Genomic DNA, 143,454 nt, shown 5'->3' with positions numbered 1-143,454 from the left:
AACACCTGTGAAAATCAATGTTAATATTTGGTACAGTAGCCTTTGTTTGAAATTAAAAAGGTCAAACGTTTCCTGTAGTTCTTGACCAAGTTTTCACACACTGCAGCAGGGGTTTTGGTCCACTCCTCCATACAGATCTTCTCCAAATCTTCCAGTTTTGGAGTTTCAGCTATCTCCAAAGATTTTCTATTGAGTTCAGGTCTGGAGACTGGCCAGGCCACTCCAGGACCTTGAAATGCTTCTTACGGAGCCCCTCTTTAGTTGCCCTGGCTGTGTGTTTGGGGTCACTGTCATGCTGGAAGACCCAGCCATGACCCATCTTCAATGCTCTTACTTAGGGAAGGTGGTTGTTTGCCATAATCTCGCAATACATGACCCCATCCATCCTCCCTTAAATACGGTGCAGTCGTCCTGTCCCCTTTGCAGAAGAGCACCCCCAGAGTATGATGTTTCCACCCCCATGCTTCACGGTTGGGTTGTTCTCATCCTCTAAACATGGTAAGTGGAGTTGATTCCAAAAAGCTCTATTCTGGTCTCATCTGACCACATGACCTTCTCCCCTGCCTCTTCTGGATCATCCAGATGGTCACTGGTGAACTTCAAACGGGCCTGTACATGTGCTGGCTTGAGCAGGGGGACCTTGCTGCCCTGCAGGATTTTAAACCATGACAGCATCATGTGTTACTAATATAATCTTTGTGACTGTGGTCCCAGCTCTCTTCAGGTCATTGACCAGGTCCTCCTGTGTAGTTCTGAGCTTTCTCAGAATTATCCTTACCCCACAAAATGAGATCTTGCATGGAATCCCAGACCGAGGGAGATTGACAGTCATCTTGTGTTTCTTCCACTATCTAATAAATAATCATAACAGTTGTTGTCTTCTACCAAGCTGCTTGCCTGTTCTGTAGTCCATCCCAGCCTTGTGCAGGTCTACAGTTTTGTCTCTGGTGTCCTTAGACAGGTCTTTGGTCTAGGATATGGTGGACAGCTTGGAGTGTGATTGATTTAGTGTGTGAACAGGTGTCTTTTATATAGGTAACAAGTTCAAACACGTGTAATTAATACAGGTAAAGAGTGCAGAATAAGTGGGCTTCTTAAAGAAAAATTAACAGGTCTGTGTGAGCCAGAATTCATGCTGGTTGGTTGGTGTTCAAATACTTATTTGCAGCAGTAACACACACATAAATTATTAAAAAATCATACATTGTGATTTCCGGATTGTTTTTTTTTTTTAGATTATATCTCTCACAGTGGACATGCACCTAAGAAGAAAATTTCAGACCCCTCCATGATTTCTAAGTGGGAGAACTTGCAAAACCGCAGGGTGTTCAAATACTTATTTTCCTCACTGTATGTATGTACAGTATCTCAACAAAAATATAAACGCAACACTTTTGGTTTTGCTCCCATTTTGTATGAGATGAACTCAAAGATCTAAAACTTTTTCCACATACACAATATCACCATTTCCCTCAAATATTGTTCACAAACCAGTCTAAATCTGTGATAGTGAGCACTTCTCCTTTGCTGAGATAATCCATCCCACCTCACAGGTGTGCCATATCAAGATGCTGATTAGACACCATGATTAGTGCACAGGTGTGCCTTAGACTGTCCACAATAAAAGGCCACTCTGAAGGGTGCAGTTTTGTTTTATTGGGGGGATACCAGTCAGTATCTGGTGTGACCACCATTTGCCTCATGCAGTGCAACACATCTCCTTTGCATCATCCGTGAAGAGAACATCTCTCCAACGTGCCAAACATCAGCGAATGTGAGCATTTGCCCACTCAAGTCGGTTACGATGACGAACTGGAGTCAGGTCGAGACCCCGATGAGGACGATGAGCATGCAGATGAGCTTCCCTGAGACGGTTTCTGACAGTTTGTGCGGAAATTCTTTGGTTATGCAAATTGATTGTTTCAGCAGCTGTCCGAGTGGCTGGTCTCAGACGATCTTGGAGGTGAACATGCTGGGTGTGGAGGTCCTGGGCTGGTGTGGTTACACGTGGTCTGCGGTTGTGAGGCTGGTTGGATGTACTGCCAAATTCTCTGAAACGCCTTTGGAGACGGCTTATGGTAGAGAAATGAACATTCAATACACGAGCAACAGCTCTGGTTGACATTCCTGCTGTCAGCATGCCAATTGCATGCTCCCTCAAATCTTGCGACATCTGTGGCATTGTGCTGTGTGATAAAACTGCACCTTTCAGAGTGGCCTTTTATTGTGGGCAGTCTAAGGCACATCTGTGCACTAATCATGGTGTCTAATCAGCATCTTGGTATGGCACACCTGTGAGGTGGGATGGATTATCTCAGCAAAGGAGAAGTGCTCACTATCACAGATTTAGACTGGTTTGTGAACAATATTTGAGGGAAATGGTGATATTGTGTATATGGAAAAAGTTTTAGATCTTTGAGTTCATCTCATACAAAATGGGAGCAAAACCAAAAGTGTTGCGTTTATATTTTTGTTGAGTATATATATATATATGTATGTATGTATATGTATGTATATGTATGTATGTATATATATGTATATATATGTGTGTATGTATATATATGTGTGTATGTATATATATGTGTGTATGTATATATATGTGTGTATGTATATATATGTATATGTATGTATGTATATATATGTATATGTATACGTATATATATGTATTTAAGGATATGATTCCTTCTTTATGTTCTCTAATGCCATATACCAACACAGTGCAGAGTAGCTACCTAAACTCTGTAAGTGAGATAGAGTATCTCGTCAATAGTTTTACATCCTCATTGAAGACAACTTTGGATGCTGTAGCTCCTCTAAAAAAGAGAGCTTTAAATCAGAAGTGCCTGACTCCGTGGTATAACTCACAAACTCGTAGCTTAAAGCAGATAACCCGTAAGTTGGAGAGGAAATGGCGTCTCACTAATTTAGAAGATCTTCACTTAGCCTGGAAAAAGAGTCTGTTGCTCTATAAAAAAGCCCTCCGTAAAGCTAGGACATCTTTCTACTCATCACTAATTGAAGAAAATAAGAACAACCCCAGGTTTCTTTTCAGCACTGTAGCCAGGCTGACAAAGAGTCAGAGCTCTATTGAACTCAGTATTCCATTAACTTTAACTAGTAATGACTTCATGACTTTCTTTGCTAACAAAATTTTAACTATTAGAGAAAAAATTACTCATAACCATCCCAAAGACGTATCGTTATCTTTGGCTGCTTTCAGTGATGCCGGTATTTGGTTAGACTCTTTCTCTCCGATTGTTCTGTCTGAGTTATTTTCATTAGTTACTTCATCCAAACCATCAACATGTTTATTAGACCCCATTCCTACCAGGCTGCTCAAGGAAGCCCTACCATTATTTAATGCTTCGATCTTAAATATGATCAATCTATCTTTGTTAGTTGGCTATGTACCACAGGCTTTTAAGGTGGCAGTAATTAAACCATTACTTAAAAAGCCATCACTTGACCCAGCTATCTTAGCTAATTATAGGCCAATCTCCAACCTTCCTTTTCTCTCAAAAATTCTTGAAAGGGTAGTTGTAAAACAGCTAACTGATCATCTGCAGAGGAATGGTCTATTTGAAGAGTTTCAGTCAGGTTTTAGAATTCATCATAGTACAGAAACAGCATTAGTGAAGGTTACAAATGATCTTCTTATGGCCTCGGACAGTGGACTCATCTCTGTGCTTGTTCTGTTAGACCTCAGTGCTGCTTTTGATACTGTTGACCATAAAATTTTATTACAGAGATTAGAGCATGCCATAGGTATTAAAGGCACTGCGCTGCGGTGGTTTGAATCATATTTGTCTAATAGATTACAATTTGTTCATGTAAATGGGGAATCTTCTTCACAGACGAAAGTTAATTATGGAGTTCCACAAGGTTCTGTGCTAGGACCAATTTTATTCACTTTATACATGCTTCCCTTGGGCAGTATTATTAGACGGTATTGCTTAAATTTTCATTGTTACGCAGATGATACCCAGCTTTATCTATCCATGAAGCCAGAGGACACACACCAATTAGCTAAACTGCAGGATTGTCTTACAGACATAAAGACAGGGATGACCTCTAATTTCCTGCTTTTAAACTCAGATAAAACTGAGGTTATTGTACTTGGCCCCACAAATCTTAGAAACATGGTGTCTAACCAGATCCTTACTCTGGATGGCATTACCCTGACCTCTAGTAATACTGTGAGAAATCTTGGAGTCATTTTTGATCAGGATATGTCATTCAAAGCGCATATTAAACAAATATGTAGGACTGCTTTTTTGCATTTACGCAATATTTGTTGTGTGGGCCTCTGAAGAGGAGGTACTGCTGGCCCACCACCACCAGAGGGCGCCCTGCTTGGAGTGCGGGCTCCAAGCACAAGAGGGCGCCAGACCCAGAGGAGGTGACAGCTGTCACCCATTACTCCAGCTGTCACTCATCTACACCACCATATAAGCCGGACTGCAACTCCACCTCCCCGCCGAGAAATCAACTACCAGTACTAAGGTAATTTTCTCTGCTGACTTATACGTTGAAAAGTAATCTGAACTTCTGTTGCAGCCGTTTTCCTGGTGCTTTCCTTGTCTGGAGGATTGGCGTTTGGTGTGACAGTGACGGCTTCACCTCGCACCCCGTCCCAGATAAGTGGTTGATCAGGAGCTGCACGAGTGTGTGTGATTTGGAGGTGGAGGTGCTCCCTCCTAACGGTGTCTGGACTGTTAATCACTGAGTGTGCGGACTCACACTCACACATCATCTTTCTGTTTTCTGCCAGCAGTACCAGGGTCGACAGCCGAAGACAGAGGCCACCTGGGGACTCGGGACTTGGCGGCTCCGGTGTTCTTCAGGCCGTTGGTGGTGGAAGCCGTGTGGGACGCGGCTTCTCTCTCGTCGGGCGTCTTCTATCTTCGAGCCTGCCCACACGTCACCTGGTGTTTATTGACTGTGAACATTAAGACACGTTTCGTTGTGTAATATCACAACATTAAATTGTTACCTTTTGGCTTACTCATTGTCCGTTCATTTGCGCCCCCTGTTGTGGGTCCGTGCTACGACACCTTCACAACAATATCTCTAAAATCAGAAAGGTCTTGTCTCAGAGTGATGCTGAAAAACTAATTCATGCATTTATTTCCTCTAGGCTGGACTATTGTAATTCATTATTATCAGGTTGTCCTAAAAGTTCCCTAAAAAGCCTTCAGTTAATTCAAAATGCTGCAGCTAGAGTACTGACGGGGACTAGAAGGAGAGAGCATATCTCACCCATATTGGCCTCTCTTCATTGGCTTCCTGTTAATTCTAGAATAGAATTTAAAATTCTTCTTCTTACTTATAAGGTTTTGAATAATCAGGTCCCATCTTATCTTAGGGACCTCGTAGTACCATATCACCCCAATAGAGCGCTTTGCTCTCAGACTGCAGGCTTACTTGTAGTTCCTAGGGTTTGTAAGAGTAGAATGGGAGGCAGAGCCTTCAGCTTTCAGGCTCCTCTCCTGTGGAACCAGCTCCCAGTTCAGATCAGGGAGACAGACACCCTCTCTACTTTTAAGATTAGGCTTAAAACTTTCCTTTTTGCTAAAGCTTATAGTTAGGGCTGGATCAGGTGACCCGGAACCATCCCTTAGTTATGCTGCTATAGACGTAGACTGCTGGGGGGTTCCCATGATGCACTGTTTCTTTCTCTTTTTGCTCTGTATGCACCACTCTGCATTTAATCATTAGTGATCGATCTCTGCTCCCCTCCACAGCATGTCTTTTTCCTGGTTCTCTCCCTCAGCCCCAACCAGTCCCAGCAGAAGACTGCCCCTCCCTAAGCCTGGTTCTGCTGGAGGTTTCTTCCTGTTATAAGGGAGTTTTTCCTTCCCACTGTAGCCAAGTGCTTGCTCACAGGGGGTCGTTTTGACTGTTGGGGTTTTACATAATTATTGTATGGCCTTGCCTTACAATATAAAGCGCCTTGGGGCAACTGTTTGTTGTGATTTGGCGCTATATAAAAAAATTGATTGATTGATTGATTTATGCGTGAGTTTTTCCACGCCTGTCGGTTGCGTCATTTGCCTGTGGGCAGGCTTTGAGTGAGCACTGGTCCACCCCTCCCGTCGGATTTCTTTTGTCTGAGAACTAGCTGAGAGACTGCCGCTTTGCTCCATGAAATTTTTTTCAGAAACTGTTACAGACAGGCAGTTGGAAACCATTTGATAGATTCAGTTTGATATCGGTGAAGATTCTGTCGGCGTCACAAGGATTAAGGAGTGTTAAAACCTTTTTAAAGACAGCCCACAGCGGCGGAGGGTGCGCTGCGCACCGAGCTGCCATTCAACAGGCTGGATCGACCAGATCATTTCTAAACTGAATGCTGTGTTGATCCGGGACATCATTCTACCACAGAAATGGCAACATAGCTGGACATAGCACTTTTGCGGCACATTCCACTGTTACAGGAGATTTTGTAATGAAAGACGTGCGGAGGATTTCGCGCGTCGGCACGAAGCAGCTCAGGACGCGCAGCAAAAAAACACCTCCGTCTTGGAAGTCTCACAGGACATGTTGTGCCATGTCCAGCTGTTACACAATTTCTCGGATACTCACTCGACTGAAAGCCATCGAAAGCTGTCTGAATCTTCTGAATGGTTTCCAACACGGAGGTGTTTTTTTTTTTTTTTTTGCTGCACGTCCTGAGCTGCTTCGTGCCGACGCGCGAAATCCTCTCTTTCCATGACAAAAACTCCTGTAACAGTGGAATGTGCCTTTCATTTCCAAACTGGACGCTGTGTTTTATCCGGGACGTCCTCTGACTAGCACAGGAATTGCGGAAGACGTGGACATCAGCACTTTTTTGGCACATTGAGACAGACGTGAGGAGGAATTCTGCGCGTCGCGGTGGAGCCGCATGGCGCAAAGCAACGCCGTGATGAAGCCTCACAGGATATGTTCTGGCATGTCCAGGCTCATCCACAATTTCTCGGTTAGTCACACGACTGAAAACCCACCGACAGCCGTCTGAAAGCCATCTCAAAGGTGTCCTGTGAGACCAACATGGAGGTGGTTTTGTCCCGCGCCATGAACGGCACGGTGGCGCATCCGTCCGCTTTTCTTTCCATGAAAAAAAACTCCTTTAACAGTGGAATGTGCCAAAAAAGTGCTGATGTCAATGCCTTTTTCCTTTTTTTGTGGAAGTCAGACAACGTCCCGGATCAACAAAGCCTTCACGTTGGAAATGATCTGGTTGATTCAGCCTGTCGATTGGCCCTTGGAGCGCGGCGTGCTCTCAGCAGTTGTGGGCCGTCCTTAAAGCGGCAGTAACACTCCTTAATCTGTGTAATCCCCACAAAATCGTCCCTGAAAGCCATATTAATTTTCTGAACGGTGTCCACCTGGAGGTCTCTCTCAGTTTCTGGAAAAAAAATTGATGCAGCAGAGCTCCAAATCGTTCAGACATTTATTCGCAATAAAAAAACGACGAGAGGGGTGGACCAGTGCTCACACAAAGCCTGCTCACAGGCGAATGACGCAACCGACAGGCGTGAAAAAACTCACACATGCGCACAAAGGTTCAAGCTTGGCTGATGCTATGGTTTTTGCAAAAAATAATATGGTTTTTGCAAAAAATAAAAAGGTCCGATACTTTTTGGACAGACCTTGTATATGTATGTATGTGTGTGTGTGTGTATTCATACATTTTAACAGCCTGAATCCACCAGACCAGTTAGAACCGAACCCTGGGTTCCTGGACAGTCGCTTCTGTGTTTCTTCTCACTGGTTTTATTTTTTCCGCGGCTTAGTCATTTTGATGCCAGTGAGTCCAACTTTACACTTTGTGTTTGTCCGTTTGTCTGCAAAATCGCTTTTTTGCGCGTTAAACTGTTTGATTTCAAAATGAACCAAAAATCAGATCGTTGTTAGTTTGCAGTCATCATAATAACTTCAGTCACAGTTTGTTTAAATGTTGAGCTGCATAGAGAAAACCAAAAGAAAAAAAATACAGAAGAGGAGGTTTTTTTGTAATGTGATGAGTTCAAACACAGGACGAGCTCATGTGATCCATCTGTCACCTGTACTGGACACAATTCTGAGCCAAACCACATCTGATCCTTGAGGATAAATGCTGCAAAGTGAAAATGTTTCAAACGGATTGTCATCCATCACACAAACTCACACATACAGCCGTCTGAATTCCACTTATTAATAGTTGTCATTGTGCATCAAAATAATTCTTGAGTAATTTTAGTCCCGGCAAGACTCACGGCAGCGTGGGCCGGTGGGGAACACGGACCATTTGTGTGAATCCGGTCTATACCGCGTGCTCTGGAGGACATAGGAAAGCAACATCAAGTAACGTCTACTCAAAACTGTTTGAATGTGTTTGTGGCACAAAAAGGACATTTATGTCAAATATTTTCAGCGAATATCTTCATGATATAAAAATCAGAGTTCTTTACTGCAGAAACCTGAACTAACTGGAGCCATTAAAAGTTTTAAAACAAACAAAAAAAAACAACCTATGGTGGTGCGTCATCAAAGAATGGGCTCACTTTGGACTCATTCCTTCGTGAGAGGTTCTGTGAACGTTTAGAGGAGACCAGCTTGTTTTCTCCTCGTCAAACTAAAATGATGTTTGAAGATGAAAAGTGGGTACATGATGCATTTCATTAATGTTCATATATAGTGGGTTTTCATTAGTTTCAAAAGGCAGAACGTCTGAAACTGAATGTCTGAAACTGCTGCACAGTAAAGACATCACTCCAGTCTCTCCTTACTTCCTTCTTTTCTACTTTCAATCTTTCCCTCCTCTTTCTATCTTTCCTTTTCATTCTATCATCTTTGCTGTGCTGTCCCGTCTTACATCCTTCCACCTGTCTGTCCTGCAGAGATTCAGGTCTTTGCTCTCGTCCCTCTGCACGCTGATCCGGCTCATGCCGTCCAGGAGATCGATAAACTTCTTGACGTCTGCCGGGAAGTCCAACAGAATTTCAACACTTCGGTGAGAAAAGACTCAAAGTTGAACTGTTTACTCATATACATATAAATACACACAGTGGGGCAAATAAGTATTTCATCGACTGTTGATTTTTTTTATTTTTTTTTTAATAAATGGACTACATTTATATAGTGCTTTTCCATCTGCATCAGATACTTAAAGCGCTTTACAAATGCCTCACATTCACCCCGATGTGAGGGTGCTGCCATACAAGGCGCTCGCAACACACAGGAATAGGGGATTAAAGACCAAGTTTTTCCACCTACAAAGAATGTAGATGTCTGTCATTTTTATCATAGGTACACTTCAGCTGTGAGAGACAGAATCTAAAACAAAATCCAGAAAATCACATTGTATGATTTTTAAAATAATTGCATTTTATTACATGAAATAAGTATTTGATCCAGTAGAAAAACAGACCTTAATATTTGGTACAGAAACCTTTGTTTGCAGTTCCAGAGGTCAGGTGTTTCCTGTGGTTCTTGACCATTTTGGTCCACTCCTCCATACAGATCTTCTCCAGATCTTTCAGGTTTGGAGTTTCAGCTCCCTCCAAAGATTTTCTATTAAGTTCAGGTCTGGAGACTGGCTTGGCCACTCCAGGACCTTGAAATGCTTCTTACGGAGCCCCTCCTTAGTTCCCCTGACTGTGTGTTTGGGGTCATTGTCATGCTGGAAGACCCAGCCATGACCCATCTTCAATGTTATTACTGAGGGAAGGACGTTGTTTGCCAAAATCTCAAGATACATGACCCCATCCATCCTCCTTTCAATACAGTGCAGTTGTCCTGTGCCCTTTGCAGAAAAGGACCCCCAAAAATTATGTTTCTACCCCATGGTTGGGATGGTGTTCTTGGTGTTGTTCTCATCCTCCAAACATGGCGAGTGGAATTGATGTCAAAAAGCTTTATTTTGGTCTCATCTGACCACATGACCTCCAATCCTGTTTGTGATATTCATGCACAGGATATCAAGGCATAGTCAAGGGGAGGAGGGTTTCCAGTATGGTGGGCTCAGGGTGTCATCACTGCTTTTTGTAGATGATGTGGTCCTGTTGGCTTCATCAGCCTGTGACCTCCAACACTCACTGGATTGGTTCGCAGCTGGGTGTGAAGCGGCTGGGATGAGGATCAGCACATCTAAATCTGAGGCCATCATTCTCAGCAGGAAACCGTTGCCTGCTCCTTGTAGGGAATGCGGTCTTGCCCCAAGTGAAGGAGTTCAAGTACCTCGGGGACTCGTTCACAAGTGAGGGGACAACCAGAGAGAAAGGAAGAGGGTTGGAAGAAAAAAAAAGATAATTTCTCTTCACACCATACAGACCTGTCAGTCATTTCAGTTGAGTCTTGCACAGGCAGACAGTTGTGACTTATGGTTTTAATTTTAAACAAACTAATTGTGGACAAGTTATTGAAATTAACATCACGGCTGTCGTTTTACAAAGTGAAAATATCAGCTATATGTTTTAGTTTTAAAGTAATGCACTAATTTTGAAGGTTTTAGTGTTTAGACACACATGCTGCATTGCATTATGGGTACATTAGTTTCCTGATGTCAGTGGTTGGTTGGTCAATGTAACACATGTTGCTGAAATGTGTGGTGGGTTATACAAATAAATCTGTATTTGTAATTTTCAATTCAATGTATTTTCATTTATATAGCGCCAAATCACAACAGAGTTGCCTCAAGGTGCTTCACACAGGTAAGGTCTAACCTTACCAACCCCCAGAGCAACAGTGGTAAGGAAAAACTCCCTCTGAGGAAGAAACCTCAAGCAGACTAGACTCAAAGGGGTGACCCTCTGCTTGGGCCATGCTACAAACATGAATTACAGAACAATTCACGGATGAATATACAAGAAATGCTGTTGGTGCACAGGACAGGAGGGTCGCCAACACAAATACAACTCCCATCTCTGGATGGAGCTGCACCTTAAACAGAGAGGAAAAAACAATCAGGCAACAGAAACACAAAAAATACTGTATAATCTGCCAGCATTAATCAACAAGAAAAAGAGAAGAAATAATACTAAGGTGATCGCTGGCCACTAGCCCTAAGTTTCACTAAAAGACCCAGAATTTAGGTAAAGTTGAGGCCATGACATGCTCCGTTTACTAAAAAATGAATTAAAAGAGTAAAAAGCGTAAAACAAAACTGCACCAGTATGCTAGCCATATGAAAGGGAAAAGAAGTGCGTCTTAAGTCTGGATTTGAAAGTCTCCACAGAATCTGACTGTTTTATTGACGCAGGGAGACCATTTCACAGAACAGGGGCACAATAAGAGAAAGCTCTATGACCCGCAGACTTCTTATTCACCCTAGGGACACAAAGTAGTCCTGCACACTGAGAACGTAAAGGCTGGGTCGGTACGTAAGGTTTAATTAGGTCAGCTAGGTAGGGAGGTGCCAGTCCATGAATAATTTTATAGGTTAGTAGCAGAACCTTAAAATCTGATCTCACTGGGACAGGAAGCCAGTGAAGGGATGCCAAAATGGGTGTAATGTGGTTGTACTTTCTGCTTCGTGTCAAAAGTCTGGCTGCAGCATTTTGAACCAATTGGAGAGCCCTAATGCTAGACTGTGGTAAACCAAAAAATAGAACATTGCAGTAGTCCAATCTAGAAGAGATAAGCACATGGATCAGGGTCTCAGTGTCAGCCATAGACAGGATGGGATGAATCTTCGCTGTATTTCGCAGGTGGAAGAAAGCAGTCCTAGTAATATTTCTAATGTGGAGGCCAAAGGAAAATGAAGCATCAAAAATTAGCCCAAGGTTCCTCACTTTGTCAATGTGATGTATGACACACAAGCCTAGGCTGAGCGTTAACTGGTCAAATTGATGCCGATGTCTCACTGGACCAAGAACCATCATTTCAGTCTTATCAGAGTTTAAAAGTAGGAAGTTTCTAGACATCCAGCTTCTAACTGCTGCAAGGCATTCTTCTAAGGATTTTATGTGAACAAGATTACCAGCAGTTATCGGCATGTAGAACTGAGTATCATCTGCATAGCAGTGAAAGGTAATCCCAGAAGCAGAAGATCATTCAACACTTTAGTGAGCCGTCTCTGTGGAATGATATTTTCTAAAAGCAGACTGCAGTGGCTCAGAGATTATTCTCAGTAAGATAGTCTACGAGCTGCCGTGACACCACTTTTTCCAGAATTTTAGAGCAAAATGATAGATTTGATATCGGTTGATAGTTTTTCAATACACTAGGGACAAGATTAGGTTTCTTAAGTAATTTTTTTAATCACTGCAGATTTGAAACATTTAGGAACAGATCCAGAAGTTAAAGAAAGATTAATCATTTCCAGCACAGTTGGCCCAAGAGTGGGCCACAGGTCCTTAAACAGTTTTGTTGGATCAAATAAACAGGTTGTGCTTTTTGTTGACATTGAGTTTCATCAGCATGTCTAGTGAGATACTATCAAATTCTGTAAGTCTAGTTAATACCTCAGTAGTGGCGCCCACCTCAATAGCATGGTGTAGTGGTTGGGTTAAGGCATGCCAGGATATGTTTAACCTAATGTCTTCTATTTTCTTCTCAAAGTAATCCAGGAAATCTTGTGCTGTAAAAGGAGAGCGAACTACAGATGGTTGTCCCTGAATAAGTGTTGCCACCGTGTCGAACAAGAACATTGAGTTATGCTTGTTTGTGTTGATAAAATCAGAGTAATAGGTCTCCTTTGTAGCCAATAATGCATGCTTATAGTCTAGCTATATAGATAGCATCATGCCACGCAAGGTGGAATACTTCTAATTTTGAACGACACCATTTCCGTTCTAGATGTCTTGCTTTATGCTTGAGGTCACGCAGGTAATTATTGAACTAAGGTGACTGTGATTTTGGGGAGTGCGGTTTTAACACAGGTGGTGCAATCATGTCGAATGTAGTTTTGAGCACTGAGTTTAAACTATCCACAAGTCTGTCTACTGACTGGGTATTTTCAAATGTGAAGCTAAGACATCAGGCAGTCTAGCTTCGAGTTCAGTCTTAGTTGAGAAGTTGATGCATCGCCGTAATGATATGTAAGGTTGTTGTTCCACTAAACACGGCAGCGAAACTGTAAACTTAATAAGTGAGTGATCAGAGACCACTGATGTAAGAGGCATGATGTCAATATTCGTGACAACAATACCACGTGCGAGAACCAGATCCAGGGTATTTCCACTGTGTGTCGAATCCAGAATGCATTGCTGAAATCCTTGCTGAAATCCTAATGCATCCACAATTTCCATAAATGATTTGCAGAGGGGATCAGAAGGCTTATTTATATGAACGTTAAAGTTGCCAATAATCAGAATGTTATCTGCACTAGTTGACAAGTTAGAGATGAACGCACCAAATTCATCTAACAATTCAGAATATGGGCCAGGAGGTCTATATACAGTGACAAAGTAATACGGCTGATTTTTATTCTTCTGACCTTGACAGTGCGTAATATCTTGAGCAGAGCAGAGAATCAAATGCTCAAACGAGTTATATTTGTGACCCCCCCAACAGCTAATAAGCTAAACCGAGATTCATAAATAAGACCAACACCCCTGCTTTGCTTCGCATCACGAGGGACGTGACTAAATGTATATGCTGGTGGGCAGGCCTCATTTAAGGGGAGGACAGCTGTAGGATGAAGCCAGGTTTCATATAATCATATCTAAGTGATGATCAATAATTAGATCATTGATCAGCAATGATTTTGAGGACAGTGATCTTATGTTAATGAGACCCAGTCTAAGGACCTCAGTGGGGTTGACAGTTGACCTGTTTGGGTTTAGAGGTGGTTCCAGAGTAGCATATATAAAATGCCTAAAAGTAGGTTTAGGTTTGAGACATTCCACGCGTGTTGCAGGTAGCAGACATGAAATCTTTGCTATGGCTGGAACAACCACTGAGCCATCCTCAATTTCAACATGTCATTAAATATTATAAATGTCATTTTTTAATTTGTAAAAAAAAATAAAAAGGCAATTTGAAAGCTGAAAATTGTGTTTAAGTGATTCAGCACTTTTAGCGAATGTGTGGCTGCTCACACTGCTATGAACACTGCCATGGCAGTGTGAGCAGCCACCACTGATCGCTATATATTACTGGATAGCTCATTGGCCCACACACTCCGTACAATCTGCTTAAGCAAAGTGGCGGCCATCTTACCACTCCCAACTTATGTGGCCCCCACATAGACACCTTATTCGAATGTCAACAATTTACAGTAATAACTGAGCTGATTCTCTCATTTACTTATTTTTGTTCTTCGGATAATGTAAGATTGATCCCTCCTAATCTATGCCTGCCATGATTAGCTATTTGATTTATTTTCTTTATTTCTTTTATTATTTTTGACACTTTCTTCCCTTCTGTTCTCTGTTACTCATATAGCACTGGGACGAATACTCAGTTCTAAAAATGATCATTCCTTAATCAAAGTTTAGACAAGTTTTGTGGGTGTGGGTGTGTGTCTATATATATATATATATATATATATATATATATATATATATATATATATATATATATATATATATATATACATACATGAGGGTAGGCTGAAAAGTTCTAAGGCTCACTATAATGCAGTTAATGCATTACTCCTTCATGGGGAGCCTTAGAACTTTTCAGCCTACCCTCATATGTGTATATGTATGCATATGTACGCGTGTATGTGTATGTATGTATGTATAATATGTATAATATGTATGTATTAGTACCATATCATGAGCAAAAGTGGATGGATAACAAAAGTCATGTTGGATAATACAGAAATAGTAGATAAAAGAATAAAACACCACTTAACTACGTAGCTACAGGACAGTTAATTTTCTCTGCAATTACAACATTTATTACACACAGCTCTATGAGCTTCAGCTTAATCTAAGTAATAAAGCTTGTCACAACATTTCAGTCATACTCACCAGTGAAATGTTCGTCCACAGCCTTTGAACTGATTTGTGCAGTTTATAGCTGCAAAGGTATTTTTGAACAAAATTGCCAAAAATAAAGTTGCATGCGCCTCATTAAAGATGAATAGAAAAGGGCGTTCAGGAGCAGTTCATTGGAGTGGTAATATGGCGGCCAGTTTGCTTAAAAAATATTGGCCAATGAGCGATCCAGTGTTATATAGAGAACAGTGGCAGCCACAGATTCGCAAAAAGTGCTGAATCCATGTAACAAACAGAATTTTCAGTTTTCAAATTGCCTTTTTTTTTCCCCCTCTCTCTCTGATCACCAGGTCTCTTTTGCTGAAAGAAGGTTGATCTGAGACAGAAGCTCTGATTCATTGTTGTGTCACTAGCTGCTGTGTACTGAAGTCATTACTGGAAGTTATCGGTTTAGCTTTTATCTGTAACTCCCGCTATTTTTTTTTTTTCCTTTTTTCTGGGGGGATTTATCATTTAGCTTGAACAAACCTGAATTTTTATTTTGTCCTAAAAAAAATAAAATGGCAAATAAAATAAAAGCTGAAGGTGGCAGTAACTTTTCACATCTCTCTCTCTCTCTGTGTCTGTCTTTTCCTCTGTGTGTCTCTCTCTCCCCCTCTCTGTCTCTCTGTGTCTCTGTCTCTCCCTCTCTGTCTCACTCTCTCTTTCTCTGTCTCTGCCTCTCTCGCTGTCTCTGTCTCTCTTTCTGTCTGTCTCTCTTTCTCTGTGTCTTTGTCTGTCTCTTTCTCTCTCTCTTCCGGTTTGTGCATTACTGTAGAACCTGATGCTTCTGGGAGATTTCCATGCAGGCTGCGCCCACATGACCCGGCCTGACAAGAAACGCATTCGGCTCTTCAGTGACCCCAAATTCTTCTGGCTGATAGGAGATCGAACAGACAGCACCGTGGATGAGAAGACCAGCTGTCCATATGACAGGTACCGAGCAGAAAAGACTGAAAGAACAAAACTGTCCCGTCAGCTCAGGCAGCAGACGCTGCTTTGAGAATAATGATAATAATAATAACCACACAGTCAGCTGTTCCCAAGTCATCGTAATCAGCAATGTGTAGAACTTTATCCACATGAGACCCAGTGCCATTGTTATTACACTCAACAAAAATATAAACGCAACACTTTTGGTTTTGCTCCCATTTTGTATGAGATGAACTCAAAGATCTAAAACTTTTTCCACATATACAATATCACCATTTCTCTCAAATACTGTGCACAAACCAGTCTAAATCTGTGATAGTGAGCACTTCTCCTTTGCTGAGATAATCCATCCCACCTCACAGGTGTGCCATATCAAGATGCTGATTAGACACCATGATTAGTGCACAGGTGTGCCTTAGACTGCCCACAATAAAAGGCCACTCTGAAAGGTGCAGTTTTATCACACAGCACAATGCCACAGATGTCGCAAGATTTGAGGGAGCGTGCAATTGGCATGCTGACAGCAGGAATGTCAACCAGAAATGTTGCTCGTGTATTGAATGTTCATTTCTCTACCATAAGCCGTCTCCAAAGGCGTTTCAGAGAATTTGGCAGTACATCCAACCAGCCTCACAACCGCAGACCACGTGTAACCACACCAGCCCAGGACCTCCACATCCAGCATGTTCACCTCCAAGATCATCTGAGACCAGCCACTCGGACAGCTGCAGAAACAATAGGTTTGCATAACCAAAGAATTTCTGCACAAACTGTCAGAAACTGTCTCAGGGAAGCTCATCTGCATGCTCGTCGTCCTCATCGGGGTCTCGACCTGACTCCAGTTCGTCGTCGTAACCGATTTGAGTGGGCAAATGCTCACATTCGCTGCCGTTTGGCACTTTGGAGAGGTGTTCTCTTCACGGATGATGCGAAGGAGATGTGTTGCACTGCATGAGGCAAATGGTGGTCACACCAGATACTGACTGGTATCCCCCCCCCAATAAAACAAAACTGCACCTTTCAGAGTGGCCTTTTATTGTGGGCAGTCTAAGGCACACCTGTGCACTAATCATGGTGTCTAATCAGCATCTTGATATGGCACACCTGTGAGGTGGGATGGATTATCTCAGCAAAGGAGAAGTGCTCACTATCACAGATTTAGACTGGTTTGTGCACAGTATTTGAGGGAAATGGTGATATTGTGTATGCGGAAAAAGTTTTAGATCGTTGAGTTAATCTCATACAAAATGGGAGCAAAACCAAAAGTGTTGCGTTTATATTTTTGTTGAGTATATATTATATATATTGATATGGTTTTATAGCGAGCAGGGCTCCGCCCACAGCTCATTTACACCGACACCTGCTCAGCCAATGAGGAGCTGGGAAACACCAAAGATAAATCATCAGGTGTGAGGCGATGGACACAGACAGACTCACTGACCTTTCAGCCAGCAGACAACATGAATCTGTTGGATTTTTATTTATGTTTGAGTTTTTATTTGAATTTGTCCAACACAGGAAGGTCTTCATAAATAAAATGTTTTTTGTTCTTCTGTGTATCAGGATTGTAGTTTACGGGAAAACCTTCTTGAAGTCCATCAAAGCCTTCTCTACCAAAGTCTACAATTACGCCAAGGAATTCAAGGTGCCCAAAAACCAGGTCTGTCTGACAGTGTCTGTTGCTGCGTGTGCCTGCACCCATCTGTCGCTGTGTGCTTTTGTCTGTACCTGTCCCCGTCTGTCTGCTCATGTCTGTTGCTGTGTGTTTGTGTCTGTCAGTGTGTTTTTTTTTTTTCCCTTTCTTTCCTGTATGTGCTTGTCTTTTTGCCTATATGTATGTGCGTCTGTCTGTCCTTGTTTGTTTGTGGTTGTCTGTCTGTGACTGAGTTTCCCGGTCGATGAGTTGAGTGCCTTAATAGAGAGAGTGGCGACATGACAAGTAAAACAAATAAATCGGTCACGGCCAACTTGGGTTCAAAACAGCGTTCGCTGTTAATGTGTCTGCATGTAAATCAGCTATTTTATTCATTTATTTGCTGAAAATGCCGGGTTGTTGTGCATTTGGAGGCACAAATAGACACAACAAGGGCTTCAAGATGTACAGATTCCCTTCAGATCTGAACAGAAGAAACATTTGGGAAAATAAAGTCAGCCGTGTGGGATGGAAGCGACTTCATCATCAAAGCTTTGAGAGGTAAATTTATTGTTCAGTTCCATGTAGAGTAGAACTCACCTAAACCATCATCGTATAAACCAGATATTCACAGTCACCGTATGTAACAGATTTTGTATAATGAATTTTTCACTCGCATCAGATAAAATATTTCGTCCGATCATATGTATTTCCATTAAACCCCGAGCAGTCTGGACGTGGACAGTAACAGAGGTACAAATTAAAGTTCAGCTCTGACACTCGCCGATTTCAGGAAAGTGGGACCGGAGTCATTTCTGTGATTAAAAGTCCGACCGTTTATTTTTTTCCACACCGTGTTCAGACTTGGACTCACAGCCTGACGTGCACCTGTTGAATCAAACACAGAAGGCTGTGATTTGACACTTTTCTGCTTTCAATCCTTCGTCTGCCATCATATTATCATAGTTTTTACAGCACGCACACTGATTACAAATGGATTAGAAAAGTTCACAACTTTACAGCACAAAGTCGGTAAAAGATGAATTTGTACATCTTACTTTGATTTGGAGGTGATGATTGTAGAAAGAAAAGTTTGTTGAGGGTCAAATTAGTCCAGAATAAAGCAGAATCCAGAGACGGAGAACTTAAAAACTGTCACACGCTTCATTGCATGACACAGAGTTAATGAGCTGCAGTTGCATAAATCAGGCTTTAAATTAATTAAATAAATCATCATAAATTGTAAATTTGATAGTTTAGCTATTTTTATATTTATTTTGATAGCACCTGTACCTGGATGTGTTGCTGAATGTGGTTAAATGATTTAAAACATGTTGAAAACATTAAAGGCACACTATCGATGAGATGGTCGACTCGGCGCTCTGTTGTTTTTGTCTATGACTGAGTTTGCTCTGAGCTCTGTTGCTTCTGTCTGTCAGGTCATGCAGTTGAGTCAGCATTTCCCTGTGATGACTGTTCTGAAGAGCTCCGCCCACCTCTACCAGGCCACCCCGCTTCTGCTGGTCCTGTCTGTGGTCCTGTGGGCTGCTCAGTTGTCTCTGTAACCAGAATGTCGCCTCGAACCGAGCCGCGGTTCTGATCTGCTTCTGGAGGATTTTACTCAGTGCCAAAGTCTGATGAATTTTCAGAAGAAAGTCAGTAAACCACACCAGAAGCCAAACTAAAGATTTAGAATTTTTCTCATCACAAAGGTTCTGATGAAATTTAATTGTATTAATTAAAGTAGGACACGCCCCCTCTTGGGCGGGGCCAGATGACGTGTTTGTTTGGTGTCATTTATTTTGCTCTTGATTTATAATTTTTATTTTTTTTAAACCAGTATTTCCTGAAGCTTTAAGTACAAAGTAATCAGAATTTAACACAGAATTTCTGACTTCATTCTGACTTTTTTGGGGGTCTGTTTTATCTTTGTTTCCATTTTTGTCAAAGATTGTAATTATTATTATTGTAATGTTTTTTTGTTGAACATAACTCTGTGTGGGCTGGGAATTGGACCACTGCCTCTGCGGTGTTGGTGCCTTGCCTGTGGGCAGGTGGCACAGCTGTGACGGGTGATAAGCTTTTTATTTGTCTTTCACAGCTCATCCAGGTGGTGAATAATTTGCTTCATTTTGTGAGATTTTTTTATATAAAGTTTTTCATTTGTATTAGGATTTATGTTTTCATACACGCAAACATTTTCATAAATTATAATTTTAACTTTGTCTGTTGACTGTTTTAAATCTCTGAACTGTAAAATCAGACTTTTTTTTTTTATCTTTTCTGTTAACTGACATTCGGCCCATCAGCTGACTACACTTTGTCCCAAAAGATGGTGCTCCACATCTGGGTTTTTTTAGTTTGTTTTGGCGTGATGGTTCCCCCAGAGCTCCGGGATACGGTTGTGATTTGTTGGTGCAGAAGGTCAAAGGTCATTCTTCTGGCCCTAGTTTCTCTGTAGCCCAAATCCAATAAATGTCTGTAGGTGTTACGTTGTCCACAACATACAATGCTTCTGGAATATTCGGCACTGACCACAGAAATCAAATGAATGTGATCAAAGAGAGTCTGAGTCCGGACGTTCATGCACGCGGCACGCCATCAGATCGCAGCTCAAGTCTCTCGTGACTTTTGTTAAACTGCAGCTGAACTTTTGCATCTGATTGGAAAATTATTCTAGATTTTTATCTAGAATAATTCTAGACGTTGGGCCGTCTCCCCTCATCTGCCGTCAAGACCTCGCCAAGACAACAGAAGCAAAGTCTCAAAAGTAAGATTTGTCCTAAAACTGTTACACTTGCGTAAAAGTTGATTTGGTAGTGTTGTTTGTCAAAGATAAGAAAAATAAAACTTCAAGGTTGTACAAATAAAGAACTAATTGTATTTTATTCACAAGCCAACATTCCTTCTGGGCCAGACTGTGGTAAACAACAGAAATATTCAGTAGAAATCTGACCCTTCACGTCCGTGATTGTGATCTTTGAGCAAATGAACCCTTTATGGGCAGTTATTGGGTCAAACTTCATCCACAGAAAAAAGTTTAGCTGAAATCTGCCAAAGAACTATGGACTGCTCTTACACTATGAGTCTCATGAATTCCAGTATAGTTATCTGTTTTAAGTATTGATCATATCAACATTTTGAGGAAGTCGGCCATCTTCGCTTGTTGCAGGGGTGAGGTCTGGCAACACCGGGTCTGATAGTGGCATAAGAAAGGCTTAAAAGGGTGAAAGGTGCCAGCATACATCAAGGCCTCCATAATCATCCCCATCCCAAAAAACAAAGAACTTCAGGACTTAATGACTACAGACCTGTCGCCCCGACCTCTGTGGTGATGAAGACCTTCGAGCGCCTTGTCCTCACAAACTTCAAGGCCATCTCTGACCCTCACTTGGATCCCCTGCAGTTTGCCTACAGAGCCAACAGGTTGGTAGACGAAGCTGTCAACACGGCCCTCCACCTCATCCTCCAGCGTCTTGACTCCCCAGGAACCTGTACCAGGATTCTGTTTGTGGACTTCAGCTCTGCTTTCAATACAATCATCCCGGCCCTGCTGCAGGACAAGCTCTCTCACCTTGGTGTGCCCGACTCCACCTGTAGGTGGATCACTGACTTCCTGTCCAATAGGAGGCAGCACGTGAAGTTGGGAGGACATGTCTCCAACCCATGGTCCATCAGCACCAGATCCCCCCCAAGGCTGTGTTCTTTCGCTCCTACTCTTGTCCCTGTACACCAACATCTGCGCGCCCATTCACCAGTTCATAAAACCTCCTGAAGTTTGTGGATGATACAACCCTCATTGGACTCATCTCTGATAGGGACAAGTCTGCCTACAGACGTGAGATCAACCACCCGGTGTCCTGGTGCAGACAGAACAAGCGGCAGCTCAATGCCCTCAAAGACAGTGGAGATGCTTGATGACTTCAGAAAGAACCCAGTTCCAGCCGCCCCCTCACCCTGTGTGACACCCCAGCCGCCATTGTGGAGTCCTTCAGTTACAATGAAAGGTACTGAACACCTGCATGCCTGCACAGCCCCATTCCTCTGTTATATTTATATGAGTAAACATAGTTTTACCCATTTGTCTATTTGACTTCTTACAGAAGTATGTTTTTCCTTTTATTTTTCTTGTTTATGCATCAATTGCTTCTTACAGAAGTATTTTTCCTCTTTTTCTTGTTTATGCACCACTGACACCAGATAAAATTCCTTGTATGTGAGAACTTACTTGGCAGTAAATTCGATTCTGATATTCTATAAAAGCCTTTTGATACTGTAACTATGGATGGTGCTCATTTTGATAGCCATCTTCGCTTGTTGCCAGGTTGAGGTCTGGCAACACCGGCTCTGCTTTAGGAAACGTGGCCTTGCGCACGCGCAGCAGCTCTTGTGCCGGTACGGTTTGGATCTGTGTGCGTTCGTTTGTGTTGCAGTGAGAAGCTCCGGAGGAGAGGAACCATGTCCGAGGCAGAGCAGCAGGTGGCGGCGGCGGAGGCCGCGCTGAACGGCAGCGAGGCGGGGAACGTGACGGTGAAGTTCGTGGCCTCGGCGGAAGGCGCGGCGCTCGCTTACGGCTCGCTGGTGCTCATGGCGCTGCTGCCCATCTTCTTCGGGGCGCTGCGCTCCGTCAGCTGCTCGCAGTCCAAGGTGAAGAAAACCACACTTCACACTCTCGTCGAACAAACAGTCTTAGTTTGGGGGGTTTTTTTTTGTGTTTTTTTTTGGTCGTTAAGTCACAGAATGCGAAGGGTCGCCACATTTTCTGTAACATTTGTTAGCTAACGGAGCTAAAAACACGCTGGTCGGATCAAATTAAACCCATTTAACCTTAAATACGCCTGAAACCTGGCGATGAAACCGAATTATAGTTTGAGCCGCTTAGGTTTGTTCTGGATTTTATTTTTTCGGCTTTTTAACGAGCGTGGTGTCGCGCGCACGAGCACAGAGCAGACCATCGATCGGTTTTATTTAATCGATATTCTAATAGAAGGGATCGCTGTTATTTACTTCTGCCTTTCCCGCACATGCGCACACAGACGGTAGGCAGAAAACTCCAGACTCCAAGCAGACGCGGTGAGAAAACGCACGGGAAGATGACTTCAGATTACATGTAATCTAAAGTCATCTTCATCAAGAGTTGACACGTGTGCTAGCTCTTGATCCAGAAGATCGAAAGCGATATGGATGGATGGATGAGCTTTATTGTCAGTGTCATTACAAGTGCAACAACGAGATTCCGTCCATGTTGAGGAATTAAATACTGGAGATGATGACCGTGAAGGATTTCAAATTTTTGGAGGCGTCCAATTATCTTACAGACGGTTGCCCAGTTCCGGATCACCTTTTTTAAAGTCCCGCTATACTGAGCCGTAATGCAACTGAATGTCCTTTAATTGTGTATTGTTGTATTGGGTATTTGGATGTTATCTAGCTGAAAAAGTCTGGGTGGCGTAGCGCTTCTACTTAAAGTGTGAAGCCACATTATGTGTGGTGCAAACATTTGCCAGAAATGGATCACTTTTGCCGGTTCCGGATCACGACACTCTGTCACTTTGGGGGCATTTTTGGCATCTGGCTGGAACCCTTCTAATGCAGAATGATACACACTGTGCCTGAGAATGTGTTTTGAACATAAAATGATATAAATTATACTTAGTTTCAAAAGGCGCCATTATACGTTTTTACGAGAAAAAAATTAAGTGTGGAGGTGAGATTTCTCCCGAATTAAAAAGTAAAAGCCCCCACATTCATGCCCATTCGTGATATTGAGATGACCCTCAAAGTCCACATGACTCACAACTACAGACACGAGGCTGCTGCTTCAGTGATCCACAACCGGCAAATTTTTGCATCGGAGATAAATGTGCGCAGCAATTAAACAGCAAGACATAACACACTGACATTTTGTATCCAAGTAAGTAAGTATTTTCCCACTCTAGAACCAAAAACACTGAATGGCTAACTCACCTTTGCAACGTTTTAGAGATCGTTACTTTAAAACTTGCAGGAATGAGTGAGAGAAAAAGCGCGCACACTGCAGACACTGGGATGTTTTGATTCCTCTTCTGAGCACAAAGATGGCTGGATCCAGTCGAGCTTGTGGTCGTTTGTAGACAAAACAACAATCTTTCCATTGGTACCAAGTATTAGCTTATTCGTGCTGATTACGAGAAATGGCAGCGCAAAAACTACAGCAGTGATCCAGAACTGGCAGTGATCCGGAACTGGGCAAGTGACTGTATCAGTGGTTACGTGAGGGGTCGCTGTTATCAGCCTGTTGATGTCTGTCTGAGCTCTCTCTGCTGTCTGGTTCCATCTCTGTGGGCTGAGTGCAGCAGCAGGATGTGCTGTGAAGTTGAGGAACTTTTTAAACAGGGTCCAAAAAAGACACTCCCGCAGAGTCCGGCGGTGTGCGCATCGTGCGTCAGGCTGCAGGTCATCTGTGTTACAGTCATTAAATGCAGCAGTTCTACGCGTGTGTGTAAGGTTGGGAGAAATAGAGATAAAACAAGGACCCAAAGGTTTCTCCGTGACACACGCACACACACACACACCCACCCAAAAAAAAAAACACCACAATGAGGTAGCTGCTTACATACACCTGTGGATCACATGACTTCCCAAAAATAAAAACAAAAAGGTCCACAAACACAAAATCAGCCTGTGTGTGTATTTGTATTCATACATTTTAACAACCTGAAAGTAACCAGACCAGTTAGAACCGAACCCTGGGTTCCTGGACAATCGCCTCTGTGTTTCTTTTTGATGCCGGTGAGTCCAGCTTTACACTTTGTGTTTGTCTGCAAAATCGCTTTTTTTGAGCGTTAAACTATGTTTGATTTCAAAATTAACCGAAAATCAGATCATTGTTAGTTTGCAGTCATCATAATAACTTCAGTCACAGTTTATTGTCTAAATGTGGAGCTGCACAGAGAAAACCAAAAGAAAAAAAAAATACAGAAGAGGAGGTTTGTTTGTAATGTGATGAGCTCATGTGATCCATCTACCACCTGTATTGGACATAATTCTGACCAAACTGCATCTGATCCTTGAGGCTAAATGCTGCAAAGTGAAAATCTTTCAAACGGATTGTCATCTGGATGTGATGTGGTTTTTATGCACAGCGCTGATCTGTCAGTGTATGATGGATCACTGAGGTCACGCTTTGAACGGGGACATCTTCAAATATTCCGCACAGTCAGTGGCTGCAGAAGAGCTTTCTGCCGACCGATGTGTCCCCTCCCAGCGCGTGACATCATCGCGATTCCTTCTATAGCCTAGTGGCTTCCATGTGTGTGTTTGGCTTCGATCACGGCAGCACCTGGAGAGCTGACACTTTCCATTTGGCGTGTTTATGTATTTTCGGTCAAAGATGAACGCTGTGACAACAGTACATTGATACGACAAATATAATTTTTTGAAAAATTTGTGGTTTTAGCTAACCAGTAAACATTTTTTTCCCATACAGACCAGCAAGCAAGGTTAATAATAATCCATCTCATGGTTTCGAGTGCGCATGCCTGGGAGAGCCTACAGCACTTCCAGGTCAACAGTCACAGGACCCAAACAAAGGTTTGCTGCAGGCTTAAACAATACGGCTGGAGTTTGCATATCTTTCTTATTATTGGTTGAGCTAATAGGGTTAATAAATGGAATAGTTTTGACTGGTGAATGTTTGGTTGCCAAAGAAAAGGTCAAACAAGGTCGGTGTTCATTGGATTCGATGACATGTGACATGTTACCCTGTAACATAACTAAGCATGACACATGGTCCAAACTTCCTTTTTAAAACCCTGTTAACTCAACTAATAATTTGCATAAATTTTTTTTTTAACTTTTGACCCCTTTACAAACTGAAACTGACCTTTGTCACCATTTTTGCTGTTTTTACCCCATAACTCCAGAACATTGTCACCGATAGTCCAAACTATACCTTTTTGGAATAGTTCTGATGAGACAAATAATGTAGTGTAGTTTTCAATTTGATTGGAGCATTTTTAATTGTTGACCCCTACCTGGCCGCCTATTGAAAATTCAAGTGGCTAGTTGGATTTTTCAAAAGAGGAATGTCTAAGGCGTGTTTGTGCCGAGTTTGGTGCCTGAGTCACCATTTGCAAGATTTTGCTCTAAATATTCACTTAGCTGCTGCACTACAGACTATGCTCACGTTCATATGCAGCCTGACTGACTAGATTACATCGACTGCCTGCTGTTATGGCCCAGTGTCAGGGACTCAGCAGACACCGGCAAAGATCCAGATCTTGCAAAGATGTGAAAAAATAATTACCCAGTAAACAGAAATGGATACCCTAAATTTGACAGTCTGCGTGATTACGCAGTGACATTGTGCCATTGCTCAGGGAGAGCCCTGGACTGTTGATGGTTTTTTTAAATGCAAAAGTGCTTTTTAGCCGATTAATCGATTAAATAATTGCTAGAATACTTTATTCCAAAAATATTCTATAGCTGCAGCCCTAGTCATGGAATAACGCCGCCGGATTGCTAGTTGGCATCACTTAGTATGGTTGGAAGTACGACAGTATCTGACCATCTTCGAACCTCCGACTTTTGTTATTGAATAAAACGTTGTTGAAAACTTTCTTGGTCCAATAATTTCACCTCTAGCGGGACAATATGAATGCCCCGGCCATCCATCTTAATCATGGCCCCAATTAAGAGAAGAAAACCCACAAAATAGAACCGTAGTCCTATTGCATTCTCACAAATTTGCACCACAGATAGATATTGGGGCATGGAAGACTCCACTGAATTTTGGAGGTGATCTGGATTGGCAGACATCAGAAAGTTCTGATTGCTCTTGTTCAGTTTATTTTATTTATATAGCGCCAAATCACAACCAAGCTGCCTCACAGAAGTAAAGTCTAACATCACCAGCTCCCCTGAACAAGAACACAGGAGACAGTGGTAAGAATAAAAGAACTTCCTCTGATGATGTTGAGGAAGAAACCTAAAGCAGACCAAACTTAGGCCATTCTAACGGTTACAAGGCTTTTACAAAGCTGGAGAAATAGAAAAACCAGAATAGCATCAAAAACAAAGTGCAGTATTGAGATGAGCACACAGTCATTGGAGCTACAGACAGGGCATCATCCAGCACCCTGGGGTGCAGGGCCAGCGTCCAATCACATCATCAGTCTGGAGTGGACAGCCAGCGTCTGGCACTCTGAGACCAACTCCATATGCAGAGATGCTGTTTGAAAGGAGCAGACCCTAAATAAGACAAATTCATCTCAAAACCATGTAAACAAATAACCTAAGTGTCACTGGCTAACTTCCATATGTTGGCCAATGCAGTGCATCCAGTAGGGGGGCGCTGCATGGGCTTAAAAGATTCTGACAGCAGTCTGAAAGACGTAATGTTTTCATGAAAAAGAGAAAAGTGGGGGACGTGTTGGTGACGACCTGTGAAATTCTTAAATACTTGAGGAGTGCACGTATTTACCAAACAGGTACGCATCAGTAATGATCAGCTGCTGATCAATCCCACACGTTCTAAAGCTCTTGCATGTTCATGGTTGTTTGCATTCAGAAACGCCCCCAATTAACCATATGTGGTAACAGAATATCCATTTGCTGCTTGTATGTTTCACTGAAATATTGAAACAAGATGAAAGAAGCATGTGTGAAGTCAAGGTCTTTGTTTGGTCACAGCAGAGACATCTAAATCATTGCAGTGAGTACCAACGATGAGCCCACCATAAGTTTTGATGCCACCCATCGGTAACGAGCGTTCAGTCATAGAGTGACATGTTTCTTAATTCAGACTTCAGTCACTCATGGGCATAATTTAAAGAAGCTTTAATGATTTCAATACAAGAACCAGCATCAGACTTTCCATTTTGCACAGTAAGAAGACTATGATGGATGGTTCCATTTGTCCCAGAATCCTTTGTGCTCCTGTGATGTCGCTGTGCTGCCGTCTTAATCACAGTCGCAGAAAAGCGACCAGCAGTAAAGTATGACAGACAGAACCCTGTGACCACGCTGCCAGCACCGTGTATGCTGTGAGTAGTCAACGTGTGATGATTGATGGCTGTAGTCTGTCTGTGTGTCCACAGAATGCAGCTGACATGCCAGAGACAATCACGAGCCGAGACGCTGCCAGGTTTCCCATCATTGCCAGCTGTACTTTGTTTGGACTCTACCTCTTCTTCAAGGTAAAGTGTGATAAGTTCTGAGAACTACCACAACAAATCATCTGTCTACATTTCACCCTGTTCTCTCTGTCTTCCTCTGTTTCACCAACCACCTGCATGTCCTCCCTCAGCACATCCATAAACCTCCTCTTTGTCCTCCCTCTTCTCCTCCTGCCTGGGGGCTCCATCCTCAGCATCCTTCTCCCTATATACCTTGGGTCCCTCTTCTGCACATGTCCAAACCATCTCAGTCGCACCTCTCTGACTTTGTCTCCAAACTGTCCCACTGATATGTTCATTCGTAATTCTGTCCATCGTCATCACTCCCAAATAAAACGTAAGAGCCGCCTTCTGTCATCTTCACAATGATCACTTCAGTTTTGACTGTTTTGAGGTGCGAAGTCCAGTCACTGACTTTTAACATGCGACATGCTTAAATTCTGCTTCACATAACATCATTTGAACTGGTCATTATTATGCTCGACGTCTCCTCCTCCGCCTTAAAATAACGTCACTGCTCACCATTTGTCATTTTTGCAAAATCTACCACCATGTGCACTTCCACATCTGTGTCATTGGTACCATATCTCCTCACCTGCACATTACCTTCTCATTAGCTGTGTTGCCTTCCCCAACATGTCCGTTGATGTCTGCTCCATTCACCACGCCTCCTTCCATAGTTTCACTCTCTACCGCCTTAACTCCAGAACTCGGCTCTCTGCTTGGGCTCTCAGAACACTTTTGAACAGATGCACTTGGTCCAGGTTTAATTTTATACCTCATGTCTCTTTCTGAATGCTGTCAAAGACTAATCAGACTTTGATGTGGGCCACAGTCCATCACAACTGTGGCCCTACATGGGAAACCATGCTGCTCATTAACTTCACATGAACTCACCCGTCAGTGACCAACATGGATCAGGTTAGTTTGACTGCTCTTAACTCTCTGTCATCTGATTACTGATGGTTTCTGTGTTGCAGGTATTTTCTCAAGAGTATATCAACCTGCTGCTGTCGGTTTACTTCTTTGTCCTGGGTGTCCTCGCTCTGTCTCACACAATGAGGTGAAATACCACATTAAACCCCCTGGAGCCGGTGTTGTAGCCCATGTCAGATGTGTTCCATGGTTTGATCTTGCTGATCTTCTGCCCGCAGTCCTCTGATGTCCAGGGTTTTTCCAGCATCCTTGCCTAACAAACAGTACCAGCTGCTCTTCACTCAGGGCTCTGGAGAGTCCAAAGAGGGTGAGTCCTTCAGCCAACACAATGGCAGTCTGGCTGTCTGTTCCAGCCGCCATTAAAATGCTCCATGCAAATGTGAGAAACAGATTCTGGCTGCTTGTTAGATTAAAACGTGAACAAAGTGAAATGGTAATTGTATTTTATCACACCTTTGTGCTTTTTAAAACAACGGATCACCGAACAGACTGACGACAGGTGTAGGAGCATTCTTCGGTGTTGGTACACCCACTGCCCTATGGAACTGCTCTGGGTCCTGATGGACCAAACCCAGTACAGCAGCAGTCCATCCCTGAAAGTAGCCATCTGTCTCTCATCCAGCTGAAACCTGGCCAGGTCTTTGGCCTCTTCCAGTTCCATTATGCAACACTGAAGCACCATCTACCTGGATCACCCTCAGGAGAATACAGCACCTGGCTGTAGTAGATTTTCTGCCAGTCTGAGTACACCTAACCTGGATCTCCTGAAGTAACTGCTAATGTGATACAGTGTCACTCCAGTTGTGCCCAAGGATCCTCCAGAGAGACCCAGCACCAAGACATCCAGTTGTCACCTTAAGCCAGTGGTTGCTGTACAGAAAGCACTGGGACCATTAACACTTTGAGCTTCATTCTACAAAACTATCAATATCACCAAATCTGGTGACTTCATATTAACCAGATGATCCTGTTAAGTGTCAGGATTAGGGATGGGTATTGATAAGATTTGATCGATATCAGTTCTGCTTATCAATCACATTCCTTATAGATTCCCTTATCAATTCCTCCTGTGAATTTTCTGTCCTAAAAGTAGTGCTTTACAGGTTTTCTATGTCAACATTTTATTGAGTCTTAAAGTAAATAAATATGAAATTGGTCACTGGATCCTTGATCTCTGGACATAAATAGAAATAAACAAAATATGTAGTTTTTGTCAAAAGCATTTTCTTCAGACATTAATGGCATAAATGTCACTCCATACCTCTCAGCTGAGCTCAGCCGGCTGCATGTCAGCATCAGTATAATTCATAAAGAACATAGGATGTCTCATTTTGGGAGACATTTTGAGATTTGACTCAGCAGAGAGCGGCGCAGCGTTTGGAGCTGTGCGAATGGAACAGAGGATCATTCTCGTTTCTTGCTTGCAACAAGACAAGAGTCCCAGTTAGAGACTTTATGGCCCAGTCACACGGCACTTAACAAAGGGTGACGAAACCCTGACGAAACAAGAAATCTGGACTTTCGTTGACTGTCGTTGGCATCATTTGACCTTCGTGCAGCCTCGTTCCTGCAGCTGGCGCTCCGTCAGGATTTTTAAACTGTTGAAAAATTTGAACGAAGGGCAACAAAAACCTCAATTCGTCTCTTGTTTTGCTGTCGTTCTTGACGTTTTTTAAGCATTTGTGTAGTTTTTGTAACGTTATTGTTTAATTTGACTTCGTTGGAGCAGCTGAATGTTTTCAGACAGTGCAGAAGCCGGTTTGTGAGCGCTGAGGCTGATGCTGCTTCATGTACCATCAGAAATTACAGGGCAAACTCAGCCTGCTTGCTTGGATTTTTTTATCGGGGGGGGGCAGCTTCAATGGGCTCAGGCACCTTACATAGGCCAGAATTATTCTTTTTTGTGGATATAATTAATTATTTTGCCACAAACAACTGTTGAATTTGAAACAACAAAAAAGTCATCAGTGGCAGCAGGAGCTGCTCCGTGCGCTTATTATTTTTTATTAAATATAACAATATGAGTGTAGGAATGATAATCCAGTCCTTCTGTACATGTGGCAACAGGCAGATGAATCAAAATGATTATATAAAGAGCTGTTCTGGAAGGCAGAATTCACGTTGTGGATCAGTGATCAGCTGGTGGAATAACGCACATGTGAGTCAATGTGCGCGTTCACACGCACTGATTAATTTACTGCTCTGATATATTCAATCATCCTTACACTTATATTTATATTTATTCTCCCTTTTGACAGTTTTCTGTTATAAATAAATAAATAAATATGGCTTAGAACATAATACTGTGATACAGCAGTGACCACAGCACACTTTTTTTTTTTAAATTGGAGGAAGACGGAGCACGCAGCGTGTTGACAGACAGTGTGGATTCTGATAATGATGGAGATGATCCCTCTTTTGTTCTGGACAAGGAACCAGAGCAGGTGATCCACTGACGTGCACACAGATCTCCACAGATTCTGTTTGCAGTTTCTCCAGGACTCAGGTGCTATGAGCTCCGTCCCAGCGCAGAGTCCTGGAACGCAGAGATGCAGACACACACTGCTCGTTTCATCGAGATCGTGAGCTTCGGTTTTAATTTCCTCTTTTGTCCCTTTTGCACTCTTGCTTCGCAGACTGTTCGGTGATAAAAGCTCTTTCGTCCACCTTTTCTCAATGAATTGTGATTTTTTTTTTTTTTTTTTTTTTTTTTTTTACTTTTTCCCTTCGTTCAGGAATCGTCGTGTGCCGTGTGACTGGGCCATTAATCCACACAAAAGTGCCTCATGATTGACATTTTTAAACGGTTTTTAGAGGAGTTAAGAAGCGGACTTGCTCCTTCTGAAAAGCAGCGAAGCAATGAACCAGCCAAGCTGCAGGTCTTTGCACTGCTTCATTGGTTCAAGCTTCAAGAAAAGCTGCTGCAGAAGCGGTTGATTACAGAGCCACTGCAGGGTATGCAATCAATGTAAAGAAATGATAATTTTCCCGACAAACACCCTGAAAAACAACGGCTGCTCTGAACAGGGCTGTGAAAACTGCGGATCCGCGGGATTCCATGGATTTAGTCATGGGGTGGGGTGTTAATGATGTACTCTTTAATCGTGAACATCACTGAGTTTTTAAAATGCTTATCGCAAAGCGTTCTCTTTTTTATACGACATTGTGTAAATTTTATAAGTCCGCGGACACTGATCTGTGTGTTACAGATACAAATCAGTTTCCTCGGATCTGCGGAGTTTCGTGGAGGAAAAATGCCACTCAAAGCGTAGCTGTTATGACAGTTGTCATAAAGCAGGACTGGTTGGTTGCTATGGTGATGCTGTGTGGCTCCTGTGCGACGCTTAAGCTAAACTTAGCATGTGGACATCCCAAAATTTTAGAGCATTCAAGTTTTTAAAAGATTTGTGCAGCATGCCTGTCATGGACCGACGTTGCACAGAGAGAAGACGGCGAGAAAGACTGTTTGAAAAATTCTTATAAGGACAACAATCCGTGGAATTGTTGCTGGCTTCATCAACACACCTGAAAGATAAAAGAAACGGGAAAAGTGAACTGTGCTCTCTCAGGAAACACGGTAAGAATTTTTCTCTCCCTTCTGTTCAAACAGGATTTTAGATAAGATTATGTGACTTTCTTTCATTGTAAAAAAAGACATTGTGGCTTTGAATGGATTTAGGCTGCATGAATTTACACAAGAATATAAGTGACTTTTTGCTATAAGGTATGTTATTGATATTTTACCATGATTTTCCAAATATTCTACAAGCTTTAGCTGTGGTTTTTGAAATGCTGTAACAGTCTTTTCAGTCTTCATACATTTCATGTAGTTTAATTGTTCTGAGTTGATGCATAATTTGGTTTACAATTAAAAGGAAAATCATTCGAGGTCCTACTTTCACATATTCTGTTATTTCAACATCATCGACAGGTCAAATAAAAGGTTGAATATAGGATCATTTAAATATCCACTAATTTTGAGATTTGTTCTTCCAGGAGATGCTGAAAAAGTATCATTAGATAAAAATTTAATTCTGGGCCCCCACAGGGCCCTAGACCCCGGCTCCTGGGGAGCTGTACCCCCCCCCCCCCCCCCCGCAAATTTTCCTCGGATTTCACAATTTTCATTTCACAGCCCTGTCTGAAGGACCGATAAGAATCATGAAGCAAAAAGATTATTGATGTCGGTGGATCGAATAATTTCTTAACAATTCTCAAAAAAGAACCAGTTCTCAATACCCATCCCTAATCAGGATGAACCACAAAGCAGCTGAACCCGTAAACCGCTGCCCCTGCAGGTTTCAGTACCTGCAGAGCTCCGATATGGTCAAACGAACAGTCCTCAGGCTTTCTGCTGTTTTCCTGGTTTTCTGTCTGACGTTCTTTGAAAGATTGGAACCGTTTGTTTGAAGGGAAAATGATGATGTGAGCTCTGTTTTCTTGTTTATCTTGACAGAAACTGAAAGTAACTTACCGTGTCTGTGTCTTTCCAGAAATTGTCAACTATGAGTTTGACACCAAGAATCTGGTGTGTCTGCTCATCAGCACTGTGGTGGGTGTCTGGTACATGCTTAAAAAGGTAATGCTTCATTTTTCATAACAGCTAAAAGTCCACACCATTGGATTTATTGTGGTTAGGGCACAGTGCATACGCCACATAATGGAGTCATCCAGGAAGACCACTGGTCTGTCCCCACCTCTCCAAAATAACCATCTACCTGCTGCAGCCAGGTCAGAGGGGAGTTTTTAATCTATTATTTATACAGGTAGTCTCACTGAGCTACAAAGTTCATGGGTGTTGGTGAGAGTTTTTTATTTTTTTATAAACTTCTTTGACGTTGGACAGATTGTACAGCAAAGCTGCACAACACAAGCGCCGAAGGCACAAAGTCCTCTCCAGGGGTCTGGGGGCATGGCCCCCAGCCCTGGAATTTTCTTAAAATTGGTGCATTCTGGTAGGTTCTTGACACATAATTCTTATACCTCCATCACACATACGCGTCAGAATGACGCCATTCGGCCTCAATCGGAAAGTATTGAGGTGCAGTCTGAAGACTGACGGACAGCAGTCTCTGAGCAGTCTACATATTTGGTCCCATTGCTCGTCTGTTGCACATGTTCAAAGCGCTGTTGAGATGGGATGCACATCTGATGGCGGTTTATATGTAGTTTGTGTGCCATCTGATCGCAATCTACATACACTGACGGCGTCTTAACAGCATTTGAAATGATCTGATAACAGTTGATTGAGCTCTGAGATGGATTGGACACGGCAAAGCCTGCCTGCATGTATGTCCACCTCCACTGGACCCCGGCCAAGTATGACAAAGGAAATGTTGATATGAAATAACATGTATGCGGCACGCATTTACCATGTGCAGTAGGTATGAATAGCACGCAATCAAACTGAAAGTACTGTGTGCCACTGAAGGTCAATGCATCGCACAAGGCATGCCTTCGCAGATGTGAACAGGCTTATATCCACCATAGACCTTACAGTACGGCTACATTAGAGTGCCTTTATTAGAGTGGCGACATCACGAGTAAAAAAAAAAAATCAGTCAAGTGACTCATGGTGCCATCTTGGGTTCAAAATAGTGTTGCTGTTAATGTGTCTGCATGTAAATCAGCTATTTTACTTATTTGCTGAAAATGCTGGATTGTTGTGCATTTGGAGGCACAAATAGACACAATAAGGGCTTCAAGATGTACAGATTCCCTTCAGGTCCGAACAGAAGAAACACTTGGGAAAATAAAGTCAGCCGTGTGGGATGGAAGCTTCTTCATCATCAAAGTTTTGAGAGGTGAATTTATTGTTCAGTCCCATGTACAGTAAAACTCATCTAAATCATCATCGTATAAACCAGATATTCAGTCACCGGACAAAAAAGTCCCAAACTTTTTGTATTGTTTTCCATGTAATAAACACCGTATATAACAGATTTTGTACAAGGGATTTTTCGCTCACATCAGATAAAATGTCCCATCCGATCACAGTGTATTTCCATTAAACCCCTTGCATGTGGGACCGGAGACATTTCCGTGATTAAAAGTCTGTTTATGTTTTCACACCATACTCAGACTCGGAGCCTCAGCCTGATGTGCACCTGTTAAATCAGTCGGCGCAAACGGTTGTGGTTTAACACTTTGTTGCTTTCACTGCTTTGTCTGCCATTATATTATACCAGTTTTTTGCAGTCCGCACACTGATAACATTTTGATAATGGATCAAATACATTTGGCAGCAAAAACATTTCTCAGGAAATTTTGACCCGGTCATTAAATGAGGCGCACGTCACGATTCAGGATTCTGCCTTGTGACTGGAACTAATCCGTATTGCTCACATCGGATAAAATGTCCCATCCGATCGCAGTGTATTTCCATTAAAAACCCAGAGTTCAGCTCTGATATTCACTGATTTGTGGAAAGTGGTACCAGAGTCATTTCTGTGATTAAAAGCTCGACCATTTATTGTTTTCAAACCGTGTTCAGACTCGGACCCGCATCCTGACGTGCACCTGTTAAATCTGGCACAAAAGGCTGTGATTTGACACTTTTTTGCTTTCAGTCCTTCGTCTCCCATCATATTATAACTGTTTTTACAGCGCGCACTGATTAAAATTGGATCAGAAAGGTCCTCAACTTTACAGCATGAAGTTAGTAAAAGAAGAAAATGTACATCTTTGAATTGGGGGTGACGATTGTAGAAAAAAAAAGCTTGTCGAGGGTCAAATTAATCCAGAATAAAGCAGAATCCAGAGACAGAGAACTTTAAAACTGTCATGCACGTCGTTGCATGACACAGAGTTACAGTGCTGCAGCTGCATAAATCCGACATTAAATGAATTAAATAAATCATCATAAATTGTCATTTTGATAGTTTAACTATTTTTAATATTTATTTTGATAGCAACTATACCTGTATGTGTTGCTGTATGTGGTTAAATGATTAAAAAAAAATATTGAAAACATTAAAAGTTCATGCAGTAGTTCAACGCAGTTGGAACCAAAATGGCACCGTGTTCTGAGTTGACGTTACGCTCTCTAATCAAAACACTTTAAGGTATATTTCCATTCCATCCCATGGGTGATGTGAATAATAATACAATAACATGCTTTAGGAGGGCCCAGTCAGGCCCAGTCGGCCAAAATGACATTTGCCCGAGTTAGACAAGGGCGAATATCTGTCATTGCGGGCGACCGCATGGACGGAGGGACTTAGTAAATGCATACCGCACGACAACAGCATGTTATTTGCATTATTATCACTTTTTACTGAGTTTCGCAACACATAACGCGTACATAAAAAGTTGGCGCACTTTAACTTTTGTCGTGTCGGCTGGCACGCGCTGCTCTCCAAATTCGGCAGTGCGTCCTCATCAAGCTGGCTGCTTTAGCTGCTGTTCATTGTCGTACTATCCATGGGAAAATCATCCGGAATATTCATATTGGGACCAACACACACTTCTCGCCTTTGTATCTTTTCCTCTGCGGACAGTCCCCCAGCGGACAGTTCTTGCGCTGCGCACTATGACGTCATTTGTTTACGTACAGCGGGCGGGTATAGCCAGGTAGCGTTGACGTAAATCTACAATACCGGCCTAGCAACGCCTCGGTAAAGTGATAATAATGTGAAATATTGTGCCCAACATATCTGTGATACCACGGGCACGGCTATAATACACTTATTATTACTTGATCACCATCTAAACTCTGTAGGGAGGTATGATGTGGAACTGTTTTGCCAGCCCATGATAAAATTATTTAACATAAATCTCACCGCCAGCATGGAACCAGGAGCGCTTCACAGCACAGGGGGCACAGGAGCCAGGCATCACAGCCTGTGGTGAAAAGCCTCACCCGGCTGCTGTGTGCTGCAAACAACCAAGGCAAAAATAACTCCCCTGTGATAATCCAACCGACATCAGTGTACAGAGGTGCAGTGTGCTGAAGTGAGCAAACTCAAACAAGAAAAATTAAAGTTCGCTAGAAAAGCTGCGTCTGACGAAAGGTGGGAAAGCCCACTGCCAGCAAACCTTCAGCAAATGGAGTCCAGTGGCTGACAGCGGCACGTGTGCGTGCACACGCAGCAAAATTTAGCACGCAGCGAACGGAGTCCAGTGGCTGAAGGCAGCACGTGCGCGCACACACAGCAAAGTTTAGCATGCAACAAGCGGAGTCCAGTGGTTGGCAGCGGTGCGCCCCGTGCATACGCTTAGTGGCTCATTCAGCTGTTATGAACACACACACACACCGCTGAGTGATCATTTCAGCACCTGTTCTGCACACACAAACACACACGCATGTGAGGTCAGTCGCGCTGGGAAGTGGAGGATGAGTGTAGATGTGGTTGCGTGAGTGACCAACCACACCGATGCCGGGTTGGACACATATGGTGTGAGTTCGGTCCATACGTCAGTTGTACTGCGGTGTTCAGTACCGGCAGGTCCTGTGCAAAGGGAGGACTCAGCGTTGCCTCCCACTCTGTCCCGTGTTTGCCATCCAGATATTTGGACATTGGGCAGTCTTCAGCGCCTTTTATGGCTGTATGATAGCAGGTCTCTGTCATCTACCTGTTGTCTAAATACACTTTGGTACGATTGTGCAGCTGTGGACGAGGTAGTCTGGGTGGGATCTGCTCAGTCTACACACCTCTTTCCCTCCCGACTGTGTCCGAATTATGGCCATTTTTGCCGCGTTGGTCCTGTTCCTGCACATTCTTGCTATGTGTGACGGGGGTTTTATTTAGAAAAATCTGTGTTTTCAATTATATCTGAAGAAGATATAACTCTAGAAAGTGATTTTTTTTTTTCTCCTCAGTAAAAAGTGTATCTTTGACCGCAAGAAAAGTTGTATACAGTGATACAAACTTTTTGTGATACCACCATAACCCCACATATGATACAATAATAAGCCATCCAAATTAATCTGATTAAATCATTTTATAATTAAATAATAATAATAAAAGCTTCAGATCAATAATCATTGTATACATCAAAACATGAGATCAAATAAGTTAACTATGATTTGTACATATTTTCCTTTTTCTGCCAATGATGCAGACTTTCTCTGATTGAATAGTTTCCAACTTCAGTCAGCATTACTGCAGATTGTTCCATTTCTTTGTGAATTTAAATTAGGCTGAAATTAAATGAACTCACCAAATGGATACAACATGAAACTTATGAGATTATCTGACTTCAGTTCACTCTGATATAGGGATGGGTATCGATAAGATTTTATCTATCGGTTCCGCTTATCGATCCGATTCCCTGATCGATACCTCTTGTGAATTTTTTGTGTACTAAAAGTAGGCTTTACAGGTTTTCTATGTCAAAGAGCTTTTTCTTCTCGTGCACCTGCTCTGTGGAACGGCCTTCCTGCGACCATGAGGCACTCAGAGTCCGTGAACATTTTTAAGTCAAGACTTAAACCCTATTTGTATTCCCTTTCTTATGAATAGTTTTTTTTTTTCCAGTATTTTTATTAAATTTTCTTGCAAAGATATAACAATATGAATAATTGACAATATGAACATGTCAATATACAAGAAGAACAATACATTTCACACACACACATACACATCCATACTTGTGCACATATAAACCTTACATTGCGCAATTTATCACAATCCACTCAAATATCACTATTCAGCAGTAACAAAAAGGAAAATGCATAATAATAATAATGTAGAGATGACTTCTGTATTTCCTATTTCATAGATATAATATTCAACTATGGTTCCCACAATTTAACAAAATCTTTTCGTTTACCCTTGACTATATATGTCAGTCTTTCAAGACCTATACATTCTGAAAGTTCCTTAATCCACTGTCTTGGGGAAGGGGCTTCAATATTCTTCCAATTCAGAGCAATAACTCTTCTAGCTTGTAAAAGTCCAAAATCCAATAGTTTCACTTGTTTTTTTTTTTCAATAGGCCATCAGGATATATTCCCAATATACATAATTTTGCACAAAGTGGAATGTTTATATTAAATATTTCCATTAAGCATTGAATTACATTTTTCCAAAAAAGTTGAATTGTCGCGCATTCCCAATGACAGTGTACAAGAGTTCCTTTAAAGTTACCACATTTATTACAAGTGTCGGGAATATTATTAGAGATATGGTGAAGTATTTCAGGAGTTATATATGTCCTTGTTAGCCATTTGTATTGAAGTAGTTCAAGTCTTGTATTTATTGTTTGTTTCTGTGCTCTTAAACATGCTTCGTTCCATTCAGTTTCACTTATATCTTCATCCAAGCATTCAATTTATCTAGTGTTGAATCTTTAGAATGGACCATGAGCAGGTTGTAAAATTTTGATAATAGACCTCTCCCTTTCTGGTGTTTTATAGCAATTTTGTCAAGTGTTGATAGACAGGGGATATTCGTACTTTCTCTATATTTTGATGATATAAAATTTCTTATTTGTAAATATTTAAAAAAAGTGCTTTTTGGGGATTTGAAATTTTTCACACAATTCATTGAATGTAAGCAGTTTTCCATCTACATATAGGTCCTTGATTGTCTGAATGCCTTTGTCTTTCCATAATTTGAATCCTCCATCCATCCTACCTGGTATGAACTGGTTATTGTTCCATATAGGTGAGAAACGAGATATTGTTATAGGGTTTTTGACAAGTTTATGGGCATTGTACCATACAGTTATTGTGTTTTTTAGAAATGGATTTTTTGTTTGTTTTTTTAAGTAGTTTTATATCAGATGAATATAGATAGTTGTTTATTGGTAAATTTGGGATTGATTGTTGCTCGATGGATACCCAAGCTGGAGGAGTGCCTGTACTGAAATAGTGCAATGCTGATGTTAATTGTGCTGCCATATAATACCACTGAAGGTTTGGAAATTGAAGGCCCCCTCTTTCATAAGGTAAATAAAGTAGCTTGAACCGAAGTCTTGCTTTCCTCTTGTTCCATATGAATTCACTGAATATTTTGTTCAATTTATCAAAAAATGATCGAGGTAGTGGCAAAGGAAGTGTTTGAAAATAATATAAAAATTTTGGTAAAATTGACATCTTTATTATATTAATGCGTCCTATCATAGAAATAGGTAAACTTGACCAGCGACCAAGTGTTTCTGTGACCTCATCTACCAAGGGATCGTAATTTATAGTGACAATTTTATCTATATCTGGGGTGATTTGGACTCCCAGATACTTGAACCCATCTGTAGTGATAGTGAATTTGGTTTTTATTGGAGGGGATTTCCTGTCCTCATCATTAAGAAACAGTAGTACTGATTTACTATTATTGATTTTATATCCGGAAAATTCGCCAAATTTCTCAAGCAGGTTCATCAGGTTAGGAATAGTGTTCTTTAAGTCTGTTAAAAAGAATATTATGTCATCCGCAAATAAGGATATCAAATGATTTCTACCACCAATGTTGACTCCCGAGAGTCCTACCTGGGCTCTCACCGCTATAGCCAGGGGTTCCATAGCTAGTATGAAAAGAATTGGTGACAGGGGGCACCCTTGTCTAGTGGAACGTTGTAAATGAAATGGTCTGGAAAGGTTATTGTTAGTTAAAACTTGGGCAGTGGGGTTTGTATATAACAATTTAATCCATTTGATGAAGTTTTCCCCCATTCCATATCTTGGGAGTAGTTTCAACAGGTAGTGCCATTCTATCCTATCAAACACTTGATGCGCATCTACTGACAATATTGCTGTATCACGAGCATTATGTTTCTCATATAATACATTTAACACACGTCTGATATTACGATAGCCTTGTCTCTGTTGAACGAATCCTTGTTGATCATCCAATATCAATTTGGGTACACACCTTTCTAGTCTTTTGGAGAGCACTTTGCACAATATTTTCAAATCGCATCCCATGAGACTTATTCCCCTATATGATGCACAATCTGTTTGTGGTTTGTTAGGTTTTAAAATGAGGATGATAGTTGCTAATCTTAGGGTGTCTGGGAGGGTCCCAATTTTGTATGATTCTTTAAACATGTCTAAGAGTGGCTGGGCTACTTTATCTTTGAACATCTTATAGAATTCTACCGGTAGTCCATCTGGCCCCGGTGCTCTGCCGCTGTTCAAACTTCCTATTGCTTCTTTTATATCAGTAATTGTCAATGTCCTGTCCAATATTTCATTATCTTCCTCTGACAGTTTTGGAAATTGTAATTTATCCAGGAAGTTGTTTTGGATTTCTTTGTTCACGTTACATTCTGATTTATACAAATGTTCATAAAATGTCCTAAAGCTATCGTTTATTTCTAGAGGGTCATAAGTTAGATCATCCAAGTTTGTTTTTATACTAAGAATTGCTCTGTCTGATTGCATTTTTTTTTATCCTCCAGGCTAACAGTTTACTTGCTTTTTCTCCCTGGTCGTAATATGCTTGCTTCGTCCACATTAAACTTTTTGCTACTTTTTCAGTTGTTAGTTTATCGTATTTAGTTCTCATAATTCTTAAATTTTGCAGTTTGTCTAGGTCATTAGTGTTATAAAATTCATTTTCTAAAGTTTTAATTTGTTGTTCCATTAATTTAATCTCCATGTTATATTTTTTATTTCTAGTCCCTATGAAACGTATTATTTCACCTCGTATATAGGCTTTAAAAGCTTCCCATCTAATACTAGCGGATGTTTCTTCTTTATTACAGTCAAAATAATTATCTATACATTTTTCTACAAATTTTACGAATACTTCATCTTGTAACAAGAAGGTCTGTAATCTCCATCTTTTTGGACTATACACTATTTTACCCAATTGTATCTTAACAGAAACCGGCGCGTGATCACTCAGTACAATGCTATTATACCAACACTCTTTCACTTGTGGCTCCAAATCTACGGATGTTAAAAAATAATCAATGCGCGAGTGGCTTTTACAGCTGCCTGAAAAACAGGAATATTGAATACTATTTGGATTTCTAATCCTCCATATATCATGTAGTTTTAGATCTTTCATATAGTTATGAAGTATCTTCCTGGTTTTCATATGTGTGCTATCACTTTGGGATGAACGGTCTAAGACTGGGTTGAGAGTGCAATTAAAGTCTACCCCCATAATACACATTCCATCTGAAGTGGAAATATTAAGAAAAAGATTTTCAAAAAAGGATGGGGAGTCATAGTTGGGGCCATAAATATTTATAAGATTCATCTTTTGAGAGAATATAGTACCTTGTAATATAATATATCTTCCTCCTGGATCAATAATGACCTTGGATTTCTGAAATGGTATTGATTTATGGATCAAAATTAAAACCCCTCTGGCATGACTAGTGAAGCACGCATGAAACACTTGGCCAGGCCATCTTTTGGTTAGTATTTTGATATCTTGCATAGTCAGGTGTGATTCTTGTAGGTAAATAATTTTAGATTTTAACAACTTTATTCTATTCAATATTTTTTTCACTTTAATTAATTTTCTCATTCCCCTGACATTCCAGCTTGTAATAAGAGCATCAATATATTCTTTTTTACTTTCCATTTAGTGATTTATGATAAATAAGATTAGGACCAAAAATCACCATACCTCTTTCCTTGATAAAGTGCACATTTACACAGTCATACTCATTCATACACATATATACACACACATTGAACCCAGAACATATTTTAAACTTCCCCTTACCCACCCCTGGTATTCCATCCAGTGGAATGAGAACCCCACCCCTTTGAACACTGAAGTTCCCCAGGATGCCGATCCACAATACTGGGGAGAAGCTAACCAACATGACCTTTCTCCCTTGTTCCAACATCGACACCCCAACACCATGTTAGTTCTAATGTCTCTTAACCCCCTTGAAATAAGTATAACAATGGAAGATGTAAAAATAACAGTATACTGTATATATTGCTATTGATATCCAAATTATAACTGCCAACTATAACCTTGAGTTACTGAAGCTTAGCTTAGTAAATAAACAAAAAATATTTTAAATGAAAATATAGACATAAGAAAAACAAAACAAAAACACACCCTGTATTTATCAGGTATCACCTGCTTAGACATGTTTGTTTTATATCAGGAAATTCTTGATCCACCTATTACCACGTTTCAGTTCAAACGCCACCAGTGTTCTCCGTGGAACCTTGAAGTCGCCTGTAGAATTCCTCTGCTTCCTTAGGTGTGGAAAAAATGTGGATCTTACTGTCATGGAGAATTCTAATCCTGCATGGATTGTATTGAAACCCACGGAAAGCGTTAATGTCGATGAAGTTCTTGATGACGGGTTGAAAGTTCTTTCTTGTCCGGGCTGTTTCGGCCGAGAAGTCTTGTGCAAACGTGATCCTCTGGCCATCGTGCAAGATTTGTTGTTTTCTTGCTTCTCGGTAAACAAACTCTCTCTCTTGTAAGTTTAGAAACCGGATCAGAACGGCTCTGTTCTGGCCTGGTCTGGTTGTTGCTGGTGTGCGGTGGGCTCGTTCCAATGTAAATGAACAGTGCGTCAGGCCCAGCCATTTCGGTAGCATCTCAGTAATATAGTCGATAAGTCTACTATTCCCCTCGACTCCTTCACGTATTCCAAACACACGGAGATTTTTACGTCTTCCACGATTTTCCACGTCCTCCAATTTAGCCTCCAGAGAAGCAATGCGCTTAAGAGCAGTTTGTAGAGTTGTGTCGGCTTCCTCCTGTTTAGTTTCGGATGTGGCTATGCGGGCTTCGGCCTGTTCAATGCGAGTCGTGTTTGCAGAGACGTCTTGTATTGTCTGTGTTAGGTTACTCTCTAATGTTGTGAGGGCGGATGACATATTGCTCAATTTTTGATCAATACCACCAAGTCTTCCTCCAAAGTCTGAACGCATTGACTTTAGTTCTGACAGTACATCTTCGATGCTAGCCATATTAGCACACTCCGTGTTAGTAGTAGCATTAGCATCCGTGCTATCCTGGAGATTTGTCGGGGTTGTTCTGGTACTCGTTTTGCGTCCGCGGGTGAAAAGATCGCACTGTTTCATGGACGTTGTCTTTGACATGACCCCCACGCAGCGTGTAAAGTGAAAGTTGGCAGTTAATAAGGGTTTTGTTCATAAAAACAAGAACACGGTGTCGGAGCCACAGCTCTAAGTCGCCATCTTGGTCATGTGGTTCCCGGCTTATGAATAGTTTTTATTTTTTTATCTGTTTTATTCTTTTCAGGCCTGGTATTTTTCCGGCCTGAGCCAGATTTCCAGCTTTTGGATCCGGATATATGCAGCGGAGGTGACAAGTTGCCATGTAATCCCTATGGAAGGATGTGTTGTGGATATGTAGTGACGTGGAGATGTCAGGACATGTCCACGTCAATAACATGGAGGGTGAGGACAATAACATGGAGGGTGAGGAGCGATCCATCTTGCCGTTTGGATAAGACGACCAATTAAAACAGTGGCTGTCTTCTTCAAAGCCGTCTAAAATGTGGAGTTTACCGAAGGAGCTGTCGGTGTGTGTCTGTGTGTGTGTGTGCGCGCAGAGTCAGCAGGCTGCAGACTGCGAGGGAGGGGGTGGGGGGAAGGAGATTCCTGAATGGAGGCACAATACGTTACAGTCTGCTGAGAACCATCAGTGCACGTACGACAGCGAGCGCGGAGCAGAGAGAGGATTTTAACCTGAGTGAACATGTTAAAAAAACAAAACCAAAACGTGGAGCTGCCTTTACTTCTCTCTGAACTTTCTCTCCCGGTGTGATTCTGCCGTTACACTCCTGTTCACACCATGTGCGCATCGTATAATGAATTTATGAGATCATGGGATTAAATAAACAGTCAAATAGCTTTAAAAAATGAGAATATATGAATGAACTGAGCAAAAATTACACATACACGGGTTAAAAAAAACCTTGATGTAGAGGAGCTGTGGTGATGTTCAGACGCACAGATCACAAAAAGCAGGTGAGAACTCTGAACTTTAACAGCTGTTATTTTCCAAAGATATTTATTTGTTCGGTCTTGTAGTGTTTAAGCACAAAACGTGACTGATGAGGAGAAACAGTTTCAGAAATGCAACAGAAACATCCACAAATCAGAAAAAGTTGGGACTGTATGTAAAATGAAGATAAAAATAAAAATGCTGCACTATTCCCAGTTTCTTCACTCACAGAAGCCAAACATTCTTCCACAGTTGTGTAATTATACTACAATAGTAGAATATAAAGAAGGGAAAAAGAAAAAAAAAAAGACAATATATTCATCAATCGCAATTATTTGTCTGACAATTAATCGTCTCCAGAAATTCCTAATCGTGACAACCCTATGAAGATAATTTTATTAATTACACAGATGTGTAATAAAACAAATGGTGACTGGTTTATAACACAATTATGAGAGAGTTTGAGGGGATGGTCTACAAATGACGTTTTCTGCTGGGTAATGTACCTGTTCTTTGTTTAATAAGTGCCGCGAAATATACCCTGTTCTTTGTTTAATAACACGATTTTTCATTGGTCTAGCTCGATGTGATAATAATCATTGAATGTGTTTTAATGTGGCTCGATCTGTATCAGAACAAAAATCTTTTCTTAGCGTTTTGCAGGCACCTGTTAGACAAAGCGACCAAATTGAAGAAAGAGATTATTTAGTGGATATGATTTTGACCAGTGCAACTGATTGCCGTAAGTAGTATTTTATGTTTTTTATCTACGTCGTTTGAAGAGGTCTTAGTAAAAGGATTAAGCATTCATGACGAGTGTTCAAATAATAATAATAAATTTCAAAATTCAAATTGCTTACGAATTTTGGCATTTCGAAAACAAAATGCTTAGCTTAGCTGTTGTAAGTTAATAACCATTCATTTATTGAAAAAAATAATTATTTTTCACATATTTGAAACTCGGAGTGGATGCGAACCCAACACTTTTCATTTTCTGCCTTGCTTTTCTTTCCACACTGATATTCGCTTGGACTGGTCTGTTGAATAAACTATAAAATGAGTGCCCTGAAAATAGGAGCCCAGCAGCAACAGTGTTCAGTGATGGTAGTATGTAGACAAAACCTGCAGTTGTTTTGTTTGTGGTTATTTTATTGCTTTAGAAATCTGCATTGCAAAACACAAACCACTTGACCTCAAAGATAGTAATGATTGTTTAAAATCTTTAATTTTGGGTGTTCCTGAGAGCTTTCCAAACAGGTTTGAAAAGGCCTAAAATCGCACTCCCCAGCCCAGGGCTTTGCCTCTGGACCCCATTGGGGACCTAGGCGGCCCCCAAACCCCTCAACAAATTAGTTTCAGGCTTAGCCATATTGCCTCAATGCCAGCCCTGTCTTTTACTTCTGTTTTTAATTATGTATTTGAATTTTTTATGTTGAACTGTTCTATGTGAGGCACCTTGAGATGGCTTTTGTTGTGATTTGGTGCTTTATAAGACGATTAAATTAAATTGAAATTGAACAACATTTTATTGAGTCTTAAAGTAAATAAATATGAAATTGGTCACTGGATCCTTAAACTTTGGACATAATAAACTCTACATGGTGGATCCTTGATCTGTGGACAATAGAAATAAACAAACTCTGTAGTTTTTGTCAAAAGCATTTCCTTTCAGACATTATTGGCATGAATGTCTTTCCATACATCTGAGATGAGCTCTTACAGCTATGCTGCGCAGCACGTCTCATTTTGGGAGGAAAAAAAAAGTTTTAGTCGATTGTAGTTTCTTGTCTGTATTACAGTGTTTGTAAGCGGTGTCATTTTATTTCAAGCGGCGATTCGTTTTGAAGTTATTAATTCCGACTGGACTCTGTCTTAGCAGAGAGCCGCACAGCGTTTGGAGCTGTGCCAATGGAACAGAGGACGATTCTCGTTTCTTGGATGCAACAAGACATGAGTCCCATTTCGTGACTTTAATCCACACAAAAGTGACTCATGATATTTTAATGGCTTTGAGAGGGGTTAAGAAGCGGACTTGCCGTTTCTGAAGAGCAGCAAATCAAAGAACCAATACCAAAGATTTCATGTCTGCTACCTGCAACACACGTGGAATGTCTCAAACCTAAACCTACTTCTAGGCATCTTATATATAGTACTCTGGAACCACCCCTAAATCCAAACAGTTCAACTGTCAACCCCACTGAGGTCCTTAGTCTGGGTCTCATTAACATAAGATCACTGTCCTCAAAATCATTGTTGATGAATGATCTAATTATTGATCACTTAGATATGATTGGATTATGTGAAACCTGGCTTAAACCTACAGCTGTCCTCCCCTTAAATGAGGCCTGCCTACCAGCATATACATTTAGTCACGTCCCTCGTGATGCGAAGCAAAGCAGAGGTGTTGCTCTTATTTATGAATCTCGGTTTAGTTTATTAGCTGTTGGGGTGTCACAAATATAACTCATTTGAGCATCTGATTCTCTGCTCAGGATATTACGCACTGTCAAGGTCAGAAGAATAAAAATCAGCCGTATTACTTTGTCACTGTATATAGGCCTCTTGGCCCATATTCTGAATTCTTAGATGAATTTGGTGCATTCATCTCTAACTTGTCAGCTAGTGCAGATAACATTCTGATCATTGATGACTTTAACATTCATATAAATAAGGCTTCTGATCCCCTCTGCAAATCATTTATGGAAATTGTGGATGCATTAGGATTTCAGCAATGCATTCGGGACTCGACGCACATTAGTGGAAATACCCTGGATCTGGTTCTTGCACATGTTATTGCTGTCACAAATATTGACATCATGCCTCTTACATCAGTGGTCTCTGATCACTCACTTATTTAGTTTACAGTTTCGCTGCCGTGTTTAGTGGAACAACAACCTTATATATCACTACCGCGATGCATCAACTCCTCAACTGAGACTGAACTCGAAGCTAGACTGCCTGATGTCTTGGCTTCACATTTGGCAAATACCCAATCAGTAAACAGACTTGTGGATAGTTTAAACTCAGTACTCAAAACTACACTCAACATGATTGCGCCACTTATGTTAAAACCACGTTCCCCAAATAACAGTCACCTTGGTTCAGTGATTACCTGCGTGACCTCAAGCATAAGGCTAGAGGTCTAGAACGGAAATGGCGTAGTTCAAAATTAAAAGTATTCCACCTTGCGTGGCATGATGCTATCTTAGACTGTAAGCATGCATTATTGGCTACAAAGCGGACCTATTACTCTGATTTGATCAACAAAAACAAGCATAACTCAAAGTTCTTGTTTGACACGGTGGCATCATTTATTCATGGACAACCACCTGTAGTTTGGACTCCTTTTAAGGCACAAGACTTCCTGGATTATTTTGAGAAGAAAATAGAAGACATTAGGTTAAACATATCCCGGCAAGCCTTAAACCCAACCACTACACCATGCTGTTGAGGTGGGCGCCACTACTGAGGTATTACCTAGACTTACAGAATTTGAAAGTATCTCACTAGGCATGCTGACGAAACTCATAACGTCAACAAAAACACAACCTGTTTATTTGATCCTATACCAACAGAACTGTTTAAGGATCTGTGGCCCATTCTTGGGCCGACTGCGGTGGAAATTATTAATCTTTCTTTAACTTCTGGATCTGTTCCTAAATGTTTCAAATCTGCAGCAGGCATTGACATTAAGCTTTTTAGTATACTTGTCCATAGGACAAGTAACCCTTGTGGTTTACTTTTCCTATAGGAAAAGCTGGTTGACTGGACAAGCGAGCGCCACAGGCGCGAGTTGCGTGAAGCGTGCAAAGGCACGCGATACATACGCCAATGGCACGTGTCACCTAGGGGTGTCTGGGAGCATGCTACTGTGGAAGAACTGAAATTACACTTTTTCATAAATTGCTTCTCTCCTGTGTGGGTGGTAAAATTGAATTTCCAAAAAATAAATTTTATTACATATTGCATGCATAGCCTCTAGCCTTTTAATCCGTTAACCAAGACATAGATCATAATGTTTCTCTCCTGCGATTGTTCATAATTGCCGAAAAAATTTAAATAATTGGTAAATGTCAATATGCATCTGCTTGTCTTCTGTGTGTTTTCTGAATTCATCACTGTTCAATGCATGATCATTTTCCAGTATGTTTTTTGATAAAGCAAATCAAATTCTTTTATTTCAACATTTAAAAATGACTTACTGGTCCGCAATTGAAGGAAAATCCAGACAGACATGGCAGTATATATTGTGTTGTCCTCTTCCTTGTGCCCCAGCCACGGATAATCCTGTGTCTAGCTACTCACAAACTTCCTCTCTCTTCCTTTCTCTTCATACCTCTACTTTGAAGGTTCTACACTTGCAGGAGTTGATGCTTTGCGTTTGACTGGTGTTTCCCCTGGTATCTGGCCCAGTTTCGGAGGTTTTAGAAAAGACATTCTGTTCAATATATTCTTCAAAAGGCGTGTTAATCGATGCGATGTTCGTTATCTAATGTTTTCCCGCCACAGCATCTTGCAAGAAGATGCTACGAACGCACACTCCATGCAGTGGTCTCGTGTACACATGATACAGAGTTATTCCCAGAAATTTTTAGTATAGCGGTGTTGTTGACAATTATTGCCCGAGGCGGCGCGTGTTGCGAGTCATTTTGACTGGTTTTAGATGCATTGAAAGCAAGAATAATAGACAAAAGTTCTTTTTTGTATTTTTCTGTCTTAAGAAAATAAATGACATTGAAAAGTTTTAAAACACATTAATATTTGATGGACATAACAGTTGCTGTCTTCTTTAAAAATGACACACTGCACCTGTGCAGAGTTTTTTTTTTTCTGTCATGTTGACAGTTTAGCTTTTTTTTTTTTTTTTTTTTTCAACATTTTTGAGTGGAATTGCATACTTACTTAAAATAAACAATATAACCCCTAATTGTCTTGCTTGAACAAGAGCTTAAATCTGGACTGATTTGATTGTCAAATCAGAATCAAATTTATTGCCAACTAAGTTCTCACATACAAGTAATTTGATCTGGTGTCATTGGTGCATAAACAACAATAATAAAAAGAAAATGAAAAAAATAATTCTGGAAGAAGTAAAGGAGTAAATCTGCTCTTTTAAAGATGAATCCTGGATGAAAAACTTTCTGAATCCGTTCGGGCGCAGTTCAGCACAAACAGCCTGGCTGGATTTTAAAAAACTGCCTGAGAGCAGGGCAGAGTGTGACGGCACTGTCAGAACACTGGTGGTGCGGCGCTGTTGTTCCATTGTCTGGGGAGAACCCTGTGATATCATGTTTTCCGATTGTCTGCGACATGGAGAGTTGCGGGAAAAACCAAAGACGCTTTCTTGCGAGGTGTAAATGAGAAAACAACTTGTCCGGTCGGACAACGATTTAGAGCTATTGCTAGTCCGATCACATTTTACACTTGTCCCGGACAATCGGACAAGCGTTAATGTCGATGGTAGTGCAGTGATTAAACCATTACTTAAGAAACCTAATCTTGGCTCTAGTGTATTGAAAAAATATCGGCCGATATCAAATCTATCACTTTGCTCTAAAATTCTGGAAAAAGTGGTTTCACGGCAGCTTGTGGACTATCTTACTGAGAATAATCTCTTTGAACCACTGCAGTCTGGTTTCAGAAAATATCATTCCACAGAGACGGCTCTCACTAAAGTGGTGAATGATCTTCTGCTTACAATGGATTTGGACAGCACTACAGTTCTGGTGCTGTTAGATCTCAGTGCTGATTTGATACCGTGGATGATCATATTCTACTTGATAGTCTGGAAAATCATTTAGGATTACTGGGAGTGCCCTTGCATGGCTGACGTCATACTTGACCAGTCGATCTCACTGTTTTGTACTGTAACACTACCGCTAACCTTAGTGACATGAAATTTGGGGTTCCACAGGGGTCTGTCTTAGGCCCCCTGCTTTTCTCCATTTATATAGCACCCCTTGGGCACATATTACGGTGTTTTGGGATTACCTTTCACTGCTATGCTGATGATACTCAGTTATACATGCCGATAACTGCTGGTAATCTCGTTCACATAAAATCCTTAGAAACTTGCCTTGCATCAGTGAGAAGTTGGATGTCTAGAAACTTCCTACTTTTAAACTCTGATAAGACTGAAATGATGGTTCTTGGTCCAGTGAGACATCGGCATCAATTTGACAGTTAACGCTCAGCCTAGGCTCGTGTATCATACATCACACTGACAAAGTGGGGAACATTGGGGTAATTTTTGATCCTACGTTGTCCTTTGACCTCCACATTAGAAATATTACGAGGACTGCTTTCTTCCACCTGCGAAATATAGCAAAGATTTGTCCCATCCTGTCTATGGCTGATGCTGAGACCCTGATCCATGCGTTTATCTCTTCTAGATTGGACTACTGCAATGTTCTATTTTCTGGTTTACTGCAGTCTAGCATTAGGGCTCTCCAGTTGGATCAAAATGCTGCAGCCAGACGTTTGACAATTAATTAAACCTTACGTACCGCCCCGGGTTTTGCGCTCTCAGGGTGCAGGTCTACTTTGTGTGAATAAGAAGCCTGCAGTTTATAGAGTTTTCACTTATTGTGCCCCTGTTCTGTGGAATGATCTCCCTGCGTCAATAAAACAGACATTCTGTGGAGTCTTTCAAGTCCAGACTTGAGACGCACTTATTTTCCCTTTTGTACAGCTAGCATACTGGTATAGTTTTGTTTTACGCTTTTTACTCTTTTAATTGATTTTATTAGTAAACGGAGCATGGCGTGGCCTCAACTTTACCTAAATTCTGGGTCTTTTAGCGAAGCTTAGGGCTAGTGGCTGGTGATCACCTTAGTATTTCTTCTGTTTTTCTTGTTGTTTAATGCTGACAAATTATACTGTATTTTTTTCTTTCTGATGCCTGATTCTGTTTTTTTCTCTGTTTAAGGTGCAGCTCCATCCAGAGATGGGAGTTGTATTTGTGCTGGCGACCCTCCTGTCCTGTGCACCAACAGCATTTCCTGTATATTCATTTTGTGAATTGTTCTGTAATTTATGTTTGTAGCATGGCCCAAGCAGAGGGTCACCCCTTTGAGTCTGGTCTACTTGAGGTTTCTTCCTCAGAGGGAGTTTTTCCTTACCACTGTTGCTCTGGGGGTTAGTAAGGTTAGACCTTACCTGTGTGAAGCGCCTTGAGGCAACTCTGTTGTGATTTGCCGCTATACAAATGAAAATAAATTGAAGTTGAAAACTTGTCTGGGGAGAACCTGATTTTATTCTTTAATTTCCAGGTATTTGCGGGCCGGTCCGAGTCAGCCAAAGGGCCGGATACGGCCCGCGGGCCATAGAATGCCCAGGTGTGGTCTAGACTGGCTTTCTTGGGTTTGTAGCTTGTTTGGGATTGTTGTCTTGCTGTCTGAAGTTCCTCCTGGTTAATTTGAGTCTGTTTTTCTGTAACTTGTAAGAAAAATAGTCCCTTCAGACATCTAAATTCTCATGTTTGTTGTTTTATGATGCGGCAGCACTGGATCGCCAACAACCTGTTTGGTTTGGCTTTTGCGCTGAATGGCGTGGAGCTGCTCCATCTGAACAATGTCAGTACCGGCTGCATCCTGCTGGGGGGGGCTGTTTGTCTACGACATCTTCTGGGTGAGCCTTGTCATGTCTTGGTGTTGATGTTTAAGATACAGCAATACTTCAATCAAAAAAGGTTTAAAGCCCCTTTCACACTGGCGCCAATGTAGAGTTGTGTTGTTGCATTTACAGTATGCCTGAAATGCGTGTGTACTCTGTTTTTCCTGCGTAATGCGTGTTGCTGTGTTTGTAGATTTGCTTGCAGCTGCGTATGTTTGCTTTTAATATATGCATTGTGTGTAGCCCTTGCTGCAATTCGACTCTTTCAGTTCATTCCTGCCGGCTGCGCACAACACATCACTGTGCTTGGAATACAGTGCATTGCATCATGAGGTTTTTACTGTTGCATTACTGCCACATATGTAGCCATTGCTGCTGTTTTCTGCCTCTCTCATGTTCTCCGACGTGCAGTGGGACACACTGCTGTCTCTTCGTGGCTCATAACATCAGATCACAAAGTTCACAGTCTGCTGTGCGCTCCCCCCAAGAAAGAAAAACAAAATATTGCCATTTAAACTTGCATACTTTTAAACATTGCGCTTTTTGTTTGACCATATGAGCGAGAGGGGGAGAGAGAGAGCAGGCAAACAAACAAAGCAGTGCAGATCACTTTCTGAGTGGTAATTAAACCCCCTGCTGTGACAAGTCACTTGAGAATGAAGGCGTGAAAAGGTTTTTAAGCCGTCAGCAGCAGTGGATATTCTGTGAGAACAGCTTTGATCCACATGTCCCTGAGTAAAAGCAGAAAAAACAGTGTTAATGCATTTCCTATGAACAATGTTTGAGTCCGTTAATTATGCACAAGACAGTCTGTTGTGTGCACATGCATCTGCACAGCCGCCGGCAACCACATGCACATTACGTGAGAAGTGGAGATGGACAGTTAACCTGGACGTGGAAATGTCCTCCCACTGGCTGTTGATGGACTTTATTAACATGTCACAATCCTGACAGACTGGAGGAGGTGTAAAGTCAAGCAAAGGAGAGTTGATTGTGTGTCCGCCATAAGAACTGAATTCTGGACATGTCCTGCTGGCAATCATCCGTGCAGAGTTAACCTGGACGTGGACATGTCCTCCTGCTGACAATTGTCTGTGAGCAGGACTTAACAGACTCTTTAATGTGCCACAATCGACAGACTGGAGGTGAAAAACGAAGCAAAATGAAGCTGCTTCTGGCGGCCGTGAAAAGTGAACGGGGGACCGTGGAAATGTCCTCCCAGTGGTGATCAGTCTGTGAGGAGTGGACAGTGGACATGTCCTCTGAACGTGGAAACTTGGCTCGCTGCTTCTTCCGTGGTTTTGAAGCTTCACTGCCAGCAAAGTGCAGCGGGGATGGAGAAAATCTATCAATCCAGGTTGTACTGATGAAGGATTGTCCCCCTGGCGTGTAGAATTGCAGAGGGTTGTTGTACAGTAGTGCAGTTTTGTGTAGATTTATAAACAGTTGCAGTGTGTTGTGTAGACTTGGTTAAAAACTGCGTACTTTGTGTCCAGTGCTCTACACCAAAAAATTAAACAGATTTAATTTCTTGGATCCTTCACATGTAGCGCTCGGAGTACTGGAGCATAGGGAGCAAAAACTCAGCATAGAGCTGCTTAAAGTGGCCGTAGAGCTGCTTAAGTCAGCGTAGACGGTACGCAGTACGCAACTCGACATTTACACCGGTGTGGAAAGGGGCTTAAGTCAAAGGAACTTCTTAAACCTGTTTTAAACAAATGCTATTTGTTTTATTTTTAAGTTCTTATTTATTTGTTTTATGTGTATTTTATTTTTGTTTGTGTATTTTTATTTTCTTATTAATTTTTCTGACCATGCAGGTGTTTGGGACCAATGTCATGGTACAGTTGCCAAGTCCTTTGAGGCACCAATCAAATGTAAGTATGGGAGGGAATCAGCACATTTTAAGTGTGCCCAAGTTTGTTTGGTTTCATTTGTCTCATCAGTTTCATGGCACAAATGGTCAAATTCCCAACTTTAAGCCTTGTGATGTCATTTGTTTTTAAGACGGTATAAATGTGTTATCAGCTGTTAAAACATTATCAGTTAGTAATAACAAACAAACCTACATTCTCTTTAACCAAATTATTCAAAGGCAAAATTTTTCCAGTCGACAGCTTCTGAGGTGTCAGAGAACTCGCGTCACATAACACAGCGCGAACAGGCTAATGTTGGCGTGTTTTAGAGAAAAAGCAGATGTATTAATATTTGTGCAGAAAAACTGTCTGTTGTATAAAGGAGAACTAGTGTGCTTCGAGTGGCATCAAATCAGAGCATGGTGCCATTTTGGGTCTAACTGCGCTGAACTACTGAATGAACCTTTAATGTTTTCAACATTTATTAAATCATTATCCACCTACAGCAACACATCCAGGTACAGGTGCTATCAAAATAAATATCAAAATAGTTGAGCTATGACTGTGAATATCTGGTTTATATGATGATGGTTTAGGTGAGTTTTACTGTACATGGGACTGAACAATAAATTTACCTCTGAAAGCTTTGATGATGAAGTCGCGTTCATCCCACACAGCTGACTTTATTTTCCCAAATGATTCTTCTGTTGGGATCTGAAGGGAATCTGTACATCTTGAAGCCCTTGTTGTCTATTTGTGCCTCCAAATGAACAACAACCTGGCATTTTCAGTGAATAAATAAATAAAATAGCTGATTTCCACACAGACGAGTCAGCTAAAGGGCCAGATGCGGTTCTAAGGAGAACCAGCTGACATCTGTCAGCCTGGTGTGGCTCACGTTCAGGTTTGATTCTAATCCTGATTTGTAATGCACAAATTCAGGGATTAAAGTTCTCTCACTACGATGGATTCCCATCAGTTCATGCTGTCCGGCCGTGTCCTGTCCGCGCTTTGCTGCAGCAGGACCCCCCTCCTCCGGTGTGTTTGAGTATCTCAGCACAGTGAACTGATCATTTTTAAACTTTTTTTTTTTTTTTTTTTTTTTTTTTTACCTTTTAATGTCTGCTCTGGGGGGTCCTTACTGTGGTTAAAACACTGCTGCAGACCTGAGAACACAAGAAACTGTCGTGTTCTTCCCCCACCCCCCTCCAAAATACACTTAAAATCTCTGGGGATGACATAACTTAAATGTGCTGATAAAAACCTTACTTCTCAGTCAGGCCTCTTTCCGCATGAATATGAGGGAAGCCAAAAATATGAAAATGACTCAGTAATCTGATCAAACAACCATGTAGGCTGTGAAATCAGTTTTGGTTTAAGGCAAAGAAAAGGTGAAAATACAAATACATTAAGCAACTAAAACAACTAAACTGAGGGGGATCAGGGTGAGAAAGTAGTCACCAAAAAAACCCTCCAGAGTGCATTCCTGGACATCAAAACAAATGTCCACTTTCACAAAAAAAAGACTCCCGACCCGGCTTGGAGGCACCAGTAGTCCCAACATTCCCTCAGACCTTTTCTTAGAGGAAGAAACCCCCAGCAGATGAAACAGGCATCTCTCAGTTTGCTCTGAATTTAAACGTTAGACTGACTCGTCTCGTCTCTCAGTGGTTTTTCCTCAGGACCTGTTGGAGAAAGGTCTAGAAGCCAGCAACTTCGCCATGCTGGGTCTGGGTGATATTGTCATCCCAGGTATCTTCATTGCCCTGCTGCTGCCTTTGACGTCAGGTAATGTCTTCTTCCTTTGACATGCAGAGGTCAGAGGTCATGTTGTCTGTCACATGTCGTGTCCCTGCTGCGCTTGAAGAAGAACAGCAGGACGTACTTCTACTCCAGCTTCCTGGCCTACATCTTTGGACTTGGACTGACTATCTTCATCATGCACACCTTCAAACATGCACAGGTAAGATTAAAGTTCACACTTCTGACATGTATAAGAGGATATGTGACCTTCTGTCTGTCTGCTTGCAGCCCGCTCTGCTCTACCTGGTCCCAGCCTGCGTCGGCTTCCCTGTCATTGTTGCTTTGCTTAAGGGAGAGCTCATCGAGATGTTCAGGTGAGGAACCATAGCAACCAGGTGTTCAGGCAGTCAGCCCCCCCAAATAAAACAAAAATTTAAACTGGAGTTTCACAGAAAGTAAAACATGAGAACAGCTGAGAACTTCCTGCAAACTGCTTCTGCAGAAGCTCTTCCCCCAACATAACAGGGATGAGAATCATCCTCCGATTGGCGGTTTCCTGACTTTGGTATTATTTAGTCACCTGTCATTTCAAATCCAGTGAGAAAAAATTAAAGAGTGATGTGTTTGTGACAGTTCTCACATGAGCCACTGGCCGTCGCTGTTACTGAATAGCGTGGCATGCACGAGGTTTGCCGTGAAGAGCTGCTATACTAAATACACTCAACAAAAATATAAAAGCAACACTTGGTTTTGCTCCCATTTTGTATGAGATGAACTCAAAGATCTAAAACTTTTTCCACATACACAATATCACCATTTCCCTCAAATATTGTTCACAAACCAGTCTAAATCGGTGATAGTGAGCACTTCTTCTTTGCTGAGATAATCCATCCCACCTCACAGGTGTGCCATATCAAGATGCTGATTAGACACCATGATTAGTGCACAGGTGTGCCTTAGACTGCCCACAATAAAAGGCCACTCTTCCCAATAAAACAAAACTGCACCTTTCAGAGTGGCCTTTTATTGTGGACAGTCTAAGGCACACCTATGCACTAATCATGGTGTCTAATCAGCATCTTGATATGGCACACCTGTGAGGTGGGATGGATTATCTCAGCAAAGAAGTGCTCACTATCACAGATTTAAACTGGTTTGTGAACAATATTTGAGGGAAATGGTGATATTGTGTATGTGGAAAAAGTTTTAGATCTTTGAGTTCATCTCATACAAAATGGGAGCAAAACCAAAAGTGTTGCGTTTATATTTTTGTTGAGTGTAGCTAAGCAGCTCGTCCCACAGTTTGTTTGTGTCCGTAAATGTAATATAGCAGTTAACAAAACAAAGGCTGGGTGGTTCATGACAGGGGCTGGGGCACCCTAAGCTGTAAAAACTTTACTTTTCCTGAAAAATGTCTCTCTTGCGAGATCCCGCGTGCGACAACTGCGTATTATGGGATGCATAATGGCAGCAAGCGAATAAAGTTTGAAAGTTTGGACAGTTTTGTGTGAGGAAAAAGTGCTGGAATGGATAAAAGACGAAGATGGCAAGTGTGTCAGAAATCGATAAAGATTCCAAAGAAACGTTTGCATGGACATGACTGGACAAAGTAATACCGTTGACAACCTGCAGCCCTGCTGCCGGACCAAATATCTACTCCTGATGGAAGTTAGTACCGATTTTGGGGGGAAAAAAAAAAAATTAAAAAATTAAACTAAGAGGGTAAGAAAAACACAAATGAACTAAGAATATAGGGGGGGAAAAGGGTTGAACACATCAACAAGGGACATGGGTGGGGCCATGTTTCACCAGGATTCAACATAAATTACTGAATGAGACTTAAATACCACAAACTAACTATAACTGTCTAGTTGATTTTTTTATTTTTTTTTTTCCTTTTCAGTACTCTAGATGGTGTCAACTTGGATTTTATGTTAGACTGCGTGAAAATCAACAGACCTGGTTTTTTAATTAAAAAATGCATCATTTGTCATGTGGTCTTGTGTGGATTTGACCAGGATTTACATGGACATTGGACTGACTATCCTGACTGTTTGGTTTCATTATTGACAAACACTGATTTGAATGTCTGCTCACAATAAATTTAGATGCATTTTATTATGAATTGTCATTCATGGCCAAGATTTTAAACAAAGGTATAAATGAGAGCATTTATATCCACATAAAATCATCTTTTCATCTGTTAAAATTCACCAGAATAGCTCCTTTTAAGTGTTAAAAATTCAAAATTTCCCCCTTAGGGAGGGAGACCCCCCATAGTCACCCATCAGTCTTTTTCCTTCCAGACTGTTCTTATCCCTGACATGTACTGATGATCAGAGAAATCTCCTGTGGCCCCACCTCCTTAAAAGAAAGAGCACCACAGATGCTTTGTTTGCTCAGAGTGCTGATGGAGAAGTACGGAGGAATTGCCTTCTGTGTTTGTGGATTTAGAGAGAACTGATGACAGTGTCAAGAGAAGTTAGTGTTTTGGGAGGGAAAAGATGGTGTGGTGCCCATGTTGGCAAGCCGCTCTGCCCCACTCTCTTACTGTTTTGTTTGCTTCTACTCTGCTTTTGCTTTTTTAACTCCTATCGAGAATCGCCAAACTCTTTTCAAAATTAAAGCTTCATCTAAGGCTTTATTGTCATCTGATCGTTCATTGTTTATTCGGCAAACACTTCCTCCTGTGCTGGCAGACATTCCTAATCACCTGCGCCAACTGCCTGTTGTCTTTCCCAGAAGGGGTGTGGTCAAAGGCAGTGCTCCCTTCGGGGAAAGACAACGGGCATGGAACAGCTACACCAGCTGTGTTGTCTATCCCCCGAAGAAAGTGCATTAGAAGATGGGGAAAATGCGCTGGTGCACTCGTCAGACTTCATGCTCACTTTTTAGCTCTTTCAGCTGATTACGAGGGCTGTCAATAAAGTATAGGTCCTTTTTATTTTTTTCAAAAACTATATGGATTTCATTCATATGTTTTACGTCAGACATGCTGAACCCTCGTGCGCATGCGTGAGTTTTTCCACGCCTGTCGGTGACGTCATTCGCCTGTGAGCACTCCTTGTGGGAGGAGTCGTCCAGCCCCTCGTCGGAATTCCTTTGTCTGAGAAGTTGCTGAGACTGGCGCTTTGTTTGATCAAAATTTTTTCTAAACCTGTGAGGCACATCGAAGTGGACACGGTTCGAAAAATTAAGCTGGTTTTTCGGTGAAAATTTTAACGCTGAGAGATTTTGAGGTGATACTGTCGCTTTAAGGACTTCCCACGGTGTGAGACGTCATGCAGTGCTCTCAGGGCGGCCGTCGTCACCTGTTTCAAGCTGAAAACCTCCACATTTCAGGCTCTATTGATCCTGGACGTCGTAAGAGAACAGAGAAGTTCAGAAGAAGTCGGTTTCAGCATTTTAATCCGATATTCCACTGTTAAAGGAGATTTTTTTTAATGAAAGGCGTGCGAACAGGTCCCGCGCGTCGGGGCGCAGCCGCGCGGTGCGGTGGCACAGGAAAAACACCTCCGTGTTGATAACCATTTGTAAATCCAGGCAGCTTTTGATGGCTTTCAGTGGACTGAGTGTATGAGAAATTGTTTAACAGTTGGGCATGTTCCAACTTGTCCTTAAGGCTTCCAACGGAGGTGTTTTTCCTGTGGCGGAGCGTCACAGCGGCTGTGAGCCGACGCTGCAATCCGTCCGCACGTCTTTCATTAAAAAAAATCTCCTTTAACAGTGGAATATCCAGATAAAATGCTGAAACCGACTTTTTCTGAACTTCTCTGTTCTCTCACGACGTCCAGGATCAATAGAGCCTGAAATGTGGAGGTTTTCAGCTTGAAACACCTCAATCTCTCATCAGCTGTTAAAATTTCACCAAAAACCAGCTTAATTTTTCGAACCGTGTCCACTTCGATGTGCCTTACAGGTTTAGAAAAAATTTTGATCAAACAAAGCGACAGTCTCTCAGCAACTTCTCAGACAAAGGAATTCCGACGAGGAGCTGGACGACTCCTCCCACAAGGAGTGCTCACAGGCGAATGACGTCACCGACAGGCGTGGAAAAACTCACGCATGCGCACGAGGGTTCAAGCATGTCTGACGTAAAAACATATGAATGAAATCCATATAGTTTTTGAAAAAAATAAAAAGGACCTATACTTTATTGACAGACCTCGTATTTCCTTGGATTTGGACTTTCTGCCCAGCATTGGATGTGGCGGTGGATCCACCCCATTTTCCCAGAGTCGTCGCCCCTGTTTGCACAGTGGCTGGACCTTCTGCTGCCTGTGCCACGGTGTTCACTGCAACAACCTCCGCCAGCTGAGACGTGCTGCGTCATGAGCCTGCTCACAGCGGAACCTGAGCGTAGCCCTGCTAAACGCAAAGTCAGTGGCGAATAAAACTTTTCTTTTAAATGACTTCTCACCTCCCGCAAACTGGATACCTTGTGTGACGGAGATGTGATCCATGCGGGTGACCATATGCCGTTTCTGAACTCCTTCCTCCTGATTGTTTGTTTGTTTTTAGCTTGCCCCGCTCCACGGGTGGTGGCGGTGGCGGCATAACCTCTGTGTTTAAATCCAAACTTCATTGTCGTTTGTCCCAGCCTCCGAGTCACAGCAACTTTGAGCTGCAGCTTTTTGAACTGAATCTGTAATTTCCCCGTCCTCTGGTCAAGGACTTTTTAAACCTGATTGAATCCTTTAATTACCCAGTGCATTTCTGTCCCGACTCATGAAAAGGGGCATATTTTAGTTCTTGTGTTGTCTTATGGTTTGTCTGCATTAAGGAAATCTGTGCAACTCTGTGTATTTCCGATCATCTACCTGTGCTGTTCACTTTGACGCTTCCGTGTTCGGGCGGATAAACGACCTGTCCCCCCCCAATGCCTCTGACGTGCTGTTGACCCTTTGTCACACAGTTTTTCCGCTGTTTTTAATTATTCTTCTTTTTGTGCACACTTGATGAAAAATGTGGTCTCAGTGCCAATGAGATTTGTCTGGCTTTAACTCCATGTGCACGGAGATCTTGGACCGTGTCCCTCCTTGTAGGCCAAGGCGCTCTAAACCACACTCACAGCCATGGTTAAACGAGTCAACGCGTGCACTCAGATGCACATGTAAGAGAGGAAATAGAAAAAAAGATCATCTCATTGCATCTCACAAATTCTTCATGGCTGTATGTTTGCTTATCAGAAAGCTGCCAAAGCAACCTAATTCTCCTGTTCATTGTCTTGAACTCTCTTATTAATCCCAGTGATGCCTCCCCTCTTATGCCAACACCTACACTCTGTCCTAGCTCCCCTTTTTATCTAAGGTGTTAGAGAGAGCGGTCTACATCCAGTTGCAGTCATTTTAGCCCAGCATGACATTTATGAAAAGTTGCAGTCTGGCTTCATACCCAGACATAGCACCAAAACCACTCCACTGACAGTTTTTAATTATTTGATTTTAGCTGTTGACTCAGGTAGTCCTGCCATCCTGATGCTATTAGATTTGTCAGCTGCCTTTAACACAGTGGACCACATGATTCTGTTGCATCGTCTTGAGCAGTGTGTGGGCATTACAGGCTCTACTCTCACCTGGTTAGTTCTTGCCTCACAGAGCAGAGCTTTTCTATACAGCTGGGCCACTTTTCTTCAGATGTGGCCCAACTGACCTGTGGAGTCCCTCCATCTTTCGAAACTACCAAATATCTGTTCAGTGATACAAAATATTTAGGATATCCAATTCTTAATAATGTAAAAATCCTGTATCCAGGTGTGATAAAAGATGTAATTATTCCACAAGACTGGTATCTGTGTAAAATACTATTTGTTGCTTGTAAAAAGGTGATTACCAAGAACAAACAAACCAGACTCCCCAAGCTTTAAACAATGGACAAACATAGTGAAAGAAATATTTTTAATGAAGATGACCTTCACCCTGAGGTGTAGAGGTGAAGACTTCACTAACAAGTGGGCAAAATGGATCTCCTACACAACACGGGGAAAGAATGCTGCCTCCATGTGATTCATGTTGGACTACCAGAGATAAGTTATGCAATTTAAAGAGGATATGGTATACCCCCACACGGTAACTGTTTTTATGTACAGTATATGTTCTTTAAAAATAAGCCCAAAAAAAGCATAAATAAAGGGTGATAAAGAAAATACCAAATATGTTCCATTGCTTTGCCAATGATGTCCAAATTTACCTGCCACTAAGGTCGTTAAGCAGTGCCCCAATGCAGCCATTATTGGATTGTTTGAGTGGGTTAATGTTAGCCTTTGTCTTGGATTCTTAATTAATCCAAGACAAAGGTTATCCTGTTTTGGGGGAGCACTTCCACAGCTTGCTCTGCTATTGTCCTGGGTTCCAATATTCACTGGTCCAACATTCACTCCTGTGTGAGGAACCTTGGGGTGATTTTTGACACCCATTTTAAATTTGATAAGGTCAGTGCTGTTGAGAACAAGTTTCTTCTAACTGTGTCTCCTAGCCAAGTCCAAGCCATAGTTCTCTAGGACTGATCTTGAGAAGGTTATCCACACCTTCATCACAAGTAGACCAGATTATTGTAACTCTCTGTATGTTGGCTTGGATCAGACCTCTCTAAACCTCCTCCAGCTTATTCAGAACACTGCTGTTCGTCTTCTTTTGGGAAAGAGAAGTCTGACCACATTGCATTGGTCTTGGCTACTCTTCACTGGCTTCTAGTCCGTTACTGGGCTAATTTTAAACTTCTTTTAATTGTTTTTAAAGTCCTCAATGGCCCCAGTGTATCTTTCGGAGCTGCTTCTTCCTTACACCCCAACCAGAGCCTTAAGGTCTTCTGACCAACTGTTGCTGCAGGTGCCTAAAACCAGATTAAAGATGAGAGGTGACAGAGCCTTTGCAGCGGCTGCCTCCAGGCTCTGGAATAGTCTCTCCTTTAATATTAGATCATCCCTATCCCTAGAGACTTTTAAAGCCTCTTTAAAAACCCATTTCTTTTCTCTGGCATTTCCTAAATGAGTGATTACATCTGTTTCACTTTAGCATTTCTTCTGTTTTTGCTGTTGCTTAATGCTGACACATTTTCCATATTGTAGTCTCCTCGGTAGCACGGCCCAAGTAGAGGGTCACCCTTTTGAGGGAGTTTTTCTTTCCCACTGTTACCTGCATGCTTGCTCTGGGGGTTGGTAAAGTTCGACCTCACTTATGCGTTGCACCCGAGGCAGGCGTTGTTCTGATTTGGCGCTATGTAAATAAATCCTACTATTTACTCTTTATTTTACTTTGTTTTTTTATTTGTTTTATTGCTGTTGTAATTATTGTTCTTAATTCATTTACTTACAATTGGGGTAACTTGGTGCCCATTTTTATAATATGTGCAGCACTTTGGTCGACTGCTGTCATTTTAAACGTGCTATAGAAATAAAGGTTGAGTTGAGATAGTACTGTCTTCATTTACTGAGATTTCAAGCCTTATTCTACTTGGTCTGACTAAAGTCCTCGCTGCCTTTATTCTAAAAACTTTTCTCTTGCTCTCCTCATTTCCCGCTGTCCATACACCTCCGTTATCTGGCCCCAAATGCTCCGTCTCTGGCCCATGAAACGAACCACATCGTTGTTTGAACAAGTGGGTCATGTGACCCTGGGACTCTGTTTTAACTGCAGCTTCGCTGTTGGTTCTGTACTTTGTATCTTTGGTTTTTGGTAAAAGCAGCTGGTCGCCCCCCTTGAGTCTGGTCCTGCTCCAAATTTCTTCCTGCGAGGGAGCCAGTGTGTGTCCTGGGGCTGGGACAGGTTCCACCTGACTCACATGAGCCACTTGTTGTGATTTTGAGCTGTGTCCTTGTCTTCACTTTCTCAGCAACGATCAAGCCAAGTCTTGTCCCGTGGCAGCTCAGGGGTCACGGAGTTGCTCGGACCAGTTCTTCGGAGAACATTGTCCTTTTTTTATTGGATGCAGTTTGACTTTCTGAACTCACCACAGTAAACTTCTGTGGCTCACATTTCCACCAACCAGGTTTGAGCAGAAACAAAATAACTGTACCCCGTCATTAGACGGTGACCCCGTCCCCACTTCTTCATTAACCTCCTCTCTCTGAGCTAATTGTCATTTCCTTAATCACAAAGCCACTTTGACTGTTTTATTCTTTTCCTTGCCATCTTTCCATCACTTTGTCTATCTTTTTTTTCTTTTCATCTTCTGCTCCCTCTCTTGTCTCCTCCCTGTCGTCTTCTGCTCCCTCTCGTCTTCTCCCTGTGTTTCTCTTTCCTGTGGTTAGCTATGAGTCGTCTCAGGAGCTCCTCCCCCCTCTCCCAGACTCGCCTTCTTCCCCACAGTCAGTGGCTCACCCCGCCAGCCTGGCTAGCTCCATGGACGCTGTCCTGAAGCCAACAGGCTCCTCCCCCCGCCGCCGATTACAACCTACTTCCATGTAGAGTGTGGCCTTTTGATTTTGCTCCCATTCATCTGGTCAGATAACTCGGCACCAAGGCCAGCTCCACTTGTCCCTCACCTCCCATTCATCCTCATTATCGTTAGGACATCTCCAAATCAAACGTCGTAATGGATGATGAAGTCCCAGGTGGGGTTTTGGTCATTATTTTATACTCTGATTAAAATCCGTATTTATTTCTTGGGTTACTAATTTATCATCACGTGTATGGTAATAACACTCATCTGCTGATTTTGTCTGGTTATAAGTCAGGAACAGTCCCCAGCATCCTCGGTGGTCTTTTCTTTGTCCCATCATAAACTCTCTAAATCCAGACACACAGTGGGACTCCTGCTGGCTGAGAGCAAACGTTGTCTCTGTCCTCACGTCATCTGCAGATGTGTTTTATCTCTATTGTGTGTAAGCCAGAATTCATGAGGAAGAAAAGCAGATATAACAGGGAACAGAAGCGAAGGCGACCGCGGAGGCGTCCCCATGAGGGCACAGCAGCCGTGATGCACTCGCCTCATCCGTGCCCACTCTGTCTGCATGCGCGACATACCATTTGCGACCGTGATGTGGTCGTGCTGGGCACGCGTTATCTGTTTTGCACGTTGTCCCGGTCCGCCGCCAAGCCGCGCCAACCCGTCGGTTGCGGATATCAGTGGATGACAGCGGATATGTGGCGCGTTGGTTGTGTATGTCCTGCGTATGTCTTCAGTATATGTTCAGGAAGTGATGCGGATCTCATCCGCATCAGGACTTTTGAGCCGCTCAAAAATTGTGGCTGCGGACATACGTGCCTCTGCAGATGATCACGGATGTGTTCAGATGTCGGCCGACTCATACAGGAATGTTACACGGATATTGCGGTTGTTTGGCGGATGTGGGCCACTTTTGTGCGCATTCCATCCGCAAATCCTCCTAAACGCCAGTGGGACAGGGCCCTTAGATCATCCCGCCAGCAGCAGAGACTTTTGACATTTGCATTTGACTTCTATTTACACTCAACAAAAATATAAACGCAACACTTTTGGTTTTGCTCTCATTTTGTATGAGATGAACTCAAAGATCTAAAACTTTTTCCACATACACAATATCACCATTTCCCTCAAATATTGTTCACAAACCAGTCGAAATCTGTGATAGTGAGCACTTCTCCTTTGCTGAGATAATCCATCCCACCTCACAGGTGTGCCATATCAAGATGCTGATTAGACACCATGATTAGTGCACAGGTGTGCCTTAGACTGTCCACAATAAAAGACCACTCTGAAAGGTGCAGTTTTGTTTTATTGGGGGGATACCAGTCAGTATCTGGTGTGACCACCATTTGCCTCATGCAGTGCAACACATCTCCTTCGCATCATCCGTGAAGAGAACACCTCTCCAACGTGCCAAACGCTAGCGAATGTGAGCATTTGCCCACTCAATTCGGTTACGACGACGAACTGAAGCCAGGTCGAGACCCCGATGAGGACGACGAGCATGCAGATGAGCTTCCCTGAGACGGTTTCTGACAGTTTGTGCAGAAATTCTTTGGTTATGCAAACCTATTGTTTCTGCAGCTGTCCGAGTGGCTGGTCTCGGGCGATCTTGGAGGTGAACATGCTGGATGTGGAGGTCCTGGGCTGGTGTGGTTACACGTGGTCTGCGGTTGTGAGGCTGGTTGGATGTACTGCCAAATTCTCTGAAACGCCTTTGGAGACGGCTTATGGTAGAGAAAGGAACATTCAATACACGAGCAACAGCTCTGGTTGACATTCCTGCTGTCAGCATGCCAATTGCACGCTCCCTCAAATCTTGCGACATCTGTGGCATTGTGCTGTGTGATAAAACTGCACCTTTCAGAGTGGCCTTTTATTGTGGGCAGTCTAAGGCACACCTGTGCACTAATCATGGTGTCTAATCAGCATTGATATGGCACACCTGTGAGGTGGGATGGATTATCTCAGCAAAGGAGAAGTGCTCACTATCACAGATTTAGACTGGTTTGTGAACAATATTTGAGGGAAATGGTGATATTGTGTATGTGGAAAAAGTTTTAGATCTTTGAGTTCATCTCATACAAAATGGGAGCAAAACCAAAAGTGTTGCGTTTATATTTTTGTTGAGTGTACATGGAATGTGTTGATTACTGCTGAAGTGTGAAATTATGTGCTCTGTGCACCTTCAGAATACTTGCAGTGTGCACAGCGCGCCGTTCCGTAAAGGACGAAAATATAACGCAGTGTTAAAACACCTCCGACCGTACGAGCATGTATCTTTTAACAGCATCTGCAGGAGAGCATGCGTGTGCGCATACATGAGCTTTGGAAAAGAGCGGAATCTTTTGATCGCTTGTGATACGTGTGCATGCTTACGTCCACGAGATATCTTGTAAAGCACTCCAAAGGTGTTATCAGGTTACAAAACAGCAGTTTCAGTTTTAAGTGTTTATTTCTCACTAGCTTTTACATAATATCTGAGGACCAGCTTATTTACACAGAAACACAGCAGTTTGCGAGCTGGTTTCACCATGTTGAAAGACCAGCCAGCACTTCTCTGCTGTGATTGGCTGCCACCATGTCTTTCCCACAATCACCACCCCCACCTGCAAAGCAAAAGCACTGCCGCGCAGGGTGCGCATATCCAAAACCACCGCCAAGCTCAGAGCCCGTATCCAAAACCACCGCTGCACAGACATCAATCAAGAGAAAAGGTGTGGTTACGATATTGACATCGTTGGCGTTCATGATCTGACAAATAGACATTTCTGAAGTGAGACATAATGACTAAATCAGCCAGAAGGTGAAACTGTCCTACAGCTTTTCCTCACTAATTAAAGGCCCTTTGTTCAATGCGATTTCTGCAAAGCAGCCTGCAGGGGGCATTTTACTCTTCCTGGCTGACCGGTTGGAGTCGGGTGTCTTTCATTGTTCACTGGCTGATTCTGTCCTGTCAATCTGCAGGTACGAGGAGTCCTCAGCTGAGGAGGCGGGGCATAAAGAGGAGAAGAAGGACCAATAACCTGCATCCCTCTCCCTCCCCCCAATGTAAAGATCCAGCCTGACATCACATTTCACTGAAGCCCCGCCCCTTCACCCTGTTGCTGGGGGCGGGGCTTTCATCACCAGCACTTCTCTCTGGTGGAGTCTGGCTGGTCTTCATGGTAACGGCTGACTTATTCAGGCTGTTGTATTCCCATCATCCATCTGCGTGTTTATCTACAAACGAGGCCAGACAACTCTGCTGTCTTGGCTCCGCCCCTGAGTGGCTCTGCCCTAAATTTAGCGATTTATCTTCCACACTCCCAGTGATGGACATGGGACAGGATGTGACCTCATTGGCAGCTTTAACAAATCTGGTGTTCCTGGTTCTGAACGAGTGCCACACCCCTCACGGCTCAGCTGCAGATTCCGGCATTCCTCACGTTCACGCTCGTGTCATTAATGTCAAAGGTCAAATTTTTGTAAGTTAAAAGCTTGACTCTTTTGTTTTTGTTTAAAACTGTAATTTCTTTATGATGTGGACATCGTGACTTGAGCAGCAATCTCATCATTAAAGTATCTAACCACGCCCACCACTCTGGTCTTTCTTTTTTTCTACAAAATATCTGAAAATGCTCAGAAACGTGAAAATGGAAAAGACCCGAGTTTGTACATTACGACCCTGTTAATTATTATTTTAGTGGATCTAAACCATCTAGGCAAGTGCGTGTGCGTGCATGTGTACGTGCGCACACACACACCTTCGATCACGGAGAAACTGGAGAGCTTTATAAGACGATTAAATTAAATTGAAATTGAACAACATTTTATTGAGTCTTAAAGTAAATAAATATGAAATTGGTCACTGGATCCTTAAACTTTGGACATAAAACTCTACATGGTGGATCCTTGATCTGTGGACAATAGAAATAAACAAACTCTGTAGTTTTTGTCAAAGCATTTCCTTTCAGACATTATTGGCATGAATGTCTTTCCATACATTGAGATGAGCTCTTACAGCTATGCTGCGCAGCACGTCTCTTTTGGAGGAAAAAAAAAGTTTAGTCGATTGTAGTTTCTTGTCTGTATTACAGTGTTTGTAAGCGGTGTCATTTTATTTCAAGCGGCGATTCGTTTTGAAGTTATTAATTCCGACTGGACTCTGTCTTAGCAGAGAGCCGCACAGCGTTTGGAGCTGTGCCAATGGAACAGAGGACGATTCTCGTTTCTTGGATGCAACAAGACATGAGTCCCATTTCGTGACTTTAATCCACACAAAAGTGACTCATGATATTTTAATGGCTTTGAGAGGGGTTAAGAAGCGGACTTGCCGTTTCTGAAGAGCAGCAAATCAAAGAACCAATACCAAAGATTTCATGTCTGCTACCTGCAACACACGTGGAATGTCTCAAACCTAAACCTACTTCTAGGCATCTTATATATAGTACTCTGGAACCCCCCTAAATCCAAACAGTTCAACTGTCAACCCCACTGAGGTCCTTAGTCTGGGTCTCATTACATAAGATCACTGTCCTCAAAATCATTGTTGATGAATGATCTAATTATTGATCACTTAGATATGATTGGATTATGTGAAACCTGGCTTAAACCTACAGCTGTCCTCCCCTTAAATGAGGCCTGCCTACCAGCATATACATTTAGTCACGTCCCTCGTGATGCGAAGCAAGCAGAGGTTTGCTCTTATTTATGAATCTCGGTTTAGTTTATTAGCTGTTGGGGTGTCACAATATAACTCATTTGAGCATCTGATTCTCTGCTCAGGATATTACGCACTGTCAAGGTCAGAAGAATAAAAATCAGCCGTATTACTTTGTCACTGTATATAGGCCTCTTGGCCCATATTCTGAATTCTTAGATGAATTTGGTGCACATCTCTAACTTGTCAGCTAGTGCAGATAACATTCTGATCATTGATGACTTTAACATTCATAAATAAGGCTTCTGATCCCCTCTGCAAATCATTTATGGAAATTGTGGATGCATTAGGATTTCAGCAATGCATTCGGGACTCGACGCACATTAGTGGAAATACCCTGGATCTGGTTCTTGCACATGTTATTGCTGTCACAAATATTGACATCATGCCTCTTACATCAGTGGTCTCTGATCACTCACTTATTTAGTTTACAGTTTCGCTGCCGTGTTTAGTGGAACAACAACCTTATATATCACTACCGCGATGCATCAACTCCTCAACTGAGACTGAACTCGAAGCTAGACTGCCTGATGTCTTGGCTTCACATTTGGCAAATACCCAATCAGTAAACAGACTTGTGGATAGTTTAAACTCAGTACTCAAAACTACACTCAACATGATTGCGCCACTTATGTTAAAACCACGTTCCCCAAATAACAGTCACCTTGGTTCAGTGATTACCTGCGTGACCTCAAGCATAAGGCTAGAGGTCTAGAACGGAAATGGCGTAGTTCAAAATTAAAAGTATTCCACCTTGCGTGGCATGATGCTATCTTAGACTGTAAGCATGCATTATTGGCTACAAAGCGGACCTATTACTCTGATTTGATCAACAAAAACAAGCATAACTCAAAGTTCTTGTTTGACACGGTGGCATCATTTATTCATGGACAACCACCTGTAGTTGGACTCCTTTTAAGGCACAAGACTTCCTGGATTATTTTGAGAAGAAAATAGAAGACATTAGGTTAAACATATCCCGGCAAGCCTTAAACCCAACCACTACACCATGCTGTTGAGGTGGGCGCCACTACTGAGGTATTACCTAGACTTACAGAATTTGAAAGTATCTCACTAGGCATGCTGACGAAACTCATAACGTCAACAAAAACACACCTGTTTATTTGATCCTATACCAACAGAACTGTTTAAGGATCTGTGGCCCATTCTTGGGCCGACTGCGGTGGAAATTAAATCTTCTTTAACTTCTGGATCTGTTCCTAAATGTTTCAAATCTGCAGCAGGCATTGACATTAAGCTTTTTAGTATACTTGTCCATAGGACAAGTAACCCTTGTGGTTTACTTTTCCTATAGGAAAAGCTGGTTGACTGGACAAGCGAGCGCCACAGGCGCGAGTTGCGTGAAGCGTGCAAAGGCACGCGATACATACGCCAATGGCACGTGTCACCTAGGGGTGTCTGGGAGCATGCTACTGTGGAAGAACTGAAATTACACTTTTTCATAAATTGCTTCTCTCCTGTGTGGGTGGTAAAATTGAATTTCCAAAAAATAAATTTTATTACATATTGCATGCATAGCCTCTAGCCTTTTAATCCGTTAACCAAGACATAGATCATAATGTTTCTCTCCTGCGATTGTTCATAATTGCCGAAAAAATTTAAATAATTGGTAAATGTCAATATGCATCTGCTGTCTTCTGTGTGTTTTCTGAATTCATCACTGTTCAATGCATGATCATTTCCAGTATGTTTTTTGATAAAGCAAATCAAATTCTTTTATTTCAACATTTAAAAATGACTTACTGGTCCGCAATTGAAGGAAAATCCAGACAGACATGGCAGTATATATTGTGTTGTCCTCTTCCTTGTGCCCCAGCCACGGATAATCCTGTGTCTAGCTACTCACAAACTTCCTCTCTCTTCCTTTCTCTTCATACCTCTACTTTGAAGGTTCTACACTTGCAGGAGTTGATGCTTTGCGTTTGACTGGTGTTTCCCTGGTATCTGGCCCAGTTTCGGAGGTTTTAGAAAAGACATTCTGTTCAATATATTCTTCAAAAGGCGTGTTAATCGATGCGATGTTCGTTATCTAATGTTTCCCGCCACAGCATCTTGCAAGAAGATGCTACGAACGCACACTCCATGCAGTGGTCTCGTGTACACATGATACAGAGTTATTCCCAGAAATTTTTAGTATAGCGGTGTTGTTGACAATTATTGCCCGAGGCGGCGCGTGTTGCGAGTCATTTTGACTGGTTTTAGATGCATTGAAAGCAAGAATAATAGACAAAAGTTCTTTTTTGTATTTTTCTGTCTTAAGAAAATAAATGACATTGAAAAGTTTTAAAACACATTAATATTTGATGGACATAACAGTTGCTGTCTTCTTTAAAAATGACACACTGCACCTGTGCAGAGTTTTTTTTTTCTGTCATGTTGACAGTTTAGCTTTTTTTTTTTTTTTTTTTCAACATTTTTGAGTGGAATTGCATACTTACTTAAAATAAACAATATAACCCCTAATTGTCTTGCTTGAACAAGAGCTTAAATCTGGACTGATTTGATTGTCAAATCAGAATCAAATTTATTGCCAACTAAGTTCTCACATACAAGTAATTTGATCTGGTGTCATTGGTGCATAAACAACAATAATAAAAAGAAAATGAAAAAATAATCTGGAAGAAGTAAAGGAGTAAATCTGCTCTTTTAAAGATGAATCCTGGATGAAAAACTTTCTGAATCCGTTCGGGCGCAGTTCAGCACAACAGCCTGGCTGGATTTTAAAAAACTGCCTGAGAGCAGGGCAGAGTGTGACGGCACTGTCAGAACACTGGTGGTGCGGCGCTGTTGTTCCATTGTCTGGGGAGAACCCTGTGATATCATGTTTTCCGATTGTCTGCGACATGGAGAGTTGCGGGAAAAACCAAAGACGCTTTCTTGCGAGGTGTAAATGAGAAAACAACTTGTCCGGTCGGACAACGATTTAGAGCTATTGCTAGTCCGATCACATTTTACACTTGTCCCGGACAATCGGACAAGCGTTAATGTCGATGGTAGTGCAGTGATTAAACCATTACTTAAGAAACCTAATCTTGGCTCTAGTGTATTGAAAAATATCGGCCGATATCAAATCTATCACTTTGCTCTAAAATTCTGGAAAAAGTGGTTTCACGGCAGCTTGTGGACTATCTTACTGAGAATAATCTCTTGAACCACTGCAGTCTGGTTTCAGAAAATATCATTCCACAGAGACGGCTCTCACTAAAGTGGTGAATGATCTTCTGCTTACAATGGATTTGGACAGCACTACAGTTCTGGTGCTGTTAGATATCAGTGCTGATTTGATACCGTGGATGATCATATTCTACTTGATAGTCTGGAAAATCATTTTAGGATTACTGGGAGTGCCCTTGCATGGCTGACGTCATACTTGACCAGTCGATCTCACTGTTTTGTACTGTAACACTACCGCTAACCTTAGTGACATGAAATTTGGGGTTCCACAGGGGTCTGTCTTAGGCCCCCTGCTTTTCTCCATTTATATAGCACCCCTTGGGCACATATTACGGTGTTTTGGGATTACCTTTCACTGCTATGCTGATGATACTCAGTTATACATGCCGATAACTGCTGGTAATCTCGTTCACATAAAATCCTTAGAAACTTGCCTTGCATCAGTGAGAAGTTGGATGTCTAGAAACTTCCTACTTTTAAACTCTGATAAGACTGAATATGGTTCTTGGTCCAGTGAGACATCGCATCAATTTGACAGTTAACGCTCAGCCTAGGCTCGTGTATCATACATCACACTGACAAGTGGGGAACATTGGGGTAATTTTTGATCCTACGTTGTCCTTTGACCTCCACATTAGAAATATTACGAGGACTGCGTTCTTCCACCTGCGAAATATAGCAAAGATTTGTCCCATCCTGTCTATGGCTGATGCTGAGACCCTGATCCATGCGTTTATCTCTTCTAGATTGGACTACTGCAATGTTCTATTTTCTGGTTTACTGCAGTCTAGCATTAGGGCTCTCCAGTTGGATCAAAATGCTGCAGCCAGACGTTTGACAATTAATTAAACCTTACGTACCGCCCCGGGTTTTGCGCTCTCAGGGTGCAGGTCTACTTTGTGTGAATAAGAAGCCTGCAGTTTATAGAGTTTTCACTTATTGTGCCCCTGTTCTGTGGAATGATCTCCCTGCGTCAATAAAACAGACATCTGTGGAGTCTTTCAAGTCCAGACTTGAGACGCACTTATTTTCCCTTTTGTACAGCTAGCATACTGGTATAGTTTGTTTTACGCTTTTTACTCTTTTAATTGATTTTATTAGTAAACGGAGCATGGCGTGGCCTCAACTTTACCTAAATTCTGGGTCTTTTAGCGAAGCTTAGGGCTAGTGGCTGGTGATCACCTTAGTATTTCTTCTGTTTTTCTTGTTGTTTAATGCTGACAAATTATACTGTATTTTTTTCTTTCTGATGCCTGATTCTGTTTTTTTCTCTGTTTAAGGTGCAGCTCCATCCAGAGATGGAGTTGTATTTGTGCTGGCGACCCTCCTGTCCTGTGCACCAACAGCATTTCCTGTATATTCATTTTGTGAATTGTTCTGTAATTTATGTTTGTAGCATGGCCCAAGCAGAGGGTCACCCCTTTGAGTCTGGTCTACTTGAGGTTTCTTCCTCAGAGGGAGTTTTTCCTTACCACTGTTGCTCTGGGGGTTAGTAAGGTTAGACCTTACCTGTGTGAAGCGCCTTGAGGCAACTCTGTTGTGATTTGCCGCTATACAAATGAAAATAAATTGAAGTTGAAAACTTGTCTGGGGAGAACCTGATTTTATTCTTTAATTTCCAGGTATTTGCGGGCCGGTCCGAGTCAGCCAAAGGGCCGGATACGGCCCGCGGGCCATAGAATGCCCAGGTGTGGTCTAGACTGGCTTTCTTGGGTTTGTAGCTTGTTTGGGATTGTTGTCTTGCTGTCTGAAGTTCCTCCTGGTTAATTTGAGTCTGTTTTTCTGTAACTTGTAAGAAAAATAGTCCCTTCAGACATCTAAATTCTCATGTTTGTTGTTTTATGATGCGGCAGCACTGGATCGCCAACAACCTGTTTGGTTTGGCTTTTGCGCTGAATGGCGTGGAGCTGCTCCATCTGAACAATGTCAGTACCGGCTGCATCCTGCTGGGGGGGCTGTTTGTCTACGACATCTTCTGGGTGAGCCTTGTCATGTCTTGGTGTTGATGTTTAAGATACAGCAATACTTCAATCAAAAAAGGTTTAAAGCCCCTTTCACACTGGCGCCAATGTAGAGTTGTGTTGTTGCATTTACAGTATGCCTGAAATGCGTGTGTACTCTGTTTTTCCTGCGTAATGCGTGTTGCTGTGTTTGTAGATTTGCTTGCAGCTGCGTATGTTGCTTTTAAATATATGCATTGTGTGTAGCCCTTGCTGCAATTCGACTCTTTCAGTTCATTCCTGCCGGCTGCGCACAACACATCACTGTGCTTGGAATACAGTGCATTGCATCATGAGGTTTTTACTGTTGCATTACTGCCACATATGTAGCCATTGCTGCTGTTTTCTGCTCTCTCTCATGTTCTCCGACGTGCAGTGGGACACACTGCTGTCTCTTCGTGGCTCATAACATCAGATCACAAAGTCACAGTCTGCTGTGCGCTCCCCCCAAGAAAGAAAACAAAATATTGCCATTTAAAACTTGCATACTTTTAAACATTGCGCTTTTGTTTGACCATATGAGCGAGAGGGGGGAGAGAGAGCAGCAACAAACAAAGCAGTGCAGATCACTTTCTGAGTGTAATTAAACCCCCTGCTGTGACAAGTCACTTGAGAATGAAGGCGTGAAAAGGTTTTTTAAGCCGTCAGCAGCAGTGGATATTCTGTGAGAACAGCTTTGATCCACATGTCCCTGAGTAAAAGCAGAAAAAAACAGTGTTAATGCATTTCCTATGAACAATGTTTGAGTCCGTTAATTATGCACAAGACAGTCTGTTGTGTGCACATGCATCTGCACAGCCGCCGGCAACCACATGCACATTACGTGAGAAGTGGAGATGGACAGTTAACCTGGACGTGGAAATGTCCTCCCACTGGCTGTTGATGGACTTTATTAACATGTCACAATCCTGACAGACTGGAGGAGGTGTAAAGTCAAGCAAAGGAGAGTTGATTGTGTGTCCGCCATAAGAACTGAATTCTGGACATGTCCTGCTGGCAATCATCCGTGCAGAGTTAACCTGGACGTGGACATGTCCTCCTGCTGACAATTGTCTGTGAGCAGGACTTAACAGACTCTTTTAATGTGCCACAATCGACAGACTGGAGGTGAAAAACGAAGCAAAATGAAGCTGCTTCTGGCGGCCGTGAAAAGTGAACGGGGGACCGTGGAAATGTCCTCCCAGTGGTGATCAGTCTGTGAGGAGTGGACAGTGGACATGTCCTCTGAACGTGGAAACTTGGCTCGCTGCTTCTTCCGTGGTTTTGAAGCTTCACTGCCAGCAAAGTGCAGCGGGATGGAGAAAATCTATCAATCCAGGTTTGTACTGATGAAAGGATTTGTCCCCCTGGCGTGTAGAATTGCAGAGGGTTGTTGTACAGTAGTGCAGTTTTGTGTAGATTTATAAACAGTTGCAGTGTGTTGTGTAGACTTGGTTAAAAACTGCGTACTTTGTGTCCAGTGCTCTACACCAAAAAATTAAACAGATTTAATTTCTTGGATCCTTCACATGTAGCGCTCGGAGTACTGGAGCATAGGGAGCAAAAACTCAGCATAGAGCTGCTTAAAGTGGCCGTAGAGCTGCTTAAGTCAGCGTAGACGGTACGCAGTACGCAACTCGACATTTACACCGGTGTGAAAGGGGCTTAAGTCAAAGGAACTTCTTAAACCTGTTTTTAAACAAATGCTATTTGTTTTATTTTTAAGTTCTTATTTATTTTGTTTTATGTGTATTTTATTTTTGTTTGTGTATTTTTATTTTCTTATTAATTTTTCTGACCATGCAGGTGTTTGGGACCAATGTCATGGTAACAGTTGCCAAGTCCTTTGAGGCACCAATCAAATGTAAGTATGGGAGGGAATCAGCACATTTTAAGTGTGCCCAAGTTTGTTTGTTTCATTGTCTCATCAGTTTCATGGCACAAATGGTCAAATTCCCAACTTTAAGCCTTGTGATGTCATTTGTTTTTAAGACGGTATAAATGTGTTATCAGCTGTTAAAACATTATCAGTTAGTAATAACAAACAAACCTACATTCTCTTTAACCAAATTATTCAAAGGCAAAATTTTTCCAGTCGACAGCTTCTGAGGTGTCAGAGAACTCGCGTCACATAACACAGCGCGAACAGGCTAATGTTGGCGTGTTTTAGAGAAAAAGCAGATGTATTAATATTTGTGCAGAAAAACTGTCTGTTGTATAAAGGAGAACTAGTGTGCTTCGAGTGGCATCAAATCAGAGCATGGTGCCATTTTGGGTCTAACTGCGCTGAACTACTGAATGAACCTTTAATGTTTTCAACATTTATTAAATCATTATCCACCTACAGCAACACATCCAGGTACAGGTGCTATCAAAATAAATATCAAAATAGTTGAGCTATGACTGTGAATATCTGGTTTATATGATGATGGTTTAGGTGAGTTTTACTGTACATGGGACTGAACAATAAATTTACCTCTGAAAGCTTTGATGATGAAGTCGCGTTCATCCCACACAGCTGACTTTATTTTCCCAAATGATTCTTCTGTTGGGATCTGAAGGGAATCTGTACATCTTGAAGCCCTTGTTGTCTATTTGTGCCTCCAAATGAACAACAACCTGGCATTTTCAGTGAATAAATAAATAAAATAGCTGATTTCCACACAGACGAGTCAGCTAAAGGGCCAGATGCGGTTCTAAGGAGAACCAGCTGACATCTGTCAGCCTGGTGTGGCTCACGTTCAGGTTTGATTCTAATCCTGATTTGTAATGCACAAATTCAGGGATTAAAGTTCTCTCACTACGATGGATTCCCATCAGTTCATGCTGTCCGGCCGTGTCCTGTCCGCGCTTTGCTGCAGCAGGACCCCCCTCCTCCGGTGTGTTTGAGTATCTCAGCACAGTGAACTGATCATTTTTAAACTTTTTTTTTTTTTTTTTTTTTTTTTTTTTTACCTTTTAATGTCTGCTCTGGGGGGTCCTTACTGTGGTTAAAACACTGCTGCAGACCTGAGAACAACAAGAAACTGTCGTGTTCTTCCCCCACCCCCCTCCAAAATACACTTAAAATCTCTGGGGATGACATAACTTAAATGTGCTGATAAAAACCTTACTTCTCAGTCAGGCCTCTTTCCGCATGAATATGAGGGAAGCCAAAAATATGAAAATGACTCAGTAATCTGATCAAACAACCATGTAGGCTGTGAAATCAGTTTTGGTTTAAGGCAAAGAAAAGGTGAAAATACAAATACATTAAGCAACTAAAACAACTAAACTGAGGGGGATCAGGGTGAGAAAGTAGTCACCAAAAAACCCTCCAGAGTGCATTCCTGGACATCAAAACAAATGTCCACTTTCACAAAAAAAGACTCCCGACCCGGCTTGGAGGCACCAGTAGTCCCAACATTCCCTCAGACCTTTTCTTAGAGGAAGAAACCCCCAGCAGATGAAACAGGCATCTCTCAGTTTGCTCTGAATTTAAACGTTAGACTGACTCGTCTCGTCTCTCAGTGGTTTTTCCTCAGGACCTGTTGGAGAAAGGTCTAGAAGCCAGCAACTTCGCCATGCTGGGTCTGGGTGATATTGTCATCCCAGGTATCTTCATTGCCCTGCTGCTGCGCTTTGACGTCAGGTAATGTCTTCTTCCTTTGACATGCAGAGGTCAGAGGTCATGTTGTCTGTCACATGTCGTGTCCCTGCTGCAGCTTGAAGAAGAACAGCAGGACGTACTTCTACTCCAGCTTCCTGGCCTACATCTTTGGACTTGGACTGACTATCTTCATCATGCACACCTTCAAACATGCACAGGTAAGATTAAAGTTCACACTTCTGACATGTATAAGAGGATATGTGACCTTCTGTCTGTCTGCTTGCAGCCCGCTCTGCTCTACCTGGTCCCAGCCTGCGTCGGCTTCCCTGTCATTGTTGCTTTGCTTAAGGGAGAGCTCATCGAGATGTTCAGGTGAGGAACCATAGCAACCAGGTGTTCAGGCAGTCAGCCCCCCCAAATAAAACAAAAATTTAAACTGGAGTTTCACAGAAAGTAAAACATGAGAACAGCTGAGAACTTCCTGCAAACTGCTTCTGCAGAAGCTCTTCCCCCAACATAACAGGGATGAGAATCATCCTCCGATTGGCGGTTTCCTGACTTTTGGTATTAATTTAGTCACCTGTCATTTCAAATCCAGTGAGAAAAAATTAAAGAGTGATGTGTTTGTGACAGTTCTCACATGAGCCACTGGCCGTCGCTGTTACTGAATAGCGTGGCATGCACGAGGTTTGCCGTGAAGAGCTGCTATACTAAATACACTCAACAAAAATATAAAAGCAACACTTGGTTTTGCTCCCATTTTGTATGAGATGAACTCAAAGATCTAAAACTTTTTCCACATACACAATATCACCATTTCCCTCAAATATTGTTCACAAACCAGTCTAAATCTGTGATAGTGAGCACTTCTCCTTTGCTGAGATAATCCATCCCACCTCACAGGTGTGCCATATCAAGATGCTGATTAGACACCATGATTAGTGCACAGGTGTGCCTTAGACTGTCCCCAATAAAACAAAACTGCACCTTTCAGAGTGGCCTTTTATTGTGGACAGTCTAAGGCACACCTGTGCACTAATCATGGTGTCTAATCAGCATCTTGATATGGCACACCTGTGAGGTGGGATGGATTATCTCAGCAAAGAAGTGCTCACTATCACAGATTTAAACTGGTTTGTGAACAATATTTGAGGGAAATGGTGATATTGTGTATGTGGAAAAAGTTTTAGATCTTTGAGTTCATCTCATACAAAATGGGAGCAAAACCAAAAGTGTTGCGTTTATATTTTTGTTGAGTGTAGCTAAGCAGCTCGTCCCACAGTTTGTTTGTGTCCGTAAATGTAATAAAGCCAGTTAACAAAACAAAGGCTGGGTGGTTCATGACAGGGCTGGGGCACCCTAAGCTGTAAAAACTTTACTTTTCCTGAAAAATGTCTCTCTTGCGAGATCCCGCGTGCGACAACTGCGTATTATGGGATGCATAATGGCAGCAAGCGAATAAAGTTTGAAAGTTTGGACAGTTTTGTGTGAGGAAAAAGTGCTGGAATGGATAAAAGACGAAGATGGCAAGTGTGTCAGAAATCGATAAAGATTCCAAAGAAACGTTTGCATGGACATGACTGGACAAAGTAATACCGTTGACAACCTGCAGCCCTGCTGCCGGACCAAATATCTACTCCTGATGGAAGTTAGTACCGATTTTGGGGGGAAAAAAAATAATTAAAAAATTAAACTAAGAGGGTAAGAAAAACACAAATGAACTAAGAATATAGGGGGGGAAAAGGGTTGAACACATCAACAAGGGACATGGGTGGGGCCATGTTTCACCAGGATTCAACATAAATTACTGAATGAGACTTAAATACCACAAACTAACTATAACTGTCTAGTTGATTTTTTTTATTTTTTTTTTTCCTTTTCAGTACTCTAGATGGTGTCAACTTGGATTTTATGTTAGACTGCGTGAAAATCAACAGACCTGGTTTTTTAATTAAAAAATGCATCATTTGTCATGTGGTCTTGTGTGGATTTGACCAGGATTTACATGGACATTGGACTGACTATCCTGACTGTTTGGTTTCATTATTGACAAACACTGATTTTGAATGTCTGCTCACAATAAATTTAGATGCATTTTATTATGAATTGTCATTCATGGCCAAGATTTTAAACAAAGGTATAAATGAGAGCATTTATATCCACATAAAATCATCTTTTCATCTGTTAAAATTCACCAGAATAGCTCCTTTTAAGTGTTAAAAATTCAAAATTTCCCCCTTAGGGAGGGAGACCCCCCATAGTCACCCATCAGTCTTTTTCCTTCCAGACTGTTCTTATCCCTGACATGTACTGATGATCAGAGAAATCTCCTGTGGCCCCACCTCCTTAAAAGAAAGAGCACCACAGATGCTTTGTTTGCTCAGAGTGCTGATGGAGAAGTACGGAGGAATTGCCTTCTGTGTTTGTGGATTTAGAGAGAACTGATGACAGTGTCAAGAGAAGTTAGTGTTTTGGAGGGAAAAGATGGTGTGGTGCCCATGTTGGCAAGCCGTCTGCCCCACTCTCTTACTGTTTTGTTTGCTTCTACTCTGCTTTTGCTTTTTTAACTCCTATCGAGATCGCCAAACTCTTTTCAAAATTAAAGCTTCATCTAAGGCTTTATTGTCATCTGATCGTTCATTGTTTATTCGGCAAACACTTCCTCCTGTGCTGGCAGACATTCCTAATCACCTGCGCCAACTGCCTGTTGTCTTTCCCAGAAGGGGTGTGGTCAAAGGCAGTGCTCCCTTCGGGGAAAGACAACGGGCATGGAACAGCTACACCAGCTGTGTTGTCTATCCCCCGAAGAAAGTGCATTAGAAGATGGGGAAAATGCGCTGGTGCACTCGTCAGACTTCATGCTCACTTTTTAGCTCTTTCAGCTGATTACGAGGGCTGTCAATAAAGTATAGGTCCTTTTTATTTTTTTCAAAAACTATATGGATTTCATTCATATGTTTTTACGTCAGACATGCTTGAACCCTCGTGCGCATGCGTGAGTTTTTCCACGCCTGTCGGTGACGTCATTCGCCTGTGAGCACTCCTTGTGGGAGGAGTCGTCCAGCCCCTCGTCGGAATTCCTTTGTCTGAGAAGTTGCTGAGACTGGCGCTTTGTTTGATCAAAATTTTTTCTAAACCTGTGAGGCACATCGAAGTGGACACGGTTCGAAAAATTAAGCTGGTTTTCGGTGAAAATTTTAACGGCTGAGAGATTTTGAGGTGATACTGTCGCTTTAAGGACTTCCCACGGTGTGAGACGTCATGCAGTGCTCTCAGGCGCCGTCGTCAGCCTGTTTCAAGCTGAAAACCTCCACATTTCAGGCTCTATTGATCCTGGACGTCGTAAGAGAACAGAGAAGTTTCAGAAGAAGTCGGTTTCAGCATTTTATCCGGATATTCCACTGTTAAAGGAGATTTTTTTTTAATGAAAGGCGTGCGAACAGGTCCGCGCGTCGGGGCGCAGCCGGCGCGGTGCGGTGGCACAGGAAAAACACCTCCGTGTTGATAACCATTTGTAAAATCCAGGCAGCTTTTGATGGCTTTCAGTGGACTGAGTGTATGAGAAATTGTTTAACAGTTGGGCATGTTCCAACTTGTCCTTAAGGCTTCCAACGGAGGTGTTTTTCCTGTGGCGGAGCGTCACAGCGGCTGTGAGCCGACGCTGCAATCCGTCCGCACGTCTTTCATTAAAAAAAATCTCCTTTAACAGTGGAATATCCAGATAAAATGCTGAAACCGACTTTTTCTGAAACTTCTCTGTTCTCTCACGACGTCCAGGATCAATAGAGCCTGAAATGTGGAGGTTTTCAGCTTGAAACACCTCAATCTCTCATCAGCTGTTAAAATTTTCACCAAAAACCAGCTTAATTTTTCGAACCGTGTCCACTTCGATGTGCCTTACAGGTTTAGAAAAAATTTTGATCAAACAAAGCGACAGTCTCTCAGCAACTTCTCAGACAAAGGAATTCCGACGAGGAGCTGGACGACTCCTCCCACAAGGAGTGCTCACAGGCGAATGACGTCACCGACAGGCGTGGAAAAACTCACGCATGCGCACGAGGGTTCAAGCATGTCTGACGTAAAAACATATGAATGAAATCCATATAGTTTTTGAAAAAAATAAAAAGGACCTATACTTTATTGACAGACCTCGTATTTCCTTGGATTTGGACTTTCTGCCCAGCATTGGATGTGGCGGTGGATCCACCCCATTTTCCCAGAGTCGTCGCCCCTGTTTGCACAGTGGCTGGACCTTCTGCTGCCTGTGCCACGGTGTTCACTGCAACAACCTCCGCCAGCTGAGACGTGCTGCGTCATGAGCCTGCTCACAGCGGAACCTGAGCGTAGCCCTGCTAAACGCAAAGTCAGTGGCGAATAAAACTTTTCTTTTAAATGACTTCTTCACCTCCCGCAAACTGGATACCTTGTGTGACGGAGATGTGGATCCATGCGGGTGACCATATGCCGTTTTCTGAACTCCTTCCTCCTGATTGTTTGTTTGTTTTTAGCTTGCCCCGCTCCACGGGTGGTGGCGGTGGCGGCATAACCTCTGTGTTTAAATCCAAACTTCATTGTCGTTTGTCCCAGCCTCCGAGTCACAGCAACTTTGAGCTGCAGCTTTTTGAACTGAATCTGTAATTTCCCGTCCTCTGGTCAAGGACTTTTTAAACCTGATTGAATCCTTTAATTACCCAGTGCATTTCTGGCCCGACTCATGAAAAGGGGCATATTTTAGTTCTTGTGTTGTCTTATGGTTTGTCTGCATTAAGGAAATCTGTGCAACTCTGTGTATTTCCGATCATCTACCTGTGCTGTTCACTTTGACGCTTCCGTGTTCGGCGGATAAACGACCTGTCCCCCCCCAATGCCTCTGACGTGCTGTTGACCCTTTGTCACACAGTTTTCCGCTGTTTTTAATTATTCTTCTTTTTTGTGCACACTTGATGAAAAATGTGGTCTCAGTGCCAATGAGATTTTGTCTGGCTTTAACTCCATGTGCACGGAGATCTTGGACCGTGTCCCTCCTTGTAGGCCAAGGCGCTCTAAACCACACTCACAGCCATGGTTAAACGAGTCAACGCGTGCACTCAGATGCACATGTAAGAGAGGAAATAGAAAAAAAGATCATCTCATTGCATCTCAACAAATTCTTCATGGCTGTATGTTTGCTTATCAGAAAGCTGCCAAAGCAACCTAATTCTCCTGTTCATTGTCTTGAACTCTCTTATTAATCCCAGTGATGCCTCCCCTCTTATGCCAACACCTACACTCTGTCTAGCTCCCCTTTTTATCTAAGGTGTTAGAGAGAGCGGTCTACATCCAGTTGCAGTCATTTTTAGCCCAGCATGACATTTATGAAAAGTTTCAGTCTGGCTTCATACCCAGACATAGCACCAAAACCACTCCACTGACAGTTTTTAATTATTTGATTTTAGCTGTTGACTCAGGTAGTCCTGCCATCCTGATGCTATTAGATTTGTCAGCTGCCTTTAACACAGTGGACCACATGATTCTGTTGCATCGTCTTGAGCAGTGTGTGGGCATTACAGGCTCTACTCTCACCTGGTTTAGTTCTTGCCTCACAGAGCAGAGCTTTTCTATACAGCTGGGCCACTTTTCTTCAGATGTGGCCCAACTGACCTGTGGAGTCCCTCCATCTTTCGAAACTACCAAATATCTGTTCAGTGATACAAAATATTTTAGGATATCCAATTCTTAATAATGTAAAAATCCTGTATCCAGGTGTGATAAAAGATGTAATTATTCCACAAGACTGGTATCTGTGTAAAATACTATTTGTTGCTTGTAAAAAGGTGATTACCAAGAACAAACAAACCAGACTCCCCAAGCTTTAAACAATGGACAAACATAGTGAAAGAAATATTTTTAATGAAGATGACCTTCACCCTGAGGTGTAGAGGTGAAGACTTCACTAACAAGTGGGCAAAATGGATCTCCTACACAACACGGGGAAAGAATGCTGCCTCCATGTGATTCATGTTTGGACTACCAGAGATAAGTTATGCAATTTAAAGAGGATATGGTATACCCCCACACGGTAACTGTTTTTATGTACAGTATATGTTCTTTAAAATAAGCCCAAAAAAAGCAATAAATAAAGGGTGATAAAGAAAATACCAAATATGTTTCCATTGCTTTGCCAATGATGTCCAAATTTACCTGCCACTAAGGTCGTTAAGCAGTGCCCCAATGCAGCCATTATTGGATTGTTTGAGTGGGGTTAATGTTAGCCTTTTGTCTTGGATTCTTAATTAATCCAAGACAAAGGTTATCCTGTTTTGGGGGAGCACTTCCACAGCTTGCTCTGCTATTGTCCTGGGTTCCAATATTCACTGGTTCCAACATTCACTCCTGTGTGAGGAACCTTGGGGTGATTTTTGACACCCATTTTAAATTTGATAAGGTCAGTGCTGTTGAGAACAAGTTTCTTCTAACTGTGTCTCCTAGCCAAGTCCAAGCCATATTTCTCTAGGACTGATCTTGAGAAGGTTATCCACACCTTCATCACAAGTAGACCAGATTATTGTAACTCTCTGTATGTTGGCTTGGATCAGACCTCTCTAAACCTCCTCCAGCTTATTCAGAACACTGCTGTTCGTCTTCTTTCGGGAAAGAGAAGTCTGACCACATTGCATTGGTCTTGGCTACTCTTCACTGGCTTCTAGTCCGTTACTGGGCTAATTTTAAACTTCTTTTAATTGTTTTTAAAGTCCTCAATGGCCCCAGTGTATCTTTCGGAGCTGCTTCTTCCTTACACCCCAACCAGAGCCTTAAGGTCTTCTGACCAACTGTTGCTGCAGGTGCCTAAAACCAGATTAAAGATGAGAGGTGACAGAGCCTTTGCAGCGGCTGCCTCCAGGCTCTGGAATAGTCTCTCCTTTAATATTAGATCATCCCTATCCCTAGAGACTTTTAAAGCCTCTTTAAAAACCCATTTCTTTTCTCTGGCATTTCCTAAATGAGTGATTACATCTGTTTCACTTTAGCATTTCTTCTGTTTTTGCTGTTGCTTAATGCTGACACATTTTCCATATTTGTAGTCTCTCGGTAGCACGGCCCAAGTAGAGGGTCACCCTTTTGAGGGAGTTTTTCTTTCCCACTGTTACCTGCATGCTTGCTCTGGGGGTTGGTAAAGTTCGACCTCACTTATGCGTTGCACCCGAGGCAGCGTTGTTCTGATTTGGCGCTATGTAAATAAAATCCTACTATTTTACTCTTTATTTTACTTTGTTTTTTTATTTGTTTTATTGCCTGTTGTAATTATTGTTCTTAATTCATTTACTTACAATTGGGGTAACTTGGTGCCCATTTTATAATTATGTGCAGCACTTTGGTCGACTGCTGTCATTTTAAACGTGCTATAGAAATAAAGGTTGAGTTGAGATAGTACTGTCTTCATTTACTGAGATTTCAAGCCTTATTCTACTTGGTCTGACTAAAGTCCTCGCTGCCTTTATTCTAAAAACTTTTCTCTTGCTCTCTCATTTCCCGCTGTCCATACACCTCCGTTATCTGGCCCCAAATGCTCCGTCTCTGGCCCATGAAACGAACCACATCGTTGTTTGAACAAGTGGGTCATGTGACCCTGGACTCTGTGTTTAACTGCAGCTTCGCTGTTGGTTCTGTACTTTGTATCTTTGGTTTTTGGTAAAAGCAGCTGGTCGCCCCCCTTGAGTCTGGTCTGCTCCAAATTTCTTCCTGCGAGGGAGCCAGTGTGTGTCCTGGGGCTGGGACAGGTTCCACCTGACTCACATGAGCCACTTGTTGTGATTTTGAGCTGTGTCCTTGTCTTCACTTTCTCAGCAACGATCAAGCCAAGTCTTGTCCCGTGGCAGCTCAGGGGTCACGGAGTTGCTCGGACCAGTTCTTCGGAGAACATTGTCCTTTTTTTATTGGATGCAGTTTGACTTTCTGAACTCACCACAGTAAACTTCATGTGGCTCACATTTCCACCAACCAGGTTTGAGCAGAAACAAAATAACTGGACCCCGTCATTAGACGGTGACCCCGTCCCCACTTCTTCATTAACCTCCTCTCTCTGAGCTAATTGTCATTTCCTTTAATCACAAAGCCACTTTGACTGTTTTATTCTTTTCCTTGCCATCTTTCCATCACTTTGTCTATCTTATTTTTTCTTTTCATCTTCTGCTCCCTCTCTTGTCTCCTCCCTGTCGTCTTCTGCTCCCTCTCGTCTTCTCCCTGTGTTTCTCTTTCCTGTGGTTAGCTATGAGTCGTCTCAGGAGCTCCTCCCCGCCTCTCCCAGACTCGCCTTCTTCCCCACAGTCAGTGGCTCACCCGCCAGCCTGGCTAGCTCCATGGACGCTGTCCTGAAGCCAACAGGCTCCTCCCCCCGCCGCCGATTACAACCTACTTCCATGTAGAGGTGTGGCCTTTTGATTTTGCTCCCATTCATCTGGTCAGATAACTCGGCACCAAGGCCAGCTCCACTTGTCCCTCACCTCCCATTCATCCTCATTATCGTTAGGACATCTCCAAATCAAACGTCGTAATGGATGATGAAGTCCCAGGTGGGGTTTTGGTCATTATTTTATACTCTGATTAAAAATCCGTATTTATTTTCTTGGGTTTACTAATTTATCATCACGTGTATGGTAATAACACTCATCTGCTGATTTTGTCTGGTTATAAGTCAGGAACAGTCCCCAGCATCCTCGGTGGTCTTTTCTTTGTCCCATCATAAACTCTCTAAATCCAGACACACAGTGGGACTCCTGCTGGCTGAGAGCAAACGTTGTCTCTGTCCTCACGTCATCTGCAGATGTGTTTTATCTCTATTGTGTGTAAGCCAGAATTCATGAGGAAGAAAAGCAGATATAACAGGGAACAGAAGCGAAGGCGACCGCGGAGGCGTCCCCATGAGGGGCACAGCAGCCGTGATGCACTCGCCTCATCCGTGCCCACTCTGTCTGCATGCGCGACATACCATTTGCGACCGTGATGTGGTCGTGCTGGGCACGCGTTATCTGTTTTGCACGTTGTCCCGGTCCGCCGCCAAGCCGCGCCAACCCGTCGGTTGCGGATATCAGTGGATGACAGCGGATATGTGGCGCGTTGGTTGTGTATGTCCTGCGTATGTCTTCAGTATATGTTCAGGAAGTGATGCGGATCTCATCCGCATCAGGACTTTTGAGCCGCTCAAAAATTGTGGCTGCGGACATACGTGCCTCTGCAGATGATCACGGATGTGTTCAGATGTCGGCCGACTCATACAGGAATGTTACACGGATATTGCGGTTGTTTGGCGGATGTGGGCCACTTTTGTGCGCATTCCATCCGCAAATCCTCCTAAACGCCAGTGGGACAGGGCCCTTAGATCATCCCGCCAGCAGCAGAGACTTTTGACATTTGCATTTGACTTCTATTTACACTCAACAAAAATATAAACGCAACACTTTTGGTTTTGCTCTCATTTTGTATGAGATGAACTCAAAGATCTAAAACTTTTTCCACATACACAATATCACCATTTCCCTCAAATATTGTTCACAAACCAGTCGAAATCTGTGATAGTGAGCACTTCTCCTTTGCTGAGATAATCCATCCCACCTCACAGGTGTGCCATATCAAGATGCTGATTAGACACCATGATTAGTGCACAGGTGTGCCTTAGACTGTCCACAATAAAAGACCACTCTGAAAGGTGCAGTTTTGTTTTATTGGGGGGGATACCAGTCAGTATCTGGTGTGACCACCATTTGCCTCATGCAGTGCAACACATCTCCTTCGCATCATCCGTGAAGAGAACACCTCTCCAACGTGCCAAACGCTAGCGAATGTGAGCATTTGCCCACTCAATTCGGTTACGACGACGAACTGAAGCCAGGTCGAGACCCCGATGAGGACGACGAGCATGCAGATGAGCTTCCCTGAGACGGTTTCTGACAGTTTGTGCAGAAATTCTTTGGTTATGCAAACCTATTGTTTCTGCAGCTGTCCGAGTGGCTGGTCTCGGGCGATCTTGGAGGTGAACATGCTGGATGTGGAGGTCCTGGGCTGGTGTGGTTACACGTGGTCTGCGGTTGTGAGGCTGGTTGGATGTACTGCCAAATTCTCTGAAACGCCTTTGGAGACGGCTTATGGTAGAGAAAGGAACATTCAATACACGAGCAACAGCTCTGGTTGACATTCCTGCTGTCAGCATGCCAATTGCACGCTCCCTCAAATCTTGCGACATCTGTGGCATTGTGCTGTGTGATAAAACTGCACCTTTCAGAGTGGCCTTTTATTGTGGGCAGTCTAAGGCACACCTGTGCACTAATCATGGTGTCTAATCAGCATCTTGATATGGCACACCTGTGAGGTGGGATGGATTATCTCAGCAAAGGAGAAGTGCTCACTATCACAGATTTAGACTGGTTTGTGAACAATATTTGAGGGAAATGGTGATATTGTGTATGTGGAAAAAGTTTTAGATCTTTGAGTTCATCTCATACAAAATGGGAGCAAAACCAAAAGTGTTGCGTTTATATTTTTGTTGAGTGTACATGGAATGTGTTGATTACTGCTGAAGTGTGAAATTATGTGCTCTGTGCACCTTCAGAATACTTGCAGTGTGCACAGCGCGCCGTTCCGTAAAGGACGAAAATATAACGCAGTGTTAAAACACCTCCGACCGTACGAGCATGTATCTTTTAACAGCATCTGCAGGAGAGCATGCGTGTGCGCATACATGAGCTTTGGAAAAGAGCGGAATCTTTTGATCGCTTGTGATACGTGTGCATGCTTACGTCCACGAGATATCTTGTAAAGCACTCCAAAGGTGTTATCAGGTTACAAAACAGCAGTTTCAGTTTTAAGTGTTTATTTCTCACTAGCTTTTACATAATATCTGAGGACCAGCTTATATTTACACAGAAACACAGCAGTTTGCGAGCTGGTTTCACCATGTTGAAAGACCAGCCAGCACTTCTCTGCTGTGATTGGCTGCCACCATGTCTTTCCCACAATCACCACCCCCACCTGCAAAGCAAAAGCACTGCCGCGCAGGGTGCGCATATCCAAAACCACCGCCAAGCTCAGAGCCCGTATCCAAAACCACCGCTGCACAGACATCAATCAAGAGAAAAGGTGTGGTTACGATATTGACATCGTTGGCGTTCATGATCTGACAAATAGACATTTCTGAAGTGAGACATAATGACTAAATCAGCCAGAAGGTGAAACTGTCCTACAGCTTTTCCTCACTAATTAAAGGCCCTTTGTTCAATGCGATTTCTGCAAAGCAGCCTGCAGGGGGCATTTTACTCTTCCTGGCTGACCGGTTGGAGTCGGGTGTCTTTCATTGTTCACTGGCTGATTCTGTCCTGTCAATCTGCAGGTACGAGGAGTCCTCAGCTGAGGAGGCGGGGCATAAAGAGGAGAAGAAGGACCAATAACCTGCATCCCTCTCCCTCCCCCCAATGTAAAGATCCAGCCTGACATCACATTTCACTGAAGCCCCGCCCCTTCACCCTGTTGCTGGGGGCGGGGCTTTCATCACCAGCACTTCTCTCTGGTGGAGTCTGGCTGGTCTTCATGGTAACGGCTGACTTATTCAGGCTGTTGTATTCCCATCATCCATCTGCGTGTTTATCTACAAACGAGGCCAGACAACTCTGCTGTCTTGGCTCCGCCCCTGAGTGGCTCTGCCCTCAAATTTAGCGATTTATCTTCCACACTCCCAGTGATGGACATGGGACAGGATGTGACCTCATTGGCAGCTTTAACAAATCTGGTGTTCCTGGTTCTGAACGAGTGCCACACCCCTCACGGCTCAGCTGCAGATTCCGGCATTCCTCACGTTCACGCTCGTGTCATTAATGTCAAAGGTCAAATTTTTGTAAGTTAAAAGCTTGACTCTTTTGTTTTTGTTTAAAACTGTAATTTCTTTATGATGTGGACATCGTGACTTGAGCAGCAATCTCATCATTAAAGTATCTAACCACGCCCACCACTCTGGTCTTTCTTTTTTTCTACAAAATATCTGAAAATGCTCAGAAACGTGAAAATGGAAAAGACCCGAGTTTGTACATTACGACCCTGTTAATTATTATTTTAGTGGATCTAAAACCATCTAGGCAAGTGCGTGTGCGTGCATGTGTACGTGCGCACACACACACCTTCGATCACGGAGAAACTGGAGAGCTGACATTTGCCGGTTGGTGTGTTTATGTATTTTTGGTCAAACATGAACCATAATGTTGATGGGACAAATATTTTTGGAGAAACTACAGATATTGTGTGAACAACGGATTTCGACAATTCCATTCTGGACTCGCACCTTTCCAGCTCATTATAGGAATTTTGAAAAATGTCAGCTATCTATTTTGTGAACACGATCCAATCCGGATCCCGTGAATCCCCACGGACAACATGCTAGTTGAATTTCCAACAGTTTAAAACTCCAGGGCCCGTATGCACGAAACATCTCAGGGAGCTCCTAAATGAGCCTTAAATTTCCTGGCAAGGAAGCTTAGTCTAAGGCCGGGTTCACACGGCAGGATAATTAGGCCGATATCGGACCCGATCTTCCCCTTCCGACAATCTTAAGGACGCCCCGACAATCGTGATGACGCTAAAGATAATCTTATCAGATATTCCTCCCGTGTGTGGTGTGTTAAGAGTGCTCTGATCTGAACCATCCCTTGGTTATGCTGCTATAGACGTAGACTGCTGGGGGGTTCCCATGATGCACTGTTTCTTTCTCTTTTTGCTCTGTATGCACCACTCTGCATTTAATCATTAGTGATCGATCTCTGCTCCCCTCCACAGCATGTCTTTTTTCCTGGTTCTCTCCCTCAGCCCCAACCAGTCCCAGCAGAAGACTGCCCCTCCCTGAGCCTGGTTCTGCTGGAGGTTTCTTCCTGTTAAAAGGGAGTTTTTCCTTCCCACTGTAGCCAAGTGCTTGCTCACAGGGGGTCGTTTTGACCGTTGGGGTTTTACATAATTATTGTATGGCCTTGCCTTACAATATAAAGCGCCTTGGGGCAACTGTTTGTTGTGATTTGGCGCTATATAAAAAAAATTGATTGATTGATTGATCTGCTCGGAAGGACGTTGGGAGCGCTCCGATCGCAAATCGGGGATATTCAACATGTTGGATTTTTTTGGCCCGACTACAAACAAGCACGCTGCCTGCTGAATGATGTGCAGCCAATCAGAAAGTGAGGTGACAGACGTACGGAGCTGAAAATAAAATCAAAACAGCTGTTCTGACTTACCAGAAAGTCCGGTGGTCATGCTGTCTCCACTCCTTTAAAGAACGCCTTTTCTTTGTTTCGTTTTTCCCCTGTTTTAAATAGTCCACAAAGTATCTCCATTTGTTTACTCTGAAGTCATGTTTAATCTCGAGAGATTTTGCGAGGTCTCCTGTCTGAGCTGTGAATGTCCGTGTGTAATCTGTTCGTGTGGTAGTGTTGTCAAAGTAACTTTGAAAAGTTACTTTTTTGTTGCTTTATAAAGTTACTTTATGCATTTACTTCGTTAGCAGCTTTATGCAATTACTTTATTAGAAGCTGCCCAAAACTTGCAACTAATAAGGTAACTAGTAATCTAACTTGGTTACTTTTAAGATTGAGTAATCAGCAAAGTAACTTTTGAGTACTAAACTTAAAAATAACCAAGTTAGATTGAGTTACTTTATTAATTACATTCAGTAGCTGCTGACAAGTTGTCTACAGCTGCTAATGAAGTAACTGTATAAAGTAACTAATGAAGTAACTTTGGCAACACTGGTGTTGTCCTTACCGTGTGGCTGAACACCACACGCTGTACGACCAAACTTGTTAGAGCTATGATTTTTTTTATCTTCACGTGTGTTCTCTCTCAGGTTTTGAAAACCTAAATATAATTTTAAGATCCTGCTGTGTGAACCAGGTTTAGAGTGCCAGGAGGTGTCTGAGAGCAAGTCTGAACAAGGAAGAGACTGAAACTTCTGTCTTTGTGGGGAGGCGGGGTTGACCCCGTTGCTGGCTATGATGTGGTTCTGTAAGAGCTGTGATTGGTTGTCACAGAAAGGGGAGGAGAAATAAAAACAAATGCACTCTGCCCTCCTAGTCATGAATGAACCGTGAAATCACCCGATCGTATAAATGCATTAAGAAATGCGTAATCGTGAAAATTTGTCATCATGATGATGATACTCAGCAAAATGAAATTGGAGCGATCGCCGGGCGGTCGCTAAACCTGTAAATTCTTGTTGCAATGCATTATGGGACTTCTGGGTTTTAGGGTGTTATTGTGGTTCACGTTAGCTTAAAAATGTTTAGTGTTGTTGCTTTGTGTTTTTGTAGTCGAGTTGGTTTAGTGAGTTAAGTGTCACCATAAGTGAAAAGTATCGTGTTTGATGCCGTCCCTGTGTTGTTTTATCTGAAACAAGAGCGCCTCCTAGTGGTAAAGTGACAAAAAAGACGAAAGCTCTCATGTCTTTCCTTCTTTCACGCAGTTCACCACAAAATGAATTGTTACACAGCTTGAAGATGTTTGAACGTATCTCATTCACATGCTGATTATCTACATATTAAAAGTGCGTGTGAGTTTATTAATAAGTTCAATTTAAGTGTATAATATGCAAATATATTTAAAGTAAATTGTAAATATGTTAAAATTGCATGCATGACACAAAGTGAAAACACTTATTTCCATTGTCCATTTAAAAAAATAAAAAAACAGAAGTAATAAAATATCAATAATACTGATAATAAAAAATGATATTGTGTGTGTATATAACAACCTAAACAATTTATAAATACATTAAGACGGTAAATTAACATAAAATAATTGTGTAGACCAAGCGGGTAGTGTGTTACTGATTCACTGTCATCCTACATACGGAGAATATCTCTGCTTCCTCTCTGTCTTCTCTTTAAGACACTCAGGCTTCTTAAAAGTCCTCCTCCCTCCTCTTACCAGTTTGGCACCTTTAGGAGCTCTTTTAAGGCCTAAGGTGCTTTGCAGACAACTTTCATCTTACCAAATGAAAATTTGATGAATTCTAAGATTTTTCTTAGAATAACGTCACTGGGAGCTTATTTTTATCCGGGTACAGGCCCTGGTTTAAAGCTGCTGGAATCCGTTTTAAACCTGGAAGAGCTCCGTGTCGCTCTTTAATCACTGTTTAAGCCTGATCTGCATTTCAGGGCAAAACCCAAAACCCATTTGCAGGCACTATAATTAATCTAAACTGAAGCCTTATTTTGACAGCCATCATTTTAAAGAGTTTAATTTGCGCCCTGATCATTAATTTTTTTATGGACTTTTGTGGGTACATGTTTAATCATGTTCATTTCTGTGGATTCAAATCAGTGAGTCACTGCAGGGGCAGGGCACAGTGAAGCTCCTCCCTAATTATCCGTCAGGTCCCAATGTCACCGACCGAATGGTCCCCCCCTAAAAATCGGTCCACCCTGCCTTCACTGCGCATGCGTCAGCTGCGGTTCATTGATTATCACCTCGTTTCTGCTTCAAACTGACTTAAGAATGATTTAAGAGGTTTTACTTTATTATCTGATGGTTAATAATCACATTAATCCATTTGATCGCTTTGGGTGAAGAGACTCCCTCAGACAAGCTGGTGAGCTCTGAAATGACGCATGCGCAGTGGAGGTAGGTGGACCGTTTGGTCTGCAACAACGGCCCATTAGCCCATGAACTTTCCCGTTTCCTGTTTTTTGGCATGCTGTTGTATTGCTCATATGAGCACTTTAAGAATTTCTTCACCAGTTTTCTGTTTTAAAGGTTTGCTTTTCTGTGGGATAACACAAATCTGAAGGGTTCTGTAGGGGGAGCCATGGAGCTGTTTTCAGTCAGATTGTATTTAAATCTGTTAAGGTGCCAGCAGGTCATGTTCTTAGTAAGGGTTACTTCTTACTGCTTGCTGCTCAGCCACAGGAACAGTCTGTCCTCATGCCCTGAACTCCAACATCGACAGACTCAAGCACATGAGCGACACTTATTCGCAGCCTGCAGTGATGCCTGCACAGCGTTTGATTCAGGTGATTGGACTACAAATGGGGACATCCTGAGAATTAATGGGATCTCCAACAAGTTCCTGGACATCAGTGTCAGCCTGGAAACAGACACGGGGCAGTATGGAGCAGAGGGGAGGTGATAAGTCTAGTGGTTAAGTATTGGGCTTGAGACCAGAGGATCCTTGGTTCAAATCCCAGCCTGACCAGAAAATCACAAAGGGCCCATGGGCAAGGGCCCTTTGTGATTCTTAAAGTGCTCATATAAGCAATACAACAGTAGGCCGTGAAGAAGCGTTGCTCACAGGCCCAGCACCAGAAGAAAAAATATTAAGTGCCCCCCCCCCCCCCCCCCCCCAAAAAAAAAGTGTGCACCGGAGGGGACGTGCCTCTGAGCGTGCGTAATGAATTGGGTCCGCTCCTGGAAAGCTTGTGTATTTAGGCTACACCGTTGTAAGAGACTAAGAGTAAAGAGTGATTACATTTTTTTTTTTTTTGAACGTATAGACCCTCGGTCAAGTGATCTCCTACATACCGCAAAACCAAACCAACAACTGATCTGAGAAACAACACGAGACAGTAGATTAACCCCACATACAGCCCTCCATCACAAGCGCAAACACAGCGCAATTGGGCACGACAGTCACACAACGGGTCAAAGATAAACCTTTCATGTAGATATATTTACAACAATACATAACTTTTATCTTACCATAAAAGTCCATATCCTAACATAAAATTCTGTGTGGAAACTGGATGCTAGCCTACCTCAGTGGACTCAGGATCCTTGCCCTCTGCCACACTGACAAGCGCAACCCTCAAGGGCCTTTCATGGGCCTTTCACACTGAATGCGTCAGATGCGTCAAAAATTAGTCTAAAAAGCATTATTTTCAATGAGACGCATTGCTTTTTAGATGCGTCAGATGCATCGCGTCAAAAGCCGACCTAAACCGACACTTCTGACGGGAGCGCGCATTGCCGCTTGTCGGCAGGCTGACGTGGTCAAAGTTCAATCCAATCCAACTTTCGATGCTCTGAGCTGTGACGTACCTTTGCGTTGTCCAATAGGAACGACGCGTCGGGCCAAAACTCGGAAGACTAGTGGCAGAAACCACTGATCTCTACAAAACGGATCAGTGTAGAAACCACTGATCTCTACAAAACGGATTGGTACAGAAACCACTGATCTCTACAAAATGGATCGGTGCAGAAACCACTGATCTGTGCAAAACATACGTGTCACAGGACTGCTTCGAAGAAAAATCCTTCGAAATGTTTTTTGTTGTTTACCTCAGAATTTCTGATTACTGTTAAAAAAAAGTTTAGAACACTTGTAATTAAAATAGCTAAATAAATCAATAAATGGTTCTTTAGAAACCTTTCGTCTGTAAATTAAAACCACCTGTTATTTCATATTAGATAATTTCTTGTTTAACATAAGGACATTTATTTTTAGACAAAATAACATGGAAATTTGTACATTTTTTTTTAAGTCTGGTAGATTATTTATATCTCTTTTCAACCAGAAAGACACTGTAAATAAATACAAATGTTTATTATAAGTGCAACAGGCAATAATTTAACAATGACTGCAGTGTGATTGTAAAGTAGGATTTCTGTGACATAAACCACATGATGAATTTTTATAGTCATTTCAACTTGTAATTTTGCCAAAATATGTAATTGCCTTTAATGTTATCAGGACAGTCATTTCTAAAATATGAATTTGAGCACAATAAGTGGAGAGCTTCTACTTGTGCAAATGTCTTTTGACTTTGATTTCGTGGACATTTTTAATGATCTGTTCATTTATTGTTAAAATATAAAATTAAACAGCTTTTAAAAAAATAATAAAATAGTTGCTGTTGAAAGAGCCTTTTATTTAGAAGCAGGTGATCTGCTGGATTCTCGGGACCAGATGAAGGTCTCTTCTGCAGCTTTGAACTCTGGTGGTGTTGCTGAAGACACTTTTGTCCTATTTTGAAGAGCAGAGATGTTTTCTTTCGACTGGACTTCGTGGTGTTCAGCTCATCAATGGAAGTTTGGTTGTCTGCACAGCAAATGTTCCTGATTGGGACAAATAAAATATATTTCTTTAAATATAAAGAAACACTAAACAGTTTATATATAAAAAGGAAAAAAAAACGAAAAAAATAAGTTATTTAAAGTTGAGCTTTTGTGGTGTCTGGAAAAAAGCTGTAGCTTTATTTGGTAAAAATAAAGACTGAATCATTTACAAATTAAAGTGTTCACTCAGATCAACTGTGCTAAAAGGCTACGCTAACATTAGCCGATCATTAAACCTTCACAGCAGTTCATTAAACATCACGTTTTATTTTTACATTATTCTCACCTCAATAAAGCTGCAGAACTAAACTCCGTTGGTCAAACTGGGTCTTTGCATATATCCAAAAAGTGGGAGATTTCGGACTGAGTGGGTTTGCTCCATCACCCCGGCTGCCTGCCTCGGTCTGCCCAGTGATGAAGGCTGGCTTGTCCGTGCGGGCCGGCCCACTGTCGCGGTTCGATCGATATGTATATATTGTCTTGCTCTCGGCCAAGACGGTCGCATTTTTCTCTGTTGTCTGTGTTGTCTGTGAGGCTGCCAGCTTTGCTCTTCTGGAAACAGCAAAAATGGATCTGTTAAAGTGGTCTCTGAACGCAATTGACACTATTAGGCAATTAGGATGGGTTGAATGCAGTAAACACATTTCATTGTGCAGGGAACATGTTCCTTTGTGCATATGACAATAAAATTCTTTTGAATCCTTTGAATCCCACCAAGTCGTCAGTCCTCCCTCGGTCAGCGTCACTCCGAAAAGTAGCTCAAAAAAAGCTTCTCCCAGCAGGGTGATAGGAGAATCATTCTACTGCTGTTTTTTAAAGCTTTTCTGTGGTTCAGGCGACCCAAATTCAAGATGGCGATTGCTGAACTTTTTTCAGGTTGTGGAAACGGCCAGAGTGTGACGTGGCAATCTCTGCCCCCTTGCCGCTTCCGAAGCGACGCATCTGACGTCATGCGTCGACGGATTGGGACACGTTGACGGATTGGCCTAAAGTATTCAGTGTGAAAGGCCCTTCAACCTATCAAATCGCTTGAACACAGACACACGCCATATGTTTGTTTAAAATTAATTACTTTAGTTAATTAATTTGGTTTATTTGTTAAATACGTGATATTATTGAATAACTAATATTTTGCTATATTTTCCAGTATTTCTTTTTCTTTATTTTTTGAGAACTCTCACATCCGAGGGGGCGGGGTTGATGATGTGAGGGGGCGTCGCCCCCAAATGCCCCCTCGTGGCGCCGGGTCCGGTCGCTCATGTTCTGGAGTCTGTCGATGTTGGAGTTCAGGGCATGAGGACAGACTGTTCCAGTGGCTGAGCGAAAGCAGCAAGAAGTAACCCCTAGTTACTCCAGGTGTATTGTGGGCACCTTGCATGGCGGCAGCACCCTGACATCGGGGTGACTGTGAGGCATCATTGTAAAGTGCTTTGAGCATCTAATGCAGATGGAAAAGCATTATATAAATGCAGACCATTTACCATTTAGAGACACAGATCAAGTTTTTCCAGTGAAATCTGGTGTTCCTCAGGGGTGTGTTCTGGCTCTGACACTGTTCTTTCATGGACTGGGTCTTTCATCAGGTTTTGGAAACCGGCAATTTAGGTTCTTTTGTTGGTGGTGAGGAAAGGTTGATTTTGAACTTGACTGTGGATCGTTGGACTGCAGCATTTAATCAGTTACAATAGCTTTTATTGGCCAAGTATCCACAGAATACAAGGAGCTTGACTTCAGTTTGAGCTGCACGTTCTCTGTACGGCATGTAGAAATATACACTAAACTAGGGCTGAAACCATTAATCGAGTAATTCGATTACAAAAAATGTTTGAGACTTCATTTAAAGCTGTAGTACCTACGCCAGGCCTATATATGGTGCTGTAACACTCCCATAAAAAAAAACAAGCCTATAGAGTATGTGCATAACTAATGTAGAAGCTAATCAATGTAGCAGGCGATGCTACAAGTTTACAAAGCTGTACTTTAGAGAGTCTGCGGTGATTGTGTGAAACTGACTTATTGCGCATTTAAAGTGAAGCAGTGTGTTTGTATATTTAAAAAAGACAAGTTTACTCTCCAGCACGACACAGGTCATGAAGCCAAGGCATGCTCGTGTAAATGCCTCTTTATCCTCTTTCGATTTAGCCATGAAAGAGTCACAGTTTTCAGTTGTCAACCATACAGAAAAACAGGTCACACAGTAGGCAGATTTAGCAGAACACATTCAAACGATCGTACAGGAAGAAGAACACCATCAACCTTGTACCAATCAATATACAATGAGTACATCATTTATTAATTATGCAAACAAGAGAGAGAAAAATAAAAATGTCCTGAAGATTTCACAGACCACATGGACTTATGGTCCGGCAAAGCTCCAAAACTCTTAAAAATGTGAAAAAAATAAATAATTACCCAGAAAAACAGAGAGCAAGGGAAAACTGTAAACTTAAAAATCTACATGATGGCACAGAGACATTGTGTCATTGCTTAGGGAGAGCCCTGCCACTACTGATATTGTTTAAAAACACAAAAGTACTTTTTATCCGATTAATCGATAGAATACTTGCTTCGAAAAGTATTTGATAGCTGTAGCCCTACACTAAACACGGAATAATTCACAGTAATAAAATGTGCAAATGAAATGTGCAATAAAAGAAAAAAAATGTGTGAAACAGACAACAGATTGAAGGTGAGGTTATACATGAGGCATATGAATGAGAGTTTTTTTGTCAGGTTAAGCTGTTCATCAGTGTGACGGCCTGTCTGGTTGTTCTGAAGTACAGAGCTCTGTAACGTGGACCAGAGGGGAGGAGTTTAAACAAGGTGTGTCCAGGGTGGGAGGGGTCTGTAGAGATGTTACCAGCTCACTTCCTGATCCTGGACCGGTATAAGTCCTGGATAGAGGGCAAGCTGGCTCTGATTTTTTTTTTTTTTTTTTTCTGCAGACCTGACAGTTGGCTGAAGTCTGTGCTTGTCATGTTTGGAGGCAGAGGGAAACCAAACAGAGATGGAGATGCACAGGACAGACTGGATGATGGATGTGTAGAAGATGTGCAGTTCCTGGGGCAGGTTGAACTTCCTGAGCTGTCTGAGGAAGTACATCCTCTGCTGGGCCTTTTTCCTGATGGAGTCTATGTGGGAGGTCCACTTCGGATCTTGGGAGATGGTGGATCCCAGGAACTGGAAAGTCTCCACAGTAGGCACAGTGTTGTTGAGGAGGGAGGGAGGGAGTGAGTGATGGTGGGTTCTTCCTGAAGTCTATTGTCATCTCCACAGTCTTGAGCGGGTTCAGCTCCAGGTTGTTTTGACCACACCAGAGGACTAACTGTTCCACCTCCTGTCTGTATGCAGCCTCGTCACCAACCTGGATGAGTCCAATGATGGCGGTGTTGTCCGCAAACTTCAGGAGTTTAACAGAGGGGTTCCCTGAGGTGCAGTCGTTTGCATAGAGGGAGAAGAGCAGTGGGGATAGCACACACCCCTGAGGGGCACCAGTGCTGATTGTCTGTGTTCTGGATGTGATGCTCCCCAGCTTCACATGCTGTGTCCTGTCTGTTAGGAAGTTGGAGATCCACTGACGGGTGGGAGCTGGCACACAGAGTTTGGAGAGTTTTTGGTGGAGAATGTCGAGATGAATTCCATGTGTTAGGTTCTTTTATCACGGTGAGATCTCCAAAAAGAAATGAACAGAAAACGGACTCCAAAGTTTAGATGTTGTATTGTGTTGTGTGGGCCGCCAGAAGAGGAGGTACTGCTGGCCCACCACCAGAGGGCGCCCTGCCTGAAGTGCAGGCTTCAGGCACGAGAGGGCGCTGCCGCCACGGACACAGCCGGGAGTGACAGCTGTTACTCATTATGTCCTGACAGCTGTCACTCATTCTTCATCATCCCACTCCATAAAACCCAGATGTAGACTCCACCTCATCGCCGAGATATCGTACTTCAATGGAGGTAATATCCTCAGCCATTTGTGTTTACTTATAAGCTGTATATTGTGAGTGTTTGCAGGAGTACCGGTCCCTCTTCCTGTGGAGGCTGAGTGAGTGCAGGACAGCACTCTTTTCCTCTGAGGGATCACTGTAAATTCATCAGCATATTGAGTGAGAGGTGGAGGTGGCATTCCCACCGTTGTTGTTACTGGGTGTACACACACCCACACTTGACTGTCTTTGTTCTTCGCCAGCAGTACCAGATCCGACAGTCGTGGACGGTGATCACCTGGGAATTCGGGACTTGGCGGCTCCAGTATTCACCAGGTTCGGTGGCGGCGGAAATCGTGTGGTTCCGGCTCTTCTCAGAACAGACGTCTTCTATCCTCGAGCCTGCCCACACGTCACCTTTGTGGATTGACTGTAATCATATTCTGAGACTGTCTGTGTATTCGTTGTGCACCTTCACAACATTAAATTGTTATATTTTGGCTCATCTATTGACCGTTCATTTGCGCCCCCTGTTGTGGGTCCGTGTCACTACACTTTCACAACAGTATTGTAAAGAGTTGTTACACTGATCCAGAGTTCTCAGCGCTGGGATCTTGAACCGGTCGCATGCAAACACCTGGAACAAAGAACCCAGATTTTTCTCCTTCACTACCTTTTGTTCCTTCAGCCTAAGCCACCCCCATATGGGTGATCCTTAACCTGGCTTGAATCAGTGTCTATGTGAGATGGCGTTCGTGGTGCATTCATTGTTGTTATGTAAAAATCTTATAGTATGTGTTTATGTATGCAGTGTCACGCAATAAAACAGAATGTTCCATCATGCTGATGTTTTATCAATTAAACATCTATAAAACGATCGGATGGTTTTATCAATTAGACAGCTGTGAAAAGATCAGATAGCTTTACCAAATACAAGGCCATTTTGGATGTGCGTCAGCCATTTTTGTGTTATGCATTATGGAACACTCTTAACAGTGCTAAGCACACTAGTGTATTGTGATGGTTGTTCTGTTAAGTTACTGTAAATAAATGTCCATAGTTCCTGTGCAGCTTCGTTTCTTCAAACTCACTGAACCGAAACTGAGTGGTACACGACACAAATTGGCAAGGAGGACTGGATTTAGCTTTGACGAAGAGTTTTACGTCATAGATTGAACTCGGTTGAGATGAAGCAAAGCACATAGAGTAAAGGGTGTCCGCATTCTGTCGAGGTAAAGACCTTCATTTTGACGAAGCGGAGGAGAATTTGATGCTTATAAAGAAAGGCTACAACAATTCTTCATGGCAAATGGACTGAAATATGGTGATGAAAAGTCTAAAGCAGTGGTTTTGGCAGTGGTCGGCAAACGGAACCATGGCCTGCTGAGGGACTTATGTGCACTGTTAAAACCGTCTGAATTTAAGTTGACTGATTTAGTCTCTTGCGCACGCACTTTGTGCCAAAAACTAACTATTGCTGAAAGATATGTTATATAAATTTAACACCCGAAGAAAAAGAGAAGACGAGTCTACAAGTGAGCTCATGGCAAGCCTCAGGAAGCTGGCTTCAACGTGCAAATTTGCAGCATTTTTGGACGATACATTAAGAGATAGACTTGTTTGTGTGTTTACAGCCATGAGCTTTGTGACCGCATTTTAAATGCCGCACATATGCAAAGGACTTGACACTGGCAGAAGCTTATGAAATGGGCTTGGTGCAGAAAGTCGCAAAGCAGTGGCCACGAAAGTCCTTAAAAACCAATGTAGCTTTGCAGAAAGCTGTTCCCAAGAAGAACAAAAGTGGGAAATCATGCTACAGGTGCTGAGGAGGAGGACATGAAGTAGACGAATGCTGGTTCAAGGAGGTGGAGTGCCGGAGCTGCAGAAAAAAGGGCACATCGTCAAAGCGTGCTGTGCAAGACCAGGAGAAGCGGATTGTGCACGGTGGAAAAAGAAATGCACAAAACAACCAAAGTGTACCCATCACCTGATGACAGCAAAGTGGTGTGATGATCGGGACAAAGCACGTGAGACTCCACATGCAATGGCCAATACGGATTGGGAGGAGTCATGTGAGATGCAGTGGTGGCCACAGTTCCACTAATCTGCTCATTATCGAAGATATTGTTTTCATTATCGGATTAGTTTTTCAAATAACTTTGAAAACCATCATTGGACCAATTATCTTCCGATAAATTCTAGTCCTAATTTTTATACCACTAACATTTTTGCATAGTAAACAAAGCTTAACAGTTACAAACATTTATGAAATCTAAAATCAGTTTAGTACCTACATGTTAAATGTTTTGTAGTAGATGCGCAGTTCTATTCTCTACAAACAGAGGAGAGCTGGTTCTAGAAGAACCCACTCTATCCTCTGCAAGCAAAGGCAAGCTGGTCAAAGAAAAGAAAAAAGGTAATTTCTTTTGACCCCATACTGATAGGCTGCCAATATCACCCAACTCATTCAGAGGCATACAGTTTTAACTTATGGTTAAAATTTTAACCAAACTAATTTTGGACAAGTTATTTAAATTAACATCATGTCTGAAGTTTTATAAAGTGAAAATATCAGATATATGTTTTAGTTTTAAAGTAATGCACTAATTTTGAAGGTTTTAGTGTGGACATGCTGTGCCCAGTGCATTATGGGTAATCTCAGTACATTCACAACAGAAGAAATGCATTTGAGACACTCTGATCAGGCTCCACAGTGACAACAGCATTAAACTCTTCGTATATTGTGCCTCAAACTCTTGTGAATATATTCTCTGGGTTTATAGACGTTGTTATTGTTTGTTTTATGTAAAAATGCCAGAAGAAGCCCAGGTTGCTTCTCCATTATTTTCAATTGGAATCATTGCACATTTTACCCATAATCCCTGTGGCATCTGTCTGTGTTTGTTACAAAACTTCAGAATTAGTGCATTATTTAACATTAAAAGATATGTTATATTTTAACTTTGTACAAATGGCAGAATTGACCTAAATGGAGTTATTTTATCGTAATTAATTGTATTTATAACTCAAAACTATAAGTCAGCACTGCTTTATTTTCCAAGACCTCCGCCTCACGGCAACAGTTATTGACTAGAGAGTTGAGCTTTGTTGCGCCTCACAACTGCTTTTCTCCTGGAAGCTATGTAAATAGCTTTCAGCAGTGGGCAGGGTGCTCAAAGATAGAAGCGCTGACTCATTCTTTGGTTCTGTGGTCGCCTTTGATGCTCCCAGAAGCGATTGTGGTGTTAAAACTCAAAATCAGTTTGTTAGTAGTTGCAAGTGTACCGGAGACAATACTGGAAGTTAGCTGTAGCTTCTGATACATTTTGGGGTGGTTTATCAGTTTAGCTTTATGAAAGATAACTTTTCAGTTAGCTAATTATCTGTTATCAAAGCTAACTTTTTGGTTAGCTGTGCCCACCACTGGTGAGATGCCAGATGGATAATACCAGCGGCATGAGGCTCGCTCTATGGTAGATGAAGGCACAAACCGGAAATGGCACAAAAAAAATCTCCGCAGAGGGGAAAAAGCCACAAACTGATCGTAGACGAACATAGACATTATAAAGAGGAGTAGATGCCACATTGGTTGTTGTGGCGCAAGAAATGCAGCCGCTATCTTGGATCGGTCATCGTAGTGATTCTATCACAAGGCACAGTGAAGGTTTGATTTTATAATCTTATTTTATTTTTAATTTAAGAAAATAAATATACATGTTTATTTTCTTTTTAATTTTTCATTTGTGGGCAATCCCTCCAACAAAATCCATCTTATTGCAATATAACGAGAGCAAACAGGCTAGGATTGTAAAAATTTTAGACCTCTCTAATCTGAAGGTGAAAGAAGCTTCTTATTTCAATGACAATGTTACAAATGTGACTCTCAATGTTTTGAAAATAAAACACTCTTTAATTTCTCTTGTCTGCTTTTTCGATATATTAAAATAATAAGAAAGCTATGTTTATGGTAACCTAATATGTTGTTTACATAAGTGAAAAGCTGGTACATACAAAGAGAAAAAACCCATGACATAATTAGCAACGTTATATATATACAACAGTTTTAGCAGTTCAGCTGTTCTAAGGAGAGTATATGAGAACTACAGACTTTCACAACAAAGACCAGGAGTCCATTCCATAAACAGGATTGCCAAATAAACCACGCTTATTTTGTTAGTCTGTTTTATTTAAACCTGGTTATAATTGATTATTATTATTTATTTATTCATTTTTTGTATTACTGTCATTGTTTTGTTGTCTGGTGAGCTTTGAGTCCGTAATAAAGTTGAATTGAATAAGTGCAGTAAGTTACCGAGTGAACAGTTCAGGAGGTCGGGGAGTGGATCGGCTGAACTGATCCGCTCGGGGTTGATTCTCCTCCTGTTTTTCCGTGGGTTTTACCAGCACCCTGAACTCTCAACGCTCCTCCACTCTCCCCGTCACTGGTAAACTCCTTGGACGAAGAAACTGCTGTAATCCTTCTTGTTTCAGGGGTCGAATTAGTATGTGTATGTGCTAGTTTGTGCATGTATTATTCGAGCGGCGCACGTACACTCAACAAAAATATAAACGCAACACTTTTGGTTTTGCTCCCATTTTGTATGAGATGAACTCAAAGATCTAAAACTTTTTCCACATACACAATATCACCATTTCCCTCAAATATTGTTCACAAACCAGTCTAAATCTGTGATAGTGAGCACTTCTCCTTTGCTGAGATAATCCATCCCACCTCACAGGTGTGCCATATCAAGATGCTGATTAGACACCATGATTAGTGCACAGGTGTGCCTTAGACTGCCCACAATAAAAGGCCACTCTGAAAGGTGCAGTTTTATCACACAGCACAATGCCACAGATGTCGCAAGATTTGAGGGAGCGTGCACTTGGCATGTTGACAGCAGGAATGTCAACCAGAGCTGTTGCTCGTGTATTGAATGTTCATTTCTCTACCATAAGCCGTCTCCAAAGGCGTTTCAGAGAATTTGGCAGTACATCCAACCAGCCTCACAACCGCAGACCACGTGTAACCACACCAGCCCAGGACCTCCACATCCAGCATGTTCACCTCCAAGATCGTCTGAGACCAGCCACTCGGACAGCTGCTGAAACAATCGGTTTGCATAACCAAAGAATTTCTGCACAAACTGTCAGAAACCGTCTCAGGGAAGCTCATCTGCATGCTCGTCGTCCTCATCGGGGTCTCGACCTGACTCCAGTTCGTCGTCGTAACCGACTTGAGTGGGCAAATACTCACATTCGCTGGCGTTTGGCACGTTGGAGAGGTGTTCTCTTCACGGATGAATCCCGGTTCACACTGTTCAGGGCAGATGGCAGACAGCGTGTGTGGCGCCGTGTGGGTGAGCGGTTTTCTGATGTCAATGTTGTGGATCGAGTGGCCCATGGTGGCGGTGGGGTTATGGTATGGGCAGGCATCTGTTATGGACAAAGAACACAGGTGCATTTTATTGATGGCATTTTGAATGCACAGAGATACCGTGACAAGATCCTGAGGTCCATTGTTGTGCCATACATCCAAGAACATCACCTCATGTTGCAGCAGGATAATGCACGGCCCCATGTTGCAAGGATCTGTACACGATTCTTGGAAGCTGAAAATGTCCCATTTCTTGCATGGCCGGCATACTCACCGGACATGTAACACCCATTGAGCATGTTTGGGATGCTCTGGACTGGCGCATACGTCAGCGTGTACCAGTTCCTGCCAATATCCAGCAACTTCGCACAGCCATTAAAGAGGAGTGGACCAACATTCCACAGGCCACAATTGACAACCTGATCAACTCTATGCGAAGGAGATGTGTTGCACTGCATGAGGCAAATGGTGGTCACACCAGATACTGACTGGTATCCCCCCCCCCCCCCCCCCCCAATAAAACAATGGATTATCTCAGCAAAGGAGAAGTGCTCACTATCACAGATTTAGACTGGTTTGTGAACAATATTTGAGGGAAATGGTGATATTGTGTATGCGGAAAAAGTTTTAGATCTTTGAGTTCATCTCATACAAAATGGGAGCAAAACCAAAACTGTTGCGTTTATATTTTTGTTGAGTGTAATTTTATACTGCACTAGCACTGGTGCAACTAACTTTATCCAACTTTTATCAACTATAAGCACCAGTAGAATGAACCAATAAAGGAATAAATAAGGAAAAAAACAATTTCCAGTGTGTTGTCTTCGTCTTCACTGCGTTTTATGACTCTCACACAGTTGCTGTGCTCTATTTGTTGTGGAAAGCTGACAAACATCGCCAGCGGCACCGTCCCTGGGTTCACAACATCCTCATGAGATGTTTCCAATTGGGGGAGTCATTTGGACGTTCAAATTTTGAATAAGATGGCCGATTAAAACAGTGGCCGTCTTGTTCAAAGCCATTTAAAATGCTCAGTTTACCAAAGGAGCTGTGCGTGTGTGCGCGTGTGCATGCAGAGTCAACTGGCTGCAGACTGCGAGCAAGTGAGGGAGGGAGCGGGTGGGGGAAGGAGGGAGATTCTGCTGAGAACCATCAGCGCACGTGAGACAGCGAGTGCGGAGCAGAGAGAGAGGATTTTAACCCGACAAGTTAAAAAAACAAAACTAAACCGTGGAGCTCCCTTTACTCGCTCCACTTTCTCTACCGGTGTGGTTCTGACGCTACCGTCCAGTTCACACCATGTGCGCATCGTATACTGAATTTATGAGCTCATGAGATGAAATAAATGGTCAAATATCCTTAAAAAAAAATCCTTAAAAATGAGAACATTTAAATGAACTGAGCAAAAATTACGCATACACGGATTAAAAACAAAAAACCTGATGTGGAGAAGCTGTGCAGTGATGTTCAGAGGCACAGATTACAAGAACATTAGTTGTTATTTTCCAAAGGTATGTATTTGTTCAATCTTGAGCTTAATAGTGTTCAAGCACAAAACGTGACTGATGACAAAAAAGGATGACTTCATTACACTAAAATGAATTGGAGCCAGAATAAAAGTAAAAGCTGCTGATTTCTGTTATTTTTTCAAAGTAATTAAGCTGCTGCTATATGTTTTAATTATTTCAAAGTGAGTTGCCTGTTATTGTATTCTGATTTACTTATACAAAAAACACGGGGAGTCAAATCAGCCTGCATTGTTCTGTTAAGTTTATATCAGTTTTCCTGCACATGTCCAGGTATCTTTTCCTTCTTTGGTGTTTGCTCCACAAAGTTTTAAAACATAATAAAATGTTAACACTTTCTTTATAGCAGTTCTGTAATTTCAGAAATGCAACTAAAACAACTAGAAATCAGAAAAAGTTGGGACTATATGTAAAATGAAAATAAAAATAAAAATGTTGCACTATTCTCAGTTTCTCCACTCACAGAAGCCAAACGTTCTTCCAGAGTTGTGTAATTATACTACGATAGTAGAATATAAAGAAGGGAAAAAAGAAAAAAACAGACAATATAATCGTCAATCGCAATTATTTGCCTGACAATTAATCGTCTCCAGAAATTCCTAATCGTGACAACCCTACTGGCTGCTGCTGTGGTTCCTCACTCTCTCTCCCCTCAAACTCTGTCATAATTGTGTTATAAACCAGTCACCATTTGTTTTATTATACATTTGTGTAGTTAATGAATAAAATAAGCTTCACGGACGATTCATTCTCGCGCGCACGTGAAAAAAAAACTCTGCTGCTGCTGCGGCTGCTGCTCTCCCCTCAAAATCTCCTCAGAGAGGAAGAGTCTGACACATCAGAGGAGGAGTTTTAAGGTTGATATAAGACTGACTTTTGGTTGTGCAAGTAACTTTTTTTTGGTGCAAGTAATTTTTTTGCTACTAGCACCAGTGCAAGTAAGTTAAAAAATATATTTCGACCCCTGCGTTTCCACGGGCTTGACTGTACTTTGTCGCCATGATCCTGGGAATGCGCAATGTTTACATACTCTCAGTGACGCTTCTTCTTCTTGGTTGTTGGCAGTCTAGGCACATTCAGTGCATTGCTGCCTCCCTCAGGTCATAAGACATATAACACTTATTAAACTTTATTGAGATAGAGATAGCACTTCCAATATAAGCCACAGTCTTTTAAAAAACAGACCCCCAATTCACTCTCTACTTTGGGGAAGCTCCATGGCCTAGTACTGTCCTTAAGGAAAAGGTACTATAACCCAAATCTGTCAATTCACTAAACATAACCCTTCTATCCTCTGCATACAAAGGGCATTGAAATAACACATGAAGAACCGATTCAGAGACGCCGCAAAAATGACACCAACCGTCCGGATGTTTCCCAAGCGCATACTGTTTAACTGTTTAACCCAGTGACTCAGCCTAAGCCTTACCAACTTCACATCATCATGTCGTGAGACACCCAGTGACATATTACCCTGCTCTATTGTTGAAACAATAGTGTGAAGGTGTCTTCCCTTGTTTTCAGTATTCCAAATGTGCTGCCACTGCTGGTTTATCGTAGCATTAACAAAACTACGGCACTCCATTCTACCAAAAGGAACATTAAACATGATTGCGTCCGTCCTTAGGCCGGCCTTAGCAGCAGAATCAGCCATTTCATTCCCATGAATCCCCACGTGGGCTGGGACCCACAGAAAACCAACACGGCACCCAGACTCCCCAAGTTTAAAAAGCATCATCAAAATTTCACTAACTACATCCGCTCTAGCCTTGCACCCTCCACCCACTAAAGACAGCAGCGAAGACAGAGAATCCGAACAAAGTACCACACTTTTAAGTCCAGCTACCTCTGCCCACCACAGTGCCCAGAGGATCGCAATCAACTCAGCTGTAAACACAGAAATGCCACCAGATAAACTGTGACACCGACTGAACCCAAACTGAGGAACATAAATACCAAAACCCACCCTTCTATTTGCTGGATTTCTCGAACCATCTGTAAAAATCTGGGTAACGTCTTTCCACGCAGGCCTGAAATGGACATTTGTATAAGTCATCTAAGTTGCATAAGTTAAAATCTTTTTTCAACTCACTCAATGACAAATCAATATCCAGCACAGGCCACAGCCAAGGTGGAATTACTGGGCAGACCACTGGTTGGAACAACACTACTATCTCCAAGATCAAGCCCCTGTAAATGACCTTTCAATGAAAACAGAAAACAGCATCCGTTGTGTGTATCTGTGCCTTCTCCAAACTCCCAACTGTCATCCAGCACAGAAGATGACAAAAGCACTGCGACAGCCCCCTTTAATTTCACTATATAGTTTAATCCCAGTTTTATACGTCTCAGACTTAAGGGGGTTTCCCCCAACTCGCCTGTATATGATCTTTATATATAAGTCGCTCATCCAGCACAACTCCAAGGAACTTATACAATTTAACTCTTTCAATGCGATCACCGTACAAAGTAAGAGTTTGCACACCAACACTCTTCCTTCTCCCAAAAATCACAAACTTAGTTTTGGGAACAGACAATCGAAATCCCCATCTGTCAGCCCAGCCCTGTACCTTATCTAACACACACTACATGTGACTGAATTTTTTGGGAAGGTGAAAAACAGAGTGATATACTATATCCTCCCTCAGTGACTCTCACGCGCCACTAGCTTACGACAAGCCAACCACTGACCTTTGAATTTACCCAGCACCCACTGCGGCGCTGAAAAGTCGAAACTGGCTTATTTCTGTAATGTGGAAGTGCGACACTCCGCCCCGTAGGTGGCGGTAATGCACCTTATTATCCTTTTAAAGCAGCGTTGAAGAGGGCGGCTTAGCGCGTTAGCTTGCCGTGCGATGGGGGAGGCGGACGTGACGCTGCATCAGGCCGAAGAAAAGCCTCCGGACTCGGCTTTAGCTGCAGGCGAGGACTCGGTGGTTTGGAGCCATGAGGTGGAAGTGTGTCTGTTTCACGCGATGATCGGACATAAACCTGTCGGTAAGAAACAACCGTTAGCGCTAGCCTTAGCGTGTTAGCAGCGGGTCCCAACCTGAGGGGCGCGGACCAGCCGGTTCCCAGACAAAAGACTCCAGATATTAGACGGTACCTCACTGAATAATAACAGGATTAGTACTTAAAACCAAAACACTTTTAATTTCCTTACATAACTTATAAAGTTTGTTTTATCGTTTGGTGTTTTTCACAGTTTGGAGTGTTGAAAGAAGTTTGATCATCATGAGCCTTTTCACACTCTGGGAGTGCGCGTGTATGACCTGTATGGTTCAAAGGTTGAGAGGTGTAAAAACGTAAACAGCGTCAAACAACTAAATCCATAATATACTGAATTTTACAGATACTTATAAGGAGTGAAAATGCAGCTGTTAGACTAAGACATTACAATATAAGTATTATAAACAAGAAGCCATCTCACACTCTCAGGTGACGCACTGCATTGTGGGAGAGGTGAGAGGTCATTTGACCCAAACACAACCTACGTGTGTGAGCGGCACTATTTAAATCAAAGTAATTTCTCTCTGTTTATTAGTATTTTGGAGTAATTTCAGCTCCAATAGCTTATCTTAAAGTTGCTGCAGTTAAAAAGCTGGTAGTTGGTTCTCTGTGCTCTTAACTGAGCATCCTACAGGGTCCAAAGTGTTTATTTATTTTTTTTGGACTTTATTAGAGCAAAACGGAACAAAGGAATACAGCGACAACTCTCAGTATCTATAACAAAGCATTCTCGCAGTCGGCGTGATGTCACACGTCACATAATTTCTAGGCACCATCTTTGTTTGGGGGAAATGTAAGCACGTCCGCAAAGTTCGTTGTTTCTCTACTTCCAAGTGTTGTTTTGTTTTTGTTTTTTTTTTTTGTTTGTTTTTTTTTGATGATGTATCAGTATGAAGAGAATTTGCCACCTGAGGCACGGAATCGATACAGAAAGAAGCTGAAGTTGGGAGGAATCCGAAAATGCCCATATAAGATTATTGCAGACGACTGGTTAGACGATCCTAAACAATGGCCAGAGATGGATTACAAAGACGTCTACACATACTTCTTCAAGAGTCCTCGTGAGTATTCTTTTATATATATAAGAATATATTACTAATTGTATCACTTAAGCCCCAGTCACACGGCACTAACGATGGACACCGAAGACAAAACAAGAAATCTGGACTTACGTTTACTTTTGGAGACATCGTTTAACTGTCATCCAGCTTTGTTTCTGTAGCTGACGCTTTATCAGAAATTTCAAACTGTTGAAATATGTGAACGGATCCTGATGACAGCCTCAATTCATAAATATTAACACAAAAAGTACTTACGAGATGAAATGGGCAGAACACAGATAGCAGAACCAGACCTGGGGCGCCATCATTTCTTTTTGTTGATACTTCCGTCGGTGTTTACTGCGGCCCTGTTGATTGCAGCGAGCCATTTCTCACGCCTGCATTTTTCAGATGGTATAATATAGAACTGCCATTCGGGATAACTCTTGGCTAGCTGTACAACCCGGAATACAACAACTTCTGGGCATTTTCGTGCTGCATTCAATGTTACAGAAGTCGCACAATTTCCCCAAATTAAGATGGCGGCTCGCTTCCAGCTAGGAAGTTCCTGGATATCTGACTGTGAGAATCAGATGTAATAGTGAAGCGATTATAAACCTCCAAAGAAAATACAGTAACTTCCTCAATGAGTTGGGTGGATCGTTTACTTTGAAAATTATAGTGCTTAAAGGGGGGTCACTAGGATATCCCAGCTAAGAATAATGGCATAAGACTGCGGTTCTATTTTGTGAGTTTTCTTCTCTTAACTGGGGCTGTGATTAAAATGGATGGCCGGGGGCGAGAGGTGAAATTATTGGACCAAGAATGTTTTAATTAATCAGGAACGAAAGTCGGAGGTTCGAAGACGATCAGACGTCGTCGTAGTTCCAACCATAAGCAGTGGCAACCAGCGATCCAGTAGCGTTATTCCCAGGACCCGCCGATCAGCATCCGGTGTACTGGGAAGGCTGTAGATTAATTTGACTCAACGCGGGAAACCTCGCCCGGACACGGAAAAAGATGAACAGGTTGATTGCTCTTTTGCTCTCACCGGCTCCTGTCTGTTATTTTTCTCACTGTTCTTAGTTGGTGGAGTGATTTGGCTGGTTAATTGTGTCACAGCCACGTTCTCCAGCGGTCACTGTGTGCTGCGCTGCAGGTGCGCGTTTTGTAGGGGAGACTGGGGTAATTTCCCCCTGAAAATTTTTAAATTTATAACTCTCTGAAACACTATTGCCTGCATTTTAAGGGTCAAATTAACAAGACAATCAGGTAACAGCTCAAAAAACAGTTTTAATAAGACTAACCCAAATCGACAGTGAGGAAAATAAGTATTTGAACACCCTGCGGTTTTGCAAGTTCTCCCACTTAGAAATCATGGAGGGGTCTGAAATTTTCATCTTAGGTGCATGTCCACTGTGAGAGACATAATCTAAAAAAAAAAACATCCGGAAATCACAATGTATGATTTTTTTTTTTTTAAGAATTTATTTGTATGTTACTGCTGCAAATAAGTATTTGATCCCCTACCAACCAGCAAGAATTCTGGCTCTCACAGACCTGTTAATTTTTCTTTAAGAAGCCCTCTTATTCTGCCCTCTTTACCTGTATTAATTGCACCTGTTTGAACTTGTTACCTGTATAAAAGACACCTGTTCACACAATCAATCACACTCCAACCTGTCCACCATAGCCAAGACCAAAGAGCTGTCTAAGGACACCAGGGACAAAACTGTAGACCTGCACAAGGCTGGGATGGACTACAGGACAACAGGCAAGCAGCTTGGTGAGAAGACAACAACTGTTATGATTATTTATTAGAAAGTGGAAGAATCTCCCTTGGTCTGGGATTCCATGCAGGATCTCACTTTGAGGGGTAAGGATGATTCTGAGAAAGCTCAGAACTACACAGGAGGACCTGGTCAATGACCTGAAGAGAGCTGGGACCACAGTCACAAAGATTACATTAGTAACACATGATGCTGTCATGGTTTAAAATCCTGCAGGGCAGCAAGGTCCCCCTGCTCAAGCCAGCACATGTCCAGGCCCATTTGAAGTTCACCAGTGACCATCTGGATCATCCAGAGGAGGCATGGGAGAAGGTCATGTGGTCAGATGAGACCAGAATAGAGCTTTTTGTAATCAACTCCACTTACCATGTTTAGAGGATGAGAACAACCCCAAGAAAACCATCCCAACCGTGAAGCATGGGGGTGGAAACATCATACTCTGGGGGTGCTCTTCTGCAAAGGGGACAGGACGACTGCACCGTATTGAAGGGAGGATTGGTGGGGTCATGTATTGCGAGATTTTGGCAAACAACCTCCTTCCCTCAGTAAGAGCATTGAAAATTGGTCATGGCTGGGTCTTAATGACTCCAAACACACAGCCAGGGCAACTAAGGAGGGGCTCTGTAAGAAGCATTTCAAGGTCCTGGAGTGGCCTGGCCAGTCTCCAGACCTGAACTCAATAGAAAATATTTGGAGGGAGCTGAAACTCCAAACCTGAAAGATCTAGAGAAGATCTGCATAGAGGAGTGGACCAAAATCCCTGCTGCAGTGTGTGCAAACCTGATGAAGAACTACAGAAAACGTTTGACCACTGTAATTGCAAACAAAGGCTACTGTACCAAATATTAACATTGATTTTCACAGGTGTTCAAATACTTATTTGCAGCAGTAACATACAAATAAATTATTAAAAAAATCATACATTGTGATTTCCGGATTTTTTTTTTTTTTTTTTTAAGATTATGTCTCTCACAGTGGACATACACCTAAGATGAAAATTTCAGACCCCTCCATGATTTCTAAGTGGGAGAACTTGCAAAACCACAGGGTGTTCAAATACTTATTTTCCTCACCGTATATAGGATTGAGTCTAAATTATCGATAATGAATCTTAAGAATAGGAATTGATTCGATTCTTGAAATTTGAATAGATACCCAGCCCTACTGGTTGGGTAGTTTTCATTCTTCTCCATTAGCCACTTGATCACCTTCTCCACTTGATCCAGAGCAACCCCCTGGCCCATGTCATCGGGGTGAAAACAAGTTGGTAGCAAGGTGACAGGGTCGGATCACAAAATCGAAGCAGTACTGTATCTGGTCCTTTTAGTCTTGCAAAGCTAATTCTTCCATAAGGTCAAAGAATATTTCAGGAGCATCCGCCATGATAATCTTGTCAGTGTTGCCAACTCCTCAGTAAGAAAATCAGCTATTGGCTGTTTTTAGAAGTTGCTAAATGACGGCATCTTCTAATTTGCATATTATTTGCATAATATGATGTTGTAGCAGATGCTGTAGGAAAAAAGAATGTCATGGGAGAGACAAAGTGAGTAAAGCACCTTAGTAGTCAGAACTACAAATAAACTTGATTCTTGGTTTGTTTATTTATTTTGTGACTAAAATTGGCCGTCACCTCTCAAAATACTCACTCTCACATTCAGAGTAACTTTGTTGTACTTATTTAAAAAAAACACCACAACAGAAAACACCTGTTCACTGTCCACTAGACATGTGGAGATTCATCGATACAAATCGGTATCTAGATTCAAACATGTGGGATCCGAGTGCATCGATTCGTTCAGTGTGCATCGATTAATTTGATAGGCTGAATCATGTTGCATCACTCACTGCACATTGAACGCACCACGGACGGAAGTCAGAAAGCTTAACGATTCCCTTGTCGCAGACCGAGCGGTCCGCCCCTAAAAATCGGTCCGCCTTTTGCATCTGCGCATGCATCATTTCGGACCACAGCAGGACGTCTGAGACAGAGTCTCTTCACCCAAAGCAATCAAATGGATTATTAGGATTATTAACCATTAGATGATAAAGTAAAACCTCTTAAATCATTCTAAAGTCAGTTTTAAGCAGAAACAAGGTCATTTTAAGCAGAATCTATGCGAAAAGCCGTGATGCTTTGAAATGTCTGACGCGCAGTGAACGCATCAGCTAACAGCCCGTTTAGCTGCGGCGCTCTGATTGCTTCCTCCATCTTTTCTGATGAAATAATGCTGAATTTATGTGGAAATGATTATTGTACAAAAGCTTCAGATATGTGTCGCTGAGACAGATGATTGCTGGAAGCAGTTTGAAGCAGAAACGAGGTGATAATCCATGAACAACAGCCTTATCAGTCCTTCAGTTCGGGACACTGGAGCGGCTGTTGTTTTTGAGGGTGTTTATAAGGAAATCATCATGTGTCTACATTGATTGCAGACTGCGGCGGGTCTGTATGAAGCTTGAAACAACGAAGCAGCGCTTTGACCCGCTGTTCGCTGGTTCTCTGCATCGCTGGTTTTCAGAAGCGGCAGGTCTGCAAAATCTTTATGAACCCCTCTCAAAGCCATTTAAAGACGTCACTTGTGAGTCAGCTTTGTGCGGATTAAACGCATGAACTGGGACTCGTGTCCGAAGTTGTCCATCAAGCAATGTAAATAATAATAATAATATCCTCTGGAGCTGTGCCCTTAGTCCCATAAAACAAAGAGTCGCGTAGGTTTCTGTCTGAATTAACCCTCTGGGGTATACGAACCCTCTGCGGTCGTATACGATGGCTAAGACTAAGCTTTACTAAATTATAAATAACTTTTTAGTGATATGAGATAGAAACGTACTTTTTTTTTTTTTTTTTTTTTTTTGCTGAAAAGTTAACTCCGTGGACTTTTGAGCCAGGCATCGGCCATCTTTGTACTCCTCATAGAAGCTGTGTGATGACGTGCGCAATGTGAGTGTCCAATCGGAATTGGTTCACCATCACATGGTTTTCCCAAATCCAATTGTAGGGCAGATTTACCTCACGTGAAAAGCCAAAGATCATTTCAGGAGTGATATGTTACTAGTTGGCCCGTTTGAATAGCCCCCTGGGTGCTCCAATGAGTACATACTATTAGTACATACTCAGTGTGCCCTGCGTCAGTACGCACAGCAAAGGTGAAAGCAGACGAGAGCCTCCGATGACAATCTCACGTGCTCAAACAAAGAGTGTGTAACTATCAGGATTGCTCCACAAGTTTGCATGTGAATGTTACTGGATAACTCTGTTGCTTTCTCAGTGTAAAGCACTGTTTACCATATCAAAATAACAAAACGCATGGACCATTTTGTATATATTGTTCAAAATGTGCATTTGTTTGTTGTTTGAACCTTTTTGTTGTACAGTCCTTCACACAATACCTCAAATTACCTTTATAAAGTGTCAAAACAGTTGTTTATTATAGTTTGCTGTGTGTTATAAATGTGTGTGGAAAATTATTTTTTGCTTTATTTTAGACCTTTATTACACTTATAAAACACAACAAAAACATATATTCTGAAAGCGCAGGTTGTCTTGGAAAAAAAAGACATAAAACTTGATTGTGGGATGCAGGGAGAGCTGTTAACAGCAGTAATAAAACATTTATGCCAGGCGAGTGAACTGTCCAAAAAATGCCCTCGGACCCCAGAGGGTTAATAACTTTACAGTGAATCAGCGTTTTAAATCAAATGACACCTCTTTCCAAACGTTATAATACAATCGGTAAACTAACCGACCAAAGCCAGGTTTTTTCCTCCCCAAAATGAGACGTCCTCAGTTCTTCATGAAATATTGATCTTGACGTGCAGCAGCCGACTTAAGAGCTCAGCTCAGTCTATGGGGTTACATTTGTGTCATTAATATCTGAAAGGAAAGGCTTTTGACAAAAACTATAGATTTCGTTTATTTCTATTTCTGTCCAGAGATCAAGGAGCCACCATGTACATCAGTGGTGGGCAAGTTGTTCCAGAAAGGGCCAAGGGGTGCAGGTTTTCTTTGCAGCCACTGACTCCACCAGGTGATTTCATTGATTAATATCACTTTGAGCAGATGGAATCAGTTAATCGTGAAATCACCTGTTTCCATGACAATTGGTCCGCAATGCATATTTTCTTTACAAACCAGGAAGTAGAGAAGCTTGAATCTTTGACTGGACTGGGTTGCTTGACGTGAGGACGTTTCGCTTCAAATCGCAGAAGCTTCCTCAGCTAAAATTCTTGCTCTGGTAGTCATTCTTCTCTGCAAGAGTCAAGACGGACGCCAGACTACCAGAGCAAGAATTTTAGCTGAGGAAGCTTCTGCGTTTTGAAGCGAAACGTCCTCACGTCAAGCAACCCAGTCCAGTCGAAGATTCAAGCTTCTCTACTATGGGAACCACCTGGACAACTGAGAGCCTACACAGAAACCAGGAAGCTAAAAATGGGATTAGAAAAAGCAAGTTGGACATGAACATACTCCATAAATATCTCAACAGCATTGAAAAAAACAGATTGAAAGATTACCAGCTAACGCCCGGACGATCTATTAGCAAGTTCTTCATGGAAGTGCAGAAAGCACCTTGGCAATACGTAGCATCATGGGCAGCGCGGAGAATCAGATGCTCAAACGAGATATATTTGTGACCCCCAACAGCTAATAAGCTAAACCTAGATTTATAAAGAAGAGCAACACCCCCGCCTTGCTTCGCATCACAAGGGACGTGACAAAATGTATATGCTGGTGGGCAGGCCTCATTTAAGGGGAGGACAGCTGTAGGTTTAAGCCAGGTTTCATATAATCCAATCATATCTAAGTCATGATCAATAATTAGATCGTTAATCAACAATAATTTTGAGGATGGTGATATGTTAATGAGACCCAGACTAAGGACATTAGTGGGGTTGAACTGTTTAGGTTTAGTGGTGGTTCCAGAGTAGTATATATAAGATGCCTAGAAGTAGATTTAGGTTTGAGACATTCCACGCGTGTTGTAGGTAGCAGACACGAAATCTTTGATATTGTTGGAACAACCATTGGGCCGTCCTCAATTTCAACATCATCCAGTGTTCTAATGGGTATTAAGTTTGCAAAGCATATCCCTCTATGATTTTTATGGACACGTTTACGGAAGCAGGCCACAGTGTCAACTTGTTGAATTTTCCTCCCTGACAGATAAACAGTACTATCACCATAGTGGATTTTCTGCACTAATTTCCCTGCTAAGGTAATGGATTCCACACCCAAATTTGTCATAAGCCTTGCAGGGTCTCTAATCACCTTTAATTGTTCACGGACTGGCACCTCCTTACTTTGCTTACCTAATTAAACCCTACGTACCGGCCCAGGCTCTGCGTTCTCAGGGTGTAGGACTACTTTGTGGCTCTAGGGTGAATAAAAATTCTGTGGGTCACAGAGCTTCCTCTTAATCATGCCCCTGTTCTGTGGAATGATCTCCCTGCATCAATAAAACAGTCGGATTCTGTAGAGACTTTCAAGTCCAGACTTAAGATACATTTATTCTCCCTCTCATATGGTTAGTATACTGGCATAGTATGTTACGGTGCTTCTTATCCCTTTAACTCATTAGCAGTGGAACAGGTCTCGGTCTCACTTCATATAAATTCTGGGTCTGTTAGTGAAGCTTAGGGGTAGCAGCCGGTGAGCATCTTAGTATTCTCTCTGCTTCCCTGTTAATTTACTGCTGATGAATTATACATTAGGTGTAATTTTTCTGGCCAACTGATTCTGATGACTGCAATACTGATGATGTCTCACAAGACTAACGACTGCATACCACAGGGCGCTGGACTGACTATGAGACGTCCTGACTGAAGTTGATGCAGCACACCACAGTCTGCTTTTGGAATGCGCTCCTACGTTTTGGCATGATGGATGGATGCTGGTCCCGCATCCCAGGGCACTGGGCGACCCCCTGCCAGTGACTACATGGTCATCTCAATAATGCACTTTGTTTTGATGCTATTCTGGTTTTCCTGTTTTCTGTTTCTTTAGCTCTGTAAAACTTTGTAAAAACCTTGTAACTGTTAGCATAGCCCAAGCAGAGGGTCACCCCTCTGAGTCTGGTCTGCTTGAGGTTTCTTCCTCAGATCATCAGAGGGAGTTTTTCCCCTTACTGCTGTCGCCTGTGTTCTTGCTCTGGGGGTTGGTAAGGTTAGACCTTACTTGTGTGAAGTACCTTGAGGCAACTTTGTTTGATTTGGCACTATATAAATGAAATAAATTGCGTTTAATTGAAAATACAACAACCAAATGGACAAAACTACAAAATAACAGCGAGCAGACGCATCCAGCGGACATTCAGGGAGCAGCTGGAGGGACTTAGGATAAACCGGACAAATTCTCCTGCAGGTTTCAAGCTCGAATGACACCTGAATCCGTGGCGAAGCTAAAAAGGTGGAGTGTGACCAGCGCGGATTTATTTGTTATTTTTTTATTGTATTTTTTGTGTTCCCGTAATGTATCTTTATGTACCGTATTTTCCAGAGATGTTTTTATTTAATTTATTTTTTACTAGTTTGTGAGGTCCTGCGACTTAGAATCCATGCATTTGTCGTACAGCTTCAACACCACGTGATCAAACAGAAAAACGTCCTGCTTGTGCACTGTGATAGTCCAAGACTGTACAGAAGGTGTCTCCTGTGCTGGGGGAGGAGCTTTGTGTTCTCGTGGTGACATCGTCATGTCTTCCATCAGGTGTGAACCGTCACTTCCACATGATCTGCATCAGAGACAAGTTCAGTCAAAACATCGGGCGCCAGGTGTCGTCCGCCGTCATCTGGGACCATCTGGGGACCATGTATGACATGCAGGCGCTGGTGAGGAAGCACGCATGCACACCCCTGCCATCATTGTGATCATGAAGCTAATTATTGATCCCTTGTCAGTGATGATTGATGAACAGGTTTGTGAGTCGTTTTAAACCGTGTGTTTGTTTCACCAGCACGAGTCAGAGATTTTACCATTTCCAAACACGGAGAAGAGCTTCAGTCTGCCTGACGACATCATTCAGGAAGTTAAAGAAGGTGAAGCCAAGGAGGGGGGGAGGGAGCAACCTAGAGTCCCCTGATTCGAGAGTAACGTTAATTCAGAACATGGCACCATTTTGGTTCCAAATGCGCTGAACTACTGAATGAACCTTTTTATGTTTTCAACATTTCTTTTAAATCATTTACTCAAATACAGCAACACATTCAGGTACGGGTGCTATCAAAATAACTATAAAAATAGTTAAGCTATTAAATTTACAATTTATGATGATTTATTTAATTAATTTAAAGCCTGATTTATGCAGCTGCAGCTATGTAACTCATGCAAAGACGTGCGTGACAGTTTGAAAGTTCTCAGATCAGACCTCTGTACCTCTGTTACTGTGCACGTCCAGACTGCTCAGTGTTTTTAATGGAAATACATTACAATCGGACGGGCCATTTTATCTGATGTGAGCGAAAAATCTGTTGTACAAAATCCATTATATACAGTGTTTATTACCTGGAAAACTATACAAAAACTATGGGACTTTTTTTGTCCGGTGACTGAATATCTGGTTTATACGATGACGGTTTAGGTGAATTTTACTGTACATGGTACTGAACAATAAATTTACCTCACAAAGCTTTGATGATGAAGTTGCTTCCATCCCACACAGCTGACTTTATTTTCCCAAATTTTTCTTTTGTTCGGATCTGAAGGGAATCTCTACATCTTCAAGCCCTTGTGTCTATTTGTGCCTCCAAATGCACAACAACTCGGCATTTTCAGTAAATAAATAAATAAAATAGCTGATTTACATGCAGACACATTAACAGCCAGCACTATTTTGGAACCAAGATGGCACCATGAGTCACGTGACCCATTTCCTTCCCCCCGACTCATGTCGCCGCTTTCCTCAATCAAGGGGCTCTAGAGCAACCGTAACCATAGACCATTTCACGCTGTGCCGCATGTGCACATGCACATTAAATTTTGGATGAAATCGTTTCCACAGAATGCAGGAGGCCAAAGGCAGAATATATTCTTATTTTTTTCCTGTTACCATGTTACAACCCTAATTCCAGTGAAGTTGGGATGTTGTGTGAAATGTCAATTAAAAACAGAATACAATGATCTGCAGATGAAATGGATGCCTGCAACACTTTTCAAAAAAGCTGGGACAGTGGCAACAAAAGATTGGGAAAGTTGATGAATTCTCAAAGAACACCTGTTTGGAACATTCCACAGGTCAACAGGTTAATTGGAAACAGGTGAGTGTGATGATTGGGTATAAAAGGAGCATCACCAAAAGGCTCAGTCGTTCACAAGCGAAAATGGGGTGAGGATCACCACTTTGTGAACAACTGCATGAAATAAATAATCCAACAGTTTAAGAACAATATTTCTCAACATTCAATTCCATTGAATTCATCTACAGTCCATAATACAACCCCTGGCAAAAATGATGGAATCACTGGCCTCGGATGATGTTCATTCAGTTGTTTAATTTTGTAGAAAAAAAGCAGATCACAGACCTGATACAAAACTAAAGTCATTTCAAATGGCAAGTTTCTGGCTTTAAGAAACACTATAAGAAATCAAGAAAAAAAGATTGACAGTCAGTAATGGTTACTTTTTTAGACCAAGCAGAGGAAAAAAATATGGAATCACTCAATTCTGAGGAATAAATTATGGAATCACCCTGTAAATTTTCATCCCCCAAACTAACACCTGCATCAAATCAGATCTGCTCGTTGACATTGACCCTATGCCATGACATTGACCCTATGTGTCTTTTTGCAAGGAATGTTTTCACAGTTTTTACTCTATGGCAAGATGCATTATCATCTTGAAAATTGATTTAATCATCCTCAAACATCCTTTCAATTGTCCAAAATATCAACGTAAACTTGTGCATTTATTGATGATGTAATGACAGCCATCTCCCCAGTGCCTTTACCTGACATGCAGCCCCATATCATCAATGACTGTGGAAATTTACATGTTCTCTTCAGGCAGTCATCTTTATAAATCTCATTGGAACGGCACCGAACAAAAGTTCCAGCATTATCACCTTGCCCAATGCAGATTCAGGATTCATCACTGAATATGACTTTCATCCAGTCATCCACAGTCCACGATTGCTTTTTCTTAGCCCATTGTAACCTTGTTTTTTTTTTCTGTTTAGGTGTTAATGATGGCTTTTGTTTAGCTTTTCTGTATGTAAATCCCATTTCCTTTAGGCGGTTTCTTACAGTTTCCTCCCATTCGTTCCTCATTTGTTTTGTTGTGCATTTTTCGATTTTTGAGACATATTGCTTTAAGTTTTCTGTCTTGACGCTTTGATGTCTTCCTTGGTCTACCAGTATGTTTGCCTTTAACAACCTTCCCATGTTGTTTGTATTTGGTCCAGAGTTTAGACACAGCTGACTGTGAACAACCAACATCTTTTGCAACATTGCGTGATGATTTACCCTCTTTTAAGAGTTTGATAATCCTCTCCTTTGTTTCAATTGACATCTCTCGTGTTGGAGCCATGATTCATGTCAGTCCACTTGGTGCAACAGCTCTCCAAGGTGTGATCACTCCTTTTTAGATGCAGACTAATGAGCAGATCTGATATGATGCAGGTGTTAGTTTTGGGGATGAAAATTTACAGGGTGATTCCATAATTGTTTCCTCAGAATTGAGTGAGTCCATATTTTTTCCCTCTGCTTGGTCTAAAAAAGTAACCGTTACTGACTGCCACAATCTTTTTTTCTTGATTTCTTATAGTGTTTCTTAAAGCCAGAAAGTTGCCATTTGAAATGACTTTAGTTTTGTGTCATGTCTGTGATCTGCTTTTTTTCTACAAAATTAAACAACTGAATGAACATCCTCCGAGGCCGGTGATTCCATAATTTTTGCCAGGGGTTGTATAATCAGAAGATTCAGAGAATCTGGAGAACTTTTTACACGTAAGCAGCAAGGCTGAAAACCAACATTGAATGCCTGTGACCTTTGATCCCTCAGGCGGCACTGCATTAAAAAGTGACATCATTGTGTAAAGGATCTTACCGCGTGGGCTCAGGAACACTTCAGAATATGTGTTGAGGGCATCCATTTCAAAATGAGCAAGTATTTGCACAAAAACAATAACGTTTATCAGTTTGAACATTAAATATCTTGTCTTTGTGGTGTATTCAATTGAATATAGGTCGAAGAGAATTTGCAAATCATTGTATTCTGTTTTTATTTACATTTTACACAACGTCCCAACTTCATTGGAATTGGAATTGGGGTTGTATGTATCGAAGCAGTAACCAGACGGGCACTATAACACCGTGTCCATGAAACAGTCCGCTAACACGGAACTGTGCTTGGATTCAAGCTTTGGCACAGCGCTCAGATGGGCGACGTCTGTGACATGGTCAGGGTGGGACAAGTCACTGTCCTGTGCATGTCTATATTTCTGTCCAAAGTTGACTGTTGTCTCACTGCTGGACACCAATCTCAGGGCTGCGAAAACTCTGCAGATCCATGGAATTCCGTGGATCTGCACTCTGTGATTGTCACTGAGTTTTTAAAAGCACCTCCCCTGACATCGTGCAAGTTTTATAAATCCGCGGACACTGATCTGTGTAACAGATACAAATCCGTATCCGCGGAACTCAGTGGAGAAAAATGCCTCAGTCAAAGCGTGACTGTCACGACAGTTGACATAAAGCGGACCTGGTTGGTTGCTATGGCAACGTTGTGTGCCTGCTCCAAGATGCTGTTCTTTAAGCTAAAAAGTAGCATGTGGACATTGCATACTTTTAGAGCCATCTAGTTTTTAAAAGAAGAATTCTGCTGCATGTCTGTGTCATGGAGCGACGTTGGAGAGAAGGAAGATAGCAAAAAAGACTGGGGGAAAAGCTTTGGAAAGGTCTCGGCACGCGAGTTCATCCTCTTCGCTTTACTGTCATCACTCAAACAATCGTGCCATCGGCTCAAAGAACAGTTCACCACGACGAGGATCAGTCAAAATGTAGTCACTCCAGCCCCGCCCATAAAGCACTCAGCCCCGCCCATGCATATCTATTAGGCTTATTTTTTGTCAATATGAAAACTTGTTTTACAGAATAAAGAATGCAAAAAAAAAGTCACTGGTTGGAAATTGTCATTACATAGTTTTTTCAGCAGAGGGCTCTCAGACAGCATCACGCTAGGGTTGTCTCGAAAAACAAACTTCAATGTTTTCAAGGTGCATCTTCATTTTTTTTTTTTTTTTTTTTGGTTCCTTTAGGGGTAAAAATAAATGGGATGAAATTTCATGAGATTTGTAAAATATGACACACTGCCACCTGACGCCTGTTCTTTGTGACATTCTGACTTATGGTCTGGATTTCATTAGTGGCAGATTTTGTTCCATCTGCCTCGGGTGGTATTTTTGACATGGATGTCTTGATCAGGGAGCTTCAGAGTGGGAGGACGACCCGTCATTTCAGTCCTCAAAGCAGGTCCTGGATCATGTTGCTGCTGTCAGTGATTTGCTGAGTGAGGAGTTTAACTTATCCAGGATTAAAATCAGATCCTAACCAAGGATGAACAGCAGCGCCACCTGCTGCAGGTTGTTGAGTGGCATTGACGTCAGTTCCCAGAGGTGAAGAAAATCAGATCCAAACGCCCCGTAGCCTGTTTGTTTCCACCAAACAGGTGGACAGTGACACGTGATCTTTTGTTATTTCTGCTGTGTGGTCAGTTAAAGCAGAAAGGATCGTTGTTTCAGTTTGTGTTTCATTTATCAGCAGCTATGTTACTGTTGCTGGTTGGCGCTGATAGGCTCAAACATTGTGATTTCCACCCCATGTTCTGCAGTGGGTAGAACAGTTGTATCAAAATCAAATTTAGCACAAAACATTTTCTCATCAAGATGAACAATTATGTCAGGAAGCACCTTAAGAAAGTCACATTTTTTTGTGTTTGGCGTCCTGTGGAGGACCAGCCCAGCATCACGCTTTGGTCACCTTAGCTACAACACCAGCTGTCACTCATTTTTAGTCAGAGTGCTTTTCAGAGACAACCGGTTGCTACGCTGTCGGCTAGGTGGGACCAAAATAGACAAAGAAGTCATCAAAGAAGAGGGAAAAGTCTTTTATGCAAATGCTAGGATGGGATGTGACACGGCGACTGCCAATCACAGTGAAGGCAGTGTGATGTATGTTTATAGTTATTTATAATAAAGTTCATGTTTAAACTGTAAAATATCAAACCTCAATGTTTATATTGATAGATACACTCAACGGCCACTTGATTAGGTACAACGGTCTCTCTGATGAGCCAATCACATGGCAGCAACTCGTGAAGAGGACTTGCGGAAGGTCAAAGCGAGCAAAGAAAGAGGATTTAAGTGATTTTGAACGTGGCATGGTTGTTGGTGCCATACAAGCTGGTCTGAGTATTTCTCAAAATGCTGAGCTACTGGGATTTTAAACACACAACCATCTATAGGGTTTACAGAGAATGATCTGAAAAAGAGAAGGTATCCAGTGAGCGGCAGCTGTGTGGGCAAAAATGCTTTGTTGATGTCAAAGGAGAAAGGACAGACGGTGTATGGAGCAACATCTCTGAGGAATATTTCCAACATTTTGTTGAATCTATGCCACAAAGTATTACAGCCGTTCTGAAGGCAAAAGGGGTCCAACCCGGTACTAGCATGGTGTACCTAATAAAGTGGCCAGAGAGTGTATCAGAATTTTTTTGTTTTAACTGCTCCAGAAAAAAAACCCACATCATTTAGCTGTAGTTATAATCCGATAGACATACTGCCATCTGGTAGATGGTCAGTGTGTGTGCGCTCGTCACTTGGATGGACAGACAGCATCCACACATAAATTTACTAAATTACAGAAACTGAAAACGTGTGTTCTGTGATTTTTTTTTTTTTTTCCCCCCCTCTTTTTCTGTATAGTCGTTGCTCCTTCACGTGCAGTCCCTCATGATGCAGACGACGACTGAATAATTATCCAGTCATTGTCTATATCGTAATTTATTTGTATTTGGAATGGTAACGTTCTGTAAAATACAGGGGTGGCATATGTGCTGGTGCACGTGCAGGCTATGCACAGACTATTGCCTTTAAATTTGACATGTATCGTTAAATGTGGACGTATATTCTTAGTGTCCAGCAGAGCAACTCCTGACACCACTGGTTTTCTAACACTGTTCCAGTCGCGTCAGGAGTGTGTCAGAGTCTCTATGCGCAGTCACATCAAGTGTGTGTTTGTCCTTGAAGGTAAACTGGCATCAGAAGACGACTCTAAAGATGACTTCAGGATGGACAGAGAACCTCCAGCCACTCATGAAGAAGGTACCAGAACCTTCACCAAGTCTCTATTTGTTTCTAAACGTAGGTCATTTCAGGGATGATGATTTTAAATCCAGACAGCAGAGTGTTTAAAGACAAACATGAGTGTGACTGAACTGTAGATTTTTGTTGACTTGTCAGGCCGGGCAGCTGCCAGGCACCCAAAGCGGCTGGACCCACCAAGCAGACTCCCAGACTAGGCTTAGGTGTGAGAGAAATCGTGGTCTTTATTCCAGGCTCTGGTTCGGTACACGTGATCAAGCAGTGGAGCAGAGGTACAATCAGGGTCAAGCAAAACTGCAGTCATGTACAGGCAGGGTTCGATGAAACGAGCAAACACAGTTTTCAGGGACGAGGCAAAAGACGTGGTTGAGGAGAACAGAGCAAAAAAACGGAACACGGCAAGACAAAGATAGGACTGAGAACGAGAGGCTGGAATGTGTACGACAGCAACAACCTGGCAGGGGAGTGATGGTTGGGAGGTGTTTAAATAAGACAGGTGTAAACTAGGTTCACGTGAGGAACAATCCAGAAAGGGGTGTGGCTGGTGGACAAAGATAATACAAGGAGCAAAATAGTGCGGAATGGAGTGATGTAAGATACAAAGATCTCTAACAGGTGCCAAGAGTGTGAGTGAATGAAAACACAAAGTAGACAGAATCAAAGTGAGAGACAAAAACACGAGGCAGGTGCAGTGGAATGAACATAATCAGATGGGTGAGAGGGAAACGGAGAACAAAGATCAAACGGAAACAGAGCACAGACTATAACACTACTATGAACAGGACATGAACACGAGGACTAACAGCAACCATCAGAATGTAAGTAAAGATGAAAAGCCACATGGGAACAGAACAGAGAAAAATAAGAAAATAAATACTAAAGCAAAACTAAACCGGAACTGACTAAGAAAAACAACAAGAAAAACAGAGACTACAACCCCAATTCCAGTGAAGTTGGGACATTATGTAAAATGTCAACAAAAACAGAATACAATGATTTGCAAATCCTCTTCAGCCTATATTCAACTGAATACACCACAAAGACGAGATATTTAATGTTCAAACTGATAAACTTTATTGTTTTTATGCAAACATTTTGAAATGGATGCCTGGAACACATTAAAAAAAAAACTGGGACAGTGGTACATTTACTACTGTGTTACATCACCTTTCCTTCGAACAACACTCAATAAGCATTTGGGAACTGAGGACACTAATTGTTGAAACTTTGTAGGTGGAATTCTTTCCCATTCTTGCTTGATGTACGGCTTCAGTTGTTCAACAGTCCGGCGTCTCCGTTGTCATATTTTGTGCTTCATAATGTGCCACACATTTTCAATGGGTCTGGACTGCAGCCAGGCCAGTCTAGTAGCTGCACTCTTTTACTACGAAGCCCTGCTGTTGTAACACGTGCAGAATGTGGCTTAGCATTGTCTTGCTGAAATAAGCAGGGATGTTCCTGAAAAAGACGTTGCTTGGATGGCGGCATGTGTTGCTCCAAAACCTGGATGTACTTTTCAGCATTGATGGTGCCATCACAGATGTGTAAGTTGCCCATGCCATGGGCACTAGCACACCCCCATACCATCACAGATCAAGGAATCAAGGAAATTTTATTGTCATATGCACAGAACAGAAGAACGTTCCTGCACAATGAAATGTGGCTACTGCATTTAACCCATCCTATTTGCCAGTAGGAGCAGAGGTCGCCATTAGGCGCCCGGGGACCAGCTCCAGATGTACATCCCTGCCTTGGTCAACAGCAGGGCTGAGCAAACCAACACCGACCCATAACAAACAACACACATAACACACAACACATAGGCCGGCCCAGTACATAAAACATATATATGAAAGCAAAACACGAGGGAAAAGGAGAAGAAAAAAAAAAACCCCTCATAGCCGCTGCATTACACAGCGGCAATGAGGGAAAAAAAAATTCCATCAGCACAAAAAACAATAATCACAGAGACAAAACAAGGACACAGGACGACAACCGAGATTTGAAAGGACCAGTTTATCAGAACACTCCGGAAGGCAGCCAGTTTCGGCGCCGTCGACGGCCTTGTCTGACAGTCTGGGGGGGGAAGGGAACAGCCCTGCGCAGGCTGAGAAAGTCCTGGACAGTCCACAGTTCGCGTCAGAGCTGGAGAAGCTGAGGGGAGGGGGGAAGACCAGGGAGCGAGGCTTAAGTGTTGTTCTTCTGAGGTTTCTTATCACAGCGACCTTGAAGTGCAGCTGTATTTGGGGAAGCCAAATGAATAGCCAGATTAACAGACGCCTGAAAGATTCCACAGTTCTGAGAACAGAGTGGCTCTCAATGCATCTGAAATGTAGAATGTGGTCTTCACAGATGGTCATAGCGGGTTTCCAGGGCTGCAATCTTCCTAGAGATGTCATCCAACGCGCGGTTAACCCCCGCCGACTGCGCAGCCACTGCCTTCCCAGTCGAATCAATCATATAGGGCAGCTTGGAACGACCAATCAAAGCTGCTTCCACTTTCTTGATTTTCTGGTAAACCAGCAGAGTGCCCGCTCCACACATCAAAAAGCCGGTCACCACCAAGCCGAATATGTACACATCTTCAACGTCCTCCACAGAAAGCATGTAAAGGCACATGACCTGCCATCTCCTCCACGAGTCCATCACGTAACCCATCACATGCGTCCCAGCAGGACAGGTCGGGTCCTCCGCTCCCGAAGGTCTTGTAGAAAAAATAGTGTCAATTGCGTTCAGAGACCACTTTAACAGATCCATTTTTGTCGTTTCCAGAAGAGCAAAGCTGCAGCCTCACAGACAACATGCCACAAAAGCAGGAAAGATAAGGAGGGAGGGAGAAGAGAAAAGTGCGTCCGTCTTGGTCGAGTGCAAGCTGGCAAAAAAACAAAAACAAAACAGATGCTGGCTTTTGAAATTTGCACTGGTAACAATCTGGATGGTCTTTTTCCTCTTTTGTCCAGAGGACATAACGTTCATGATTTCCAAAAACAATTTGAAATGTGGACTCATCAGACCACAACACACTTTTCCACTTTACGTCTGTCCATTTCAAATGAGCTCGGGCCCAGAGAAGGCGGCAGCGTTTCTGGATGTTGTTGATGTTTGGCTTTTGCTTTGCATGGTATAATTTTAACTTGCACTTATAGATGTAGCAACAAACTGTTCCTGAGCACACGCGGTAAGATCCTCTACACAATGATGTCTGTTTTTAACGCAGTGCCGCCTGAGGGATCAAAGGTCACAGGGATTAAATGTTGGTTTTCGGCCTTGCCACTTACATGTAGAAGGTTCTCCAGATTCTCTGAATCTTCTGATTATATTATGGACTGTAGATGATGGAATTCCTAAATTCCTTGCAATTGGACTTTTTTTTTTTTTTTTTTCTCGCAGTTGTTCACAAAGTGGTGATCCTCACCCCATCTTTGCTTGCGAATGGCTGAGCTTTTTGGGGATACTCCTTTTATACCCAATCATGACACTCACCTGTTCCCAATTAACCTGTTCACTTTTGGAATGTTCCAAACAGGTGTTCTTTGAGCATTCATCAACTTTCCCAGTCTTTAGTTGCCACTATCCAAGTTTTTTTTTTTTTTTAAATGTGTTGCAGGCATCCATTTCAAAATGAGCAAATATTTGCACAAAAAACAAAGTTTATCAGTTCAAGATGGCGCCACTGGATATGGCTTGTCGTCCACCTCTGCTGTGTGTTTTGCTTATATCGCTGTTTGTGAAGAATATCTCATCACTGCTGATGTATGATCGCCAGACACTACTGAATATTAACGATTCTGTGATAAAGTCGACGATCTATGACTTTAGAGGACAATCACAGACTCCTCCACTTCTTCTGGCCTCTGTGCCCCATGACCTGTGGTGTCTACACAGCCCCCTGTTCCGTAGAAGCCGCCACAGAAAGCGGGGGAAACGAAGTGGTTGGCTTGTTCGATTGAGAGCCTACCTGGCGCAGAATCATTGCGACCTTTTTTGGATTCCCTGGAGTTCGCTGATTTCACCGTGCGGTGTTCCTCAGAGGTTAGCTGGCTTTGATCAGCTGTCCCATATGCTGGCTACTGTCCCAGCCACCCGCAGCGAGTCAGCATCTGCAGATGGAGCTCCGTGTTGGAAAATCTCCGCCCTGATGCTTGTAGTTCCAAGAAAACAAACTACACGCCGCTGCATTTTGCTCTCATCATTTGCTCTCATGTTCACTGAACTCCTCCCCCCTTGCTGCTCTTTCCTCAGCGCACCGAGAGCTACTGGAAGAGGAGGCAGAGTTGCTGCAGTCTTTAGGGACAAATTTACATGTAAATCTGTGTATGTGAATAACTATTCCTGTTTTGAAGTACAGTTATTCACAATGGAGCTTGACTGCCCTATCCTATGTGCTGTTGTCTACCGTCCACCTAAATTTAATAAAGACTTTATTCAGGAGTTTTCGGAGTTCTTGGCCGAGGTGGCCCCTAAATATGATCAACTCCTTATTTGTGGAGATTTTAATATCCACGTTTGCTGTCCATCTGACAAGCTGGCTGTTGATTTTATACGTCTTTTGGAGTCATTTGACTTAACTCAGTCTGTGGATAAACCTTAACATTAGAGATGGACATCGTTTGGATTTAATTATTTCCCAAGGGCTCTCTGTGTCACTGGTTGAAATTTCTGAAATCCCCGTCTCAGATCAGTTCCCTATTACTTTTAATGTTCTTGCACCTCCACCTGCAAGCAACCCTCCTGTCCCGGGTTCCTGTCGGCGCATTATTACCTCTTCTACAGCTGGAGAGTTTACTGCTGCTTTTGTGGATTCTAACTTTTCTGCTTCAAATGGAGATACTTATCCTGAATGCCCAGAGAGTCTTCTGTCATCCTTCTATGCTGTGTGCACTGGGATTCTGGACATCATCGCTCCTCTTCAACACAGATCCACCAGGACTAAGGCTGATCCTTGGCTAAATGACACAACCCGAGCCCTAAGCCAGCACCGCAGACAGGCTGAGCATCGTTGGAAAAAAGACAGATTGCACGTATCACTGGAGATACTGAGAGATAGTCTCGCCCAGTATCTGTGAAAGAGGCTAAATCTGAATTTCTCTCTAAAATTATTTTTACAAGTGGACACTGCCCTCGTGTTTTGTTTAACATAATTAACTCGGTTGTGAACCCGCACATCTCTCCTCTGGCTGATGCCACCGTTTCCACTTGCTAGGACTTTCTGCACTTTTTTGTTGATAGTGAACTGTGTAAGAGTGCTGAGCAGCTGCAGCATTAGCCAAAGCCAGCCTGAGATGGCTTTGCATTCTGCTGTGTTTGATCACTTTGAACTGATCCCCTTACATCCCTCACTGATATTGTTAACAAAATGAGACCTACAAACTGCCCTTTGGATGTTTTTCCAACTAGATTGTTGAAAGAGGTGCTCACCACTGTTGGGTCATCCCGCTTGGTTATAATGAACACTTGTCTTAGCTCAGGGTGTGTCCCGAACTCTTTTAAACATGCAATAGTGAGACCACTTCTTAAAAAGCCAAATCTGGATAAAAATGTTCTGTTGTCCGTTGATACCAAGTGCCCTGTTATTTCAGTAATGTTGGATTTGACAGCGGCATTCAATACGGTCGATCATTCTATTCTTTTATCACGACTTAACCATTGTGTTGGTATTCGTGGTACAGCACTGAAATGGTTTAAATCGTACCTAGCCAACCGAACTTTTTCTGTAATGATCGGTGATTTATCTTCCTCCGTTGCGCCTTTGTTTTGCGGTGTGCCTCAAGGCTCGATTCTTGGCCCTTTATTATTTTCATTGTACATGTTGCCACTGGGATCTATTGTAGCCAGGCACAATCTTGCTTTTCACTGTTATGCAAACGATCTACAGATTTATTTGCGTGTGATCCCGAACACAGCAGGTGCTCTTCAAGCTCTCAACTGTATTGCAGATATAAAGTTATGGCTAGGTCAAAATTTTCTCCATTTAAATGAGAAGACAGAAGGTATTTTATTTGGCGATTGCGCCACTGATTTTAACCACCTGCCTGCTAAACTGAAAGCCACTGTAAAAAAAAACCTCGGGGTCACCTTTGACAGTGCCTTCAGATTTGATAAGCAGATTGATAGTGTGGTCAGGACCAGTTTTTATCAGTTGCGTCTCTTGGCAAAGGTTAAACCTTTTTTAAACCGTGCAGACCTGGAGAAAACGATTCATGCTTTTATCAGTTCGAGGATCGATTAGTGCAGTGCACTTTATGTTGGGATTTCCCAGTCGTCTCTCAAACGGCTTCAATTGGTTCAAAATGCAGCTGCACGTTTTTTAACAAACACTTCCCGTCGCCAACATATTACTCCAGTTCTTTATTCTCTTCATTGGCTCCCCGTTTCTTTTAGAATTGATTTTAAAATTTTGCTCTTTGTTTTTAAAGCTCTTAACGGTCTTGCCCCTTCTAACCTTTCCGAACTGTTGTGTATTCGTAACACAACCAGGGCCTTAAGGTCTACAGACCAGCTTTTACTGGATGTCCCAAGAACCAGGTGTAAGCACTTGGGTGCTCGAGCTTTTTCTGTTGCTGGGCCTAGACTCTGGAACAAACTTCCCCCTGACATGAGAACCATGACAGACTTTGATCTTTTTAAAGCTCGACTCAAAACTCGTTTGTTCAGACTGGCTTTTGATACTTATTAAGCAGTAATGGTGTATTTATTTATTTTGCATTTCATTTTTTGAATGTTAACTGTTTATGCACACTGTCTTTTCCTTGTTTGATTTTAATGGAAAGCACTTTGTGTACCTTGTGTGTTGTAAAAGGGCTTTATAAATAAAATTTGATTGAGTTCGATCATTAAATATCTTGTAGAGCAAAAACAAAGAGTTCACCGCGCTTCTGTATAGCACAAACAAATCTGGTACAACTAAGTACGACTAATTAGTAAAAAAGAAAAGTAACTGGTGCAACACAGGAATTAGTGCCAGAAAATTTAATAAGGTGCTGAAAGCAAAAAATGTTCAACGGGACTAAGGTTTCGATGTGAGAGTCACATCTTCCTCAGAGTCCTGAGATGTGACCAGTTATTTTTCTTTTTTTTTATCTTGTCTTTGTTGTGTATTCAATTGAATATACAACCCCTGGCAAAAATTATGGAATCACCGGCCTCGGAGGATGTTCATTCAGTTGTTTAATTTTGTAGAAAAAAAGCAGATCACAGACATGACACAAAACTAAAGTCATTTCAAATGGCAACTTTCTGGCTTTAAGAAACACTAAGAAATCAAGAAAAAAAGATAGTGGCAGTCAGTAACGGTTACTTTTTTAGACCATGCAGAGGAAAAAAATATGGAATCACTCAATTCTGAGGAAAAAGTTATGGAATCACCCTGTAAATTTTCATCCCCAAAACTAACACCTGCATCATATCAGATCTGCTCGTTGGTCTGCATCTAAAAAGGAGTGAACACACCTTGGAGAGCTGTTGCACCAAGTGGACTGACATGAATCATGGCTCCAACACGAGAGATGTCAATTGAAACAAAGGAGAGGATTATCAAACTCTTAAAAGAGAGTAAATCATCACGCAATGTTGCAAAAGATGTTGGTTGTTCACAGTCAGCTGTGTCTAAACTCTGGACCAAATACAAACATGGGAAGGTTGTTAAAGGCAAACATACTGGTAGACCAAGGAAGACAAAGCGTCAAGACAGAAAACTTAAAGCAATATGTCTCAAAAATCGAAAAATGTACAACAAAACAAATGAGGAACGAATGGGAGGAAACTGGAGTCAACGTCTGTGACCGAACTGTAAGAAACCGCCTAAAGGAAATGGGATTTACATACAGAAAAGCTAAACGAAAGGCATCATTAACACCTAAACAGAAAAAAACAAGGTTACAGTGGGCTAAGGAAAAGCAATTGTGGACTGTGGATGACTGGATGAAAGTCATATTCAGTGATGAATCTCGAATCTGCATTGGGCAAGGTGATGATGCTGGAACTTTTGTTTGGTGCCTTTCCAATGAGATTTCTAAAGATGACTGCCTGAAGAGAACATGTAAATTTCCACAGTCATTGATGATATGGGGCTGCATGTCAGGTAAAGGCACTGGTGAGATGGCTGTCATTACATCATCAATAAATGCACAAGTTTATGTTGATATTTTGGACAATTGAAAGGATGTTTGGGGATGATATCATTTTTCAAGATGATAATGCATCTTGCCATAGAGCAAAAACTGCAAAAACATTCCTTGCAAAAAGACACATAGGGTCAATGTCATGGCATAGGGTCAATGTCAATGAGCAGATCTGATTTGATGCAGGTGTTAATTTGGGGGATGAAAATTTACAGGGTGATTCCATAATTTTTTCCTCAGAATTGAGTGATTCCATATTTTTTTTTCCTCTGCTTGGTATAAAAAAGTAACCGTTACTGACTGCCACAATCTTTTTTTTCTTGATTTCTTATAGTGTTTCTTAAAGCCAGAAAGTTGCCATTTGAAATGACTTTAGTTTTGTGTCATGTCTGTGATCTGCTTTTTTTTCTACAAAATTAAACAACTGAATGAACATCCTCTGAGGCCGGTGATTCCATAATTTTTGCCAGGGGTTGTAGGTTGAAGAGGATTTGCAAATCATTGTATTCTGTTTTTATTTACCTTTCACACAATGTCCCAACTTCATTGGAATTGGGGTTGTACATGACGACAGAAAACAAAACCCAACATGACAGCATAACTGATATCACAAATGAGAACAGCAAAATAAACAAGTGATAAACTAGTGATCAATAATGCAAACACAACCAGCTGAAGGAAACTAGAATGGAACTGAACATGTGGCCAAAGTGTAAAAGTAACAGAAATAAAGTGGCAAAGCAAAGTAGAACTTAGAATAAACATATCATGAAAATAAACAAGTACTAAATCAAAACTGGAGTAGATGGTGGAAAAAAGAAAAGGGGGGGGGGGGGGGAATGGGATCAACGCCCCAATCAGGGCCAAAAAGTGACAACTTGAAACGTTAAAGTCCTTCTTATGCCCTCAGCCAAGTTGAGTCTGACTCCAGCTGTTTGTTGGTGTAACAGAGGAGCTACAGGAAGGTTCCTTTGAGAACACGGGGCTCAGTGCAGCTCAGACCAAATATAAAATGGCAGATAGAACATGTTTAACCCTTGCCCCCCCCCCCCCCCCCCCCCCCGTACCATTAGCTGCTCCCCATTTTAAGGTACTTTGTGTGCTGGAATGTCAGCCATGTGTTGAATATCAAAATGTTCAGAAGAATCTGTTTGAGTATGAGACAATTTGTCTAGAACACTGTGCAGAAAAATACAATTGGCTTTAATTCTGAAAAAAATGAAGAGCTTTTTTTTTTTTTTTTTTTTCTTTCAGAAAATTCTTCAGCTCTTTATTGAAAATCCACATTTATTCATGTGGATGAACTGTTGTGTTGCCAAAAACAGATTGACCAAAGTCTGTGGGTCACAAACCTGGCGTAAGATAGAGATTATTAAAAAAAAAAAAAGTCCCAAATGAAAATGTTAAGTCACATTTTCAGTGTAAATGCTGTCAGTCATCTGTGAGCACATTTTGTGATTTAGCGAAAATTACACTAAAGACTGCAGAGATTCATTCATTCATTCAGCTGCAGCATGGTTTCACCTCGCCACACGTCCAACGCACCACAATACAAAGCAGAGTTTGGGTTTGAAGTGTTGTAAGAAGTACTCTGTAAAAATATAGGATTTCTCTGAGTATTTTACAGACTAGAAGACGTGGTGTGTCTGAGGCCTAATGCGCCGTGCTCATCAGTGCATGGCACTTGTAGTTTTTGTCGTCCCGTGTGTGAATAAAGTTTTTTGTCTCTCAGGCAGTAATTCCTCCATGAAGTTGGCTGAGAGATCCAACAGCAGCCGTGACAAGGAGAGGGAACGAGAAAAGGACAAAGGAGGCGACGGAGGAGGGAAGGAGGCAGAGAAGAGGAAGAGGAGTCGGGTAGCAGAAAAGATGCTGACTATGTCCAACCCTGCAAGTCCAGGAGGAGCCAAAAGGAGGCGCACTTGAGACTACTGAGTGAATGACTGAAATGGTGAAGAAGAAAAAGTAGTTTGCAGGAATTAAACCTGTGATTTTTCTTAAACGCGACTTCCTTTGAGAGCTCACTTCCTGATTGGCTTCCATACCTGTCGGCCATCTATGACGTGCTTTTTGTTCCCGCCATTTAAATGTAGCTTGAGGGAAGGACTACATTAGCACAGAGTGCTAATGACACACCGGTTAGCATGTTAACATGCCAGTGTTGTCACTGTTTACATGGAACAATACAATTCTGATGTTAGCATATTAGCATCATCAGCTACATATAAAGTGACTCAGGAACATGACCCAATTAGAGCATTGCCTGATTAAAAAAAAAAAGATTGTTTCAGTGGAAGGCAGAGCCACACCCACTGTGGGCAGGAAGTATATTCACACTTCATTCAGTCACAGGCCGTCACGAGACTGTTGGAAGCTAACGGGTTCTCGTGACAGCTGAGATACGAGAAATCGTGTGCGTGTGTAGGGTGTCTAGGAATAAAATGTACCCAAAAGTACTCTGAAATGTGAATACCAGAAAATGGTTTTACTGGGAAATAATGTTTTCCTCATTTCAAGAACCCTAAAGTTTGTTCTGCAAAACATTAAAGTCCAGGAAAAATGCTGCAGTTGACCCTAATTCAGAGAACAAATATCTTGGAGTTCTGTGCAATGAATCCTAACAGTTGACCTGCATCTCTTTCCAAACAAAATTCAGTCTCAGAGTGAACTAACTCCCCAGCAAATGGCAAGGAGACTTGAATTTGCTCTGTGGTTTTCCGGAAAAAAGGAGACGGATGATTTGTTTCTTCGGAAACTTCAGACGAGGAGGTTATATTGATCATCTGGTGTAAAAGGTAAAGGGTTAAAACATCACAAAGGAAAGACTGAACTAAAAACTGCATTGGGGAGAAAAATGACGTGCTTCAGCCACATGCAGAAAATGTCTGATCATATTGATTGTTTTTTCTGTGCTGTCAAAATACTTTTGGGTACTTTTTTTTTTTTTTTTTTTGAGACGCATTATAGATTCACTTAAAACCAGATAGTGGAACAAGCTTAGTTTATCACTGAAACGCTCAGCACGGAGACAGTTTCAGCTAGCTAGATGTGTATGTGAGGACATGGAGAAATGTCAATTGAATGAAAATTGGCTTCTTGGCAGAGATTTTGCAGCGTGGTTTAAACCAGTAACTATGTTCTATGTTCCAATAAATATTTTGGCATTTGTCCTGAACGCTCAACCATTTATCCCCCAAAGAAAAAAATAATTGTAAAGGGTTTAAATCTTATTCTGACTGGCACTGGTCTTTAAAAGTCTTATTCTTTTAAAGTGTTGTAACCTCAGTGTTAGCTACTTAATAACGTAATGCATCTTAATCCAGGTATCATAATAACCCGTCCTAATCCAGCTCCAAAGACGCTCATAATCATCGATAAGTAACTGTATAGATGTGCGACTCTGGTTTTGTGCGTCATGTGTAACGTTAGCTAGCTAACTATGTGAGCAGTGTTAGATTACTTTTAGTAATGATTCAACATGACCTTATTTTAAAGAGTTGCAATTGTTAAATGTAACATAATGCTAACATACACTCGGCCGTGTGAGCGTTGTCTTCTTTATAATTTGCTGTTGTTTAATTAAGATCCTATTGTCATGTACAATTTGTACATGTTCAATAAATCCAATCAATCATAAACTGTTTTAATGGTGTCTCCAGGAGGGCGTGCGTGTGCGTGAACATGAGCTTTTGACAAGAGCGGAAGTTGGTGTGCACGCTGATGTCTGTGAAATGTCTTGGAAATCCTTCCAGAGGTGTTACCGGGTTACAAAAACTGCGTTTTCCATTTCAGAAGTGTTTATTTCTCATTGGCTTTTACAGAATGTATGACAAAGAGGTGATAACGCCATGGTGCCGTTCTGCTCTGATTGGCTGTCACCCCGCCACGCAGGCTGCAGAGAGGCTCCGTGTCTGAGAGAGACCCCAAACAAAGCCAACGTTTTTTTTGTTTGTTTTTTTTTTAGGAAAGACGATGTAGGTGGGACAGTGAGTGGGTTTTTAATTCCCACAACACCTGACTTTATTGGCTCAGGTAGACAGAGGGGAGACCCTGCCCCTTGTCTTTGGCCCGGCAGTTGTCCGGTACCTGGTGGAACATAACACCTTTGTTTGCTGGACTTCCTGATCAGATAAAACCAGTTCAGACCAGTTGACATGCGTACTCACACAAATAACAGCAAATATTTAGGGCCCGAGTAGGCAATGTCCTACGAGGACCCTATTGTAATTGCGCTGTTTATTATTATTATTAGGGCCCGAATAGGCAACGTCCTACGAGGACCCTATTGTAATTGCGCTGTTTATTATTAGGGCCCGAGTAGGCAACGTCCTACGAGGACCCTATTGTAATTGCGCTGTTTATTATTATTATTAGGGCCCGAGTAGGCAATGTCCTACGAGGACCCTATTGTAATTGCGCTGTTTATTATTATTATTAGGGCCCGAGTAGGCAACGTCCTACGAGGACCCTATTGTAATCGCGCTGTTTATTATTATTATTAGGGCCCGAGTAGGCAACGTCCTACGAGGACCCTATTGTAATTGCGCTGTTTATTATTATTATTAGGGCCCGAGTAGGCAACGTCCTACGAGGAGCCTATTGTAATTGCGCTGTTTATTATTATTATTATTTATTATTAGGACCCGTGTAGGCAACGTCCTAGGAGGACCCTATTGTAATTGCGCTGTTTATTATTAGGGCCCGAGTAGGCAATGTCCTACGAGGACCCTATTGTAATTGCGCATCCCATTGTCTTCAAATTTGGTCAAAATCATCACAACACAATGGTGATCAAAAGTTATCAAAAGATTCTAATTAAGTCAAAAGGCGTGGCTGCTACTGGTTGTCAAACTTTGGCAAGCTTTTTGGAGCACGCCATTTCACCTCGAAAAGCTGTCACGCCCACATACACTCAACAAAAATATAAACGCAACACTTTTGGTTTTGCTCCCATTTTGTATGAGATGAACTCAAAGATCTAAAACTTTTTCCACATACACAATATCACCATTTCCCTCAAATATTGTTCACAAACGAGTCTAAATCTGTGATAGTGAGCACTTCTCCTTTGCTGAGATAATCCATCCCACCTCACAGGTGTGCCATATCAAGATGCTGATTAGACACCATGATTAGTGCACAGGTGTGCCTTAGACTGCCCACAATAAAAGGCCACTCTGAAAGGTGCAGTTTTGTTTTATTGGGGGGGGGATACCAGTCAGTATCTGGTGTGACCACCATTTGCCTCATGCAGTGCAACACATCTCCTTCGCATAGAGTTGATCAGGTTGTCAATTGTGGCCTGTGGAATGTTGGTCCACTCCTCTTCAATGGCTGTGCGAAGTTGCGACGACGAACTGGAGTCAGGTCGAGACCCCGATGAGGACGATGAGCATGCAGATGAGCTTCCCTGAGATGGTTTCTGACAGTTTGTGCAGAAATTCTTTGGTTATGCAAACCGATTGTTTCAGCAGCTGTCCGAGTGGCTGGTCTCAGACGATCTTGGAGGTGAACATGCTGGATGTGGAGATCCTGGGCTGGTGTGGTTACACGTGGTCTGCGGTTGTGAGGCTGGTTGGATGTACTGTCAAATTCTCTGAAACGCCTTTGGAGACGGCTTATGGTAGAGAAATGAACATTCAATACACGAGCAACAGCTCTGGTTGACATTCCTGCTGTCAGCATGCCAATTGCACGCTCCCTCAAATCTTGCGACATCTGTGGCATTGTGCTGTGTGATAAAACTGCACCTTTCAGAGTGGCCTTTTATTGTGGGCAGTCTAAGGCACACCTGTGCACTAATCATGGTGTCTAATCAGCATCTTGATATGGCACACCTGTGAGGTGGGATGGATTATCTCAGCAAAGGAGAAGTGCTCACTATCAGAGATTTAGACTGGTTTGTGAACAATATTTGAGGGAAATGGTGATATTGTGTATGTGGAAAAAGTTTTAGATCTTTGAGTTCATCTCATACAAAATGGGAGCAAAACCAAAAGTGTTGCGTTTATATTTTTGTTGAGTATACTTCATTGTAGATCCTTCAAACTTGCTGGACATGATGAGGGCTCCGCCCTGAACGTCTACATATCTTAAGTTCCCACCTGCGCCATAGCGCCCCCCGGTGGTGGCGAGAAATGTCCTATTTTTACTTTAAGAGGTCCTGATGTCACATACTTAACCCAATCAACTTCATTCCACATCGAAAACATGCAAAACAAACTCACCAACATTGCAAGATTGTCCGGTCCTATCTGAATTTTGATATTTTGGGGGTCCCCCACATGGTCGCAGCGAAATCACGAAATAGCGCCCTCTAGAAATTTTCAAAAACCCCTCCGCATTCGGCTTTTTTCGTCGTAGCCTCACGAAATTCGGTACACATATTTACCATGCCAGGACACACAAAAAAGTCTCTTACTGTCATGGTGAAATATTGACAGGAAGTCGGCCATTTTGATTTTAAGTTTCGATTTTGAGCAAATTTTGGCCATTTCCACTACACTTACATTTGAATGAACTCGTCCTATTTTTACATTAAGAGCTCCTGATGACACATACTTAACCCAATCAACTTCATTCCACTTCTAAAACATGCAGAACAAGTTGGTGAACGTCGGCGATGAACGCCGTGAAGTTACGAGTAACGGCGTCCGTGTGGCGGCGTGCCGAATATTGCCCATTCGCCATGAAATTACGTTATTCCTTTTGACGGCTTTAATTTGGTCACATCATCATGAAAATTGATACACAGGTCAAGCACGACAACCTCTTACAATTCATAGGGGCGTCGCCCATGGGCGGGGCAAAATGCCTCAATAGCGCCCACTTGAAACTTTCAAAAACCCTCTGCATAGGGGTTTTTTTGGAGTAGGGAGATGAAAATTGGTACACATGTGACTTGCATAGAGGTACAAAAAAGTCTCTTGCACCATAGGTCTACTCCAAACAGGAAGTCGGCCATTTTGAATTTTCTGGTCATTTTGGGGTGATTTCCACACGTTATATTTGAACGAACTCCTCCTTGGGATTTTGTCCAATGCACTTCAAATTTCTTCCAGATCATCCAGAGACGATACTGATCAAAACTTATCGAAAGCTTTTCTCTATGTTGAAGGGTGTGGCCGCTATGGTGCCGCCATTTTGACTCTTCGCCATGGAACATCAAGTCATGATGACTCCTTCATGCTTTGCTTGATTGACTTGAAACTTCACATGTATGATGACGGTTGGCCCCTGAACACACTTGGCCCCTCTGGTTGTACACTGAGCGCCCCCTAGTGGATGAACCATCAACATGTCATAACTCCTTCATGCGTTGTGTGATTTGCTTGAAATTTGAACTGTGGGATGAGTGGTTGCCCCTGTACGCACATGCCCACATCTGGTCACAAGGGAACACACTGCCCTGGGTAGGCGGTCGCGTGGAATGAGGGCCCGTATATGACTGCTTGCAGTCCTAGTTTGAATTTGAATTTAATTTTTATTTGGCGCGCACACATACATAAACTTTGTGGGGGATTCTTGCAAATAAATTAGCTTCACACAGGCATCTTCTAACTGTCACAGCACTTACAGGTAACTCCAGACTGTCTTTGATCATCCTGGAGCTGATCAGTGGGTGAGCCTTTGCCATTCTGGTTATTCTTCTATCCATTTTGATTGTTTTCCGTTTTCTTCCACGTGTCTTTTTTTTGTTTTTTTTTTTTTGTCCATTTTAAAGCATTGGAGATCATTGTAGATGAACAGCCTATAATATTTTGCACCTGCGTATATGTTTTCCCCTCTCCAATCAACTTTTTAATCAAACTACGCTGTTCTTCTGAGCAATGTCTTGAACGTCCCATTTTCCTCAGGCTTTCAAAGAGAAAAGCATGTTCAACAGGTGCTGGCTTCATCCTTAAATAGGGGACACTTGATTCACACCTGTTTGTTCCACAAAACTGACGAACTCACTGACTGAATGCCACACTACTAGTATTGTGAACACCCCCTTTTCTACTTTTTTTTTTTTTTTTTACTAATAGCCCAATTTCATAGCCTTAAGAGTGTGCATATCATGAATGCTTGGTCTTGTTGGATTTGTGAGAATCTACTGAATCTACTGGTACCTTGTTTCCCATGTAACAATAAGAAATATACTCAAAACCTGGATTAATCTTTTTAGTCACATAGTACTACTATTATTCTGAACACTACTGCATATGCACGCATAACGGCAACTACAAAAAAGAAAGGATAATACGACGAGCAAAAAGGGTTGTAGATTAAGCAACACACCATACATCCGAACATAGCAGAACAATCAGCAGTATGATGCACAGATGAAACAGAAGAACAGAAACAAAAACAATTTATCTAATTTATTGTATTATAATAAGCAATTTTGTTATTTTTATAAGATCTTTTCAGGCCAGCCAAAGTACTAGATAATTTCTATGAGGGCAGTCATTCCAGATTTTAACCCCTTTAACAGATACACAATGACTTTTTACAGTAGTACGATACTTTAAGCAGACAAATACTGAAATTCCTCTCAGATAACTCCATTTTAAACAGTTGTCATGTTGAGGTAAGAGTTCATTTTTAACTGTATACATGAACTGTATCCTAAAATAATCAACCCAGTCTCAAAATTTCAAAAGGTGCAAACAATGGATTTGTTGGCTCCTGATATTATTTTTTTTTTAACTTCTAACACTCATAGCTTTCTTTTGTAACAGAAATACTGGATTTATTTTTGTTTTATATGTATTTCCCCAAACCTCAATGCAGTAAGTCCTGTATGGAACATGCAAAGAATGATATAACCAGCGAATGCTGGGGAAGGAAGTATTGTACTTTGTACAAAATCTCGATGACCTTTGAGATTTTGGATTTAACATAATTTATGAGTTTTCCAACTTAGTTTGTCATCGATTAAAAACGCCAAGAAACTTAGTTTCAGTTACCATTTCAATTTCGACATCATTCAATAATAAATTTCTACTTAAGATGGGCTGGGCTTATTTCCAAATATAATTGTCAGAGTTGTTCAGAGTTGGACCTGAAAAGAACAACTCATTTAACACAGAAATCACGCAGGAGACACTGAATTTCTTTTCCTGATCAGGAGAGAGCAAACAAGCTTAACCCTCATCACCAACCGTCGTCAGCTCTGAAGGGCCCCACCGATCTGCCTCTCATATTTATTGAATAAAGTTACATACAAGCATAAAGGACAAAACAAGGAAAAGACACAGAGTCTGGTCTCACGTTGATATGAAAACTGTTATGGCTTTAAGCCTCCAGTCTCCTAGTCCTCCGATAACAATGTTCAGCCCTGAACCATTGTGCCAGTCACACCGCTTTTCCCTCAAGGCTGACCCGTTAATTAAAGACGCACATCTGCGCTCAGAAAAAACATGATCTCAGCAAAACAGTCTGCCCTCTCACTGAGTCAAAGATCATCTTGTGAGCAGTTTGATGATTACTTAAACAGTTCAGTGAATATAGTGAATATATATGTATCAATCAATCAATGTAGTGAATATAACTACTTTAGCAATTCAGTGATTAACAAAGAAAGCAATATTAATGAAACACATTGAAACACGTATGTCTTGGAAATCCTTCCAGAGGTGTTACCGGGTTACAAAAACTGCGTTTTCCATTTCAGAAGTGTTTATTTCTCATTGGCTTTTACAGAATGTATGACAAAGAGGTGATAACGCCATGGTGCCGTTCTGCTCTGATTGGCTGTCACCCCGCCACGCAGGCTGCAGAGAGGCTCCGTGTCTGAGAGAGACCCCAAACAAAGCCAACGTTTTTTTTTGTTTGTTTTTTTTTTAGGAAAGACGATGTAGGTGGG

General features: G+C 42.1%; 3 protein-coding genes and 1 long non-coding RNA gene across 5 annotated transcripts in view; all 4 read left to right on the top strand.

Moving 5' to 3' along the window:
* Positions 1-19,677, top strand: part of LOC117511950 (deoxyribonuclease-1-like 2) — a 75,478-nt gene extending 55,801 nt beyond the window's left edge. Inside the window, exons 6-9 of the mRNA XM_034171885.1 lie at positions 8,865-8,977; positions 15,670-15,827; positions 17,388-17,484; positions 18,897-19,677. Coding sequence (XP_034027776.1) covers positions 8,865-8,977; positions 15,670-15,827; positions 17,388-17,484; positions 18,897-19,022 — 494 coding nt within the window. The 3' untranslated portion in view covers positions 19,023-19,677. The remainder of the gene's footprint in view (positions 1-8,864; positions 8,978-15,669; positions 15,828-17,387; positions 17,485-18,896) is intronic.
* Positions 19,678-21,802: 2,125 nt separating this feature from the next.
* Positions 21,803-89,397, top strand: hm13 (histocompatibility (minor) 13). The gene is made up of 12 exons (XM_034171887.1): positions 21,803-22,104; positions 27,537-27,635; positions 28,595-28,677; positions 28,769-28,857; positions 33,044-33,129; positions 73,744-73,869; positions 75,676-75,733; positions 77,380-77,500; positions 77,574-77,676; positions 77,745-77,830; positions 85,704-85,871; positions 88,812-89,397. Exons 1-11 carry the CDS (start codon positions 21,916-21,918, stop codon positions 85,858-85,860), a joined length of 1,197 nt encoding a protein of 398 aa, XP_034027778.1. The 5' UTR covers positions 21,803-21,915; the 3' UTR covers positions 85,861-85,871; positions 88,812-89,397.
* Positions 55,714-67,564, top strand: LOC117511952. Its single transcript, XR_004561159.1, has 3 exons — positions 55,714-55,828; positions 55,897-55,982; positions 66,961-67,564. It is a non-coding gene; the product is annotated as an uncharacterized LOC117511952 (long non-coding RNA).
* Positions 89,398-109,148: 19,751 nt separating the features above from the next.
* On the top strand, positions 109,149-137,176 carry mrgbp (MRG/MORF4L binding protein). Of its 2 annotated transcripts, XM_034171882.1 has the most exons (6): positions 109,149-109,332; positions 118,878-118,999; positions 119,125-119,206; positions 125,410-125,484; positions 135,337-135,359; positions 136,774-137,176. In XM_034171882.1, exons 1-6 carry the CDS (start codon positions 109,191-109,193, stop codon positions 136,855-136,857), a joined length of 528 nt encoding a protein of 175 aa, XP_034027773.1. In that variant the 5' UTR covers positions 109,149-109,190; the 3' UTR covers positions 136,858-137,176. The 2 variants fall into 2 exon arrangements, with proteins under 2 accessions (XP_034027773.1, XP_034027772.1); XM_034171881.1 differs by lacking the exon at positions 136,774-137,176 and having other exon boundaries at positions 109,153-109,332; positions 135,337-135,563.
* Positions 137,177-143,454: the final 6,278 nt, after the last annotated feature.

Source organism: Thalassophryne amazonica, chromosome 6 (genome assembly GCF_902500255.1).
Source record: "Thalassophryne amazonica chromosome 6, fThaAma1.1, whole genome shotgun sequence".
Classification (NCBI taxonomy): Eukaryota; Metazoa; Chordata; class Actinopteri; order Batrachoidiformes; family Batrachoididae; genus Thalassophryne; species Thalassophryne amazonica.
The sequence above is the reverse complement of the archived record's forward strand: the minus strand, read 5'-3'. Positions and strand labels throughout refer to the sequence as shown.

Coding starts and splice junctions, on each gene's coding strand:
- mrgbp (XM_034171881.1), top strand. CDS start 109,191: ATGGGGGAGGCGGACGTGACGCTGCATCAGGCCGAAGAAAAGCCTCCG. Junction 119,000..119,124: donor TGTATGACATGCAGGCGCTG/GTGAGGAAGCAC, acceptor TTGTTTCACCAG/CACGAGTCAGAGATTTTACC. Junction 119,207..125,409: donor CATTCAGGAAGTTAAAGAAG/GTGAAGCCAAGG, acceptor TTGTCCTTGAAG/GTAAACTGGCATCAGAAGAC.
- hm13 (XM_034171887.1), top strand. CDS start 21,916: ATGTCCGAGGCAGAGCAGCAGGTGGCGGCGGCGGAGGCCGCGCTGAAC. Junction 22,105..27,536: donor TCAGCTGCTCGCAGTCCAAG/GTGAAGAAAACC, acceptor GTGTGTCCACAG/AATGCAGCTGACATGCCAGA. Junction 73,870..75,675: donor TTGTCTACGACATCTTCTGG/GTGAGCCTTGTC, acceptor CTGACCATGCAG/GTGTTTGGGACCAATGTCAT.